The 127,851-nt window shown below is 46.8% G+C and overlaps 5 protein-coding genes across 7 annotated transcripts; 1 reads left to right on the top strand and 4 right to left on the bottom strand.

Annotated features, from left to right (window-relative positions):
- Nucleotides 1-10,991: 10,991 nt before the first annotated feature.
- csnk2a2b (casein kinase 2, alpha prime polypeptide b) lies at nucleotides 10,992-48,259 on the bottom strand. Of its 2 annotated transcripts, none has more exons than XM_039776449.1 (12): nucleotides 47,717-48,259; nucleotides 44,389-44,500; nucleotides 40,721-40,822; nucleotides 39,805-39,855; nucleotides 37,528-37,587; nucleotides 33,841-33,924; nucleotides 30,097-30,207; nucleotides 28,999-29,100; nucleotides 16,295-16,395; nucleotides 12,756-12,904; nucleotides 12,216-12,285; nucleotides 10,992-11,374 (listed from the first exon to the last, which is right to left on the bottom strand). In XM_039776449.1, the coding sequence occupies exons 1-12, from the start codon at nucleotides 47,818-47,820 to the stop codon at nucleotides 11,368-11,370; spliced, it is 1,053 nt and encodes a 350-aa protein (XP_039632383.1). In that variant the 5' UTR covers nucleotides 47,821-48,259; the 3' UTR covers nucleotides 10,992-11,367. The 2 variants fall into 2 exon arrangements, with proteins under 2 accessions (XP_039632383.1, XP_039632384.1); XM_039776450.1 differs by having other exon boundaries at nucleotides 12,204-12,285; nucleotides 47,717-48,256.
- Nucleotides 48,260-49,432: 1,173 nt separating this feature from the next.
- Nucleotides 49,433-59,407, bottom strand: smpd3 (sphingomyelin phosphodiesterase 3). Its single transcript, XM_039776447.1, has 8 exons — nucleotides 59,253-59,407; nucleotides 55,530-56,932; nucleotides 54,975-55,050; nucleotides 52,856-53,014; nucleotides 52,575-52,664; nucleotides 51,123-51,186; nucleotides 50,662-50,824; nucleotides 49,433-50,055 (listed from the first exon to the last, which is right to left on the bottom strand). Exons 2-8 carry the CDS (start codon nucleotides 56,790-56,792, stop codon nucleotides 49,954-49,956), a joined length of 1,917 nt encoding a protein of 638 aa, XP_039632381.1. The 5' UTR covers nucleotides 56,793-56,932; nucleotides 59,253-59,407; the 3' UTR covers nucleotides 49,433-49,953.
- Nucleotides 59,408-61,582: 2,175 nt separating this feature from the next.
- znrf1 (zinc and ring finger 1) lies at nucleotides 61,583-77,732 on the bottom strand. Of its 2 annotated transcripts, XM_039773995.1 has the most exons (5): nucleotides 76,991-77,727; nucleotides 70,398-70,493; nucleotides 65,165-65,270; nucleotides 63,706-63,796; nucleotides 61,583-62,275 (listed from the first exon to the last, which is right to left on the bottom strand). In XM_039773995.1, the coding sequence occupies exons 1-4, from the start codon at nucleotides 77,343-77,345 to the stop codon at nucleotides 63,739-63,741; spliced, it is 615 nt and encodes a 204-aa protein (XP_039629929.1). In that variant the 5' UTR covers nucleotides 77,346-77,727; the 3' UTR covers nucleotides 61,583-62,275; nucleotides 63,706-63,738. The 2 variants fall into 2 exon arrangements, with proteins under 2 accessions (XP_039629929.1, XP_039629928.1); XM_039773994.1 differs by lacking the exons at nucleotides 61,583-62,275; nucleotides 63,706-63,796 and adding an exon at nucleotides 64,149-64,241 and having other exon boundaries at nucleotides 76,991-77,732.
- Nucleotides 77,733-84,540: 6,808 nt separating this feature from the next.
- On the top strand, nucleotides 84,541-98,023 carry gins3 (GINS complex subunit 3). Its single transcript, XM_039775574.1, has 3 exons — nucleotides 84,541-84,982; nucleotides 88,832-89,065; nucleotides 97,497-98,023. The coding sequence occupies exons 1-3, from the start codon at nucleotides 84,812-84,814 to the stop codon at nucleotides 97,725-97,727; spliced, it is 636 nt and encodes a 211-aa protein (XP_039631508.1). The 5' UTR covers nucleotides 84,541-84,811; the 3' UTR covers nucleotides 97,728-98,023.
- A 3,368-nt stretch (nucleotides 98,024-101,391) lies between these two features.
- On the bottom strand, nucleotides 101,392-111,520 carry usb1 (U6 snRNA biogenesis 1). Its single transcript, XM_039774580.1, has 7 exons — nucleotides 111,103-111,520; nucleotides 107,752-107,975; nucleotides 106,006-106,189; nucleotides 104,611-104,664; nucleotides 103,609-103,714; nucleotides 103,009-103,089; nucleotides 101,392-101,760 (listed from the first exon to the last, which is right to left on the bottom strand). The coding sequence occupies exons 1-7, from the start codon at nucleotides 111,219-111,221 to the stop codon at nucleotides 101,656-101,658; spliced, it is 873 nt and encodes a 290-aa protein (XP_039630514.1). The 5' UTR covers nucleotides 111,222-111,520; the 3' UTR covers nucleotides 101,392-101,655.
- Nucleotides 111,521-127,851: the final 16,331 nt, after the last annotated feature.

Consider the following 127,851-nt stretch of genomic DNA (forward strand, 5'->3'; position numbering starts at 1 on the left):
GAGGTCAGATGGCCCACATCATCAGGGTTCAGACTGCTGGATTCCGCGCTGCCAGAGGTGGCGGTGCTGATTTTGAGGGAAGGGTATCTCATGATGATCGTCCCCTTGTAATATCAGTCACTGATGGGGGTCCCAACCCAAAGTATGATTATAAACTGTGACCTAGAGGTTAAATTATCATTATATCTCCAGGCTGGCACCCACGGCAGTATCATTTGGTTAGAAGGCAGTAATCAGCCCTGCCAGTCCATAGCAGGGCATATGCAGGGAAACTATGGCACTGACAGTTCACTTCATATGCACATTTTTGGTACTGTGAGCAGAAAAGCTACACAAGGAGAACATGTAAACTCCACGTGGACAGCAATTGGGCACAGAGCTCAACCCCTGTCCCAGCACTACCCACTGAGCCACCATGCTGCCCTAACTAAATGATTAAAAATATTTACGTGACCGCCGACATTAAAATGTCAAATCAACATTTTAAATTCTAAAATTCCGTCACTAAAATTTGGTTGTAAAAGAAGTTAGTAATCTGTTGATGCCCCCAAGTGACCGGGCTGACCAACACTCTGAGCCTGGCCAGTTCTAAGAAGCTCCAGTAAGTCCAGCAGGTTTTCCTTTTCCACACACATCATGATGTTTGCTCAACTTTTTGCCTAATTTGTTCTCCTCTGTGGTGACTTGACGTCTTCATTTTTGGCATAGCGTGCCCATGGCGCAGTAGCGGGTGGTAGTTACAAGTAATAATAATAATAATAATTCATTACATTTATATAGCGCTTTTCTCAGTACTCAAGGCGCTACCCACACAGGGAGGAACCGGGAAGCGAATCCACAATCTTCCACAGTCTCCTTACTGCAAAGCAGCAGCACTACCACTGCGCCACCTGTGAGTGGCCAGGTCTGGGTGGCATCTTGAGAGCAGCCTTTGCAAGCCATGCAGTGCGAGCAGATGCATCGTCAAGAGGCAGAAGGGGACAGTAAACGGCTTTCCCTGCTGCCTCCCCATGATTGGCTGCTGCAGGTGCCAAAGCAAACTGACGGGTTACGTGTTGCCTATACGTCCCGAACATGTTATCATAGCGAAGTGGCCAGTGGCTAGTCACGTGACGTGTGATGTCATCAAGGTGCGCCTATGAAACATGGCAGTGCTTTGACCTCACATAGCCCACAGAGTTCTAAGTATGAGCCAAGATGGCAGCGTGGGTCTCCTGCTCCTTTTTGTTGTTGGCAGTCTGGCCTTTGTCGACTTTTGTGCCTTGGCCTTGCCGTCTGTCTTGGCTTCTATTTTGCAGGTCCTCCTTACGCAGACCTCCTCATTCCTGAGTCTCCACAGCGCTTTGAATAAAACCACAATGAAGTGGCATCCCGTTGCCTCCTGCCTTGTGCCAGTCCTCGGTCCAGCTTTGGAATATGTGGCTCAGTGACGCCGAGTTCACTTCCTGCCTGCGCTTTATTCCCTGGCTGTGCTAGTTGGCATTTTGGTTTCATTGTTCATGGCCTTTCTTCAAGTGTTTTATTTAAAGTGTGCGTCTCTCCTTAAATTATTCTGGATGGTTTTTTGTTAGAAAACTTTGGGTGTTGTTTTTGGACACATTTTGTTAGACCTTGGATGCCTCATTTTTGTGCAGTTTTGTGGCAGCGGTTGCTATGGCACTGCTGTGAGTGACATCACTTCCTGACTTTACACGCATTGTACGCTGCTCTTGATCGTTTGCTAATATGATGAGCTCAGTCTCATTTGGACCTCAATTAGCTTATTGGTGCATAAAAATGCTAAAGTACCAAATTAAAGTCCAGACAAACGTGCAGGCTAAGGGGCTGGTGCTCCGATTCCCAGTTATGTGACCAATGGCCGCCATATGGTGTGCATATGTGACGTCACAATCCACAGGCTTTTATTACCTGAAAGATATTTTGCAGATAGAGGAGTGCATCTCAAGGGGCCACGTCCTGAAGATGTCTGGAGCCGTCCCAGGTGAGTCATCTGTAAGACCCACTTGTGAGATCCTACCGACTACGCTGGGCTGTGTGTTACAAACGGGCCATTTCAATTTGTGTCTCCCAGGAACACCAGAGAACAGGCGGTAGACGAATCCGATTTTGTGGACTGTGACGAGGTTTGGTTTCTACTTTTCTTTGCTACATTTTACTTCTGTTTAGTCCTGCACCAAGTTTAGAAATGTTTTCAACAAGAAGAAGTGGCAGAGGGTCCAAGAGAGTTGCACGCTTGGCGCATCTCCTTCATTCGAGTTTCTTCAATGTTGAAACCCGGGCTTCTCTCGGAGACCAATTTTTCTTAACATCTGCTCAAGTGCTCTCCTCTGTTTAATCCCAGAATTTCTTCCCAGGTGGACTGAGCCAGGAGACTGTGGCAGTCGGGCAGCCTGATCTGATTGTGTGGCACAACTCATGTCTTGACAGGACCCTGGCCTCTACTTCACGGATACAAAGCAGTTCTTACACATCCTGGCACAACTTGAAGAGGACATTATTTCATTCATACATAACAATCAGGAAGACATGGCTTGGAAGCTGGACATCCTTCAGCTTGGACAAGATGGCCTGTATGTGGTGACTTACTGCACATTGATTGTCAGGATGGAAGCAGAGAGTTTGTCAATGTGTTTGAATGAAGGCCCTCAAATCAATGTCCTCTAAACATGCTGTGTGTTTGATTCCCTTGTCAGGAATCCCGAGATTGATACACTCACATATAACCGGGAGATGCTGAGAGCTGCCATTGCTGCTGAAAGGGACAAAGCTGTGGACCTGGAGATGAAGATGGAGCTTGTATCCAGCGGTGAATTTGACACCGAAGCTCAAGTAATTGTCATGAATCCTGAATCTTGAGGCTTTCTTTCCTCTTTTAAACAAATGAAGGCCACTAGGGCCAGATTCTGTCCCAGAAAGCTCAGGGCAGAAGGCCACTAAAACCAATCCATCGCCATACTGGCTTACCCACACACCCTAAAAACACAACAGAGACATGTTGAAGGAACGCCCTACACACACGGGGGCACAACTGCATCCAGAAAACATTCGAACCACGGAGGCAGCAGTGCTAACCACCGATGATGAAACGGAGCAAGATGAGAATGGTGGACTCAATATGTGGAGACCAAGTAGTGTGGCGACTGTCTCGACGACTCGATGACTTTGGTAGATGGGACTGGCGAGATGGTTGGGCTGAATGGCCCGTTCTCATTCAAATTGTTCTGTAGTGTGGATGTCGGCCGAGAAGCTTTTCTTATGGTCTTTTTTGTTCTTCCCAGGAGCAAATGCTGAATGTCACACATTTAAAAGTAAAGGAAGTGCACCAACTTTGTGTTGGCGGCTTTGAGGCAGACAGCGATACGCAGGAGCTACTGGCCAGTCTGGAGGACAAGCTGCACGAACTTCTGGACCAGATTGAGAAGCTGCCCAGTGACAAAGTCAAGTCTGCTCGAAAAATTCACCGAAAGGAAATCAGTCTTCGGTAAGTAAAAATGGCGGCAAGGCACTTTAGAGGACACCGTGTGGAGGGCTGGGGGGTCTCAATCACTCACCCTTCTCCCATTTTGATCTTCCTAATCCAGGGGTCCGTAAACCTCAGCCGTGCAGACCCCTGGGGCCTCATCTGTTTTGAGCTAACCTGCAGGCACAGTGTATGCCATACGGGAACAATAATTGGTTGGGTTTTTAAGATTGGCATCACTGCCATGATTGTCATTCTGGGTATTTAAAACCTTCCATATTTAATTAAATAATACTTTATTAATACTTTGCTGGGTTTCTGTGTCGTGTACCCCCAGGACATTTTCTCAATTCAGTGGTGTGTCTTAAATTGTATTCTTCAATCCTTTTAAGGCTTCATGAAGACAACATCAGATTAGCAAAAGAAGAACAAGAGAGGCTAAGGATGGAAAAAGCAGCAGTACAAAGCGAGACGAAAATGGTGTGTATGAGGAGGTGCCGACTGTGACAGGCCCGCAGAATTTCTTTTCAATTTCTCACAAGGCAACTTACAACGTTTATGACACATTTGGTTTTCCAATTGGAGCCCAGGCAGGTGAAGCGACTCGCTCGGGGTCACACGCTGGTGGGATTTGAACCCACAGCCTCAAGGTTTGAAGTCCAAAGCCTTAATGACCGCACCACACTGCCTGGCAAGCCTGCCTCTGACTCTTCCTTTTTATTTACCCCTCAGTCCTAAATGCCAAGTAGCTTTAATCTGGAAGACAAAAAGTTTCATTTTTGGTTTGTTTATATATATCTATATTTTTTTTTTTTTGGTGGGCAGGTTCGACGAAAGCTGGTATTCCGATCACAACCACCATCAACTGAAAATAAAGACACACAGAAACAACCAATGAGCAGCAGAGACCATGAAGAATTGTCCTACTACTTGTCTTGAGGTGAATGAGATGCCGGCTAAAAAACGAACCCAAAATGGCACCGCCAAGCTGGCTGGAAAGAAGAAAATGCCACGAGTGCTAAGCAGATCACATCATAATGCCCACGGACTGCCAACATGCTGATCAGCCTCTCGCCAGTCCGAGATGAATGAGACTGCGTAAGATGTCCACTGTACGTAAAGCACAACAAGAAACCTTCAAAGTGAATTCAGGCCTGTGCTTCTCCTTAAAACGCGCAAAACTCCCCCACAAAACATCGACTGTGACGTTAAGATGATTTATTGGGCTGCACATCAAGTGCAGAAAGAAAAGGCCAAAGGCGGAGATGAGGGGGGAATTTAAATAAGAAAAATACAAGCAAAAAAGAGCAAAATATGTCTTCATGCTGCCACTGAGCTGGCCCGCTCAACCTGGTAGTATGGACAGTAGCTGTGATCAAGCACAGAATGAGAGCAGGTTGGACAGAATACTAACTAGGTGGGGGGGCACAAAGTACAAAATCTAAAAAAGAGAAAGACGACCACCCTCTGCCCACCGGACCCGTCTCTCACCACACGCCTCTGGTCGCGCTGCTCTCGCCAGTCCAGCTCTTGATTCCAAACACCAAATTCTGAGCCTATCCTTCTATTGTCCTGCAAACACCTAGCGCCATTCCTCTCAGGGCGGTCCTTCCACACATGCCAGCGCACAGAGTCAACATCGCACTCACTGGCAGCGCCACACAGAACGCTGGGCACACAACTAAGACTGCGGCGCTAACCCTAACCCTGGCAGTCGCCTCACTCCGCGTGCGGCTCTCCGGCTCTCAGCGCCCGTTTCTGTTTACCCTCGTGCGACTCTCATGAACGACCACCTGAAGGCCGCATTGCTTCATTTGCACCCGCTAGTGATGCCATCTGTGTAATAAACCAGGGTGTCAAGTTACTGTGAGACAGAAACCTCTGAAGGAGTAAAGGTTGCATTCCCCCTCATCAAATGTGAGGCTTTTGATTTGAAAAGGATCCACAAACACGGCACTAAAAGCAGGTCCACGGCCATCTTATATAGGTAGGGAGAAGCAGAACACGTCATGTGAGCGACAAAGTGACCATCAACAGGAGAGCCGTGGTCACAAGAAAGCACACACAATGCCAGTGTAAAAAAAGTCAACGTGTACAAAAAAAAAAACAACTTCACATTTGACGATGAAACTGGCTAACCGAACAGGCAGGGTGGCATCTCCTGCTGCAACTGACCTGGTTGGCCAGACGTTCACCAAGTGGACACAGCAGCCCAGACTGTCTCATGGTGTCTTTGGTCCTAAGTTTGCACCTGAAGGCTCATCTTGTGACTGTGTGGATTTGGCCAGTCTGGTGGTCCCTCACACAGCTCGCTACGCACGGTAACTGGGAGATTCTGACACAAACGACGATAACATCCCATCTACAAAGACGTATCCCAGGAACCAAACACCTGAAAATGGACGTCAGGTACGTCAGCCGTGTCTATGGTCGGTCAGACAGTCGCATGACACGGTTGACTAAATGGGGCGCGTGAACTGCAGTCATGTGGCCAAGCCGAGCACAGTGGTCTATGATGGGCACAGAGACACACGAAAAGTACATCAAAGTTTAGACGACCTAAAAAAAAGAAAGAAAAGCTCCCTGAACCAAAGAGTCGATGGACTGGGCATAGGGTCTCCTGTCACTACTCCGCCTCATTGTATGATTGTCATCAAAGAGCTGAAACACCATCTGTGACGGTGGCACGAAATGCCAGCAGTCCCAAGGATTTAGTCTGCAGCAGATTGGTGGGGATTTTGGGCAGCCATTGTCAGCCACAAGCGACTGGCAGATCACTGCAGCTCTTCTACTGGTTTGAGCTTAGCCTGTTCTCTTGGCACGGCACACGCAGGGCATTAGTCTAATTTGAACTGACCACAAGGCTTCCCTTGGCATCGCAGCATTGGCACAGTAAGCAGAGGCGGAGGTGATTTTCATCAGGGCAGTGTCACGTATCATTAAACGTATCGACCAGGCGTTGGGTTTATTGTTGGTGCTTTGCCAGATGAGCCCGTGTTGTCTTAGGATGAACAAAATGCGCTTTTTCTTAAACGTGTGTTTTTCCTTCCTCTCGTGATTCGGTGATGTATGTTCGTTTTGAGATTCAAGGTCACTTCTGACTTCTTTATCATGTTGTTATTCAGTTTTTCTTAGGGTTTATTTAACATCAATGCACTGCAATTTTATTGCAGGATTTTCCAATTCATGTGAGAGTTGCTACCACATGAGTGCTACCACATGACAGACAGCAATTTAAAATGGTGGCATTGCACGTGTGACAGCCAACATCATGGACTTCTTTCAGACTCTCATGTCGCCCACATGTTTTGCTGTCAATTCTTAACAAATCAAATTTTGAACTATTGTCAGGTTTTTCCTCCTGTTTGAAAAAGGGTTTTCTTTGTCTTGCCCTTTGTGAGATCTTCTATTTGCTGGTCCATAACTCTGTCTCTGGGCTGCTAAGCTTACAGGCCTTCCTAAGGCACCACAAACTCCCAAACTCCCTGTCGTGCTGATGTCAAACACTCATGTACCAGCTGTGCCCCTAAGGAGCTTCAGATGTAGTCATCAGTTGTCCTTCAGATGTCACGCAACATTCTGTGGATTTCTCCTAATCCCAATGAAGACAGACTGGGCCAGTGCTGCCTTTGTTGGCTCCATGACTCTCAGAACACTCGAACAGTTATTTTCTTTCACTCTGGTTTTTTCTTTTTCTTAAATTAATGACTTTATTAAAAATGTGCAGCACAGGTTTCTTTCGTTTTGTCAGCCAGAAGCACTTGTAATGCTACCACCTTTGAACACTGAGCTCTACATGGCAGACATTTCATAAACCAAACATTCAAGGAGCTGAAAGAAACAAAAAAGCCAATAGAGAACACCACTGATGGTTTCTTTGTGACAAAAGACCAAAGACACGGAGCGAGCGGCCCAAACTTTGCTGAGCTTGGCGTCAGCCTTCACTTCGAGAGACTCTGGGCTCAGGCCTCATGACCAGTCCTTACACAAAAGTAAAAGTCGAATTTTTCCAACTAGCCCAAGTTATTCAGATGATCCCAAATCCCCCTGATAAGTCAGGCACTTTAAAAGTCCTTGTCCATTAAGGCAAGGAGAAATGGATCAGGGGCCTCATGATATAAACGGTGCGTACGCACAGAAATGTTGTGTCCGCCCGTTTCCACGTTGAAATCGCGATGTATAAAACCTACACTTGGCGTAAAGCCGCACACATTTCCACAGTCCCTCATACCCTGTCGTACGCAAGTCCTCCGCTCGGTTTGGCAGACTGGCGGCACCCAGCGTCAAAGCAGCGCTACTGTTCCTGTGTGATTACCCTTTATAAATACACTGAAACTAACCGCATATTGTTTATTAGTGTAATGCATCTGATTGTAATTAACCAGTAACAATATAACGGTCCAAGGAATAGGCATAGTATTCCAAATACCAGAACTGCTTTAGCGTTGTTACTCTTACTGCACCTTCTTCTTCTTTCAGCTGCTCCCATTAAGGGTTGCCATAGCAGATCCTCTTTTTCCATATTCCTCTCACTGCACCACTCAAAAGTATTTATATAACTGTATCTGAGTGGAGATTCACAGCAGCTGATCGGAAAGAGAATTATCGGGATACAGCATCAAGCGCTGCTGCCTCAGCCATGCACACAGTCTATTTGAACTGCTCCCATGCGGCAAACACTTCAGAGCCTTTCCTGTACGGACCTCGCGGTTCACAAACAGTTTCATCCCAAGAACTCTAAACGCACTGTATGCTGGAAGGATAGATGGAGAGAATAATTCAACATGTACTACAAAGATATTTCAATGTTCTTTTAAAGTTAAGTTTCGAAGAATCGTTGTTGTAAGCTTACAGATGGCTTAACGTCTGTTACAGAGCTGATTGTGTGGTGATTGGGTATTTGGAGAAAGAAAAGTAGGCACAGGAATTGGGGGTTAGTATGTCTGAAAGAGACAGTAGCGCCACCGTGTTCCCATGTTTAATAATGTACTTTAACTCCCATCATCATGAAAATGATATCACGTATACATCTCAGTGTTTGAGTTATTGTAATATCACAAATGTCATGGATTCTGTGTCCTGTCGGAGGAAGAGAAAGCCAGTTTAAGAAGCACGTAGTGATCGACACACAGAGCACAAAGAAGATCAAATACAAAACAAAGCATTTAACGTGTGACTTTAGTTATGATGGGATTTGAGAAAATAGTAAATTCCTCGATTTTAAGATGAAGTTTATGATGTTCTACTTTAATGACAAAATCAACTACGTCATTAAAGTGGAAATGTTGAGATTGAAGTTGACATTTCCTGCTTTTTTCCCTACTGCGTCCCTATTTTTTTTTTTCTCTCTACCGTGTCATGTGACACTCAGACGGTGGGCTACAACTGGCTTTTTCACGGCGACTTTGATATGTGACAACTTATTTTTTATTTCAAGGTACTGTGCGACTTTGTGGACTTGAGCGTTCGAGTTTCTGTCACTCGATCAACTTCCTTTTGTTCTTCATACCACTGTTTAAACCAATAAATAGTACGTTTTTCTTTGCCTCCACTTGGTATTCACTTTTCCCATTGTCTTTTCACAGAACGTTGAGCTTAATGGCTATTTCTATTGATTTGCATATTCAAAGAGGCATAATTCTGGGAGGAGTTGGGGCGGGACAACAGGCGCGTGCACGTGCGTTACTTTTCACGCTGACCAAGATTTTTGTAGCAGAAAAACGCGGAAGTTGGTGAACGCCGAGATTTATGCATCAGGATTTTTCTGTGCGTAAGCACATTTCAGCTTTTATGCTTACGTCATGTTATAGTGCGAATTCTACACACGGCGTTCTGCATGAGGCCCCAGAAGAGGAAAGTAAACCAAAACTAATTGCAAGAGTGAAAACCAGGAAGTCCAAGATCAATGAACAAAACCAAAATGTCAGCCACAGAGTTTAGCAGAAAGTCAGGAAAGCGAGAAAACGTCTTGGTGTGTATCCACAATCTTGAATACAAGGGCTGTCCTCCATGCAAACCTTTACATGGTCATGTATCATCACTTCCATGGTCTTAGCAACAGCTCTACAAAATGGTGGCACCGAATTTACAAAATGTAACAATAAAATTGAACCTCACTCAAACTCAACTACAGCAAAGAACTAATGACAGGCTGTGTGTTTAAAAAACAACCTCTGAAGCAAAGTTATAACTTGAACAGAAAATGATGGAAGCTGCAAAGGTGCAGCGCGGACCCATGGAAGACCAGCAAGGTCCTTATGATTTCCTTCCTGGTGAATCTGATGGTGCATATAATGCCCCCCCACAGCCTCATCCCAGTCCCGCTGCTTACTAAGACATGATTTGGATTTTGTGGCTACGACACTTGGCACCACAATCCCAGCCCCAAACATTTCTTGGTCACTAGAGAACATGGATTCTGCAGATCCCGTTTGTCTTGGTCCACTTCTTACAGTTTGACGTGTGTGATTGAATGTTGTCCAGAGCCCTGGCATGGCCTCGGCACTCGTGCTTAAGGCCCCCCAGTCACACCTAAGTGCAGGTTAACCCCGTTAATGAGATGAAATCCTCACACATTCGGCAGTGCATGAGGCTTGAAGCTCGTCTTTACTCTCACGGTTTTGATCTGCTACAACGTCCATCACAAGAGTACTCCAAACACAGGACAATAAGAGGACCACTCTGTGCTCTCTATCTACAAGAGACACACATCTTAGCTGGCCAGGCTACTGCAAGCGTGCAGGCTTTCAACAAGCGAGTGTTGTTTTTGGCCAGCAAAAGGCCAACTTCCATTTGTGTTTTGTGAACCTGGTACGGTAACTGGCCCGACATATCAAATTCAGTTAAAGAAATCTTGGAACTGCACTGTGTGACCCACAGGCCCATTCAAGCATCAATACCCAAATTCTACACACACACGGCTCCAGGGCAGATCACATTAAGTGTGCCCCACGGTTCACTCACCTACGAGACACCTGCCAGCACATTTGGCCAACCCACAGCGTAGGTGGAAACTTCTATTCAGAAGCAGGCTGGTCTCAGCCATTTACATACCACACTCGTACATGGCTGCATTGATTTGTGATCCCCACCATTTACCTGAAGATGGCACACAAACAACTGGCTGGTATAATGTTAGCATTAAATATTATTCTGTCACTTATCTCACAATTTTAAACAAAAATATATATGAGCAGGAGGAGCGGTGGCCCACTGGACTGTGCCAACCGGCCCCAGTCTAACCCTAACCTTTCGATTTTCATGACAATCCACCCAACCATTTCTAACTTTATTACCCCACTCAGCGTCGCACTGATCCGGCATCTCACCAGGCAGCACAGGATGCAAGTCAGGAACCAGGCCTGCAAAGGGTGCCCCATCCCACATTTCAAATTTCTTTAAAATTTCCATCCCAAAGATGTCCCCTCCACCATATTTCCGTAAGAATACACCATAAACCAGGCATGCAAGAAGCCACATGTGTAACTCTAAATAAAAATTATTTATTATAACATTGTCCTAGAGCAAAAAAAAAAAAAAACAGTCCACCATAGTGCGCCAACAGAGACGCTGAAACGATGTGAAGAGCGTTCGGTGGAACAGCTGAGCAGGACCTGAACAGGACAGGACAGCGGATGGGAGTTGAGGCAGGAGGGGATCTTTGTCAAAAGTCATTTCTTTGCATTTCATTCTCCATGCGATTCTTTCCTTTGCATCAAAAATGAACTCAGAGGGCAGGGGTCGACTTCTGGACCCACAGCAATCAGGCTCAATTGAGGAGGTCCATTGATGCTTCAGTCAGAGCCCATGCTGTGAAATACACAAGTCATCCTTTCTTTTGTCATGTCAATTGGTGCTTTTGTCCGGTTGCATTTCTGCCACAGAAGGGAGGTTGTGAGGTAACAGACTCAAGCCCTGAAACAGCAACGAGAAGCAAGTGAGAGAACGATGCAAATTCAGAAGCAGTGGGTGAGACAAGCAGTTTGACCCTTTAATATGTCAAAGTCGGGGCCATCCTAGTAAGTGGACTGAATGATCCTGCACCTTGGGGTGTGGTGGACAAGCGACTACAATCCACCTGAAGAGCACCAGAAGCTCAATTAAAAAAGGCTGCAGGGCAGCATATATTTCATGCTCCTTAAAAGAGGAGGACACACTCTTTAGCCAAGCCAAAACACTTGGTCGAATAAAGTTGCAAGGACAGAAGCAGACCAAGCTGGCACAGACCTCTTGGGCGCACCAAACCTACCCGTGTTTCACGTCTTCAATTATGCAGACATCGTGCAATCCAAACCTGAACTACCAATCTAGGAGCCTGCCAGCCATAAAGCTCTTGACACACAATGTCCACGGCAGAATTCATCTAACGCCTTCCCTGATTCTGCTCTGAGAGCAATGCTCAGGTTGTAAGACACCATTTTGGCAGTCTGACCAAAGCTCAGAGCAAAGTACATAGCACACAGAATGGCATTAGTGAACGTCAGGGGATGCCAGTCACATATGCCTCAAATGGAACAAGGTGCTCTGTATTTCATAGTGAGGTCAAGGTCACTGCTACCTTCCTGACTTGTCACTCTGAAGGCGATTCTGCACCATTTATGCCATTTTCAATCAAACTGTTTTATTTAAAGCAATATTTGGTATATTCGGCACTAAATCTCCCGGGCCCTCCTGCTGCAGCCTGTACCTTTCAAAGACAACCAACCCAGTCTGTCAACAACTTTGACATAAAATAGCACAGTACCTGCATTCTCACCGGGCAGCTGTGGGTCCGCTGGACACAAGATTGTTATCGACATTGGACTGAGACTCCTTCAATACTGGAACTGAAAAGAAAAAGACACAAAGGGAGGCGATTCTCTGTTATGTTCACACTTGCACTGTTCTTCTGCAGACCCCCCCAAAAGGCAGAGGTGGCACCAGCACACCACCTTTATTTGAATGTTGCCCGAGTCTGTGTTGCACATAGTGTTTCTGTGTTACCCCAGGCAGGGCCCAGCCGGCAGCCTTGGAGTTTAAAGCCTAGTGTGAGCAGACTGCCTTACAACAGCTAGGACTGAGAAGGTGAAACAAACCCCTCTCTGCAACAAACGCCACCTTGAAGTGCTCCAAAAGTGTGCTGTATCAGTTTAATGGTTTACGATTTTTAATAACAATGCTAGAAGGGCAAACGTAAGTTCAGGACAGCACAATCCAGATCTACAGCCATTATACCACACTGTCAACATCAGATGGTTCAATATCAGGTAACCAATACTTCCACTTGTAAACTCTGCTCTCCAAGCCACTGACTTACAGAAGTATGAGTGCTCCATGGCCTCTTTGGCAGTGAGCCTCTGTTGATGGTCATACCGGAGCAGCTTGTCCAGGAGGTCCAGTGCCTCTGGCGTCACCAGGTGCTGGTTCTCTGACTGAATGAACTGTTCCCAGCGCTTCCTTGTTTGCCTGCATGTGGAAAAGACGGTTATTCATTCTGACAGTCTTAATGGTACAAGCACTATCTATACCTTCAAGTGAATGCATTATGTAGTTAGTAATTGGTGAAGTCTGGAATTATACTTAACCTGTGAACTTGATACAGTGCTCTAAGCCAACACTTCGTGAAGGCTGCTACAAAATTAACTTTACTGAATAAACAAAGGTCCTTGTATCTGCTAATGGGCTTTGTGACTTTACAGGTCTCAGGTTATCTTTACCACCAATCCAACTCCTAAAGGATTTTTTTCAAGGATATGGTTAAGGCCCATACTAGGGTCTCTGGACTGTCTTTATCCTGGATATAAAAACTCAGCTCAACCAAGTTTAAAACATGTCAGTGAACACATGGGCTTTGTGAACCTGGGAACACATCATCTAAACAGAAGACAAGCAGAGCCTTGGCATCCCCAGGGATTCGCTTTACATCATTCTCATTTTACCAAAATAAATCCCCAATGGGGTTGAAATAAAAATGCATAGTAATGCAAATTCTAAGCAAACATTTAAATATAGAAAGAGTAACACAATCAAAATAGCTTGTCTTAATGCTAGAAGTATCAAAAATAAGGTGAGTTGGAGTCGTATGTAACAGGGCATAATTATGATATTATAGCAATAAATAACTATGGCTAAATAACAAAGATGGCGATGAGTGTAACATAGAGGGATACACATTATTAGGAAGGAGAGACAGAACAGAAAAGGAGGTGGGGTTGGTGTTTATGCCAAACAGGATTTAAATGTAAGTCATCTTCAGTTGGATGATGAGCCCCATCTTAGTGAGGACGTCTGGCTTATATTAGGGAAAGAGGTCTTATTTTAGGAGTGTGTTACAGACCACCCAATTCAGACAGTAATTTCAACACACATCTTTTTAGTAATATCAAAAAGGCAAGTTTACAGGGGGATATTATAGTCATGGGGGACTTTAATTATCCAAATATTAACTGGGATAACCTTGCAGACGGAGGAGCACAAGAGCAGGAGTTTTTAGAAGTAATCAGCGACTGTTTGTTAACACAACATGTTAAAGAGCCAACACGGGGTGACGCCTGTCTGGATTTAGTATTCTGTAATAATCAGGATAGAATTGAGGGTGTAGAGGTGATTGAACCACTAGGGTCACGTGACCAGAATGTCATACAATTCTCAGTATTTTGTAAGAGTGCAGATGCAAAGACTAAAATTGTTAAGTTGAACTTTGGTAAGCTAATTTTAAAAGATGTGACAAAGTCTAAGTAGGAAAGACTGGGATAAGCTTTTAAGTGTGGAGACAGTCGAGGAACAATGGAACAGGTTTAGAAATGTAATGCAGGACAGATACAGACCTAAATGTGGAATTAATAAGAAAGATTTAAAAAAGAAGTTGCAAAGGAAAAAACTGCTGTATAAGGCATATAAGACTAATGACTGCAAAGTGAATCGTAGAGCGTATGAGAACATGAGGGCAACCATTAAGAAGGATATCAGAGAGGCTAAAAGACAGTTGGAGAGGAATAGAGCAGATAAAGTGAAAGACGACCCTGAGAGATTCTTTAAACAGTAAAAGAACAGTCAAGGAGGAGGTGAAGTTCATAAGGAATAGTAAAGAGAATTAAAAGATACAGACAATGAAATAGCAGATGACCTAAACTTACATTTCTCTGAGGTGTTCACAAGTGAGCCAGTGGATAACCTCAGAGCAGTAACAGGGACTACTAAGGAGGTGCTGAGGGATTTGGAAATTAAAGAGGGAGAAGTGCTGCTCAGATTAAATAAGATGAAATCAAACAAATCACCAGGACCAGAGAATATATTTATCCTCATGTTCTTAAGGAGGGTAGTGAGTACAGATATAAACCCTTGACACATATTTTTAGGAAGTCACTGCATACTGGAGAGATTCTGAAGAACTGGAAAATGGCAAATATCATCCCATTATAAGGGTGACAGGGCAGATCAGAGCAACTACAGGCCAGTAAGCTTAACATGAAAAATCACAGGAAAATTAATGGAAGGAATTATTAAGGATAAGATTGAGCAACACATGGCAAGGACAGGAGTTATTGTGAACAGTCAGCATGGGGTCAGAAGAGGGAGGTCGTGTTTTACTAACATGCTGGAATTCTATGAGGAGGCAACAAAAGGATACGATCAAAGTGGAGCTTATGATATTATTTATCTGGACTTTCAGAAAGCATTTGATAAGGTGCCACATGAGAGGTTGGGCATCAAATTAAAAGGAGTGTGAGTTCAGGGTGATGTTTTTAGATGGGTGCAGAATTGGCTCAGACACAGGAAGCAGAGGGTGATGGTGTGAGGAACCTCATCAGAACTGGCCGATGTTAAGAGTGGTGACCAACAGGGGGCAGTGCTAGGGCCGCTGCTATTTTTAATATCTATAAATGATTTAGATAGGAATATAAGTAACAAGTTGGTTAAGTTTGCAGAGGATACCAAAATAGGCGGATTAGCAGATAATTTGGATATAACAGCGTTATATCATCACAGAAGGATTTGGATAGCAGACAGGCTTGGGCAGATTTGTGGCAGATGAAATTTAATGTCAGGAAATGTAAAGAATTACACATAGCATAGGAAGTAAAAATGTGAGGTATGAATACACAATGGGAGGTCTGAAAATCAAGAGTAAACCTTATGAAGAGGATTTAGGAGTCATAGTGGACTCTAAGCTATCGACTTCCAGACAGTGTTCAGAAGCCATTAAGAAGGCTAACAGACTGTCAGGTTATATAGCGCCTTGATGTGTGGAGTACAAGTCACAGGAGGTTCTGCTTTACAACACACTGGTGAGGCCTAATCTTGAGTACCGTGTTCAGTTTTGGTCTCCAGGAGACAAAAAGGACATAACAGCACTAGAGAAGGTCCAGAGAAGAGCGACTAGGCTGATTCAGGTCTACAGAGGTTGAATTATGAGGAAAGATTAAAAGAGCTGAGCCTTTACAGTTTAAGCAAAACTAATGTTCTAAATCAAAGTCTTAAGTGTCATGGATCTCTGCCTCCATTTCTTTTGCATCAGAAGCAACTCAGGATCATGCAGTCCAAACCAATCAGAAGTGTTCTGTGCTAAAGACATGTCTGCATCACAGCAAGGACCAAACCTTAATAAAATGCATTACATTGTCATCGTCAAAATGATGCTAAATTCTACATTTGCTGAATTTAAAGGGGAGGGGAAAAAACAAAACAGTGAATGTGGAATATTGTGTGCCTGTTATATGGTACGTAGTAACAACCTCATGGTAGGATTCACAGCTTGTAGCCAGTTATGAATCAACCCAGTCATATTTTACAAATCACTCCCCCTATTCTTAGGACTGTCATTCAGTGCTTGCACAACATTACGCAGATACTCACTGCCCCAAGAGGTCTTTGAAGCGAGGGTCTAGTTCTATGTGGTACTTCCTTAAGTATCCAAAAAGCTCATCTGTTCCCAGGACCTTAGCAATTCGGACCAGCTGAAATAGAAAGAGGAACATGGGACATGAAGTCTGGAAAGAGAAGAGCCAAGACAGAAGATATCAGAAACAGTCCTGGCCTTCTTCCAGATCAACCAGTGTCTCTATAAAGAGAAAACCCTTTGAATTTCAAGAAACAGCTGACCAGTGCAGAGCCCCAAGTCAGCTGCTTGGCCACACAATTCTTTCCATCCCAATTTTTGTGGTGTGAAATTTTGTATACAAGTTGATAAATATTTTGTATGTCTTTATTTGTAACTTAGGCAAAGCAATGTAATATTAGTAATTCATTAGTGAGAAGAATTCATGTTTACCCCATAGACCCCCCCAAGACTAAGTCAGGATAGTGAATTTTACGACAGGGTTGGGTGAAGTGCCTCAGACAACTTTGGCAAGTGATTCTCTGTAGGATTCTCTCATTTAACCCCACAGGAAAGCCAGAGTGCCCAGCTGGCAAACTTCACCTTAACAAATGGTTTTAGGGGGTGGCAGTTGTGAAGGTATTCTCTGTCCCACTGGTCAGAAGTATGGTTGTTTGGGATTGGCTTGTATCAGAAGCCTTTAAGTAACCATGACACCCTATTGGCTCTAGGGGTCGTACCGAAAACCTATACATTTGCTTGCTTTACTCCTCTCTCTCTCTCACCAAATGATGAAGGAGCATCTCACCCACCATGAACTGAAAAGGACAACACAATGAAGAGCACAGCTCGGCAGCCATATTGAGACAGGCATGCAGCCTGTTTTGAAGAAAGCAGACCACACAAGACATTTTAAGTAACTAACAAGTGTGCCGCCTGAAACTATGTATCAGCATTAATCAGGTTGTATGGTTGCCAGTATTCACTTGTACTTTGCTTATTGTTATTATTTACGAATATTATCAACTAGCAGAATAACGTAACATGATTGTTAATGTAATTGTTTTGTCATTGATATGAGTGTTGTTCTCATATCTATATATATCTATATATATCTATATATCTATATATATATATATCTCTATATATATATACATACTGTATACACTGCTCACAAAAATTAAAGGAACACTTTAAAGAAACACATTAGATACATCAGATCTCAATATGAAGTTGGATATCTATACAAATAATGTCAGGGCAATCCAACAAAAGGATGCCAAGTCTTTTAATGGAAATAAAAGTTTTCTGCCTACAGGAGAAGGGTCTGGCTGCAGCCTGCAATACCTAGGAATTTAGACACGGAACGCCCTTCATATCACGGAACGCCCCCCAACACTAGTCACGGAACGCCCTCTGATGTCAGTTTCGAGACGTCATCATTGTTTTTGTCGGAGTCCGGAGGAATGGTGGACTTAGAATATATCTTTCTGAAAGATTTTCGAGGAAAGAGTTTGTGTTAGAAATTAAGATGGCAGTGAGTTTGTTGCAAGTTGTACTAGTATTAGGTAATATTATACTTTACTGCTAGGGTACGAATTATACCACAGTGTAATAAAGATGTTGAATCAACTTTCAGGTTCCGTGCAGTACTAAGCGCTCTAAGAAAGTATTAACAGTTAAACAACAAACAGGATGGTTTGTGTAGCTAGTTGTTACAGGGCTAATCGGAATACTCGATTCTGAGTAGTAAATCGACGGATTCAGCAGTCAATAATTTTTTATAACAATTGTTATAATATGCAATTGACCGTTGTTGAGTATAATTAACCATAGCGAAGTGTAATGGACTGTAATCAAATATAAGTGACCGTGATTAAGTATTTATAATTGCCAGAATATCATTCACCATTTGTCCTGTATATCACGTATATGCAAGTTAATCAGAAGCAAAACCAGTAACCTGGTATTTTAGATATCAAAATATATTTCAGAAAGACAATACAGAGAGATTGAGCCATTATAAGGTAATGTTCCACAGAAAGCTTATTGTTTGCATATTTTCTAAGACAAACACAGTTAATAGGGGATATACTGGTTTTTCAATTATAGTAATGTTGGTAGTCTGAAGTTTGAATATACTTAGGTCACTTTAGATGATCTTTTTTCATAGTTCTGTATATATATTTACAGTACATAACTGAACATTTTAATAAGTAGCTACAAACAAAGGGCAAGTGTGAATGCAATATTCAATTTCCTTCTGTTCAAGATAGTTCAAATTAGATTGTAGACAATAATGAGGAAAAGAACAGCCAGGATAGAATCATGTTGTTGTTGTTATTATTATTATTATTATTATTTATTTTATAAAGTTCTTTCAATGATAGTACAGTTTTTTTGAACTCTTAAAACAATATTAAATGTTTCATGCCCACCTCTCCTGCATTCTTCAAAATACTGCTTTTGAAGTTTTTTCAATTGAAATAAAGTGAAGTGATTGTCCTCGTGCATGTTTGTCAGTTTTAAGAACTTTATATCTATTTTATATTCACCAGAGACACATAAGTATATTGAAGACCACAGAGGAACCTCCAGTTGTGTTTGGTGCTCAGGAGTTTGCTTGTCTGTTTTGCTATAAAAGATCAGATCATGTAGGCCTCATCAGCCACTTACAGAGCCACAGCAGGACAGTAGTTGTTCATGGAGGGATGTGAAGTGCTCTAGAAGATATCTTGTAACTTGTAAAATTGGATTAATTGACACTTTTAATACAATTTAATGCAGCTAGATATTCACCTTAACAACATGATTTTATTTGACAAAATAGTATACTGTGTACTTTTTCACCTTTTGAAAAGCTAGCTTTGAATAATTTTAATTAATTCATGACTGTGTATTAACAATTTTCTCTTTTAAAATATTTAGTAGAATATGACAAAGATCATACTACAAATACTTTAATTTTTCAGAATGTAAGTGTGGAATTACATTGCCTACAATTGACAGGCAACATATAGTATATTTTCATACATTTTTAAAAGCATCATTGACAGAATCTTTAATTAGTTTGTTCTGTTTAAAAGAATAATAGGACAGGATTTGCTTGTTTTAACTCTATTAAATTTAAGGATTATCTGAATTTCTTTCGTTAAGTTTTAAATGTTTAGCAAAATAATTCTGAATATTAACCTTTTTTCTTTGTACTGTTTCAGGTTTTAAAATATACAAGTGTTCACTGAACTGCCAGGGATCAGGCCATTACCATTGCTGTTATTGTCAGAAAACAGTAGTTCATAAAGATCAGTTCCTCAGGCACTTGTCAGATTGTGGCAAAGGTCCTAAAGTGCTCCCTCCGCCCTCCATGCCAATGGCATCGGTCACCACCCAGTCTTTGTCCTCTGTGCCCACGGCACCAGTCACCACCCAGTCTCTGTCCTCTGTGCCCACTGCACCAGTCACTGCCCAGCCTCTGCCATCTGAGTTCAAGTTCTTTGTTCTTGATCTTTGTTCAACTGTTCAGTCCCAGCGTTCAAAAGTTGTTCTTTTTTATATCTTTGTTCATATGTTCAGTTCACTCAGTTTGAACCTCAGCCCAAATCTCCCAAAATTAGCATTTTAGCAGGACTGTTCCTTATTTACTCTGTTATTTCTGTTACCTAGAGATGACTGCTGCCCATTTGAACTAATCTTCTTTAAAAAATTTGATCCTAATAGTTTTCACTAGGCGGCACGGTGGCACAGTGGTAGCACTGCCCCTGCGTGGAGTTTGCATGTTCTCCCCGTGTCTGCGTGGGTTTCCTCCCACAGTCCAAAGACATGCAGGTTAGGTGGATTGGCGATTCTAAATTGGCCCTAGTGTGTGCTTGGTGTGTGGGTGTGTGTCCTGTGGTGGGTTGGCACCCTGCCCGGGATTGGTTCCTGCCTTGTGCCCTGTGTTGGCTGGGATTGGCTCCAGCAGACCCCTGTGACCTTGTGTTCGGATTCAGCAGGTTGGAAAATGGATGAATGGATAGTTTTCACGAAGCTATTTTGGAAGAGCTATGCAAATAATTCATAACGGCACAGCGGTAAAACATCCTCAAGGTTCTAAAATATTTGTAATGGTGTGCTGTGGTCTCATGTGTGAAGCCAAAGTCACTCCCTTTATAAATTATTTGTTCATTTAAAAGTTGCTAGAGATTATATGATCTGATGTTCACTATTTCTCTACCTGTTCTATTACTAATAATTCTACTCTTGTAATCTGAAATGAATATCATTGTCATAAAAAGTGATGAAAGGCTCCAGCTACATTTTGGTTAAGTAATTCTTTCTTCTGTGTGATAAAATTATTTAATTGGCACATTTTCAGAATTAAATATTATTAATCCAGTTCTACAATGATATTCCATCTGCAAAGTTCATATCAACTTTGTTTTTAATATATATTAATATAATATAAATCAATTTTGACAAAACAAATTTTATCTGTAGGAAAATTGCCTCTAAAATAATGCCAGGTAGCTGGAAAGAACCACAGAAGAAGGGAATGTGAATATCAATATGTGTTGCTAGTATAAGACAGAAAACACACACAGATATCTCCTTACTACTAATCACCTCTTCATGTGATCGAATCTACACAACAGACTGACAGCCTGGACTGCTCAGGGTAAGTGGAGGACACTGCCAGTAGTAAGATGTAAATGTTGATTTCAAATAATAACTTGCTTTTTATTTAGTATGCTCTCTACATCCACTGGAAGAGCATTTGATTTCAGTCAGGTCAGTGGTTTAAGTGTAATATTTGTTTGAATATTGTGATTTTTTTATTCATAGAATTTATTGTAATTTCCGATTTACATTTTTAGGAAGACATGCCAAAATTAGAAGATGGTGGTGTCTTCTCTTACTTCGCAAAGCCAGCATTAAAGGTGTGTAACTTTTCAAGCTTTTTTTAAGGGAAGAACAGTTATAAGAATTTGTCAGCTTACAGTATTTCTAAATTTGTTTTATCTTCCAGCCAAGACATCGATCTTCACTTTCCACACGAGAAGGAGGACATTCTGTGCCCCACGGGCAGTGCCGTAATTATCAGTTGAAAAGTTTTCTGACACTAATTTTAAATATTAGAACATCACAAAAAGACTTTGACCGACTGGTCACACAGCAGGTCTCCGGTGAGGCTGTCAGTAACTTGTGTCTCTCGTCAGCCCTGTGGTGTGTCAGTGGTGTTATGGGGCAGAGAATGGTGGTCTTAAAATGAGGGTTTCATGTGCTTGTGCTCTAACTGATTTATTAAATGGCAATTATTTCTGCTTCCAGCAATTCCAGACAAGATAGGAAAGAGCAAGGACTTTTCTCCCCCAACCTTCTTTTCCATTACTAAAGAATATGAAAATGTTGACTGAATTATTTATGCCAGTACAATCATATTAAGCATATTTATGGTTACATTTAGTTAGCAAATTGTACCTCACAAAGGCAGCCAGTCCTGTCAGGTATGTAGTGAAATGACTCTTATGGCACAGCCAATGCCTTAAAGGTGATGACTTTCTTTTTCCTTTTCAATATCATTCAGAAATCAACCAGTCTAGAATGGAGTAATTGTTTGCTTCAGGTAAACACTTTCCATTATGTATAACTTTTTAGATGTAGCATTTCTATTGTAATATGTTTGGGTGAATGTTTCAGCAGTTTTAAAGCATGCTTACTAAACTGGGAACAATTAAATTACATATTATTTGAAATGATGATATTTGAAATGATGAATTTGGCCTTCACAAGTGACAATGCTGTGCTAATTGGACTCTTTGTCTTTCAGGGCCTCACTTCAGTACAATTCCAGTAGACGTTCAGATTGGGTCTTACAGCAATGTATTAGTAAATAAAATGAATGCTTTTTTCACTACAGAGCACTTTGTCATTTTGAATTATTTGTGCACTTTCTGAATGGTTTCTAACTGGACATGACATTCCCTTGAAGATGAACTGCTGTGGTTGTACACTGGAGTTTATTTTTTTTTTTTTCACTCCACCTCATGCCTACAGGCAGTAGAGACAAAAAGCAGAGAAATCAATTGAGCTAAGTATTCCTACGACATGCTGTGGTCATATTGGTGTGTTCATTTCATAAGCCAATTTGATTGTTCTTTGAGTAAAAGTGGAGTTAATATATTGATATTCCTAATAAAGTAATTGGCAGTATTTTTTTTCTTTTTCATAAAAAAAGTCTTCATTGATCCAAAACATCCTAAGTGCTTGTGACTGGCTGGATGCCAACAAAGACCAACTTGTTGGGACAGTCCTCCGGCCAAGAATTCTGGAAATGACGAGGATGAAGTTACATACACAATTAAAAATAAGAACAAAGGGGAGACGATGAAGAGACTGAAGAAGTCATGTCCACCTTCTTATTTACTTTTGAATGCCTGAAGGACATGAACTTTTTTCTTGATGAGATACAGGTTAAAAAAAATATTCCCATCAGTTGCTGCTGTTCGACAAATTAGATTTTTGTGTTTTATTTTTTTTCATGTGAAAAAAACCTACCGTGATGTCATTTTGTTCAGTGGACTTGATCAGTGATTCACTGTAAAGAAAAGTGGGGATGGACTGGCTTTTTGATTTTCTTTCAATAGTTCATTGTCTACTGAAATGACCGATGTAATGGATGGAGGACACAGATGGATGTCCCAACTGGGATTGTGTGCTTTATTTCTTTAAAATAAATTCATATTTGAACCTGGATCTTATGTGTGTGTGTGTGTGGTTGTGTGAAGGGTTTGGGTGCTAAAATGCCCCCCACAGGTTACACTCCCCTATGTGGTAATTATAACAGTGTGTTTTGATACATCACTTTAATTTTCAAAACCTAGACTGTTGGCTTGCAAGTTCAAGAAGGAGTCTAATTAAAAGCAAAAATTAGTTGGGGAAAAATGTACAGCCCTGGGACTGAATATGGAACTACTGTATGAAACAATGCCATGTTACAAATCAGGATTATTATATATATATATATATATATATATATATATATATATATATATATATATATAATGATAATGTGTGTGTCCGGACACCACACCAGCTCCATCATTAAAAATGCTGCTGACATCACCATCATAGGCCTGATCACCACCAATGATTAAATGGCTTGCAGACAAGAGGTCTATCTGCTGACTCAGTGGTGCCAGGACAATCACTACCTTTCATGGCCAAAATTTAAGGAGCAGGTCATAGACTTCAGAGAATGGATTAAGCTGTGGTTTGTGTTTGTGGGGTGCTGTGGAAATGGTGAGCTTGTTTAAATTTCGTACAGTAACAATCACTGATGAATTGAGGAGGGAACAGCACGGTTTGCCTATTGCCAAGTTCACCAATGCCTTCCTGAGATGTCTCACATGTGCTGTCTGGAGTCCATCTTCACTGGCGCATCACATCCTGGTAGGGCACACACGCGAGGGTGGTGAATGCCACAAACTATTACTGGCACCCAGCTGCCTTCTGTCCAGGATATCTAGAAGACATTCTGCTAAGATTATTACACACTCGGCCATCCTGCACAAGTGTTTTCTTAATCCTCCCTTCTGGCAAATAGTAAAGAACCAATGGCGCTAAGTATGGCTTGAAAGAAAGTGTTTAGTTAAAGAGTTACTGAACAGCCAATCATAATAAGAAATGTAAGAAAAAGACTAGGTATAAATATTTGTAATATACCTGAATATATATCTCTACTGTAAATTGTATTCTATATATTTATTGTGTTTTATTATATTACTACTGTTCTAGAGAGGCATGTACAGTAAATTACAATATCATTGCACTGTATGCACAAGACAATAAATACTGAATGTTTAATGAGGAGATCACCTCGGGATAATTCCCTGCTGAAAGCACACTGTAACTGATCCACTATTTATTATTAGTAGTAGTTGTAACAGTTTTTGATATTTATAAAAATTTACAAAGACGACGACTCAAAGACAGTTTGAGTTTATGTTGGTATAAGTTGGGTCTTTGCAATCAACTTAAATGTTGCACAAAAAAGGTTTAAGAACAATCACGATTGTCTCAAACTGAAAAGTTAAAAAATGTAAAATTATGTAAAATCTACTGGCTGTCACATGCCTTTCAATTGATATGGACATGACATCCAGTATTTCACACATACAGCTTTTAGTAATGAAAACGTTGATGGATCAAATCAATAAATAAATGACTGTTTCCTAAAATGTTTCCTTGTCAGTTTAAAAACTAATTTTATATGTAGCGCTGTTTTTGAAAACCTTCTAAAAATAATGAAGCTTTATTATTGTTTCACATGTGTATAATTTGCTAGTGGGAATATGAAATACATTTATAGATTGAAAATCTCTAGGTATGAGTTTCATGAGGCACATTCCGTTTGAAACACTGGATAGTAATAAGATTTGTTACTTTTACTATAACGTAACACTTCAGGGGAAAACGTAATGAACAACCATTCAAAATAGTAAAAAAAACAACATAAAACTGTACTTTATATCGGAAGTGTTAGAATCATGAAAGAGCTTAGAATGATTTGATAGCATAAGTATGAAACTGGAAGTCATTTATGTTTGACCAGATAGAAAACTGTTGTAATTTGTACAACTACAGCATCTACAGCATTCTGTACAACGAGCGCGTCAACACTGTCTCGCAGAGGGCGTGATACGAGTGACGTGGGAAAGGGCGTTATGATAAATTGCGTCATTACATGCGTGTGTACTATGGTGTGCGCTGAAGGGCGTTCCGTGACTGAACCTATAGGCATTCCGTGATATGGAGGGCGTTCCGTGAGGTATTGCAGTCTGCAGCGTGACTCTGTTGGCCTACAGAGGGCTCAATTGTGTAGACACCCTAAAATCAGAGTGAAATGAAGATGTGGCAGGCTAGTCCATTTTTTCAAAAACTGCTTTTCCGTATCTTGTGTGGCCCCCACGAGCTTGTATGCATGCTTGACAACGTCGGGGCATGCTCCTAATGAGACGACGGATGGTGTCTTGTGGCATTTCCTGCCAGATCTGTATGAGGGCATCCCTGAGCTGTTGTACAGTCTGAGGAGCAACCTGGCGGCGCCTAATGGACCAAAACATAATGTCCGACAGATGTTCTATTGGGTTTAAGTCAGGGGATCGTGAAGGCCATTCAATTGTTTCAATTCCTTCATCCTCCAGGTACTGCCTGCATACTCTTGCCACATGAGGCCGGGCATTGTCGTGCATTAGGAGGAAACCAGGACCTACTGCACCAGCGTAGGGTCTGACAATGGGTCCAAGGATTTCATCCTGATACCTAATGGCAGTCAAGATGCCGTTGTCTAGCCTGTAGAGGTCTGTGTGACCCTCCATGGATATGCCTCCCCAGACAATCATTAACCCACCACCAAACTGCTCATGCTAAATGATGTTACAGGCAGCATAATGATTTCCATGGCTTCTCCTGACCCTTTCACGTCTTTCACATATACTCAGGGTGAACCTGCTCTCATCTGTGAAAAGCACAGGACGCCAGTGGTGGACCTGCCAATTCTGGTATTCTATGGCAAATGCCAATTGAGCGCCCTGGTGCTGTGCAGTTAGCACAGGGCAGTAGACATTTGGGCCCTCAGGCAACCCTCATGAAGTCTGTTTCTGATTGTTTGGTCAGAGACATTCACACCAGTGGCCTGCTGGAGGTCATTTTGTAGGGCTCTGGCAGTGCTCATCCTGTTCCTCCTTGCCCAAAGGAGCACATACTGGTCCTGCTGATGGGTTATGGACCTTCTATGGCCCTCGCCAGCTCTCCTAGAGTAACTGCTTGTCTCCTAGAATCTCCTCCATGCCCTTGAGACTGTGCAGGGAGACACAGCAAACCTTCTGGCAATGACACGTATTGATGTGCCATCCTGGAGAAGTTGGACTACCTGTGCAACCTCTGTAGGGTCCAGGTATCGCCTCATGCTACCAGTAGTGACACTGACTGTAGCCAAATGCAAATCTAGTGAAGAAACAGTCAGAAAAGATGAGGAGGGAAAAATGTCAGTGGCCTCCACCTGTTAAACCATTCCTGTTTTGGGGGTCATCTCATTGTTGCCCCTCTAGTGCATCTGTTGTTAATTTCATTAACACCACAGCAGCTGAAACTGATTAACAACCCCCTCTGCTACTTAACTGACCAGATTAATATCCCAGAAGTTTCACTGACTTTATGCTATACTCTGATTAAAAAGTGTTCCTGTATTTCTTTTGAGCAGTATATATATATATCTATATATATATAGCAAAATACCTGCGCTTCGCAGCGGAGAAGTAAAAAGAACAGGAAACATTTTAATAATAACGTAACATGATTGACAATGTAATTGTTTTGTCATTGTCATGAGTGTTGCTGGCATATATATATATATATATATATATATATATATATATATACACACACACACACACACACACACACACACACACACACACACAGTGGCTTGCAAAAGTCTTCGGCCCCCCTTGAACTTTTCCACATTTTGTCACATTACAGCCACAAACATGAATCAATTTCATTGGAATTCCACGTGAAAGACCAACACAAGTGGTGTACACGTGAGAAGTGGAATGAAAATCATACACGATTCCAAACATTTTTTACAAATAAATAACTGCAAAGTGGGGTGTGCGTAATTATTCATCCCCCTTTGGTCTGAGTGCAGTCAGTTGCCCGTAGACATTGCCTGATGAGTGCTAATGACTAAACAGAGTGCTCCTGTGTGTCATCTAATGTCAGTACAAATACAGCTGCTCTGTGACGGCCTCAGAGGTTGTCTAAGAGAATATTGGGAGCAACAACACCATGAAGTCCAAAGCAGGCTTAGGCTACAAAAAGATTTCCAAAGCCTTGAACATCCCACGGAGCTGTTCAAGCGATCATTCAGAAATGGAAGGAGTATGGCACAACTGTAAACCTACCAAGACAAGGCCATCCACCTAAACTCACGGGCCGAACAAGGAGAGCGCTGATCACAAATGCAGCCAAGAGGCCCATGGTGACTCTGGATGAGCTGCAGAGATCTACAGCTCAGGTGGGGGAATCTGTCCATAGGACAACTATTAGTCGTGCACTGCACAAAGTTGGCCTTTATGGAAGAGTGGCAAGAAGAAAGCCATTGTTAACAGAAAACCATAAGAAGTCCCGTTTGCAGTTTGCCACAAGCCATGTGGGGGACACAGCAAACATGTGGAAGAAAGTGCTCTGGTCAGATGAGACCAAAATGGAACTTTTTGGCCAAAATGCAAATGCATGTGTGGCGGAAAACTAACACTGCACATCACTCTGAACACACCATCCCCACTGTCAAATATGGTGGTGGCAGCATCATGCTCTGGGGGTGCTTCTCTTCAGCAGGGACAGGGAAGCTGGTCAGAGTTGATGGGAAGATGGATGGAGCCAAATACAGGGCCATCTTGGAAGAAAACCTCTTGGAGTCTGCAAAAGTCAAACTTGTTTCTGAATATATAAAGTCAAAAGTTGAATATATAAAGTCATCGCTGGAATATATAATCTCAAAACCTGAATATATAAAGTCAGCGTCGGAATTTATAAAGTCATGCCTGATTATATAAAGTCAAAGTCAAAATCTATTGATTGAAACGACTCTGAACTGAACAAAAACGTATTCAGAAAAATAAATTAAAAAAACACTGTTCGGTTAATGTTTTGAAAATGATGCATGTGCCCTGCCCAGGATTGCTTCCTGCCTTGCGCCCAGTGTTGGATGGGATTGGCTCCAGCAGACCCCCATGACCCTGTGGTCGGATTCAACGGGTTGGGAAATGGATGGATATTCCAGCTCTGACTTTATATATTTAAGTTTTGACTTTATATATTCCAACGCTGTCTTTATATACTCCGGTTTTGACTTTATATATTTGGGAATGACTTTATATATTCAAGTTTTGACTTTATATATTCCAGCGCTGACTTTATATATTCAAGTTTTGACTTTATTTATTCCGACAGTGACTTTATATAGTCAAATGTAGTCATAATTGCATTACTTTTTCTTTACCATAGAAATTTAAAGACTAAATTCAACTTCCATTCCTACCAAAGATATTTCTGGCAACTAAATAGAACCTACTTATATCCAAATTCGAGCTATTGAGCTGTCACCTGCCTGCCTGAATAAGTCACCCTCAACTTCGCTCTTACTTTTTTACCGTTCATTTAATCATGGCTAGTGATGGAAAAATTATAAAATGGAAGGAGGATTATACTGAGTATGGCTTTACCAAAACAATTATTGATGGCGAAGCGATTATTCATAAAGCTTGAATTGGTGATCTGTTTTTCTGTGTTAACCTCATATTTTTTCATACTTCTTCTCAAACCAAGGGTGTGCGAGGGTAAAATGAATTGGGAAGCGCTGATCAATGTAATCGGTGTACCAGGAAATCATGTATTGAGAGAAGTTCCCCTTTGCTTGGAATGCAAAGTGTGATTAAATGTGTGATTTTTTAACGCGTTATGGAGCACATGCATCGAGGCTTCTCAGCTGTGCTTGTGCTAAGAAAAGGAAACATTTTAAAAAAAATGTAACACGATTGTCAATGTAACCTTTTGTAAGTAGTGCCTGGAGGACTCAGTGTGGAGAAACTGTAGAGACAGCGTGTGTATTAACTTGTGGATTTTTCTGTGAGTATTTGGTGGCAGTGACACAAAGTCGCTTCCGTACACTAGTTGCAAGCCTGCATTAAGTTAGCCTTACTTGGTCGTAATTATCCTGGCCATGAAAAAATGGCTCCTTCTGAAAGATCATGCTAGCCAGCATGCAGCCCAAGCTCCACATATCTAGGCTGTAATCATACATCTGAAAAACAGAGACAGACAGAAAGTAGTGAATTGAAAAAGCATCCTGACCCAAATATGCTTTCACGTTTTGTTGTATCAGATATTGAATGTGAAATTCACAAGGTCAGGATTTACAAGGCTTTTTAGACATCAAATCATATAGTAAACATAATAAAACAAGAATTTAAAGAAAATATATGAAAAGTTAAAGTATTTGCTTAAACAAATGACTCCCTTTTGGAATGGTTAGCCTAAACCTTGCTTGAGTATAATCTACTGCCTCCGCAGCCCCCACTATCTGTTGTTGGACTCAACTTTCAACTTAAAAATTTGTTTTTAATCAAACACGACCCATTTTGCCAGGAATGTCTGACAAACTTTCACAGAACCTCAAAAAAAGGAGAGAATCTTGAAAAGCACAAACCTGGTGAAGCTCAGATATGAAAGTTTTTTAAATGCTCTCAACACCCTCACTCAGCATAGTGTAGTGTAGTGCATTGCACAGGAGTGCAAAAATAAAAAGGCTCAGGTGTCGCACTAGAGATCTCCTTGGGCGTCTAAAACAAAAAAGCTCCTTTTCATAGGCCAGCTACAGGAAAACACAATTAAGGATTGGCACAATTAATTGAAAATCTCTGTGAAATTGCACAAGAAGGACCTTAATGAGCGAATGTCAATGCGAGAGGCAAACAGGATTTAGAAGGAAAAACAAGCCTGCAAAACCTCAACAGAATACTCCATGTGGCACAACACTTGTGCCTGCTGCTGGAAAGCATCCCATCACACTCACTGAATTACAACAGCTACATTCAGACCACAAAAGGCTGACAGAAATATTATATGTATTCTTTACAGAAAAAGTATTGGCACTTCTCCTGCCAGGAAGCTGAAACTGGTTTGTGTAGTAAAGCACAATCAAAAAACACCAATGGCCCCCAACGTGCAAAGAGATCAAACTAGTACGAAGCACACCACTCTGGGGGGAACTCAAGTGAGAAAAATCAAAGAAACTTGCCTGGTAATCAACCAAAAGCTCCGGCCCCTTGAAGTAACGAGATGCCACACGGACATTGTACTCCTGTGCTGGATGGTAGAACTCTGCCAGGCCCCAATCAATAAGTCGCAGCTGGGAAAAAAAAAAAATGCATCACAAGAATGTAGAAGTGTTAAGGGGAAACTGGGTGGAATCTGCAAGAACGTAAGCTGCTTGCCAGCACTGTGCCAGCCTCATCTTTACTTCGGTTGTGCACAATCAAATTCACAGTACTCTGGACCTCATGGATTCTGTGCCTCATCAGGTCTACTCGTCTGAAACACCCAGGACTCAAAAGTCAGAGGATATCCACGGGCAAGTTTAAAACACTGCAGTTACTCAATTTAAAGATGACAGACACAGAAACTTTAGTGAAAAACTAGACTACTGTATTTCCAAATACAATAAACACATATTACAAATTTATATATGCCCTTAGTTATGAAATCTGACACGGCTCTAACCTCTGCCAATATAAACACTACATTTTCAAAAGCACCTGAGCATTCTCGAAAGCACCGACAGTTGCCATTTGATGGCAGCAACAAGTGAAGGGTGCTAGCATGTCTCATCTAACTTCGCACAAAGTCTCACCCTTTCCTGACCTCAGCCGTCAACGTGCAACTTACTGCTATGTTGCCTGCTGTCTCACTTGGGCTAGGAGGTCTTGTAGTTTCTTTCCAAGAGTCTTTGTTTAAGTCAAGTCAAGTCTGTACAGGATGGCTGAGGTCTTTAATTATAATTATACAGAGAATAGTAGCAGTAGGGATGTACATAAATTGTGGCACGGTTTCGAGAGATTTATGGATTACAAACAAAAGCCTAATCCAACTCCATCCATCATTTCTCTACCGGATGAAATGAATGCCTTCTATGCCCACTTTGACAACAACACTGCCACCTCTGGCTTTATGGGTAATGTAAGGAGGCTAATTAAACAAGTCAACATCCATAAGGCATTCAGGATGGATGGGATATCAGGACAAGTTTTGAAAACCTGTAGCGACTGATCAGCTGCCATTTTGACAGAAATAGTAAATAATCAACAGAGGGAATTGGTGGTCCTCAACTGCTTCAAAAAGGCAACAGTTATCCCTGTGCCAAATAAAACCAAAGTGATCGTCCTGAATGACAACAGACCTGTGGTACTCACATTAAAATGATAGTTTGGACTACCTCTATTTTGCGAATCATCACAAACCCATTTACAGATGATGCCATACTTATTGCACTACATAGCACGTTGGCACGCCTTGTAGCATTGCCACATTAGGAGTTTATTGAAATAATGTTTTACCTAGGTGTGTTATATTGTATCTCATCTGTCTTTTGCCACTGCTCAGGGCTTCCACTCAGATTCAGATGGAGACGCCTTTTGCAGTCAAGGACCAGGAATTGCAGTATTGCCATCATGGGTGCAATTTGGAAGGCCCAAGAAAACAAAAAATTTTCCGGTTGACAGCCAATGAAGGGGAATAGTTGCTTTGCGTTAAAAGGGAAATAAGATGGACACTATCAACGCCGAGGAAAAAAGGTAGAAACGTCTCGCCCCAACGCTGGGACAAGCTTAGTGAGGTGGCCACCTACACACCTTTTTTTTTTTTCTTCCTTAAGACTGTCCATATGCTTTGGTTTGCCAATTTCTGAGGGCGAGATCTGCAATCCTTTTTTTACTTTCGGGATAGCGCCGCCATCCATCTTCCCTCAATCTGATTTCCCTCTTCGCATGGTTCCCCTTCCTTCATGGACAATAACCCTTTGGACTGGATTTGTCTGTCTGTCTGTAGTATTTTGGTAATATTTTTGTATACACACACGTACCTCACCTGAAGAGGGGCATCTTTTGTTACTTTCTGTCACATTGAGAGTTTTGTGTCCATTTATGTATGTATATGTGGGGTTCGTTGGTACTGGCCATCCGAACTAAAAGTGGGAATTTGGTGTGTTTTAAGGGAGTGTCTTTATTATGGGATGGGCATTTGCTTGAGAGACAGTTAAAGTGAACTTTATTTTGTTGGTGCTGTTGTAGTAAGTAATTGTTTAGTTAAAATATATTTACATATGTAAATTCTTCTTGTTGTTGTTCCTTAACTGTTTCCTTTTCTTTTCTGTCTTTGCTTGATAATAACCTTTGAGAGGAGAAGTGGCAGAACAGCCAGGTCCAATGTGCTAATAAAAGCTCAATAAGTTTATCATTAGTGTGGCATTGCCCTCTTTGAGCTTAGGGTAATCGCTACAACCTAAATAATAAAAACCGCCATGCCAGTCTTGTTTAAAGAATACAACTCTGTATTAATACAGTTGTCCCACCAGAGCTGATCACCCAACCTCATCCCATTACTCAACTGGACCTTTGACTTCCTAACTTGCAGACCTTAGCAGACGGACACACCACTAGATGAAGAGGCTACTCGGCAGCCAAGTACTCATTCTGATAACCGCTGGCGTGTTTCTTGAATGGGTACTTTATGGTGCTCATATATTCTTGTAGCTTTCAAGTTACACTTTGCTGTACCTCATCTGTGTAAACAACCAGACCAGCAATGATCCTGTACTAGTAACGTGCCTTGAGATGGTATAAAGAGGAACTACATAAAATAAAATATACAGTCTGTTCTTGATGGTTTCATTTTCTATCGCATTCAGTCTCCTAAACACTCTTCGGGAAATGACAGTTTCACCGCCATGGTGCAAGGCATGAAAGAGTTTGTCACCCCCATCTTCACACAAAGATGAACAGGAGGGCTTGGTCACCACAGAAATGTATTTCTCTGCTTTTAATGTTAGCTCTAAGACTTTCCCAAAAACATGGACACCAAAGAGAGGCATCAAGCCTGAGTAAACTCTTGCCAGACAGACATCCCTTCACAACTTCACATTATGAAGGCTTTAAATTTGTTAAACTTGTAAGGTGGAGAAATCAAGTTTTTAGTTTTGTTTACATTTTCATGCTATGTCACAGACAACTTCTGCATTGTTTTGTAGGATAAGCTGAGATTCACCACATCACGAGTGAAGAAGTATTTCACAGCACAGTATCAAGAGCTGAGCTGGGGTTTGCGAACTGAACCCACTATGCAGTCATGAAACAAATTAGGTTGTCATCCATACAGAGACAACCAAAGAGAACATTAGGAGCATTTAGAAGCCACCAGCCAGGTCCTACCGTAACACTGAGCGGACAGCACAGGCACAGCAACTACTTCATCACATTCCATTTTCATATTCTAAGAATGAACAAAATAACAGTGGTAGGTCAAGGTTTTAGCTACAGGGCCCCAAAGCTGTGGACTGATCTGTCTGCTTATCTAAGAAGTGCCCTTTCACTGTCAATTTGAAGTCTCCCTACTTTACTACAGCATACCTAATAGGAGGTCTGTTTGTTAGTCATTTGTGTAAAAATACAAGAAATACAATAATAATAATAACCTCTGTTCTGTTTATCTTCTCAGTGTCATGTTGCTCGACTACTGAAAGACACCACAGATACTGGGAGCCTTGGTATCAAGAAAAGATTCTGTAATCATATGAAGTGGCCAAGCTTCCCGTGTGTTTAAACCAATCTTTGTCTATGTATGTGAACATATAACAGCACTCTCAGCTCGCACTCAGTGCTATCAAAAATAAACTGAACTGAATTCTGCCTTAACATGCAGTCAGCCCCATCCTGCCCCACTGAGTGCTTAGTCTGAGGAGTGTAGCAGCCAATCTCTCATAAAGACGTACCTTCCTCATCTGGTGATCGATCATTACATTGTGAGGTTTGACATCGCGATGCATGATGCCCATACTGTGACAGTAGTCAAGAGCCTGAAAAAGCAATGAAAGGTAAAATAGTCAGTCTTAGCCACACGGCAAAAATATCAAACCACCTAATCAGAAAATGAGCAGCAAATAGCAAATGAACTAAACAAATGTTTGAGCAAGTCTTCACAAAAGATGAAATACATGAACAGTGCCGAAAGATTTTAAAATAGGAAAGCCCAGTGTTCTCTGAGGCCTTGTTTCAGCTTTAAGGACAAACAATGCCCCCTCAAGACTGATGGGATTTTAAGAGTAGTGTTAAGAAGAAATAAATACTTTACTCATAATGCTTTAATAAGTATATTCTGGCAGTGATTTTAGACGGGAGAAATACCTGATAACTGGAAAGTTGTCAGTAAGCAAAAAGGGAGGCAAAATGGAACCTCAGACTTTTCCACCAGTAAATCATATTTATTTTCCGTGTTAAGACTACAGAAAACCATAACCTGAAATACGTTAAATATAATCAGCATGAAAACAATTGCCAGAGTGGATTTTTGAAGGATTAACCAGCCAGACTAATCTATTGATATTTTTTACACATGCAGTTGGAGCTGTTTAAGATTCTGACAAATTTTGCTTCCAAAATGCACTGATATGAGAAATCCTGAAGCTGGAAACAGCAGATTATAGAGGCAAGGAGTTCAGCTATAGTATAAAATTGGCCAGTCAGCAAAACGTAGAAGTCAACAAAAGAAAAAAAATCTAAAAAGCCCTTGTGGAAAACATGCAAAAGAAACATTACATTAAAAACACAAGATTGGTGACACTGAACTATGGGATGCAACTTCCCAAAATGATTTAGGGGTTTGAACATACATTCTTTAGCTAAGCGATAGATAGATAGATAGATAGATAGATAGATAGATAGATAGATAGATAGATAGATAGATAGATAGATAGATAGATAGATAGATAGATAGATAGATAGATAGATAGATAGATAGATAGATAGATAGATAGATAGATAGATAGATAGATAGATAGATAGATAGATAGATAGATAGATAGATAGATAGATAGATAGATCACTGGATCCTACAACAAAGCACTTAATCATGCAACCAAATAGGAAATCTTGACAACCTCTAAAATGATGAGACACTGAGACAACTCAGTTATCAAATGACTTAAAAAAAAAAAGTATGAAAGACAGAAAAGACTATCAGTTTAAAAAACCTCTTATGTGAAACAAAACTCCTGGGGCCTCTTGTATAACGCCGTGCGTAGAATTTGCACCATAATATGACATAAGCACAAAAGCCAAAATGTGCCTACACACAGAAAAATCCTGATGCATAAGTCTGTGTGTTCACCAACTTCCGCTACATAAATCCCAGTCACTGTGAAAAGTAACGCTCGTGCACGCGCCTGCTGTCCCGCCCCAACTCCCCCAGAATTACGCCTCTTTAAATATGGACATCAATATAAATAGACCTTAAGCTCAGCATTTTATGAAAAGACAATGGGAAGCACAGGGGAAAATAGAAGAATTTCAGCGAATACCAAGTGGAGGCAAGGAAAAATGTACTATTTGTGGGTTTAAACAGTGGAATAAACAACAAAAGGAAGTTGATCGAGTGACATAGCGTGTTGGAGAAACTCAAATGCTCAAGTTCACAAAGTCACACAGTGCCTGAAATAAAAAAAGAAGTTGTCAGATATCAAAGTCGCTGTGAAAAGGCGAGTCGTAGCCCATTGTCTGAGTGTTACATGAAAGCTTATTAGGGTGCAGAGAAAAAAAATGCACACAGTGGGGAAAAAAGCACAAAATGTCAACTTCAATCTCGAAATTTCCACTTTAATCACGTAGTTTATTTTGTCATTAAAGCAGAACATCATAAACTTCATCTTAAAATCATTTAATTTACTAGTTTTTCAAATCACATCATAACTAAAGTCGCACGTTAAATGCTTTGTTTTGTATTTGATCTTCTATGTGCTCTGTGTGTGTCAATCACTACGTGCTTCCAGGTTTTCTCTTCCTCCGACTGGACACAGAATTCATTACACTCGTGATATTACAGCTCTCTGAATAATTAAAATACTGAGATGTATACGTGATATTTTCATTATGATGGGAGTTAAAGCACATTATTAAACGTGTGAACATGGTGGGACAGTGATTGTGCGCGACCTTTGATAAAATACTTTATTGCAGCAGTCCTGTCTCTCTCAAACTTACTAACCTTCAATTCCTGTCCTTCCTTTTCTTTCCCCAAATACCCAATTGCCACACAATCAGCTCTGTAATGGACGTTAAGCCATCTGTAAGCTTATACAGTGATCCCTTGCTATATCACGCTTTGACTTTCACAGCTTCACTCCATCGCGGATTTTAAATGTAAGCATATCTAAATATATATCATGGATTTTTCGCTGGTTCTGGAACGCAACCCCCGCGATCGAGGACGGATTACTGGAACGCCGATTCTTCAAAACTTTTAAGGAACATTGAAATATCTTCGTAGTACATGTTTAATTATTCTATCCTTCACGCCAGTCCCAGTGAAGCATACAGTGCGCGGCAGGAACAATCTGTGAACGGAGTGCCAGATCTTTGTTAGCATAGCGACACCGGGTTCTTTAATTATTAACAATATAGATTATTTAAACGAAGTTAAAGTTTTATCTGTATAATATAATAAACATATGTTGCTGCATTTCATCTTCAAAATGATATCGTCATCATATGTAAATACGAGCTTTATAAAGTGGCTCAGGTTGTGTAATATTATAACTGCAGTGCTAGTTCCCAGTGAGGTGATTGTACTTATAAGTACCAGCAGAAACTGTTTGTGAACCGCAAGGTCCATAAAGGAAAGGTTTGAAGCGTTTGCCGTGTGAGCAGCAGTTCAAATAAGAAGCATGGCCGTGTGCTTGATGCTGTATTCCGATAATTCTCTTTCCGATCAGCTGCTCCGAGTGGTGCAGTGAGAGTAATATGGAAAAAGATGCTCCGCTGTGGCAACACCTAACAGAAGCAGCTGAAACAAGAAAAAGAAGGTGCAGTGAGAGTAACAACGCTAAAGCTGCTATGGTATTTGGAATAGTTTGACCATTCCGTGGACCATTATATTGTTACAGGTTAATTACAATCAAGTGCCTTAAACTAATAAACAATATGTGGTTAATTTCAGTGTATTTATAAAGCCACGTCAGGAATGTGGATCTAATAAAGAAACAGTAGCACTGCTTTGACGCTGGATGCCGCCAGTCTGCAAAACCGAGCAGAGAGCTTGCGTACAACAGGGTATGAGGTACCGTGGAAAAGTGCGTGGCTTTACGCCAAGTGTAGGTTTTATACAAAACGATTTGAACGTAGAAACGGGAGGGCACAACATTTCCGTGCGTACGCACCGTTTATATCATGAGGCCCCTGGTGATAACCCTTTTAGTCTTATGGCTAAAATTCTGTAACTTCACAATTTACAACATTAGTAACATTGTTTACATTAAGGATTCATTTCTAAGGCAATTCAACTGCGCCACAACACTAAAGAGGCCCATCACGCGTTAACGTGCTCTCATGTCTCTAATTTGAACTGCTCTCTCAATCCCAGGGTGCATGGACTGATTTCAGATAGTCTGTTGAAAAGCAAATCTTACCTTCAGCAGCTCATACATATAGAAGCGTATATCATAGTCTGTCAACTTCTGGTAGAGCTCCTGAAGGGAAAGAACAGGTTAATAAACAAAGGTTTCTGCAGCCCCAGATGATCTCATGTTTGTCCTTTTCAATCTTACACATTCATTAGCACAAACCAAACTGATGTGAAATGATACTCCCTGCTTTACATGACAGCCTTCAAACTATGAGAAAAATGTATTTTCTTAAGAAGCCGACAAAGCAAATTGTTAACATTAATAACTGACTACATTAGGTCTATTTCTCCTAATGTTGTGAGGGTGGCATGGGCCTGTGTGCCTCTATCAAACATGTCGGGAGACATGTGCCTCTGATCAGGTTTACCCTTGTCACAAACCACTGGCCAGACAATGAACAGTCGATTAATAACCCGTAATATACTTGGAATGCCCCCTTGGATCTCTCAAAGAGGTGCACCAGGCACAACCATCACATGTTGATCTATGAGTATGTGGAAGACCTTCTGGTAGAGAGGCTGGTCAACCCAGCGCAGTTTATCGCTACCACAGACCTCAGTAGGGTACGACAGGCAAAGTGAAAATGAACATTATGATGAGAAACATGGAAACAAGAAAGGCGGTATTAATTCTGTTCACTTTTCCCAAAATTAATTTTGAAGCAACGCGAAAAGAAAACATTGCGGTGTTGTCATTGGGCTAACTTGTCTGAATTTGTAAATGATAGATGCCTCTGTTAAAAGTAAAGTGATGACCAAATGCCAAGATTAGTGGTACAGTGAACACCTAAAAACTTAAATGGTTATCCTTCTAAAACACAAAATGGGGATTGGGGAATTGTTAGGGACAAGAGGGCTGGCACTGGACTCAAGTGGCAAACCAGACAGAAAAGGCAATACAAGATCTCGAAGGTGAACGCATCCGATACATTTCAAGACCTTTGTTTCACTGTTGCCCTGGTGCCCATTTTTATTTAAATTTATAAACAACATTTAACATCACGTTTGAAGGGCAAACACAGGCAGTCCCCAGGTTACGTACGAGATAGGGACTGTAGGTTTGTATTTAAGTTGAATTTGTATGTAAGTCGGAACTGGTCCATTATTTTAATAAGTGCTGTTGTTGACCGACTGTAAGTGCTCTGCCAATGAATGATGGAGTGTCACCTCTCTCCGACCTTTTTATTATTTCTACTTTATTTTCCATGGTGATGTTTTTCTCTTCTTTACTGTATCACCAGCACTTGCATCAGATTTGAGTTTCAGAGACATTCTTGAAGGGTGAAGACAAAAGGTTAAGATGAGCTCTTCTGCACAGCACTGTCCACGCTATCACAGCAGGAAGGCACCCGACGTCGACATGTCTAATGTATAGGGTGGTCCAGATCTAATCATGCAATTTTCATTATGCTATAACTTATTCAGTTTATTACATAGAAAATCACCCAAAAAATCCCGGTCCATTGAGAAGTGTACAAACTGACGACATGAAGAATCGTCTTTGCACCGAACTCTAATCGTCCCCGCATAAATCAAAGCCATCCAGACGATCTGGATCAGCATAATTAGATCTGGGCCATCCTGTACTGACAAGAGACAACTTCCTGCTATGTGCGTAACGGTACAAGCAGGCTATTGAGAATGAAGGGTGGCAGCGAGGGGCGGTTCATCCCCAGCCCACCTCACAGTCACCTCCACTACAGCATGCTGCCTGCAGTGTCTGCCGCACCACCACCCCGATTCAACACGCAGTCATCCGAGGCACACTACAATGCTACCCCCGCCGCCCCGTTCAACCACAACCAGGTCACCGCTTGCAGCCCTACCAGCCGCCCTCCGAGAATGAACGGGCAGCCAGTGAAACCGCTTGCCACCGGGAGCCGCCTGAGGGACGCTACACTTCGCAAGCAGCAAAATCGCCCCCCTCCAGCGCCCCCAGGCTGAAGATGACGGAGCGGCAGTTACTGGGGCACATGCGTCGCAGCTGTAGCCCCGTTCAAATGTCGTAGGTCGGATGTCCGTAACGTGGGGACTACCTGTAACTGTGTGCCACGATTATCAAAAAATAACTGACTTCAAAAATTCAGAGATTTTTTCTTTAAAAAGAAGGAAATCAACTGTCTCGAGCAAGAAGTGGAAATGCTGCAGACGAGGCACATCCACCACGGCATACATACATGCAAGTCAACATGATATGCGATTGGCTGTTCATAGAACACGACTGTGCAGTGATGAGTACCGCAAAGAGCAAAAAGAGACAAAAACACACAGAGATACAAACCTTGAAGTCTGTATTGTTAATGTACTCAAAGACCAGAGCTGGGGTCCTAGACTGGAAAGAAGAGAGACCACGTCAAACAAAAGTGAAGCAAAGGCAAACAAAAGAAAGCTTTCTAGTGAAATCTTCACACCAAAGTCTAAAACTTTCTTCACAATTGTCGGGAGCTGTAAGCAGACAGTTCGGTTTGCTTTCTCCTACCTAAACTAAGATCAGGGTCTAACCAGCACCACTAATAAAACGGGGTTCTGATTCCCCACCAAAAAGGTAAAGCGCACTCTCTGTTGCGAGTCTAAACTATGAGACATCCATGCGTAAAGCCACCCAGTATTTACTGGAGTCTGTCATGTGCTGCTCTATCAGCGCTACGCTGGCAACATGCTATATCTCAGATGGCAGCAGTATAAACCAAACCAGCATGACAATAAAAACAAACACATTGGCTTTGCAATGAAGCAATTACAATCCAGAATGCCAGCTTGCCTTTTCGGGGGCCAACTTTATACTTTCTTCCCTATTGCATAGATTCTAGGAGGAAAGGTATGGCAGACCCTGCTATCCAAGGTGGGTCAGAAATAGTAAGCTTAAGTGAAAAAACGGAATGCCATCCCCATTGGTTACACTTTCCTAGGGATAACAGAACCAAATATAATACCCACTTTCACTCCAAGGTTGCCTAATATGCCAAGTTGTCCCTAAAGCCACCTCAATAAACCCAATGACAATGTAAAGCCAGGTAGTTTCGCAATATAAAACTTCTTATTTTTTCCCCACCAGTCAAAAGTCCCTAAATAATGTTCGACAAAGGTCCTCGGACATGTTCAATGACTGCCCAACAAGAACTAATCTGGAACTGCACTATTCTGAACTCCACACATTAAGCACCCGACCTTCCTGATAAACGGAGAACAGCACTTACCACCGGGTCCTTCACCGTGTCCACCAGCTTTATAATATTAGTGCCTCCTCTTAGATTTTCCAAAATTTTAATCTCTCTCTTTATCTTCTTTTTTTTAACTGGCTAAAAAAGAACACAAAAAGAAAAATATATTAATGCTTGTTTATCTCAACTGACAGCAAATAATCAATATATTTAATGGCTGTATAGTAGTATGTGCCAAAAAAGTGCATGGCACAGCTGCAGCAGGCCATCCTCAAGTAGTCCTGAGGGGCACCAAATAGAAAGCTGTGATGGCAAATCACAACACAGGTAACGGAACAGATAAGCAGAGACTTTCGAGTATTGCAGTCTAGAAATATATGGTGAATAGTCCTGCTGAGAGGGGACAGGAGCGAGGCGTGAAACTTGGCTATCAGGCTGCTGGAGCCAAAAGCGGCTCCACAAACAAAGGGAAGCCGGCAGATTTGTGGCCTGCAAGCCTCCCGCTCCAGTCCGTTGGTCAATTCCCCTGCTCTAGAACTTGCTTCTGTGGCTCTGCCTAACATGACGAGCAACTCCGGTTACTCCACTGCACCGCGCTGTACCCTTGATCTCTCCTGGATTAGTGGCACTTGTTGCATGCAGTCTGTCACATTCAAGGCCTCCTTGGTATCAACTCATGGTTCACTTCTTCAATCTGCTATGCAAGTGTGCAGTTCAATTCTTCTTGTGTTTGTTAGCCTTGCAAGGGCCCTTGTGATGTGTGTATGCAGTTAATGGCATAAAGTAAAAATAAATCAATCAATTGCTTGAGAATTCTACTGAAAGGAGTACACTGGTTCACCAAAGGAGACAGAAATGATCTGAACACAGGAAGCAGACTGGTCAGTTGACAATCTTGGTCTTGCAGATTTCATAAAAATCAATTTTAAGAAATCACCCTAACCATAAACCACAGAGTCGGGAGGCATCTCAGTGTCTGTGTCAGCCCTTCTGAGTACTTAATCAGCCTTTCTCTTGCTTTAAGTGAAGAGTCAGTGGTTCATGCCTGCCTGATGCATCGCTCAGGCTGCTTTTATACTGTTTGAGGGACTGTGCAGCCACGGCACTGCCAATATTTTAAAAGCACCACAGTACTAGAAAGCACACGGAATGCAGCATCAATTAACTGTGAGGCAGATTATATATAATGCCAGCGCTTATAAATATATGAATGGCTTTAATAATATTTTAGAGCAGGAGTTCTTAAACGTTTGATTCTGAGGGTGCATAATGGCACTCAAGAGGAGGATTATGACCGTACAGTAATGACAGCAGAGCCATTCATGGACAAACAACACACAACAGTAAAATGTTTTACTTTCCATATAAGCATACTACTTACATGAATATATGAACGGCTAAAAGAGAGAAAAGTGGAAAGAAAGCATTCCAATAATAAAACAACAATTCTATTCAAAACACGGAACAGATTCCTGAAGTCTAACACTGCCCGAGTAAACTGGCAGATACAAATTCTTCTTGACGACGTGTGCGGCGTAAGGGTAGGATGATTTTTTTCGAAAGCCTAGCAGCTGTTTTAGCAAACACAGAATGTGGCTCGATCCGCTAGTTTCCACATTCTCTTTGTGTGTCTCGCCTTTTCCTGATTGGGGTGTCATGATTTTCTGCTGAGAAAGTTCCATGTTAATTGTGGAAGTGCCTACACAAACTTCAGAACCAAAGGCCTATTTTTGCTCTTGCGTCACGGTCTTCAGCCTCACTTAGGGACTTTACTCACTGCTTCGGAGAGTGACAACGTGCTGTGCTTCTCTCCTCACAGCCACCCGAGTTGTATCAGAGTTATCTTGTCTTAATTAATATATTTTTTAATAACTTTTAAAAATGAGGTCCGCCATTAATAATAAACAAATCGTTCATCGTATCCTGGTTGCCATTTTCTTTGCTGACTTTTGAGTGACCTCAGTAATGTAGCAGAGAAGCCCCCCGATATGTAGAAATACGTACGTACAGAGATGGACACCCCAGTTGGTGGGCTATATGCCAAGTCCTTTTAATGAGACAGACAATCAAACTTACAGCGCAGGGCGATGGCAGCCAATTCTTTTCTGCACACCAACTGGCTACTCAACCCCCACTAGTTGTTCCACCTTCCCTTTTAAATAGTCAATAAAAGTTCATTGATATTGTAGTAGGAATGTCTGCTTGCAATTTATCAACCAGTTTCCATGGCCACTGAAACTGCACTTAGCATTCAGCACTGCCATGGCACTATACACCCGCAGTCATCCCCGACAACAACCCGAGATTCGTCACACCCTTGGACCACACCAGCGGTTTCCATTTTGACACTTCAATTTCGCCTCGCAGTGCCTTCCTCCTCACACAACTGTCTGGGTCATTCCTTCTCTCTCCTCTTTCCTTCTAAGTTTCTTATTTGTCAATCATGCCAGTCTCATTGGGTCACAGCTATCAGAGGGGTGGTGGTGTCATGGGAAATCGCTACACTTTCATACCCTACAAATGAGAGCTCTCGGCCGTGCTGTTTATTGGCTACATCTCACATCTAATACGATCACAACGAACAGCGGGCTAAACAGAGGCTGGAATACCAGAATTCACACTTGGAGTGACTCTGCTAACCTTACTATAAAATCAAGTGACGCCTCATCACACCAATTAGAGTAACCCATCAAAGCCACCTAAGCAGGATGCAGGGGTAGAAGCACACAAAATAAATCATCCATCTGCCTCACCAAAAACACATCAGTAAGCGAGTCCGAGTTCTTCTCCTTTTTTGTAATTCTGTGTGCGTTTGAGGCGGACTGTTGTCACTTTTTGTTTCCTAAGTTTCTGTAAGAAGCTAAATTTCTCCCTAAGACAAACAGAGTATTATTGATCTACCTAAGTACCTACAATGTCCTTTATTAGTAACCCTGGACTTGAAATGAGCAGAGTGGCTTGGCTTTGAGAGTCCTAAGTGGCGTCCAAGGGAATTGCAATGTCTACTTCAGAAATATACCCTCTGAAGAACAGCGAGCCTGCCATCAGGCCGCCACAGGACAATATTATATCATTTAGTAAAATAAAAAGAGGTGAGCCACGGGAGTAGAAGCTTCAAGAGCAAACCACTGTCACTTGTGTCATCAACAGACGTAAGGAGCAGACGCTGGCTGACACCTGGGCCTTCACATATCACTGTGAATGTTCAACAATTTAAAACTTGTCTTTTGCAAACACTCCGATTACATGAATCACACACAGATTCTCACATTTCATGCCGAGATTTTCCTCGCTGAGCATTTTCTGAAATATGCAAAACTATCTGACACTAAATCTCCCTCGAGACAAAGCTTCACACTGGCTGTTCCTGTCTTGGTGCTCTTGCTCTCGGTATCACTTCCTGTCTTGGCGATGATGCAGGCAGGTGGTCGGCCGCTCGCGCTCTGCTCCTGCTGCTGACGAGTGCTTATTGATCTACAACTGCTGCCCTGCAGCAGCGACTACCGCGGCTTACAATGCTTAATAAGCGATTCTTCCATCTTCTCCTCTATATCAATAAAGGAGAGCAGCTGAAGCTCAGTCTTTGCATTGTAGGGGCAATAACTGGAATAATATTAATTTAAGAGCTTTCAATTTAGGGGAGGAGAAGATGCAAACAGAAATCTCCAAAGCATGAGGGTGACAGCAATCATGCAGAAGCTTACCTTGAGGATCTTCACCACCACCTTCTCATTGTTGGTGATATTGATGGACTCAAAGACTTCGCTGTATTTACCTCTGCCCAGCTTCCGTACTAACTGATAGTTATCTTGATTACTAAGGACAAAAGAAAAAGGGGCAATGAAAGCACAGGCCAAAAAGACACAGCATGCATTTCTGTGACATGTCACCTGAAGGCTCAACATTTTGAGTGTTTTCAAATGGCACCCTCACCTTCTCAGAGGAGCTTTTAATTAAAAGAAATCTCTCTAAACAAACTCCTTTTGCACCAAGGTCGGCGGGCACATCTGCATACCTGACAAGTAGCCATACCCGTAGTTCTATGCCAGACCACTGTGCCACCCACCAATTAACCACTAAATAAAAAACACAAAAGGCACATCAAAGGAAATATCTGCAAATAGCACAAGTAGACACACTGAAAAGAAAAGGTGGGAGGCAGCGGCCGGGCCTGGGCCTGCAGTTACCTCTGGGAAAATGGAGACACAGTGGCCAGGCACTACGTTGTCCTTCCTGGTCTCCGGGCCTTCTTTGCTGCCAATGTTTCCAAGATGGATTCTAGTTTTTGGGGTTTACACAGACTCACTGGCATCATCGTCCAAGTCCTCACTTTACCTTCAGCTTCAATTCCCTGCTCCGGCAGCGGTGTCTCACTCCCAACACTTTTGCCCATGTGTCCCATTTTCTTTTTTTGCCGCGTGTCTTTTCTATATTTTGGTTGTCTGCTTCATCATATCTGCCAAAGGCTGGGCCTGAAACGAGGGCACAGTCGTTCAAGTGAGCAGCCTCCGGCCTTTGTCTGATCCAGCTGTTTATAGCACCTGTGGCTCACTCGTGATCCGCTTCTACCTGTGCCGAATGTCAGCTTGGCCAGATCCCGCTAGCCCAGTTGGGCATGCCACATGCAGTAAGCCAGATGAGTGACGAGATCTGCCGCTTCAACCCGAGGTTCAAGCTCTTCATTGAAATCTTCTTAAAGATGTCCCAGCTCTAGCCATGTGTAAACCAAGAGCAAAGTGTGTGTGTGTGAACTTCACTGAGGACGCCGACTGTGCAGCTACCATCATGGATCACTTCACGAGTGAGCCAAAGACAGCAAGGCTGCGCGTGTTATAAAACATCCAGACATCGATGTACATGGCGAGTGCGTGCACGTCCAGGACCGGTAGAGCGCCACACCAGGCTCATCATAAATAAAGGTGGTGTGTGTATACAGGCAATCTGCAGGACAACAATGAAAGGAAATGAAATAGAAAACTCGATCCTCTCAGCCAGTACATTTTCTGAAATACGTATCTAAAACTTTTTACGAAAATGAACTCTTTTTCTTCTCGCAGTAACCAAATGAGAATATAGTACTAGCACACTGTCATTAATATCTCACATTCGAAGATCCGCTTCGTACAACAGTGTGATGGAGCCCTGTTAGTTTTCAGCAATCTAAATTCCTCTAGAAAGCACCTGTGGTCCTCCATTCAGAATACGGAAGAGAATGGAATGGCCTCTCAGCAGAGGAACTCTTAGTTTTCAGGATATCACCTTACATTTAAAACTGTAGCGCAAAGCTTCAAATGCAAGGTTAATAACCAAAAAGACAACATAAATTGACTACAATAAATGTGCCATCCGCCTCTGCATTCCGGTTTAAAAGGCTTCAGAGGGACGTAAAAATGAAGACTGAATGAATACAAACAAAGCAAAGTGGTTTCTTCTGATAAATCAAATGTCATTGCATGCATCCCTGTGGCCCATACAAATGTTAACCGATTCCTACGCTCACAAAGGCAATGCCGGCTTCATCAAAAGCAGACACTGTCAACTCTACAGGAGAGGCACAGCAAGTGAAGGAACCTCCCAGAGAGCACACAGAAAGACAGGGTGCCACAAGGCCGTGTGGTTGTGCGGACGCTTTGCTTCTCTCGCAGTTTCTTCAAAGAGAACAGAGTGGTGAGCTGCTTACGCTTGAAACTTGTGTGGCCTTTAAGAGCAGCCACTCCATGTGCATCACGACCAAGGCAGGCGCATTCTGCCAAGCTGGCGACTGTTTGTGTTCGTAACTAAACAAAGACCAGGAGGTGCGAACACCAAACAACTACTCCTTGTGTGACCAAGTTGGCAGAGTGAGACAGACGGAGAATGAAGGGTCTTCATGATCACAGAGTACTTGAGGGAGCAGTCATATCGCTTCTCGTCTGCCACAAAGCCAAAAGATAAGAGAGAAACAGGGTGGCGATGCACGATGACGATCTCCCCACACTTCTGTACTTTGAGAAAGAAAGAAAACCTTCACTTAAAGATGGCATGTGTATGCCTCAGTCCTGCTGCTCTTGATACTAATGACGATATTAACTCATCAGACATGCAGTAAACAGGCACCATTCTCACTGGGCATGATTGGCACAATAACACACTTGGGTGGTCTTCCACTGGGGAGTAAGCATTTCTCCCCAGGCAGTGAGTGACTAAGCGAGATGTGCTGCTGGACCTTCACCCTACTCGGCCCTTGCAAGAAGTTAAAAATGGTCATCACTGTGCCCTGTTAGCATCCTCCTTTAGCTGTTCCATCTCTCCGGATAAGGGATCCACAGTTGGGGAAGCAGGTCTGGATTTGATTGAGCTTTTTACTTCCAAATGTACAAATCAAGCGGAAAACAAAACGGTAGTCACAAAACAACTCCGCAGATAGCATAATATCCAGGTGGTCAACTTAAGTCCTCGAGGCCAAATGGGAATCTCAGGGCACCGCTTACTCCACCTGCTGCCATCAGTTTCATGCAAACTGAACACCAAAGCCGGCCAGGCTCTCCACTGCGCCGTCTGCTTGGGTCGCTGTGCTCAAAATTCTCATCATTTCACTTTGATCATAACCAGCATACAAACTCTAACTCACCAATTTCAGATCCGTTCCGTTCACTTGTACATAAATCACTTCATCGAGTACTGGCACCAAGTCCTCAAACAGATTTACAAACATAAAATGGCAACCGTCAAGTCAAAAACCTTGCAGACCCCAACTTGGACAACAACGCAGAGGTCAGCGCCCTGGGATAAAAGGAGACCCACTTAACTCAGTAAAAGGAGCAATAAAAAACCTGATTTAAAAAGAAAATACTGCACGAAGGGTAAAGGCGAACAAGAAACTGGACAGAAGTTAAAGGCCAATAAAAAAAAACAAACAGCATTTCTGGGGTCCTCCGGTCCCACCGTTCGGCCTCCACCGAGGTGACGCCCCGTTTCGACGGCCCCTCCCCCGTGAGTCCTCGGCTCGCCCGCCACCGGTACGAAGGCTTCGCGCTTCACGCGTCCTCTTACCTCCAGTTCGGGACGTGCGCCTCGTAGTCCCAGTACTCCCGGCTCTTCAGCGTGTTCACATCGGCGTACACCCGAGCCTTGCTGCCTGGCGCCGGGCCGGGCATCGCGGGCAAGCGGGCGAACTGGCCCCGCGGCGCGGGGTCCCTGGCCACACGGGAAGCCGCAGAGGGAGGCGAGTCGGCGGCCCAAGGCACCAAAGAGAGCGTAGTGCTGCCGGCCGCGGGCACGCCGAGGCGGCTAAGAGAACGGGCGGCGGGGCTCGGCGGCAGAACGTGAAGGCGAGAGCCGAGCTGGAGGAGCCAGTGCGCGGGGTACAGTGCGTTCGCCAGCGTAGTGTGGAGGGGCGGAGTAGGGGGGGTCACTCAGGTCTACCTCTCCGGCATATGGGGGGCACTCTCGGCGCTGACTCGAAAGACCGCAAACAAGTCACTGCGTTAGCCGCGGAGCCCCGAGTGCGAAGCTCCAGAAACCGGATTGCGGCAGAAACCCGGAAACGTGCGCAGGCAGTGCGAGAGCATCCCGGAAACGCGAGGCTGCCTGCGCCACATAGCGGCTGGCGCCCTCTGCTGGTCAGGAGGGACGGCTTCGGCTCGTGCTCCCGTCTGCTTTATCGACTCCCGTGTGAGCTGCAGCCTACTGTCCAGCAGGTGAACCCTGACATTGAACACACACGTGAGGTGCTCCTCAGTGGCTGTGCTCAGGGCTGATGTCAGCTGCCAGAAGGAGACTAGCAGAAAAATGATGGAGGAAGTCGATAGGTCAGCAAGCAGTTTTTACTGCAGAGTGAGCAGCTGCCAACTGGTGGCCGCCCATGTTGTCTTCACCAGTGTACCTTCACCTATACCCTGTCCGAGTCTAATGGGTGACCAAACCATTTATTCTTTCCAAAAGGACACGGACCATGTGACTGAATGGCTGCATGGCGAGACCTGTCTCAGTTGTAGTACTTGGCCTCTCCTGTCCATTCAGGTAGACGACGACTTCACCCTGGGCCCATCCCCTGGGTGAACTGGTGGGGTCCTTTCAGCCAGGCCTGCCAACGCTAAGGTGTGCTGCTCTTTGACCTGACTTAGTCGCTGTATTCTGGGATTTGCCCATCTGAGCACATGGCTGGCTACCCGTCGAGCAGTCCGGTACCCGACTCTGGTGGCCTCTGCCTGTCAGGCCCTGCTACCTGCCATTTAGAGCCTAAGCTGGGCATCTCTCTGAGCACAGGCCTCATGCTGGCCTGCAAGTGAAATTCTTTTCCTATCAGGGCTGTATTGCTGTGATGTCACAAAGCGTGATAGGGGTGTAGAAAGGCGCCATATAAGCATTTGAAGGACATGGAGGGCAGCCACCTTGTGCAAAGAGCTCCCTTGACTCATTCGTCTGTGCCCATGTCAGGGATGACCAAGCTGGTGGGCTCTCATTGGGCTCTATCCTGACCTACTGCTGCCACCTACACCCTTTTGTTTTGAACCCATGCTGCTGAACTGGATATCGCCCACATAACCGACCTCACTGGATTTGCTTGTTCACCAACAGACCTAAAGGCACTATATACAAAATGAACTGAGGCCATTGGTTAGGGTGCCCTCATCTGGTCCCTCTGTGTATTTGAACCTGGGGGCCATCACATGCTCAGATTTTCCCAGAAGCCTTTGACTTTCTGGCCCAGTGCAAACCAGAAATGGCGCTCGGCACTCATCCACATTCACAGGCGTCTGCCTTGTCTTTAATTACACAAGTCGATTATTTGCTTTAATTACTTAAAAAGAAATGACAGCACAGTAGAGTAAGCAGTACTGCAATACAGAAGGACTTTCAGATCAGAACTGGAAAAAGGACGTGAAAATCGGAATAAACAAAGTGGAAAAACATTGGTAATAAATTCTAAAATTCCAAGAGTCTCGTGTCGGATGTCCGCACAGTAGAAGCGCTAGAAATACTGCAAATGTAGAAAATTGGTGCTGTTTCTCTTCTCTTTGGTGCTGCGGCGTATTCTTCCTCCGGATGGCAGCAGGGGGCGCTATTGTGCAGACTCCCACATTGACACTGACTTGAAAGAGAACACGAACGGAGCTACAGAGCAGAGAAAGGAAAATTGTGCTATAGAGAATGGCACGGCGTCTCTCGAAGAGTCCGGGAATATTGCTAAGCGCGCCCCCTCAAGGGTACACAGAGAAGGAACACTTTGGCTTCATCCTCCCCGTCTCTCTCTCTCTCTCTCTTGCTCTCCACCTCCTTGTCCTCCCCTAGGGCTCCTCTTCGCCTGTCGCGACCATCAGGCGTAGCGAGACGGGCAGGTGGTCAGTCAGGCCTGCCAGCTGGGTGATGACGCTGTACTCCTCAACCTCCTGGGAGAGAGAGAAAGAAACAAAAGGTGCCACTTTAGGCTTCTCGCGGGCCAGGTGGGACCCTGGACTCCCCACACACTATGAACGCCCCCTTATGGCGAGTCTTTTGTCACAAAGGAGGCCCTGAGAAAGCAGCGAACAGGTGACTCCCAGGTGCACACCCAACAGGTGTCAGACTGGCACTCGTCACTCATGCCTGGGCCTCGGGTAGCAGCATGTGGCACAAACGAAGCCTGCTGGGCCCTGGGACGTCTCCCCACAGAAAAGACAGGGCAGCACAGACCCCCATTCTCTCTCTTTGGGATCTCGATTATTGATCGCAGTTGTGCAACAGGCCACCTCGCCTGGTCAAGCCCACCATGTCACAGCTAATCGCCCCACTTGGCGGGGCCCAGGTGACAAAAGGAGGACCTGGTACCCCACTGCCTGCCTACTCCTTCCCAGCTGTGCCAGCTCACGTTGTGAGCAGCAGAGGAGGGCGTGTGGCCAGGGCTGAATGTTGTGAGCTACTCAGCCCTGGTTGCCAGCACCTCCATGTGTGCCCGTCTGCCCGCTCTAACTGTCACATTTATGCCCTCTCTCCAAGGGGGCCCCCCTTCTGCTCACCACTTTCCAGTCGGGCTGCAGCCCCACATCCGTGTAGAGGATGTAATCGATCCGCCGGCCATTCCCCTTCAGTGGCACCTTCTGACACTTCTGGCTGGAGCACTGGGTCCTGCTGCTGGGGTAAATCAGGTACTCCTTCCTTCCTTCTTCGTTTTCCATCGTTCTAAAGAAATGGACAGAAACGTGAAAAAAGTCCAAAGTGAGCCCAAGAGTCAGGTGGGGGCCTACCACAGCCTCAGCACTGGCACCGATGGACAAGGCAGCCCACCGCTGTCTTACTAAATGATGTTTGTTGAAGCCGAGTCTGTGGAGCCTTGGCACACTCTCCACTTCAGGCACTGGCAGGACTGGCATGGTAAATAACCAGCAGGGGGCGTTTGCCCTGTCTTTAACATCTGAGGCCTACCGTTTAGGACCACCACACACCCCAAAAGACCACTGGCTTTCAAAAAGCAACTCACTTCTGGAGATTGTCGGGCGAGCTGACTTCCTCGTCGTACAGTCCGGCAGGATCGAGAAGGGTACCTGCAAGGAAAGGCCGGGAGAAGTGAAAGGAGGACTAGGAGGGGCCTGTGGTTGAGAGCGGCACTTGGTGGGCTCGACCCCTCAGTGTGGCGCTCCACACTCATTCACCAACGCCCAGTTCGATGCCATCTCCTGCAGCACACCTGTTGTGCCTGTCGGCCTCGGTTACTCCCCCCATTAGCCATTTTGCTGCCCCCACCAGTCCTAGTGCTTCCCTTCTGCCTTTCTGCTTTGTGTTGGGGCACGTGTGACGACTGCCCAGAAGGTGGCGCTGTGATTTGTGATCGGTGGGTTCTCCACGTGTGAGGACAGGCACGGCAGGGCGGGGATGGTGTAGACAACTGGAACGACTTAGTGGTGAACAGGATGGCAGGCCTGGCAGCTGTGGAGCGGAGCTCGAGGGATGCGACTTCGGTAACTCTGACACGGACGATACTCGTCTACTTAGGCCCACCTTTAATGCGGGTGCAGCTGCTCAAGGACCACCTGTAAAGACTGTTCAGGTGCCCACATTGGGGGTCTCCTCTCTCTTTTTAGGTGTCACCATTGACGTCTCGGCCCAATCTGGCTGCATCCCACAATGTCCTGCTCTGAATCGCATTGGTACAAGAAAAAAGGCTGTCATTTGTCACCTCATGCCACTCAGCATTCTTGGTATCTGCCATGCCACCTGTTTATTTTTGCACAGCCCCAATTCGGTGGACATTCATCGACCTCGGTTGACCTGAAGACCTTGACAAGTCAAGCGGTCATCTAAGAGCTCCACATTACTTCATGGCAGTGTTACTGGGAAGTGACACCAACATCCACCATGGAGCCGAGTGAGCAGAAATAAAACCAGTGGTGGGATTATGTAAGGAGAACGCCCGTTCCTGTCATGTTGGCCTTCAGGGGGCAGCACTGTAGCGCCCGGTACCTGTGAAACAAGCATAATGGAGGCAAAGACACAAGAGCGCACACACCATGAATGACAATGACGAGACGTTCCAGATTGTTCTGGTGTGGTCCGCGTGAGGGGCTTTGACTTCAGTCTTAACACTCAATGTCAGGGCAGATCTTTATGTTTTTATGTGGTTGGCAGAGCCCCGAGTCGTACAGATACAGTAAGCTTCCTCCCTTTGACTTTTTGCTATGCCCACTCACCTACCCGGTGCCCTTACGTCATGTGGTGCTATATTCGTAAATGGCTGCCATCTTGTTGTCACCAGGCATCAGCTGCTTCAGCCCAGCATGCCCTGGATGGCTGCCCCAGAATGCCCTGCCGTTCAGCTTGGGGAATGAGAAGGACGAGGGATGAGATGGCATGACATCAGCTGACCAGCAACACAGAGGGCAGTGAATGTCTATGAGTTCTTCCGAGGTGACATAGAAGACACAGTGCCACTTACCTACAACCCACGGCTTCTCCTCTCCGGGTCCAAGGCGGCAGGGGTCTTTGTAGTGACTGAAGAGAGCATGCTGCTGCTCTTGCTTGTCCTCTGTGAAGAAATGGAGTGGGACATAAGACAAGATGGAAGCACAGGAGGGTCTCACGTGTCAATAATAATGATGCTGCGGAGACAAGCCAGCTTATGACAGTGATAGCTGTGTAAGGCGCTATACAACATGCCGAGAAATAAAACGCATCAAATATGAGACGGAGCGGCTTGAGGCCGGTGCTCCCGCTTACCGGAGGAGCAGTTGTCAAAGTTGAGGTCCCCACAGATGACATCAAATGCCACAAGGTCCTCTGGACTGTTGGCCCCAGAAGGGCAGGAGGTAGATTTGCGAAACTCTGATATCCATTCCAGTACGAGATCAAGCTGTTTGCAGCGAATGGCTGCGTCTCCTGTGAAGAAAAGGAGAAGAGGTGAAGATGGGGAGGAAGATGCAGTCGTTTGCCACCTCATCAGTCTCCTGCCATCAATCATTCTTTTATATTTCACTTTTCATAGCGCTAAATAAAAAACTGAGGGCTAAGTGACTTCCCTGTCAGGTGCCACCTGTGTGCCAGCTTTCCCGAGAATGCAGCGATATGCAGTGCTTTGGCCTATGCAGAAATGACACCAGGGTGGCCTGCCCATTGTCCTGCTCTTCCACAGTCACCCGTGGGCCAAGCCAGAGGAGTGCCAGCCTGGCAGGTGTGTCCACTGCTGTAGCCTCCCACAGTCCGTGTCCAGATCTGCTGGCTGACTAAATGAGGGAGGGGCATCACGGGAGACCCGCTTGTAAAGCGCCGAGTTCGCACAAACCGACACCCGGAGAACAAACCACAGACGTGCAGGACAGTGTGGACCCTCAAGCCTCGATTTGGTGAATAGGACGACCATGCTTGTTGGGCACAATGGCCTGTTCTTGTCACCATTGTCCTAATCACAGCCTAATTAATAAGTGAAGGCAGGGCCAATGGGCGGGGCCAGGGCCAGAAGGCAAATGAAGTGCAGGGCTGAGAGCAGAAAGCAGGTGATGGGCGGGGCCAAAGGTTTAAAATACATGATGGCAGGAGTCATGGACAGGAAGCAAATGATGGGTGGGGCCGACAGCAGGACGCTTGTGATGGGTGGGGCTAAAAACTAAAACATACAAGATGGGTTGAGTCCAGGACAGGAGGCCCTTGATGGTGAAAACATGTAATGGGCAAGGCCAATCACAAAGTGCATGTGGAAGGTGGAGCCAAAACTGAAAACATGCGACTGGTGGAGTCAAGAGCGGAGAACAAATAACGGACAGGGCCAAGAATGGAAAAAGCATGATGGGTGGGGCGGAGTGTAGACTACATGTGATGGGCGGGGCCAACCACAAAATGCCACGTGACGGGAGCAGCCAAGAACTGAAAGCTCCCAATGAGTGGGTCTAGGACCAGTCTGTGCCAACGCCTCAGTGATGCCAAATGAAATGGCTGTTGTCAGCGTCTGCATTTCTCACAATCTCGAGAGGCCACCTTGTTACCAACAGTTGAACAAGACACCTGTGAAATCCTCAAGGCTGGGGAGCTGCTACTTCACGATGGCCCAAACGCCAAACTAGGGGAGCGACAGGAGGTGCCGTCTGCTGTAAAAAGACAGAAATGACCCCAGAAGAGGCTGGCATGGAAGTGAACTAAACAAAAGAGACTAATAATTGAAACAGTGTCCTTCTGGCACCACTGGCACCTCCTCACACCAATGAGCCAATCATGTAGCTACAAAGAGTGACACAAACCTGTCACACACTCCAACCAGCTTAATCCAGTTCAGGGCCACAGGGATACCAGAAGCATCCCGGTCCATCATACAGCCCGCTCACGGGCCTGGGCATACGCCAGAGGTGGCAGCACTGACCAGTGCACCTCCAGGCTGCTCCAATGCACTAACAGGGCATCAAGTAAAAATTGAACCGAGGGGCACGAGGCCAGATGGGACCAACCCACCCGTTCTTGTGGAAAGCCCTCAGAGACCAGGACTACGTCAAGGCAGGAGACGAACCCTGGTGCTGCTTTCAGCACGTTCCTCCACCCCTGGCACAGGAAACAAGGAGAGAGAGAGCCAGAGAGCAGGGCACCGGCGCACATAATGAGATCAAAGCGAATCCTTTGGGCCAGTAGCACATCGCTAATAAGCCATTGCTCAAGCACACCAGGACTCGTATTCAATTAGCCAAAGGCATAATTCTATCAAGACCACGGACGAAATGTTAATGAGAGGAAGTGCCCCAGCGGCCAATTAGCCAAAATGAAGGACGGCTCCTGCCTTCCACCGCTGACAGAGGATCGATCACGCGCCTCACCCCGGCCATCGCTGCTCCTTCCGGCAGGGCACTCATTCACTCACCTTCCAAGGAATGCATGTGCGTGCAGGTAAGGTATCCCACAAGTCTTTGGTCCTGAGGTGTGGATCCCACTTGCACCTAAAAGAAATCAGCAGAGAAGACGACTTAGCGGGTGGGGGACACCGTGATGAGGAGGAGACAAAGATGTGCCAGGCTTTTCCAGACTGATGGCAGGCCGAGAGGCCACAAGCCTGCGGGTGGAGTTCAGAACTCACAGATAGGGGGCGCTACTACTGCTGGGCTTGGGGACTGCGCCACTCTGACTCCACGCCCCACTGCCCTTGCTGGGAGGGACCCCTAACATGACCACCTGCACCTGCGCCAAGTGAAGGTCCACTGGCTTCCTGCACCATTTCCGGATCAACCTTCCTGTGGCCCACGGATGTTCATTTGGACCTGGCAGCGCCCCTTCCTCGATGCGCCAATCACCTCAGCACTCCTTTTTGCTTTCCCGGCATACGATTCACGCCTCAGAGGCAAGAAGGCCATCGTGTGAGCCGCTGAATGCCCATCCAGATGTCGGCAACGCAGTCAAAGACTCAAAACTCTGGGCTTACCTTAACAAGGAGGACCCCTTTGGCTGCCAAGGCATCCTCCCCACGGCCGTTGGGGAAACAGTGATAGGTGGCATCCAGGACTGGGTAGCGACTGGCCAGCAAAAGGCCGCTGTTGAGGAACTTGAAGCGAGTGCAGCCGCGCCAGGCATAGGTGCCTACATCGTAGAGGACGTGCTGAAAGTAGCGGTGAAGCTGCTTCTTTAGCTTCTCGGCCGCCCGCTTGTCAAAGACCTCCTGAAGACACAGGAAGTCCAGGTTGGCCGGAAAGAAAGAGGAAATCTCATGGTCAAAAGAATCGTCCCCCTGCTGCCTCTTCCTGGCCGAGGCCTTCTTCACAACGGAGGTCCGGTACAGAAGTTTGGTGCCCGGGTTGCCATCAGCTACTTGAAACTTGACCAAGGACTCCCTGGAAGCTGTGCGGCTATTCAGGCTCCCCGAATCGGCCTCCTTGGCCTTGGCGTTTGCGGTTTGGCCTTCCACCTCGGCAGGGGCATCTGATGTTCCAGTGTTGGCAGGGGCTGCCGGTGTCCCATCGGGCCTTCCGCCCTCGCCCTCCACGCCCTGGGTGCCCTCTCCAGACTCCTTCTCCGCCTCACCGTTGCTTTCTGTCTTGGAGTCTGCGGCGGCTGCCCGTCTCACCCCGGCTGCGGGCACATTCCTGTTGGGCACTTCTCCTGCAGCCTGAGGCGACCCAAGGCTGCTGAAGCTGGCCGCGCTAATGGAGGTGTTGGTAGGCGAGTCGATGTAGATCTTGATCTGGGGTCGGTTCGCCCCACTGCGGATGCGTTTGCCCACCTCTCTGGCCCGCCCTTGTGTATCCGATAGGTTGTTGAATCGTGCCAGCGAGTCGGGCAGCAAGCACACATTAGCCGAGCAGAAACAAAAGCTTTTCCCTGATGGCTTCCAGCCATTGATGGGTGTGCCCGCAGCACCCTGCTCTACCAAGCTCTTGTCCTGGCGCTGTCTCTGGGAGTAAATGTAAGGCTTTCTGATGGCCTGCAGCGGCGCCCACAGCAGGAAGCCCAGCAGTGCAAACGGGAGAGACGTAACAATCAGTGCCAGGTAGAGGGGTGTGGAGATGAGGATGCAGAGTGCCCGGAAATAACAAGGGTCCTCCGAGTGCAGGCGCTTCTCGTATGTCGTGCTGACAAAAGATGCCAGGAATCGGTCGAGGAACCAATAGCATGGAAAGATGAGGCCCCACGAGAGCGAGTCTAGGACGCCAAGGAAGGCACTGGAAAAGGGGGACGTGTGCAGAACCATGGTGCCCAGTGCTCAAAGCCCGCCAAGGCACTACGACATGCTCCGTCTAGTCGCTGAGGGTGCCGCTACCACCTCACAGATGTGCAGACGCTGCCATCTCCGCAGACTCGTCTCCCATCGACTTGGTAGGTAGCTGAAGTCTGAGAAGAAAACAGAAAGACAGACATGTTGGGAGAAACTCTCTGGACAGCCTGGCCATCACTGGTGCGGTGGGCACTGCACCGATGACCAGGCGACGGCTTCTGCTTCTCGCTCGTTTCGGATGAATGCACACGGGTGCCAATGCAACCAAAAGAGCCTGTGACTGTGGACAAAGCCAGTCGTCAGCGAGAAATGAGAAGCCATGCAAGGAGAGTCCACAGATGGCACCAAGCTAGAAACAGCCCGGGCAGCATCATGGGGGCTGGCAGTGGGCATGGTGCCAGTCCCACACAGGTCACACCCCCTGTCTCGTGGCCAGCAAGGCGCAAACCTTGAACCCAAAAAGGTTTGCGACGTCTGCGGGCACGGGCACTCCTGAATGCAGACTCTGCTCGTCTATGCAATGTGCCAACTTCAGACCTAATCAAGCCATCGGCCAGGCCTTGGCAAACATCAAAAGTGGACTGAAGGAGCTCTTGCTGGCTGACAACTGCTGCCCAGACAGGCTTTGGTAACATCGCCTCTTCATCTTCATATTAATGGAGGCTGTGCCCCCCCTACATGTTCAATGCCATCAAGGACTATCTGCCTACTGGCCACAAATGTCCACTCTCAATCTGAAGCCTTACGAAGCGGTGACGGGCACAGAGCAGAAGCCAAACGGAGCCCACACATACACACCAGACTGCACCTGCAGTCGTCACAGAGGCAGGGATCCCAGCGCTAAGCATTGTGCCACCCTGCCTTCGAGCCAGAAAAACTGGCACCAGCACTGAGCCTGTGGCAGGCCACTTTCTTTGAGATCCCTTGTGCCCCGCCTGTGCAGCTCTGAAGGCTTTGTGACTTTATACGAGGACGATGAGCCGGTTAAAGTCCTGTTGGGAATCCTTTGATGTCGTCATGTGGCATGCGTGTGCCTGCACGTGCCAGGCTCCAGTCTGGTTCCATTCGATCGCTGGACAGTAAGCCGTCATTTCTAACCACAGGTTGCACAAAGCCAGTCAGACACGGCTGCCGGAAGAGTGAGCGCCGGTGGCAGACAGCTGGGCACTGGCCTTTGTGTTAGAGTTCACCCGATTTAAAAACGACGAGCAGTCAGCAGGCAAGAGGAATAAAATGCACTGGCAGCACTGTGGGCACCCTGGCCAACCTTTCCCAAGACATCCTGGAATGAACGGCAGAGCCACATGTGAAGAGACAGACTAGTAAATGATGGCCTTGACTACGGTGATTAGTAGTTCAGCGCTCCACAAGGAACTGGGTGGCCAACTTGCTGTGGCTTTCCCGAGACCACAGATGGTCCGCTCCTGCCACGTATCCCTGTGTGCACTCAGCCCGGCTGCAGCACTGGGATTTGTCGAATTCCCGGCCCATGAACTATTCAGGGTCCCGACAAACACACCGTGAAGCGACCAAGTGGGGCGTCTAATGGCATGTCGTCTGCACTATGAAGATCAAAGCGCCGAGGACCAGCCTGACAGGCAGTAAAATGGCATTTCACAAAAAAACGTGGACATGAAAGGGAGGGAGGGAGGCAGGCAGCTTCACATCACTCAGCCCTGCCGACATAAAGGACTTCATCCATTTTCTGCACAGACACATTCCATTGTGGGCAGGGGCTGCCTTGGCAGGAAGAGACGCGAGGGGAGAGCCAACCTCAAATGGATCACCACAGGATACGCTCGCCCCCCAGGGGGCCAATTTAGATTTGCCAATCAATGGTAACGATATCGCAGGGTCTTGAAGGAGGCCTCAATATGTCGGTCTTGTAACGTTGCCGATGTTCCCTAACAGAAGTGGGCAACAGGCGGCTCTGAAGACAAGGACTTGCACACAGTGAGCAAACCACAGGGCACACAGTGACACCCAAATGAAGGTACGAGATGTCACCTGTGCCCCTCAATGGCCCCAGGTGTCACTTGAAGCACAAGCCAGCCACTGGTGTGAGCGGATGCAGCGAGTCCCTTTGCCTTTCCTGGAGATGCGCCCAAAAAGACGACGTGCAGACCCCTCAGAAAACACAAAGGACCTCCACGTGCCTCTCGTGCCAGCAGCCACCTGGTAGCAACTTTAGGAGGGCACACCTGGCGCGGATGACGTGTCTGCTTTGCTGCTCCCCAACACCGAAAGTCGTCGGCGCTGACGGAGTCGCCCCCCGAAGCCCCGGGCGCTTTCAAGAACTCGCCCCTGAATCCCCAGCTCAATTGTTCGTCGTCTCGCTCCTCAAAGCCATTGCTGTCTCGCACACCACGGCCAGCACGCCAGGGATGTGGCACGCGGCGGAGCTGCCCGAGCACAACGACAGAGCGCCGGCCTTACCTTTCGGTGCCCCGTCGATTCGCTGCTAGTTCTTTGAATTCATCCCGTCGGCAGTGCGGCCGTAGGCCGCCGCAAACAGCGCGTTCGCTCCAATGAATGACGCGCTTCAGCACCAGCGATCTTAAACAGCTCCCGTGACGTCAGCGGCTCGCCACCGCCACAAAACAAAAGAGACGCGGCCAATGGCAGCGGGGCGGGGCGGGGAGGTGGGCGGACCCACCCGCCAGTGCGGCTCGCGCCAATGGCGGGCCAGACGACGCCTCTGCGCCACCCAATCCCGGGGCGCTTTTTAAAAGTGTGGAGCCGAGGGCCTCTGGACCGAGCCAACGCAATCCGGCGTTCTTCGTGTGCGTCGTCCCGCGGAGTCCCGACTGCACAGCGTTTCCGGACCCGGAGCCTTGCATTAGCTCCAAAATGCACGCGATGGAGAGGCGAGAGGTGCCACCATACTGGCCAAGGTGGCATTGATTCACCGGGGATGGCAGGGCAAGCAGTGGGCACAGCATTTTAGCACTGTAGGGCCAGCTGTCAGTAAACAGTGGTGAGAAAACGCCACTGAAGCACACCGTGCTTGAAACCAGCCTAAAATGGGCACCCATTCTGAGCCAGCAGCCAGTGGCGGGCGAGTTGGATGGGCATCTTAAAGGTGATGAGGGATGCAAGGATGGCCACAATTATAAAACGTTAGGGCAGACTGTAAAAACTGTTCAGTAGGTGGCGTTAGTCTGGAGGCCGAGTGCAGGCGAGGTGACCTCCGTGGTTGAGGTTGAGCCAACACTGCCTGGTTATTGGACTTCTCAAAGCAGTAGCTGAGAAGATAATGGAGGTAACTAATGCCCATCTTCAAAGTTCTTGAAGACCGATCTGCCAGAGGAGGCTAAGGGAAGTTGGAGGAAACCCTGGCATCATGTAGATGAGGCAGACGACTGAATGTGCCAGGGTGGGATCATGGTCACCTCAGCCGTTTGCCAAGCACACGGATGCAGTGGTCTGAATGATCGCCTCTTTGTCTTTTAAAGCTTTTGTGTTCACAATTTAACCTCAAAAACCTCACCTTGCAACAATGAAACTGAGGTGGCATGGCCCTTGGCAGGTGGGACAGTCATCTGCTTGGCCCATTGTTGTGGACTAGGACTAGCAAGCAGCTGGTGAGGAGCTCTCTCTCTCTCTCAGTGCCACCAGCCCTATTCATCAGGTGGCGGGGGTGTCACTCATGTCCTCCCAGAACTCCATTTTACACAAACATCGTGGGCACTGGTGCCTCCAGTAAAGGCACCTCTCAGTCATCCCTGTGCCCACACACCCATCTCAAGGACACGGAGGCTCAGTTAATCGGGCAGTGGGCATCCCATGAAGAGAGTTGGCCGTGGGTCTGATGATCTTACCTGTGTTCCTTCAGACTGTGCCAGGAGCAGTGGAGCCCGAGCAGGCTGCACCCTTCACGTGGGTGGCTGGCTGGTCGGCTGGCAGCTCCTTCATGTCTTTTTTTGGATCGAGTCCTCTAATCCTGCGAGGGTGGAGCGGCCTTGTGGTTTGTGGCTTTGTGAAGTCCTCCACCTTCAGTGCCACAGGTTGCTTTTGCCTGTAGCAGTGACACCGCGGGCAGCCAGTCGAGGACGTGAGAGGTGGCCACAGGACTTCAGGCCAGACATTCCCACACCACGGAGAAATGTCGCATGTCCAGCACGGTGGGGGGTCCTCAGCAGGACTGGTCAAGAATGTTAAGGAAATCAGAGAAGCAGAAATCTCCGGCGAGTGCCCAGAGGGAGTCCAGCATGGCCGCCCATGGTTAGGGTGGAGCAGACGGGGTGGGACGAGTGGCCTTATCTGCAGTGTCAGCAGTGCTCCTCCCTCGCTTCCTGCAGCGGGCCGCTCGGGTGGGATTCGAGTAAATTACAAGCTGCACTTGGCGAGCTCTTCATGTGGCCAAGCGCTCGGACTCTGTAATTGCCTGCCGTTTGTCTATTTTGGGATTGGGGCAGGAGAGGGAATTGCTTCCACATGTCGCCAGAGGCACGCCCTGGAGCCGACACGTGCCAGCAGAGAGCCCGATGGCGTCCTCCTTACGCATGCGGGCAAATGCCAGGCGGCTCGGAGCAGAAAGCACCTCGGGCTGTGGCGAGAACGTGGTGAGGGTGCGTCTGCCCCCCACAATGAAAGCAGTGCTGCCCACCTCACCACCCACTAGTTGCAGCCATCTTGTTGCGCCTGTCCGTGTGACGGGATCACCAACGTCACAAATCCACACGCAGACTGGCCTCTGCCAGGGTTCAACTTACCAGAACAGGGACCCAGAAGACGAGTTAATGAAGCAGCACGAAGCAGGCGTCTGCGTTTCATAGACATTTTAATTGAACATCATCTCAATGCAACATAAGAAATCACCGTCACCAAGAAACCGCAACCCTTTAAAAGAATGGAGAGGTTTGTCGATTATCTATTTATATATTTTACAATCTGTCAGCCAATGGGTCAAACATCAAAGTCATTAAACGTCACACCTACGGTCTAAACAGGCAGACTGAAGGACTGTACAGATGGCAGCGTCTCGGCCTTGCGTGTGTCTTCCCCTTCGGCGCCCACTCCTCCCCACTGGCTCCCTCGAGCGTCCTCTTGGCGCCCGCCTGCTTTCGGGAAATCAGAAACATCGACAAAAACGTGAAGACGAGAGCCGCAGCCACACGACACTTGAAGAGACACACCGACAGACAAATGGCGCTTGTCCATCCGCAGCTCTCACAGTCCCACTCGGACCGGCCTCCCGAGCTTACCGCTGTGCCACGGCGCGTGAAAACGAGAAGCAAGTCGCCATCCCGGTGACAAAGCCCTTGCAGCCCGGAGCGGCACACTGGGGCACAGAGACGCTGGCATTCTTCTTCCGCACAACACAGAGGGAGGAGGAGGAGGATGACGCGCGTTGGCAGGAGGGAGCTGCCGAGGTTTGCTTTGCTCGTCTACGCAGTTTTGCTTGTCGTTTCGGTCCTGTCCAGACGTCCAAGATTCTGCCAACACCATAAAGCGCCCTGCACAGGAGACAAGAAGAGATGGCATGAGGCGACGACTGCACTGTGCCACGGAGCTGTCCACTCGCTCTGCCCGTGGCTACTGGTCCTGTGATCACCTGGGACGTGCAGCCTGGCGCCGAGACCCTGAAATCACCCAGACTGGGTGTACCCGATGACCTTGTGCCATTACCACCTGACATCAGAGACCATCTGCATTGGGCGTGGGCAAGTGAAATGGAACACCTGGCCGAAATCAGGAGACGTGGGCTGAACGTTAACAACTGAGGAGGGGGCACAAAATCACAAATACCGGACCAGTGGCAGGTGGGGGAGGGGGGCGGGATTTGGGTATATGGCTTTGGGACAAAAATCACAAAGAAAAGAAAGCCACACCAGGCCCCCCGGAAGAGCAAGCAGCTTTAGTGTCCCAGTGCCAGGCACGACTTGGGTGACGCTCATCCAGCTCACAAAGATAACACGATGAGTGGCGAGGAGCTCAGGACTTCGAGAGAAATTCAGGGCATGGACATTGAGGGTGGAAGAGCTGCACTATTAGGGGCTCCCACCGATGGCAGGCGACCTCGGTGCTCCACGAAGAGGTGGCAGTGCCCGTAGGAGTGTTGTTGGTTTTATTTCTTGAGCTTCCCTTGGGTCAAGTTACTTCGGGTGCCCTTACCATCTACAATGAAGCCCCCCCTTCCTACCTACTCGCCGCGTATCTGAAGAGGGTCCTCTCACGGCCACCTATTCAAAGGTGCTTTCGTGCCTATTATGGGATGCCTTCCCTACCCAGCTATCTAATGCCTTTACACCTCTCGGTTCATATCATGGTGCCGAGTAGTGGCAGCATGTGGCATGTCAGACAGACATACCACCGTAAGAATCCAAGTGCACTCGGGCCTCACCGCCATATCAATACGACTTACACACGGAGAGACAGAACATACTTGCGACATGGCAAGGAGCCACCCCACAGCCAGATGAACTCAACCCCATCCTTCAATGCCACCATTGCCCAGCACACCTTTGACTCATCGCCAGTGAAACAAACTGCCATGGCAGCTCCCAGCAGTGATGCAACTCTGAAGAGAACCACAAGAGGGCGATCTGAAGGATCGGCAAATGACACAGCAAAGATGGCTAGAACTCCCATGGACCTTCTTCTTGTTTAAGACGTGCCAGGCCCACCTCCCGCTCTGCCAATGAGACCCCTGCCCTCAGTCTTTCCTTGCCAATCTCCCCTCTGCACTCCTCACTCACATCCCCTTATGGACTTGGCTCTGTCACCTGCTTTGTCTTTCCCTGTCACTTCCTCTCTCAGGAACCCAGCAGTCAAACTAATCAGAGGTGCCCATCAGCACCAAAAGTTGCCTCTGCTGCCAGCTGGCTGTGGCAAATGTCTCCCTTTTTACAAGCTCAAGGGCAGCAGGGGCTGATGAAGGGCTCACCTGCAGTCCACGTGATGGCATTCCACCCCGGCTTCAGTCCGACGGATGCTCCGGACACGATCTGTTAATTTCAAACCAGGAGTCTATACAGCTGAGAGGAGGGAGAAACAAACACAAACGCCAGTTAGGATGGCCGCCACAGGAGGCGTCCTACTTACAACAGAAAGCTGAAATGAAAGAGCGGAAAACACGCAGCAAGTGGCAATGTTAAAAAGATGGGGGCATCATGCCAGGGCTGCTTCTCGAGAATGGAGCTGGAAAAGAAAGGAGGAAAGAAAGGGCTGTTAGTGAGACGAACGACTGGAGGGCGACCAGAAGGCGGCCGTAGGCAAAAACAGCGAGACAGGCCCAGGAGACAGAAGAAGATGAATGTGGCTGGCAAGCGACACCTGCATCCCACAAGGAGGGCTCCCGGACAAAGGGCCCACAACGCCAGTCCATCCTCTCGTCTTCTGTCCTGCTGCTGAATTTCTCAGTCAGTGCCGGTCAGTGCCCAGGTTTGAACCACTGCTTGGCAGCGCTGGGAAGCAATGGCTCTGAAAAAGAAGGACCGAGATGAGCATCAGATGGGACATTGGCACCTCCCTGGGCAACCACCCTCCTTCCATATTAGCCTGCCAGCTGATGGCACACTTTTTTGGTCTATAGAGAGGGGAGTACTTTTTAATAGCCTGCCACGTGTCCTGAATTTGACTGGCACGAGGGCACACATCATCCAACAGAACTGGTGCGGAACTATTGCCCTCTGTCCAGCCCCAATAGGGCCAGGGCACTTGGAAATAGCCACACCCAAAAACCTGCCATGAGGGCATTCCAGGCCCCGATGGCCGAGACCCCTGGCAAAGCTGGAGATTTCATTCAAGATTTGAACCCATTTTTGTCACACGTTCCTTGTCTTCCACTGTTATAAATCAGGCCAAAAGTGAAATTCTAAACATCAAGGCCGCCTCCCAAAAACAAATGAAAGTCCGCACCACTTAACTGAGGTGGCACAAGACAGACGCCATGTCCAAACCTTGGCCCAGGCCCAGGCCGGGTGACCCGAGTATGATCTCCCCATGTTCCACTTCTTGTCCAGGTATTCTGGCAGTGGTGGGCATATTAGTCTGACTGCAATTCTGGACTGGCCTGGTGGTGAGTGGGTTGGCACCTCGTCAGAGGATGGCTCTGGAATTCTTAACCCTGTAGCTGAATAAGAACACGGGCAGGTGGGTGGGTGGAGGATAACTTGTTTCAATGTAATGAAGCTGGAAGAGGGCATCAGATTTTAGATTAAAGACCAAGTAACCATCTGTCAGGCCACAAAGCTGAAATGGACTGTGAAACTAAATAAGACTGGCACTTCCTGGCTGGGCAGCCCTCCTACAGTACCTCGTCAGAGCAGCGTCAGCCCACTTTCTTTGAACGACTCAAAGGGCTAGAAAGGAACGGACGCGCGGGCACTAGCCAGAGACGTTACCTTTTATGGTAAATGCAGAGGCAGGGCAGCCTGGCTATTGTGTCCCCTTGCTGCAGGTCCTCCAGGCAGATGACACACTCGCCCGTGTCCTTGCTCAGGACGTCATCTAGGAAAGAAAGGCAGGCATGTCAATGTGTTACTGGCAGTTGAGAGCCTACACAGCAAGTCTTTGCAAAATGTAACCAAAGTCCAGGAGAACAGTGCAGTGCCCCCAAGACACCATGTGTCACCATATGTCACATGACCAGGCACAGCTCCACACTGGCCACCACTCCAAGGCCATGAACGGCAGACCAAATGAGGGTAATCCTGTGGGTACTGGGTGTGGTTACTCCTGTGCCTCCATCCTCAGCATGTGCCAGTCCTTTTAACTGAATGGAGTCCCCTTCCAGTGGTGCCAGCTAGCGCTTTCCTACCCTACAGGACAGCAGGCTATTGTGCCAACTGGTGGCCTCTACAATCAATTACAGAAGAGTGGCATGGACGCTGGGGCACTGGACCCTTTCTATTGCAACTGGTCTAAATCAGGCTGAAGAGAGACAGCGAGCCCACCTTGTAGGTGCCAGAGGTCCATGAGCTCAGTTAAGCTCCCTTTACCTTAACAGGATAAGCTGCTGCCCTCCGACACAGAGGCCCAGAGTTTGTGACAAGCCCTTCTGTGTGAGGACATCAAATGACAGGGGCACTCTGACTGGTGACACCGGTTTTTAAGTACCTTGTGAGCGACAGCCATGAAGCCCTCAGCACAGGCCTCGATGTGCTCTGGTGAGAGCCGGTCCGTTACCCAGGACACCCTGCCCACCTCATGTCACCATGTCTGGTTGATCCACCCACCTGACACTCTGTTAATCCATGATGGCAGGGTGTGCCAGGCTGTGCCAGGGGCTCGGAGCTGAACGTGCAGCCTTACTGGACGCAGAACGTTTGACTGAAGACCCGGCCCAAACAGACTCTCTTATTCTGTGTGCCACGGCCAACAGACTGACTTTCACTGCCAATGTGATGGCATTCTGAGCACAGGCGCTGACCGCCACAACTCAGCTACAAATATGAGCAGTCAACTTCGCGAGATATCGACGTTGAAACGGCTAGGGGGAATAAAGGGGGCAGCACACACTGAAGTGGTCCGAGCGTGTGACACTATACAAATGTATTACAGACGAAACAGAAATGTGGGTAAGACGCTTACACGGACGGGTCACACCACCACCGGTCAAACCTTTTACAACACCTCAGCTCCTCCAGTCTCTGTTCAGATGTAATCAGTGGAAATGAAAAGAATGATCCAAAATGGTGAAAAGGGAAGCCGTGAACTGCCAGAGGTTTGCATGTTAGGTTAGCAAAAACAATCAAAAATAAAAGGAAATTCACAATATTACAAAAGGGCCTTCTTCAGGGAGCAGCTCAGACGCTACAACCTTCAGATGTTCTGCAGCAATTAAAGCAAGCAATTTGCACAGGTGTCCCGGCTTCTGAGGATTACTGGTTGGAGCGCACGGCGTTACTACTGGAGCGCACGATATTCCTGGGCATAAAACGGACGATGCGGATCAGTGCCCACAGCGTGAGGAAGGCTCTTGTTAGTAGAGCTGCAGATTAATGCCAGGGATTAATGCGGTAAAAGAGTCTGCAATTAAATGTAAGGCGATCCCTAAGTGTGATAACTTGAGCGCATTTCACACGTTATTATTGAAGCAGCACCAAAAGAAGCCAAATCTACGAAGAGTAGTCGCAGGTCAGCAGCGCGGGATGATTTCCTGTGTTGCTTCTCGAGGACGATCTTCATCCGTTCACACACCGCTAGTGTGGTCACTCGTCCCTTATAATACGGGATCATCCGTCGTGGACCATAAAATGCTGCACTCCGAATTGAATCGGTAAGGGGCGCGACTCGTCCTGTATCACCTTAACGTACAGAGAATCCCACGAGGATCCATCTTAAATCAAATCAGTTATGCGAGTGGAGAGAAGGAGTTTCATTTCCGTGTCTTGCTAACGTTGCCAGAGAACAAACACTGCGCACAGATGTGAGGTTGCACGTCGGCGTCATCCTTGCCATTACGCCGAATTCACACAAAGAGGCTCTGGATGGGCAGGTCCGAGTGGGAGGTGAAGGTCAGCCCCGTCCTTGCTGTCGAGCTTCTTCAGAGGGATTCCAGACCTGAAACAGCACGGTGCTGCCCATGTCCGAGCAGATGACAGAGGATGGAATCGCTCCATTCCTTAGGGCTCGCTTATACTTCAAGCTCAGAACATCGTGGCTGCCACGCGTGCCCAGCGTTCCTTTGACGCGTCCTCAGACATTAATACGATGCGTGTGCGAGTTGCAGTCCAGCAAAAAGTCGGGGGGCGCAGTGTGCTAGAAGTCAGAATGTGACGTCAGAGTCTCTGCTTACTATCGGCACGTGACAGAAAGCCGCTTTGAGGATCCTATGAGCTCGACGTGTGCGCTTCGATGTTTGCCATTCGCTCGATGTGGTGAAGCAAAACGCCGACATACAAACTCATTCGCGGTGCTTTGATATTCAGGTGTCGCATATTCCCGATTGTAATGACACGATCCGTTTCAAAAGTCTCACATACCGTCTTCTGTGCCGTCTTTTTTTTTTTTTTTCGGGGGCTTCCTCCTGACCCGACAGCAGTGGCAGGCAGCGACCGCCACACAGAACACAGGACACGTCTGACACCCCAACTCTCTGCACATTCAGAATCCTGAGATTTATACTTGATATCACTTTCATGATGAAATGCACTAAGGTATGCATTTTACAGATAAATTGTTCATTTCGTTTAAATAATGAACACTGCTAATAATTGCACACATGGGGTGACACGGTGGCAGAGCGGTAGCACTGCTGGTATTCCCTGCCTGGATTGGTTTCCTTCCAAAGATATGGAGATTTGGTGACACTAAAGTGATGCCAGCATGTGCGTGTCTGCTTGTACTCACCTTGCGATGAGCTGATGCCCCGTCCAGGGATTGTTTCTGCGTCATGCCCAATGCCAGCTGGACTGGGCACATTGATGGATGTAACATCCTTTTCAGAGATATTCCGGTGAGGTGTCCTCAGAATTCAATGGCTGTTTCAGACAATTCACAACACAGCGAAGCTGAACCTGTTCTCCCCGTGATGCCACCTGCTGGATTCCTCCAGATTTACGTCAAGCACACACGCAGTATGAACAGTACACCGCTTGTGTAGCTGGCATCGCGTCCCGGCCTTAGCCACACCACGCAATACTACGCCAAAACAGACGTGCTTATGCTGCTGTTGTTTAATTAACGGAGTGTTAGGGTAACCTACCGCGTAACACCAACTAATACAACGGGTACCCTCTATGACAATCACCGAAATAACTAAGTACACGTCCGTCCAATGCCATCGAAAAGCCGGAGCGCTACGCGCGTTCAGCCCGATCACCGACTCTTCTGCAGAGCCGACTGGCGGGCCTCGCGCAGTTGTGAGCCGCACTGACGGGCACAGAAGCGTAATCTTGTATTCTTTGTAGAAATGGTCGGTGCTTTTGTTATTTGATCTTGACACACAGCAGTCCAGAGCAGACATCTTGGGTTTCCCAAATCATTTTAGCAACCCCCCTGGGAGTTTGGCGGTCGTTGGGCATTTGTTTGTTTGTTTGTTTGTTTTTTATAAACAGTTTTGTGTTAAGAACTAACTGGAATAATAAATAATAATGACAATAATAATTGTAATTATATTTTACAAGAATGAAATATCAATCAGTACACGCATTGCTGTGCTTGAAAGACACCCAGTATTTGTGTTCACTGTCCGTCACACTCATGGGGTGCCCGTGTCTCCAGCCCTGCCACGTCCCACAAGGTGTGGGCACCAGCTGACCGGACCACTTCATAAACCTCAACCTGCCTCTCGGCCTTCACTCCACGGTTACTCTGCTCTCCTGTACGCCATCACCACACCAAACCGATGTATTAAAGAACACGGTCAAGCGCAAGAGAGAAGGAACAAATCGAGTGGCGGTGCTCCTAACGTCACCCACCATCATTATGGGCACCATTGGCCGGCCAGAAGAATGACAATCATCCACTCACTCAGTGAGCGGCGAATGACAGTGCCCGAATTGGACAGCAGGTCAAAGGTGAAGACGCAGGACTTGCACCTCCAGCTCAAGCCACCCCATCTCTCACACTATGGATGTTCACCCTCGTGTTTTTGAAGCTGAAGTATGAAGGCAACGAGGGCCAAGTGTCTGAGGGTGATGCCCAGCTGGAGGCTCCTCGTTTCTACACAAGCATTGGGAAGTCGTGAAGCTGTGGGTTTGAAGCCCTCACCAGGTCACTGTCTGTGTCAGATCTGAATGTTCTACACGTGTCTCTAAAGAACCCAGATGGCTACTTATGACTGAGCCTTGCGATGGTCTGCAGCCTTGAACTTCATTACGCTGTAGGCCTGAACATCCATGTCCTGGAGCATCTGGCCTGGGTCCGACGTCACAAAGGGTGGCCTTCACTGGAGGGATCACTGTCCTGACTGACATCACCACTCTGTGGTGTGCCTGCACCCCGGGTGGGACTGGAAGGTCATCTGGGTGGACCTCAAGATTTCCAAATAAAAGCCATACAAGACACGCTGCTTTTCACAGGACTTGAAGCGACTCGGCAGTGCACTGGGGCCTCAGAGCCCACACGACGCGCGCGGTCTGAAGTGCTCGGTCTCCCCGCTTGTGCTCGGCTTTGAGGGGTTTCTGTTGGGTACTCTGCCACCCCGTAAATGGGACTGCTTCGAGGTATCACCACCCTGCATCTCCAGCTACTTAAGGCTGACATTTATTAAATCAGTTACTGCGAGAGCAAACGTGAACACGAACTCCAAGGAACGACCACCACGTCATATCAGTGCCGCTAGCCTGACAAGTGGGCAACATGCCAGTGCGTGCGAGGTGGCAGACCCCCAGCCAAGAGGCACTGTCAATAAAAAAGTTGGCAAGCAAAGCAAACCAACGGTGGCCAAGGACCGAGGACAAGCCATCCAAGACAATGACTATGTGAGCAAATGATGGACTGTGTCTGGCAGTGGAGGCCTTCAAGAGGAAGGCTGGCATTGTGTGGTCACAATACAAAGGAGTGGCACAGCACAGTGTGAACTCACCTGCCCAAGCGAGGATGCAGTGACCAAAATGGAGACCCAAGGAAGGAGGATGCAAAGAGCAATTCAAGTCAAAGAAAAAACTGTGGGAAACGAGCAATTCTCACCATTGTACGAAAGACGAGGTTTACTCAGACACATCAGGAAGTGGACTTCCATCTCATTTGATGCCACCGACTTGGAGCAGATGGGACACTTGAATCCTGTGGAACCAAAAAGAAGGGAAATCAAAGCCATCAAATGCCACATAGACATGAAGTAATGTCACGCCACTTGCATCCTGGTCTCTCCTTCTCAGCGGCTTCTGCTTTTCTCAATTCACCGACCACCCAATGACACCCTGAGTGGGAATCCAGGAAAAGGCATCACCTGGGGGGGCCTAGAAAGGCATAACGGGGGCATGAAGGCATGAGCCAGTCATTCACCACCCAAGCCAAGGTCCTTCCTAGCACTGCGGACCCTTGACAAATTTGAAATAAACCCCAAAAAGGTTTAAGGAGGCGTCATACACGCCTTTAGACATGGCAGACTGAAATAAAACTACAGTGGCATTCAGGAACAACCCGCTCCACCAGCGCCAGCCCCCATACCACCCCTGTCCTAAACAAATATCGGCGCAGACGTGGCGGCGGCGGCACGGTGGCGCAGTGGTAGCGCTGCTGCCTCGCAGTTAGGAGACCCGGGTTCGCTTCCCGGGTCCTCCCTGCGTGGAGTTTGCATGTTCTCCCGTGTCTGCGTGGGTTTCCTCCCACAATCCAAAGACATGCAGGTTAGGTGGATTGGCCCGTGTGTGTGTGCTTGTTGTGTGGGTGTGTTTGTGTGGGTTGGCACCCTGCCCAGGATTGGTTCCTGCCTTGTGCCCTGTGTTGGCTGGGATTGGCTCCAGCAGACCCCCGTGACCCTGTATTCGGATTCAGCGGGTTAGAAAATGGATGGATGGATGGACGTGGCGGCCCGCAACCAGCCAATCAGAATCAAAGGCTCTGCAGAAGGTCACACCCTGTGGGTCTTATTTGAAACACACGATGAGGTGGTCAGTCACCTTAAACTCTTTTAATGTCACGTCACTCGCCTACAGAAAACAGATCCCCTGTCATAACCCATCATGGCGATTAGCAAGAGCTTTAAATTCATCAAATATTTCGACATTTTAAGGACCCCGGATACCGAAGATGACGGGAGTGTTTCTGTCTGTCTGTCTGTGTGTGTGTTTGTCACAGTGTCTTGAACTTAAACAGCTGGCTGGATGGAGAAAGATCAAACTGAAAACTTAAACCTGTTATGAGAGGACGATGTGCCAATTAATTGTAATTAACAATTACACTCAAGAGGAGCCCTCCTCGTTTATGATCAGAAACAATTACTGAAATGTTACACAATAGTTCGGGTAACGCGGTTCTTGGGGCACAGAGCCTGCTGCCACTCACATCCACATTGTTACGAGGATTCAGCAAACACAGCCGCCTAGAAATAACAAATAAGAGGCTACAAGTCTTAAACAGCGCGTCCCCGACGTGAAAGGCGAGGCCAATGTGGCAGCAGTGAACAACAAGCTGTGCCAAAGCCTCGGGGGTGCACACTGTTACGCCAGCGAAGGGCCCCGACAGGCCACACTGAGCAGTGCAGCTCACTGTGCCAGGTCACTGTATGTGTGGCACATGGACGTGTCGTCGGTTTGTAATAAGACATACGAACACCACAGAGCGACGGAAGAGGCGTTACAAGCTGCCAAGGTTACCGTGGGCACTCGCACATCTCGTGCCTCTTTATTTGTTAACAGGGCACACTAGTAAGGCCTGCACCTCCCCGAAACACCTCGACTGTAACGAAGGGTACAAACTGGTACCCGATGAAATGGACTTTCACAGCTTTGCGAAGCCGGACGATTCGTGTTTTAGCGAGAACGGCTTGCCTGCACGCCACCAACTGAGCATGCTCCGATTGATCTGTCAAAAAAATAAATAGCACCGAAGGAGGTACCCGTCACCAAGGCGAGACGCTTACCAGCCTGGCCTACAGGGTCCACTGGCTTTTGTCTTTCATTCAGCCTGCCCATCACACATCCCAAACCGGTGCCCAATGGTACCCGTGTGTAAAAACTCATCATCCTGGGCAAGTCTCCTCCTCCTCCTCCTTTCCACGGACCCTTGGCAAGTTCTAGTGCCCAGTCTCTCTATTCCACTTGTGCCATCTGGTCCTTCTCCCGATACCAGCATATGCCATAATTGTACCCCATACATCGGATGGAGCCTCCCTTGACTGGTACTCCAACACCAGGGGCGCCATATGACCCAACATCCATCTCAGTTGCTTGGGGATGCTATTGAGGCCCTGGGCTCCCAAACTCCATTGCACATTCTCGATGTGGACCCCCCGCCGTGTAAGTGACATTGCACATTGGACAGTGTGAACCAGTGGTGCTCCAGTGTCTGTCTGGTGCAGCTCCTCTCAATCAACAGCCCCACCATTGGAACACAAACCGGCAGAATGAAGACAACAGCAAAAATGACCAAAATACTTAAGAGATCAGCAGAATTTGACAACAAGGAAATCCTCACCATGTGAAGCCAGCTACTGCTCCCTTTGTCACTGTGGAGAACGTCAATGTCACCTACGCACACGTCCCCTCACTTTACATCTTCACGTTTGAGAGCTGACCCTCATCATAAACTGCAAAATGGCAGCCCAGGCTGTGATGAACTCAAAGTCGGCAAGGTGAACCTGCGAATGAAGCGAGACGCCTCAAGGCGGACCACCCGGCACCTCCGTCCATACTCAAACGGAGTAAAAAGACAAAGCTTAAGGAAGTTGGGAAGGCTAGTGAAAAGGGCCCAAAGAAATAAGTGCGAAGGTCCTGTGGGTCACAAGGGTCCAAGCAGGGTACGGCCACCAAGGACACGCGGCAGATGGGTACAAGAGGAGCCCCCCAAACCACACTACAATAACAAAATGCACAAGTCCTACAGAGTCTGGGCGAACCCATTTCAATCCTAAAAACATTAAGGACCCATGAAGTGACGGGCACAAGCCTCCCGAAGGTTTCGTTTCATCTTCGAATGCCAGCAGCCATTGGGGGCGAGGCGAGGGGCTGGCATCCATGTAATTGAGCCCACATTTGTGCCGTGACATCCTTCAGTTGGCTGTGTGTTCAGCACCCGCCACAGTCACCATGACTACAGCTTAGTTGACAACATGACAGACCAATCACAAAGTGTGGATGTGTACTTAAGTCACCCATGTCGGTGTGGCTGCAGCCTCAGTCACTTTAACGGGCACCGAGAGTGCCAGCTGGCCACAACTGCTAAATAAATTAACATGTCCATCAACTTTCAGACCCAGCTGATGGGCAACACCATAAACTGAATACAAAAATCAGAGGCACGGACTAACAGATCATGCCAACCATAAATGTGCTAACACAGTGCCAGCTTTGCGGTCTGCCATCTTTATACACTTGTAAACTGGCAATGTGGAGCAGTCTGGGCCACCAGTTGGGATTTTTTTCCTAAGATGTCATTAAATTTAACCTTGCAGCCTGGTAACTCACAGTGGGCACACTTGAGGTGGTCTTCGTGCCCTACTTTGGTGTTCTCCATTTGCAATGCGCCACATCAATCAGTAGCTGTGGCGTTCATCTCCTAGCACCCCGATGTGGGACCGTCTCCAAGTCACATTGCCCACCAGCTTGGCTCCACATTCTCCGCACAATTGCCTTGTTCTTGAAGACTCGGACCCCTCAATTGTTTCTCTTTCCTTAATTTGCACTCAAACAATACGAGATGTAAAATGAGCCAAACAACATGAGCAGCAAACTGTGACCATCACACAATATGTGAAAAGAAAGAAAGAAAGAGAGAGGAGGGTCTCGGGAATGCACAAAACATTTTGGCAGAGCTCTCAGAAAAGAGAACATCAATCACTTTGGAAATGTCTGCCATGGACCAAGCCATTGGAAGTAAAGAACGAGTTTAACTAACGACACGAGTCGGCGCCTCATTAAGCAGCTGGTTGGGGTGAAACCGAGTTTGTTGGTCTTCTGTGACGAGCATCAGGAACAGCAAAGGGGCGCAACAACACACAACAAGCGAACTCCAACAAATCAGCAGATCCACGTCACACTTCTCACCGACGGTTGAAGGACGTTGGCGAGCACAGACTGAAACCCCGGCACACCTAAAGACTGGAGGAGAGCAAATGATCTCCTATTGTGTAAAAGGAGGATGGGGCGGAGCCAAGGAACTAGAAGCCAATAAGCTTAGCGTGCACCACAGACACATGAAGGAGAATGCGGAGCCACAGGCCAGTTAGCCATCATGGGGTCAGACGAGGAAGGCCGCGTTTCACTCGTGTGCTGCGATTCCACAAGGAAGCAACAACAGATGTGTGGATGATATTGGGTATCTGGATCTTCAGAAGGCTTTTGATGAGGACCACATGAAAGGCTGGAGATCAAACTAAAACAAGTGGAACTGGCGGACATGCGGGGTGATGATGAGGGGCAAACTTCATCAGCATTAGGCGATGTTACAAGTGGAGTCCAGCAGGGCTCAGGCGCTTTTAAAAATGACCCGCTAAGAATATGAAGCGCAAACTGGAGACGTCGGACGAGGCTGCCAAACGAAGCGAAAGGGCAGATAAAGCAGAAGCAGCTCAAGTGCTCCAGAGGCGCCTGGGAAGCAGACTGGGTCAGATGAGATTTAATGCAAATAAAAAATGTACTACATGCAGGGAGTGCCAATGTGAGATTTGAATACACAACGGGACGTCCGAAACTTGAAAGTGCACCTCATGAGATGGAGCTCGGATCACGACGTACATCAGGCTAGAAGGCCAATGGGATGTTTGGTCATATGGCGCCCTCATGTGTGCAGAACACGTCAAAGGAGGCCATCATGCTTAAATTAGAGAACTTGCTATTTAACTCACCTGGCGGGCATTCATGCAGTTTTGGTCACCAAAAAAGACAAAGTCTAGAGAGGAGCAACTGGGCCGCCTGGAGGTCCCTTCTCAGGTAGGACTGAACCCTTTCGCTTTAAGCAAACCGAGATTAAGGGCTCACCTGATCAAAGGGTTTAATATTATGGCATGAACTACTTCAGGGGATCCCAGCTGTTACTTTTTTTTGTTCTTTATTTCTCATTTTAGGAATCTTGGGGTCGGAGCGCAGGGTCAGCCATTGTACAGCGCAGGGCCCCTGGAGCCATTGCAGGTTAAGGGTCTCGCTCAAGGGCCCAGCAGAGTAGGATCTCTTTTGGCAGTGACGGGGATTCGAACCGGCAACCCTCTGGATACCAGCGCAGACCCTGAACCTCAAACTTTAGAACGAATTCATCAAAAGCACAGGCACGCTGGAACCAAATTCTGCACAAAACGTTGGGAGGTTTTTGTTCACACAAGTAGAGACGTAGAAAGCAGGACTTCGGGGGCCCTCAGATCTCCACTTGAGGTCATTTTGAAGACTCTTGGTGAACAGGATTGTCCAGCTTGTTGGGAGGAATGGCCCGTACAGTCGTAATGTTCGGAGACAGCTGGCCACTGGACTTGGTGGCAAGCTGAACGCCAGTTCTGATGTCTGTGCCAAGGGTAATATCGCCAGGGTCCATGCACACTTGATTACGGTCACTCTCACCAAACCGGCCTTCCTTGACTACGGACCAAGAGGACCAACGCCAGGCCGTGCTCGCTGTCTCAAGGTTTCAGGTTTGTCTTGAACTTGTCTAGACTGTCAGACTTTATCAATGGTGACATTAGAACGGAGGCTGACTGTCCCCCTAATGTCAACAGTTCCTCGTCGTCAAGAACACATTCTTCTCACCTCGTTTGCTTTCAGCTTCTCCTCGCCAGTGTCAAAGTAGTAAAAACAAACAACAAAAATGGTCGGAGCAGACCTTCTAAGGGCCCACCACGTGCACGACCTCCTCGCTGGACTCCGGGACCCGTCCCACAAATGCCTCAAACTCCAGGGCCACCTTTGCCAGTTCTTGATGTGCACGTTGCTTAGCAAACACGACAACAGGGACCCTGGAGCCGTAGATCGGGCTTCTCACAGGCGCCCCCTACTGTCTTCATTTAGTTTCACTGGACTCTTTTCCATTCTTAGGCAGTGCCAATCTGCTGCCCACTTGCCTTGTGAGGTGCACACCATTGCCGACTTAGGGCTGGGATCGTTCATGACTCCACATCTGTGCTTTAACTAAGTGTATCCATCACTCCTATTTGTGTTCCTGCACTAACTTACAATGCGGTTTAAATGAAAGCACCTTCTAAATAAACATTTCAGGTAACCCCACGTGCCACAACCGATGCCAAACTGCCCTCCGGTCACCTGCCCAGCGGCCCTCTGCTGTTGTCCCTGCCCTGTAATGCGCTGCAAGCGGCTCTCCTTCTCCCGCTCCACACTCGGTTACCCACAGCAAGGTGACCAGCATGTGCCCACTAAACAGACCAACAGAAAATCCCAGCATGCCTACCCTATCATTGCCACTAACATGACGGCCTAATGACCCCCTTTCGGACTCCAAGGTCTGCTCAAACTAGCGCACTGTCTCATAATGACCCAAACTTGCACAATCATTAGGCACCATGTTGGGCACGGCCTGTGACACCTCCCGCCAGCCATGCCCGTTTCACCTGGGCACGGTCTTCGGTAACACTCTCTCCCCCCTCCCTTACCCTCCATCCGCGCTGGGGCGACACTCACCGCTCGGCGCCCTGAACCAGCGCGGTCCGATGTGCAGAGGCAAAGTGTCCGTGCCGAGAAACAGCATGCCGTCTCCGCGCGGCTCGACCTCGGTTCCCGCCGCCGACTCCGAGGCTCCCCCGGCTCTTTCCGGATCACTGCTGGCACGGCTGGCGTAGAAGCCGAAAGGCACGCCGCCGGAGGACTCCATCCCCATGGCCGCCACGGAGCTGACAGAGCGGCTGCGGATCCCCATCGCGCCGCCTGCCCGGAAGTGGCCGAAGTGGGCCGCGGATGGCACAGCGCTGTCGTCCGTGGAGACGCCGCCCGGGAAGGCTGCACGGGAGCGGCCCGCTGAGCTCTGCTTGCCACCCATGGCAGGTGAGCCTTCGCTCCGGAAACTGAAGGACTGGCGGGCCCCCGGAGCCCCCAGCAGCGTCGCAGGCGGCAGAAGACAAAGCGAGCGACTCAAACGCGGCCGTCGCGCATCATAATGCGGGCAGCTAGGCGGGCGGGGGCCGCGAGCATCAGAAGCAGAAGACGCGATGCCAACCGAGACTCAGAGCCCGAGCCGAGCCACCCACCCCGCGCGCAAAACAGCAAGCCTGCCAGCCGACCGGCCACACCTCCAAATTGGGGTCAACGTCACGTGCGATGCGCAGCGCAGCCCCACACAAGATCGCACCGCGCCCCGCCGCAGTGAACGACGAAGGCGCAGATAAACGCGACAGAAAGGAGGAACGGATGCGGGGGTTGAGGGTTTGTTGTTGGACGGGGTAGTCGAGGTACACCGCTTTATGGGGGGGGGGATGTGGGGGCACAGTGTGTCCGTTAGGAGAGGGGGCGGAACCTGAAGAACGCTCGGTAACAACAAAAGGAGGGTGGGCTGGGTGGGGGGGGTTTTTGGTGTCGTGGGTGTGTGCGCGCGCTGTGATTGGTGATTATGCCAGGTGTGCAAGGGTGGGAGTAATGGACCTGTCAGTTATATCAAAGGGGCGTGGCTAACACACAAGCTAATTATAAAGAGGAGGGTTGTGATTGGTGATGATGCCAGTCTTGTCATGGTGGGACTAGAGGGCCTGTCAATATAAAAGGAGAACAGACTATGGTGGATGAAAGTGTCACATGTAATACAAGGGTGGAGTAAATGAATCAATAAGCATACACATAGACAAGTTAATAAGAACACAAGAGTAGTAAAAATGCCAAGCATGTGAGGGTGACAATAGTGGAGCTGCCAATAAAAAATAGCAATGGGATGTGGCTGATTAAAGCCACAGTTACAAAGGGAAACTGGACTAACAGGCTCACCAGTAATGAGAAAGCGGGCTGCAACTGGTGAAAATGGCAGATCAGTCAATGTGAAGGTAGAGTGGGTGCAATGCTGGGTGAAGGTGGGACTCAGAGACTTGTCAGTAATAAGAAAGTCAGGGGCTGTGGTTGGTGAAAGTGGCAGGTGTGTGTGAAGCAGGAACCGGAGGACCTGTCCTCATTATGTTGGAAGGGGGCTATGGCTGGGAAGCAGGCTAAGATTTGTGGTGGTGTCCCCTCTATGTGGCACAAAGAGAATGGGTGGGCTGGGACTTGTGAGCCAATGATAAAGTGGCAAGGACTTATGAGGGAGGGGGACTGGGGTGCCACGGGGCTCAGTTGCCCATCTTGTAACTATCTGTGTACAGTCTGAAGATGTTGCTGTCGTCTCCTTCTGGTTCTTCAGGTCACTTTTAAGTTGCGGGGAACTGTACAGGAATATTTAAGACAGAACAAATAAAAGTGTGATAATAATAAAAAAAATAAAATGTGAGTATAAATAATTAAATGTGCTACAAAAGATAGTTTTTTTTTGCTTATTTCTTTAAGTACTTACATAAAATGAATTAACTTTCACTTGTCAAAGTAAAGAGGGTGGGCCCTAGCAAGTCCTGTTTTGGGGCTGGCATGTCGAAATGTGCAAATGAACCTTCCATGCAAATATCAGGATTTATAAAAGAAAACCCAAAGGCGGATGTGCGTAAATTTACAGCAACTCTGAGCCAGCCATGCGTATGCAACATTTCAGAGAAAGCGAGAAATGACAACAACCCCAATCAAGCAGCTAAATGACGACTCACACAAACTGTAGAATAAGGCACTTCACTGAGCTGCCACCAGAATGTGCGTTGACGTGGCAGACATATTAGACCTCAGAAGTGATGAATATGACGTACAGTCCGTCGTTTAGATCAGGCACCAATGCTGCATATCTGCACTGGAGGACTTTTTATTTTTTTCGTCACTTTATGTCGGCTGCCTGCTGTCACTTCTCTGGGAATTGGCCAACAGATCCGGAATATCTCAGTAAAACTTCACTCCATCGTGCCTGTTGTGCCGAAAGCCGCTACCCCACAGGTGAGGTGATACGTTCAGGTTTCATATTGTGTGCACATACATTAACCCTAAGCTTTTTTGCCAACGTAAAAAGGCAATTTGCAGCCATGTTCCTGTCCTCCTGACATAATCGGAGCAACTGATGGCACCCATGTTGTAATAAGGGTACCTAGTGAGACTGAAGCTGCTTTCGTTAGCCTTAAGCAGTAACAGTCCATTAACACACAAGCCATCCAAGATGAGACTGACAGTCAGTGGCCTGGCCGACCTGCGATTCATTTATTTTGAGGCAGAGCAGCTTTGGCAGACGTGATGGTGTCGTTTGTGCTGTCTGGCTTGTTAGTAAGGTGACTGGCTGAACCCACGCTATTCATTGTAACAGCAATGGCCTCATTTTGTGTGCCATGTAATAGCGGCTACCTGCTCAGTTGATGGGGCCTTACGCTTTTTCCGGACCCCCCGAGTGCTGAGGAAAGGCACTAGTGTACCAGGCACGAGCTTGCGCTTTCGGTTGTGGGGTACGGCCAGGTTTTAGAAATCTTTTTGGTGTACGTATTTTCTTGTTTTTTAGTGTGTGCAGATTTTTAGGCTCAAATCCAAGCAGATTTTTCTAATTGAGGCCCACAGCCAGTCAATCATTAGGTGACATATTGAGCTGCCTAGGGCGCTGTCATCATTTATGAAAGTTAAGGGGTGCGCATTCCATAGATGATCCTCTGCACATCCGCAAAAGGGCACCATTTGCATTTCTAAAGGCACGGACCCCCCATCCCATGTGGTCATCCAGCTATAATGATACTGAGTAGGTGCCATCACCCGCTCACTATGGACAATGAAACCCTGCCTAGTGGGTTTCAACTGGCACTGATGAGGCCTCAGGTGGGCTTGCTTCATCTGAGGCCTGAATGACAGCATCACAGAATAGTGGGGTCCGTTGGGTCAGAAGTGCCTCTTTCACCCAGTAGCAGCATTTTTTAAGCCAACAATGTAATGAAGTACAGTGATCCCTCGCTATATCGCGCTTCGACTTTCGCGGCTTCACTCCATCGCGGATTTTAAATGTAAGCATATCTAAATATATATCAGGGATTTTTCACTGGTTTGCGGATTTCAGCGGACAATAGGTCTTTTAATTTATGGTACATGCTTCCTCAGTTTATTTGCCCAGTTGATTTCATACAAGGGACGCTATTGGCGGATGGCTGAGAAGCTACCCAATCAGAGCACGTATTACGTATTAAATAAAACTCCTCAATGATATACGATATGCTTCCCACGCGCTGCTCCGCACACTTCAAAGCTCTAACAACTCCTATTGATTTTTGATTGTTTGCTTTTCTCTGTCTCTCTCTGACATTCTCTGCTCCTGACGGAGGGGGTGTGAGCAGAGGGGCTGTTTGCTTAGAAGATACTGACGCCCCAAAAATGCTGAAAGACTACCTTCATATCGCTCCCTTCACTGCGGCCGCTTTATCGCAGTGCTTCTCATACTTAAAAGCCCAACAGCTCGTAATGAGTTTTGGTTGTTTGCTTTTCTCTCCCTCTCTCTCTGACATTCTCTGCTCCTGACGCAGGCACTCCTTTGAAGAGAAGACATGTTTGCATTCTTTTAATTGTGAGAAAGAACTGCCATCTCTGTCTTGTCATGGAGCACAGTTTCAACTTTTGACTAAAGGGTGTTCTTTCATGTCTAGAGGGCTCTAATAATGTTAAAAACTGATTTAGAAGGTCGTAAACAGGCTTTCAATGCTCTAACTGCGAAAATATTAGATTTATAAATAAAGAATCCTACTTTGTGGAAATTCATTCATCTGTCTGGAGCGGATTAACCGCGATAAACGAGGGTTTACTGTATAACTGTGCGGAGAATATTTATAAAGAGTGTGGGAGAGTTTCTAAGGGCTTAAAATATATAAAAATAACCAGACAAACATATGGCTTCTACTTCGCGGATTTTCACCTATCGAGGGGGGTTCTGGAACGCAACCCCCGCGATCGAGGAGGGATTACTGTATTCATCCGCATCTTCAGATCGCACACACACTGCAGAGTGGCGTATGCATGTTGATTTAAAAAGACGAAACGGCAAAACATTTTTGACAGACGTCAACGTGATTTTCTAATTAGGCAGGCGGTGCGCTTCACCTCGCTGCTCATCTTCCTGTCCGCCCCAAGGCTGTGGGCTCCTCCAGCATACGTTATATCAGCTGCGGCAGGCCTGATCTTTGTGAAATAACGTGATACGCTTTTGTCACATGGGACCCCGGTACCATTCATCTCCATTTAAAGGTGCAAAAGCAGGATTAGGTACTTTTAAAAATGAAAAAAAAAAAAGCCTCCACTTTAGAACAGAATTTCAGGTGGCAAACTAACGTACAAGTGAAATGAGGAAATAACTGATGTGAAAAAGACCCCTTTAATAAGAGAAGCACGGAGAGTTCACTGAATATGCGCCTCAGAATTGTCATGGACAGATTTGAAATTTTGGATATTGAGATATTGTGTGGCACTACAAGATGCCATGTCAAGTGGCAGCCATTGTCTGAACTTTGTTTGTCAATGGAAAGATCTTTAGCAGGACAATGTAGCTTGTTTGGCAACAAGTGAAAAATGGCAAAAACAAAAGTGTTTTACAGAAAGATCAGAAAAAATGGGATGACCTTTGTCTGAGAAAGGCCCACTACACCAAAATGCCAAAGCTCAATCTAAAACTCAGAAATGACAAACACACTTAAAGTCCAAACTCATTAAAAGTCTTTTTGAAGTGTTAAACAAACTCTGATGACCACATGCAGGCGACACTTGACATGTCACATGAGCGGCCCTGCAACAGCACAGACAATGGCAGCACCTATAATGAAAAAAGATTCAACCGAAGTATCATCTTCTTCTTCTTCTTTTTCTTTTGGCTGCTCCTGTTAGGGTTCGCCATAGTGGATCATCTTCTTTCATCTCTTCCTGTCCTCGTCATCTTATTCTGTCACCCCGTCACCTGCATGTCCTCTCTCACCACATCCATAAACCTTCTCTTAGGCCTTCCTCTTCTCCTCTTCCCTGGCAGCTCTACCCTTAGCACCCTTCTCTCTCCTCTGCATGTGTCCAAACCAATGCCATCTCGCCTCTCTGACTTTGTTTCCCACCTGATCCACCTGAGCTGACCCTCTAATGCCCTCATTTCTAATCCTGCTCATCTTTGTCACACCCAATGCAAATCTTCACATCTTTAACTCTGCCACCTCCAGCTCTGTCTCCTGTGTCACCATCTCCAGTCCGTATAACACAGCTGGTCTCACTACCTTCCTGCAGACCTTCCCTGTCACTCTTGCTGATACCCGTCTGTCACCAATCACTCCCGACACTCTTCTCCACCCACTCCACCCTGCCTGCACTCTCTTCTTCATTCCCCATTACTCTGTATTGTTGATCCCAAGTATTTAAACTCCTCCACCTTCACCAACTCTACCCCCTCATCCTCACCACTCCACTGACCTCCCTCTCATTCACACTCATGTATTCTGTCTTGGTGGTCCTACTGACCTTCATTCCTCTCCTCTCATATCTCCATCTCTCCAGGGTCTCCTCAACCTGCTCCCTACTCTCACTACAGATCACATTGTCATCAGCAAACATCACAGTCTACGAGGACTCCTGTCTAATCTCGTCTGTCAGCCTGTCCATCACCATTACAAATAACAAAGGGCTCAGAGCCGATCCCCGATGTAATCCCAGCTCCGTCACTCCTACCGCAGACCTCACCACGGTCACACTCCCCTCGTTCATATCCTGTGCCACTCTTACTTACTTCTCTGCTACTCCTGATTTCCTCATCCAATACCACAGCTCCTCTCAGTCACCCTGTCATTTGCTTTCTGCAGGTCCACAAAGACACAATGCAACTCCTTCTGTTCTTCTCTCTACTTCTCCATCAACATCCTCAGAGCAGACATCTCATCTGTTGTTCTCTTTCTTGGCATGAAACCATCCTGCTGCTCACGAATCCTCACCTCACCTGCACTACTCTTTCCCATAACTTCATGCTGTGGCTCATCAGTTTTGTCCTCCTGTAGTTATTACAGTCCTGCACCCCCTTATTCTTAAATATTGGCCCACCAGTACACTTCTTCTCCACTCTGCATCATCCTCTCACTTTCCAAAATTCCATTAAATAATCTGGTTAAAAACTCTACTGCCATCTCTCCTAAACACCTCCATGCTTCCACAGGTATGTCCTCTGGACCAACGGCTTTTCCATTCTTCATCCTCTTCCTCGCTGTCCTTACTTCCTCCTTGCTAATCCGTTGCACTTCCTGATTCACTATCTCCACATCATCCAACCTCTTCTCTCTCTCGTTCTCTTCATTCATCAGCCCCTCAAAGTACTCTTTCCATCTTTTCAACACACCCTCGTTGCTTGTGAGTAAGTTTCTATCTTTATCCTTTATCACCTTAACCTGCTGCTCTTCTTTCCCAAGAATTCTTAGAAACACACATTCAGAAAGTGAAGTCAGAGCATAAAGATCCAAAAATGCAATAATTCCAGAAAATCACAGAAATACTCAATGAGACCAACTCACCAGCTGCTGCGCATTCAAAGACCCACCGGAGAGTGCGTGTTTTCTCAGCTTTTCTAGGGTTGAGGGAGGTCCCTTGACTGAGATGGATAGGTGGCTTGACCTCTTAGAGAACCACTCATGAAGAACATGGAACATAACAGAGCCAGCAGAGAGGCACGGAAATTAAAGAAATAAATAAATACCAAAAGTAACTACAACTCCAGAAAAATGCAACGTTATTAAAATCAGTTTATAGAGCAATCGTGTAAATGGAGACAAACCCCGTGCTTCATTACTGGGTTCACATAAGAGAACTTAAGACCCTACTCAGGAGAACAGAACATTGTGCTCATGGTGGGAGTCTGCCAGGATCTCTTATCAGAAAAGAAAGCTTCTGGGAGAAGCAGTGTCCCGGGTTCAAATCCTGTTCTGGGGCCTGTCCGTGGAGCTTGCACATTCTCCTTCTTAGGGCCGCTGCCATTGGGCTCCCAGGACTCGAACTCATGCACAAGTGAAATAATAATAATCTTTATAAAATAAACGTTCCTACTCCGTTAGAACCCAACCAGAGTGGCAAAGCGCATGTGTGATGACGTCGGCCGTTTCCGTTTAGAGTAGTGTTTCTTAAACATGTCTGTGATCGGTTAGGGCTAACCAAACCTCGGATGGTTTCTCACAACTCTGAAGTGATAAGCAGTTCGGAAAATCCACTGGCGTTTTGACATGCAGAAGTTTATTCCGCGTCAATCGTGTGGCTGCGCCGCTCGACGACTCGGTACTTGATTAGCGGCGTCTTCAGTGACGTAATGCTCGATCGCTGGGCGCTCGACTGAAAGGCAATTCAAACTCCCGGGCGCGCTGCACTACTGGGTTTCCTCTGCGCGGGCCGCCTTCTCAAACGCGGCGCTACCCTTGGCCCTTTATGGCTTCTCAGGAGTACTCGCCTGTGGCGGCGGCAGTTGGTATGGATGAGAACTTCTTGTCGCTGGATGACATCCTGATGTCACAGGAAAAGCTGACGAGTCGAGTCGAGACGGTTTTTCCTCGTCTGGGATTTTTGGAAAAAAATTCGGAAGAGACCGACATCTCCGTGGTGAGCAGGCCCGCCGCTTTACTTCGTGTCGCTTGACGGCTCGGTTGTCCAGTCCGGAGTTGTTTGCTTCACACACATTTTGCCGTCTGCTTGCTGGCTTTGTATTTGCCTGTTAATCGCCTTTTTAAAATGTTTCTCTTCAAGGACCTTTTATATTTACTGTTCATTTTTATGTAATGTGTTAAGTGATTAAAAGGTATTTTAGCAACTGCCTTTGTTGTAATTTTGGGAGTTCTAAATTAACGTTGTTCGAATGTTTGTGTTATGGGTTATTTAAAGACGAGTCGAGGTTTTAGGGGAAGCTTTACGTGGGGATGCCGAGTGTGTCCTCACGGTGCTGTAATCTAATAATTAAAGAAGTGGTGGATTGTTTCACTGTCAGAACTTGCAGTGTTTTTAAATAACAATGCGCCGGTTCAGGTAGCCGTTTAACTGTATTGAGCATGGAAACTAAATATTTTAATTTACTAAAGTCTTCTGTTTTGAACGTGCACGATACAACACTCGGACTCTGAATGTCGTCTGTTTATATGCTATTACAATATCTACGCGTTACAGATCAATGAGAAGTTCGTTGAATTGGGTACTCCGGTGTCCTCCCACAGTCCAAAGACATGCAGGTTAGGTGCACTGGCAATTCGAAATTGTCCCTTTTTGTGTGTGTGTGTGTGCGCCCTGCGGTGGGCTGGCACCCTGCCCGGGGTTTGTTTCCTGCCTTGCTCCCTGTGTTGGCTCCAGCAGACCCCCGTGACCCTGTGTTAGGATATAGCGGGATGGATCATGTGAATTGTTTTAAAATGGCAGCTCTTGTTTTGGCTGCTTTTTTTTTCAGTCGCAGACCATAAGTGACAATGTGGATGAGGATGATGATTCGGGATGTTTCCCTGCACATTTACCTTCTACTTTCCTACCACTTTGTATTGCATGGTCTGCTACACTGAGCAGCTGCCCAAACTCATGACTGGTCTTTCTTGCCCCCGCACCCAAGACCCCCGAGCTCCTTGAGCTTGTTCACCCGGGACGGCTGCCTCCCTAAATAGCCAGAAGCCAGTTGATGTGGCCTGGGGGTCAAGGAAGTGTCGCTCGGTGGCCTGAGTCTGATCCATCAAGAAAGGGAGAGCATGACATTTGCTGACTTTCCAGGAAAATGTTGTTGGAGTTAGGAAAGTCGCGTCTTTAAATGAGTTGTTCTGAGAGGCGTCTTGTAAACAACACTGGTAGCTTATTTCTTTTTTATATTAACACCAAGAATGTATTGAGTAATGTTCCCTGTTGAATATGTAGAGTCTATGGTATTGGTTGTTTGGGTGAATCCACAATGAAGGTCAGGCAGAACAGAAAACAGACATTGCACTGGGAGAATCAAATGTGTGAGGCCTGAAACTTGCCTTGCCAGCAGCACTTGAAGGGCATTTTTCCTCTAGTAATAAATGAAGTTTAAACTCTCACTTCACCATTACTAACTTTGATTGGATTAGTGGTCCTGCCACGCAGTCCTTGTACAGATTACTTCATGTGCCAGTCCTCTTGCACTGAAGTGGAGTCGGGAGTGTTTGAGCACACAGAAGAGTGGAGCCGCACTTGTAGTGCCTTACATTATATAGTCCATGTGATAAAGTATCGCGTTACAATTAGAAATCCTCAAAGAAATGAATGCCCTACAGCAGCAGACTTTAAAAATCAAGGGAGTGACGGAGCCCCTCTTGTCCAGGTGGCCCCTAAATAAGCGGCACAGAATAAAATTGGCCTGCAGGTCAAACTAATTGAGGACCCTGTCTTGTGGCATCAAACGTTCTTCTAGCTGCAAAAAATGTTTTAACCTGTACAAAAAAAAAAAACCTAGCGTCACATCCCCACTTCAAACCCAATAGTTGACAGGTGCGTAATACTTATTAATGTTTGTGTAATGTACAAACTGGGCACCTCTCAAAATGGTTCTTATTAAATCGCTTGTAAATCTTGCAGAAAGGCTCGCATGTATCTCTCCATTTTCAGACGCCACTCCAGCAGCCCTCTTTGTCAGCTACGTGTGCTGGTGAAGGCCAACTTGTTAACATCTGTGAGTGGACTGGAATGGCGCTGCCACTCAAGTCATGGTCAACTGGAAGTGCATTCATCATGTAGGCTTGTGGTGTTATGGGTCCACAGCTCGTGGAGAAAAGGCCATTGATTTTTAAATAAATAATCAATGTGCTCGCGGCTTAGCGAGGGGACGTTGGGCCATAGTGGGCCGTGGGACGATCCGTAGGGTGTGGGCGTTTCTCACCTAGTGCACAGGTGAGGAACTGCCCACATTCATGATTGTCCCGCGGCTAATGCTGCAGCTGCTGTGGCCCTCGTCATTTTAAAAAGAAGCGCGAGTCGGTTTTAGGGGAGAAAGGAGAAAGAAACGTTCGGGTGGAAGAAAAAAGAAACGTTCGGGAAGAGAAAGAAACGATCGGAGAGAGAAAGGAAAGGAGAGGACGGAGGTTACCGGGAGCAGGAGAGGAAGCAGGTCGGTGAGAGGGAGAGAGCCGCGAAGAGCGAGCGGACGTGCGAGCGAATGAGCGCTCGTGGACAGCTGCATGGAAGCTGGGTGTTAGGCCGACACCCACGTGTTTGTGTTGATGTCGCTCCCGCTGAGCGAGCAGGTAGCGGGAGTGACCAAGGTGAAAGCGACGAGCCGCAGAAGGCCGCGGAAAGGCAGCGGAAGTCGGGAGGCTTGGAGTGGCAGTCCTTGGTGTGAGCGTCCTGGAGACCAAGGAGTCCAAGTCTCGAGGCTGGGATGAGAGCCAAACCGAAGCCAGGGATCGGGAGGTCTCCAGTCTTGCGTGTGTTTGAGGAGGGCAGCTGTAGAGAGCGTCTTGCCTGCTGCTTGGCCCATACGGGATAAGCAGGTGAGACGCTAACAGAAGAGCACCGGATTTGTTTTTTTGTTTTAAAGACAGCTTCCTAAAAAGATTTTAACCTCTCGTTTTTAAGGATTGTTTTTCTATTTATTGGTTTTACTCCACGTTCTTTTTATGGATTATTTATTTAATGAATATGAAGACCTGCACTATTTATGAACACTGTTTTTGTTGACTGTTTTAAATAAAAGCACTTTTGCACTTTCTACCTTCCCCTTGCTCAGTAATTTGCCTCCATTGACTAGCTCATTCGGCAACATTATCGACGGTGTTGGGTTCAAGGGTTCCCAAACAGCCATGGGAGCGTGGAGCCAGAACCCACATCGTCACAAGGCTGTAGAATGAATACCATGAAAAGTGAGCATTGAAGTAGTTATAAAATGTTAAAACTGGTACTTTTGACAAGACTTTCTCCGAGACCATGAACAAGTGGTAACTGCAGAAGTCCGGAGAACAAGGAATGTCGGGCTGTGTGCCACAGGCTCCCCTCAAGTGCTGCATGGGATCACCACGTCCTATGGACACTTGAGATCTGCCTACTTTGTACCATCTGGGGTGAGGACACCTAATATGGGAGCTCCAGATGAGGGTGCCCACTCCCAGCATGAGAGTTCTATTGGTTGGCGTGAGCGATGCCAACATTCAGTTCTGATGGCTTGGGTGTCTTCACGTTGGTCAAATCATTTTAGTATGAAGCATTAGATGTGCTGTTTGAGGGAGCTGATAGAAAGGGATTTGAATTTGCCAAAATAACGTTTATTTAACACATTTTCATTCAAAATATGTACTTTAAAGTGCTTTACAAAAAGTAAAAAAAAATAAATTACAAAGAACAATAAATAAAATGAAATACAAAGCTAATAATTGCAGACCTGCACTGTACAGATAAAGAAGTAGGCCATAAAGGCACATACTCTGGGTATACAATACATCTAGATAACCACTGTTTCTTCTTCTCCAGGGTACGAAGATGGAAATACCTCTCTGGCTGGTGAAGGGTCTTCATGATGGCAAGCGAAGAATTGTGTCTGTGGAGCTGCCAAAGATTTACAGAGAAGGCTGGCGCACCGTCTTTAGTGCTGATCCCAACGTGGTGGATCTCCAAAAGCTGGGGCCTTATTATTACAGTTTGGGTTTGCAGATGCTACACTTTGACAGCCCAGAGAACCTAGAGATTGCACAGACCCTCTTGCAGGTAGGTAATGGTATGGTTCAGAGTGTCTAGCACTTATTTAGTGGTCTTTAACTAGTTCATGAAGCAGCCATGCTAATGTGCAGCAGTGAACTTTCCCAGGAGTGGCAGCTCTGCACAAATGACTCTAACGGTGTTTCTTAAAGTCCTTCAGATCCTTCAGAAAGTCACAAAGGACCCTAAAAAAATCTAAGGAACTGCTGTCTTCTGCTGCCTCACTAAGGCACTAAACAGTGTTTATGACTGCTGCCTGGTGGCTTTCTGGTGGTGAAGCGAGTTTCATTAGACAGGAACAAGGGGTAAACTGTTGCTAACTAACAGCCCGAATGCCTCTAATTTGCCTGGAAGCACCAGGATCATCCTCATGCCTTCTGGGAAAATGTTCTATGGACAGATGAGTCCAAAGTGTGACTTTCTGAAAAGAATGACCCCATTATGTAGAAGAACCACTGCTGTCCACAGGACATTATCTCGGCATCAAGCAATGTGGTGGGATTATGAGGGAGTGTGGAAGCTTGGCTTGCTCAGGATAATTGAAGGAGCCATGAATTCTGCTTTGTGCCTGAAATTTCGTAATGATAAACTTTGGTATCTATCGATGAGCTAAAGTGCAGCAAGACAGTGGCCCAAAGCACAGATCCGTCAAAATGGCTGAGAAGAAGTTTGTTTTGCCTTTAATTGACCTGAAGCATCTACCAGAGGGGAGTTTTGGAAACGAGTGATAAGCTGGGTGGGATGAGTCTGTGGTGATCCTTTTGACACGGTTAGCGACACGAGATGTATACAGGTCTGCAACAGATGGGAGAGCACATACCTAACACACTGTAATTTATTTTTGGAGTGAACTGCTGCTGAACCAAACTAGACATCCATGGAGAATGTGATTACACTTTCAAATATGACTTTGGACAATTGCAATAGGATTGGCTGGAAAATATTTAATTTCTTCAGTTGATATAAAAAGTACAGTGGAACCTCGGTTAACAAACTTAATCTGTTCTGCGACTCTGTTTGCTAACCAAAGCAATTTTTCCCATTGAAATTAATGTAAATACAATTAATCTGTTCCAGCCTCATAAATTTTGTAATTTTATTTTTAAGGGTTTCTCTGTGATGAAAAATATAGAAAAAATGTATATATCATTAGTACAAACAAATAAGCTAAATTACATAAAACAGCCCATATTTACCTTGTTTGTTGTAGTTGGTGGCATAGGTGGATGGTGGAGGAAGAGGAGAAGAAGGAAGCTACTGTTTTGAAGGCAATCCCCCTCCATAAAAACATCATCGGGTAACACTGATTTGGGGTTTTTTCACGTCGAGATTCCTTTTCTTTGAGCACAAGAAAGCGATCTAATAAGATTTGTCTTTTTCTTTGCTCCCGAATTTTTCTACAATCAATCAACATTTATTTATATAGCACATATTCATACAAAAAATGTAGCTCAAAGTGCTTTACAAAATGAATAGAAAAATAGAAGACACAATAAAAAACATAAGTCAACATTAATTAACATAGGATAAGAGTAAGGTCCGATGGCCAGGGTGGACAGAAAAAACAAAAAAAAACTCCAAATGCTGGAGAAAAAAAATAAAATCTGTAGGGATTCCAGACCAAGAGACCACCTGACCAGTCCCCTCTGGGCAATCTACCTAACATAAGTCAAACAGTCCTCTTTGTGTTTGGGTTTTCATGGAAGGACTCGATGATGATGGTCACATAGACTTCTGGCTTTCAGTCCATCAATGTTGGAGCATCAGGATGCTTTGAGTAGGTGGTGGTGGCGCAGACCACCACAAAGAAACCGGAAAAAGAAACAGAAGAGAGAGTAGGGGTCAGTACGGATTTTAGAGCCACTGTGAAATAGTTATGATGAATTGAACATACAGAGTATCGGGATTAGATGACAGTGAAGTTATGAGAAGGCCATGTTACAGTCATGTGTTCTCAGCCGTGTGCTCTACTGTATCAGCCTGGTGAATTCCTACTGGCAGGCTATTTCAGATTTGAGGTTCATAGCAGCAGAAGGCTGCCTGCCCGCCTCACCACTTCTTGTAAGCTTTGTTCTTGGAATTCTAAGGAGACACTCATTTGAGGATCTGAGGTTACGATTTGGAATATAAGATGTCAGACATTCCGATTATATAAGATGGAGCAGATTATTTAAGGCTTTATAAACCATAAGCAGAATTTTAAAGTCAATCCTGAATGACACCGGCAACCAGTGTAGTGACAAATGCGATATTGCATTGTCATTCATTATGTTAATTGCCCTAATAGCCACAACTTTGTTAGGATGGTGCTTCTCAATAAATTCCTGCACATCATTCCACTTATTGCAGATTTCCTCTATCTGAGCCTGGTGATTTCCTCCCTAACCACCTCTTCCTCTGATGAATGTTCTTCCTGCAAGGCAACCAGCTCTTCTGTGGTTGGTTCATCTCGATGGTCCTTCATCAACTCCTCCCGTCAGCATCACTGACCTCTAATCCCATACAATTTCATTCACTACTTCGACAGCGCTCTCTGCTTCAAATCCCTCAAAGTCTCGGACACAACTTGGCAAAAGTTTCCTCCAGGCAGATTGCAGTGTACGGGAAGAGACCTCACTCCAGGCTTTGTCAATGAGGTTGATGCAGTGGACAATGTTCAAGTGGTCCTTCCAAAAAACTCAAAGGGTCAAATCAGTGTCATTAGTGACCTGGAAACCCCTGGGAAACGGTGCCTTGGTGTATAGCTTCTTGAAATTGGAAATGACCTGCTGATCCATTGGTTGCAGTAATGGAGTAGTATTGGGTGGAAGATAGTTGACGTTGATGAAGTCATACTCGATATCCAGGTCTTCCTCCAAACCTGGTGGATGCGCAGGAGCATTATCCATTAAGAGAAGACATCTAATAGGAAGATCCTTTTTCTGAAGATAATTTTTGACAGTTGGTTACCCGTGCTTTGCTATTTGCCCTCCATTGTACAGGCACTTTAGACTTTATCACATTATTGTGCTTAAAGACGCAGGGATTTTCAGCGTGGTAGACTAAAAGTGGCTTGACCTTAAAGTCACCACTTGCATTAGTGCAAAATAAAAATGCAAGCCTGTCTTTCATAGGCTTGTGTCCGGGTAGTGCCTTCTCCTCTTGGGTGATGTGGGTTCTTCTGGGCATTTTTTTTCCAGAATAACCCTGTCTTGTCGCAATTAAACACTTGATGCGAGACGTAGCCTTCACTTTCAACAAAGTCTTCGAATTCATCCACAAATGCTTTTGCTGCTGTTTCATTTGATCTTGCAGCCTCCCTGTGCCTTAACACTATGAATTCCACTTCGCCGGCAAAAATTATCAATCCGTCCTCTACTCGCTTTGAAGTCTCGCTCGTCGGCACTTGCACTGGGTGTTTTGGTCAATAAATCACGGTGTCACTGCTTAGCCTTTTCACACATGATTGCTTCGCTAACACTTTCTCCAGCCAGCTGCTTTTCTTTTATCCAAATTAATGGCAGTTTTCCCCCTTCTTCTAGCACTTTAGACCTTTGTTTCGTTAACACAGTCACTCCTTTAGCCACTTCAGCTGCCTTGCATGCCTCTTTGTTCTTTAGAATTGTACAGACAGTCGATTTCGGCATATTGTATTCCTTTGCGATGTCAGAAACACGAGTGCCATTCTTGTGTTTTGCTATAATTTCTTTTTTTATTGCTACACTAACACGTTTCTCTTTCGTAGGTGCTATAATGAGTAAATATGTAAATAAAAAATGACAAAAAAGTAACGTTAGTGAACACAACACTCAGAAAAGTAATGTTTACAGCAAGCGCGTCAAAGCACAAATGAGCACGAAACCGGTCTGTGCTTGCGTTTGTTATCCAAATTTCGGTCGTTAACCAAGACAAAAATTGTTCAAAATAAAAGTGTAACCAGTTTGTTTGTTAAGTAGTGCGTTCTTTAACCAAGGTTCCACTGTACAACCGCTGCAGGGCCTTCTTAGTAACAGAAGTGGTCCCACTTGAGTGTTAGTGAAGGAGTCCATCATCCTGACTGCACAGTCATTCCTTTCTAGTGGGAGCAGTTGTAGCTGCTGTTTGAAACGTGGGTGATCATGTCAACCCTCTTGGTGAAGACCATCTCATTGGCAACACACCAAGACACAAGCCGAGTCGCCTCCTTTCTCCGTTTTAGTAATTAGTCCAATAATGGTGGTGTAAGGGAGAAGTACAGAGCCTTGAGGGGCACCTGTGCTGATATGGAGACAGTCCACGAGCTGGGAGCCCTCATGAACGTTTGTCAGAAAACTATAAATCTGTTTACAGATGGAAGGTCTACCACAGTTCAGGGACAGTGGTGTTAGCAGCTGACCTGAAGTCAACAAACAGTACCCTGGCCCAAGTACCTTTACAGTCCAGATGCTTGAGCATAAAGTGAAGGCCCGTCTTGATGGCATCGTCCACAGATCTCTTTGCTAGATATGCAAACCGAAGAGGGTCGAGATCAGTAGCAGTGACAGACTTCAGATGGGTTCAAACAAGCTCTTCAAATATTTTCATTAGAACTGAGCAATAGCCCAGTAATCATGGATCACCTTTGGGAACAGGAACGATAACAGAAGATTTAAAGCAATCGGGCACAGCACACCGAGCAAGAGACAAGTTAACGAGTCTTTAAAGAGAGGAGTGAACGGCCTGGCACAGAGTGAGACCGGGTCAGGGCTGGTTGACGTTTTGCAGTTCTGTGTTGCTTGCGGCTTCCAGACGTTGTATTCCTTGGTAGGAGCTTCTGTGAGGAAGTGGCTGGTGTCCAAACCACTTTAGAATTGAATGGCGCAGAGGGATTGTTGAAGTTCAAACCTGTGGTTCAGGGAGGGATGTATCGGAGTAGGCACTGGGCGATGTCTGAAGACTGAAGACTTTGGTTGGAGTGCTTGAAGCTAAAGGGGGTGCAGCCAGCCCTTATATGTAAGGGGACAGTTACTTAATAGCAGAGTAAAGGGTGGTGTTGAATAACTTTGTTCATCCAGCAGATGATGATGATGATGATGAACATTTTTGTTCACACAGGCACTCGTATCCGATATTAGATTTAGGCCGAAGACTTGAAAGAAATCCGTTTCTCTGATGTTAAGGTTTGTGTGGCTCTGTGAGTGCAGCCATTGAATGCTGGAAGTTTATTGGTTTGCTTCTAATGCTGCAAGTCCAAGATGAAGTTCTGATTGGCCTGCTTTTATTTTGGGAGATTAAGTGTTAATGCTTGTTCTGTCAGCAGCAGATGAAATATCAGTTTTAACTGTAGTGCAGCCATGGAAAATGTACAACACACCAGAATTGTGGGCACAGCGGGCTGTAGCCGGTCACTGTCGTCGTAGTTGTGGAGATACCAAGTGTACCATCTCACTGACTGCGATGGCTGTCTAATGCGGTTCATTTCATTTGGAAAGAAGAGCTCTTGACAGTCAGCCTGTTGAGTGCTTCCTTGCTCGTTCTGTTTGTACAGTTTGTGACATCCTTACTGCGTCAGCGGTGTGTTACGCCAATCTTTTCATTCTTGATGCACACAGAATGTCTCAGTTTTTCTCTTCGTTTGACTTGCTGGTTAATTTCGTTAAAGCCCCTTCCATGTCTGATGTGTCACTGGTAATAGAAGCACCTGGTTGTGAGTTTGGATCTGGAGTTGTTCTGCTCTATGCTTTTATTTCTAATCACCCCTGAGAAGCAGTTTGTCTTCTGTGGCCAGTAGAAGTGAGAATGGAGAGCTTTAGATGAAAGTGGAGTTCCCATTTCACAGCATTGATTGTCACTGCTGATGCAATTTGTATTTGTTGTCTCATTTAGCTAAGAAGTCGCTCGCTCATAAAGGCGCTTCTGGATTACACTTCACTCCAAAGTCGGAGAAGATAATTGCAGTCTGTGTCGGTGGGTGGCTGAACACAGACAAGCACGTCATGTCAGAATGAGCACTCTGTTTGGGTTTATAACAAGCACTTTATAGCTCCTTTCACAGTAAATGTCCTCTCCAAGGCACAAATCTAAGGGGTTTCCAGACGAAGAAGAGCATATACAGTCAGACATGGCAGCTCACCAGACACTATAAAAGACTCGGGTGTAGGAATGGTGAATTAACAATACTATGGTGCTAAAGGGCAAGGGGCAAAGGTAGGCCACTCTTACCTATGGGGTCTCCCAAGGCACAGAGCTTTGCAGAAGGGCTGTAGGACTCCGTGATTAGGCTGGCACCCTGAGGTCTTCTATCCCGCAAGTTGGCAGGAAATGAGCAGCAGTTGCAGGAATGCCAAGCATTGATATTCAGATGTTTAACCTGGCAGCAATAGCGCTATATGGTGCGGGGCTTCGGGGGCAGAATTAAAGTTGCTTCTGAAAACTGCCTGGCTTAGTCGTTGAATGGTGAGGCTAGGGGTTCGGTTGCTGACGCTGAATGGATATCTAAAGTCGCTGTTTGGTTGATTTGTAGTAAAATATTTCTGTAAAGAATTGTACACCAGCTCAGATCATTTCTTTACCTGGCTTTATGGTAAATTGCAGGGAGTCTGTCTTCTTTATCGCAGATTTAGCAAAGCCTCTTTAAATGAAGTCTGCACATTGGGCCTCCGCGTCCTTCTTACTTACAGCTTGAGCCACACAAGCCTCAAAGTTCAGATCCACGTTTCCCAGCTTTCAGCTTACTGGCCCAGATAATGGAGTGTCGCTTAGCCTGAAACACACGGAGTGTCATAAGGACTACAGCAGTTCACTTCATTGGATACCCACACATGAGCCCTCGACACCATCAAGCTAGATCTGCCAACCGGGTTCTTCCTAAGCTTCTCTTTAATTTCAGAACATCCCAATACACATCAATCAATCATTTTTAACAAAGAAGATTGAACAATAACCTCAATTGTTTGGAGCTCAAAACATCCACGTATCCAAAGAGCGGCCCCACAAAGACCAAAGGCAGAAGGTGGCACAGCTCTACCCGACGTTCAGTTTTATAACTGGGCAGCGAACATACAAGCGATAAAAACCTGAACAGCAGTAGATGGACACACACAGGCCTGGTCAGCAGTAGAAGTGAAGTCCTGCAGGACGTCTTTATATTCCCTGCTTTGTGCCCCAATAAATACGACGTCTCGCCGATGTGCTGATAACCCAACTGCGCTTCACTCACTCAGGACATGCGCCAATGTAGAAAGACGCAGTGAAGCTTCGATCTGTGGCACCTCTGCAAGAGAACCACCTCTCTGAACCTTCACGAACATACACAGTGTTTAATATCGGGGGAAAAAATGTGGGCTTAAATCACTCGGAGATCTTTATTGAGACGACGCATCCTATGAACGACTGCAATCCAAACGTAACGTCCCAGCTCCACATTTCTTTCACGGTCTTCAAATCAGGAACTTTGTTAAACAGAACCTGCCCGACTTTCCTCACCTTGCACCCTCGTCCAAATATGAATAAGTCTCACGGACTCAGACCCCATCTCTGGTATAGAATATCAAATATCAAATTATTTTACAGTCCCTCCCTTTCAAAGATCCCAGAGGACACCGAGATAAAGATCTCTTAATCAATAAATCAGAAATGGAGTGCAAGGTAGCACTGCAGAGACGTCCCTCGAGCTCCACATGCACAAAGCGTTCAATCATCCAACTCCAGATGATCTCGTCTCAAACTCTCCACAATGTTTCCAGGGCGAGAGCCAACCTGCCAACTCTGCAATCGAGTGCCAGCCTCACTGGGTCACATGTTCTGGGCCGCGGCCACCAAATGAACGTCATTCTGGACTAAAATCTTTTAAGTGCCAGCCTGGGTGTCCCAATCCCTCCTAACCCACTAACAGCTGTGTCTGGTGGGCTCACAGAGGGGCTTGCAGTGGAGAAGGACAAACAGACTGTGATGGCCTTCACCACACTGTTGGCACGCAGACTTATTTTGCTGAACTAGAAGAATCTGAACTCTCCTTTTTTAAGTCAGTGGGTCACTGATGTTTTATAATATTTGAAATTTAAAAATCAAATTCTCACTCGGAGTATCCGTGCAGAACTTCTTCAAAACCCGGCAGGATCTCATCAGTAATATTTTAATATTCAGTAATATTTTAGAATAAGTTCTTAAAGCACCGAGGAAGCAATTCTCTCTGCATTTCTGTTTCTTCACCATTCGTCTCTATTGGCTTATCAAACTCCTCAATTTAGGTTTGTTTACCAGCCTTAAGTTTTACCCCGTTGGCATTGCGCTCGCTCTCTCTCTCAGGGTTGAGGGTCGACTTGTTCTCAGTCCTACTTTTTGTGAAATGATTACAATAAAATTAATTAAAAAAAAAAGAAGAAATGCCAACCGGGCAGAAAGTAAGAGGAGTAGAGCAGCAGGGATTGAACCGTCTGCCGCCGTTTGTGTGACTTGCCATTTGAATTTTCTTTCTTTCTTTCTTTTTTTTTGGTCACCTCAGACTTATGTTGGCCGCTTCCGGCGGATCATGGACTCTTCCCAGAATGCTTACAATGAGGATGTGTCTGCACTTGTGGAAAAGCTGGATGTGCTGGAGAGGAGCCTCTTTGGTGCTGGCCAGGCTGGTCTCAATGGCTTCCAGTGCTGGGAAAAAGGACACGCCTCACGGATCACAGCATCCAGCCTGGTGAAGAACTACAGGAAGAGAAAGTTTGCAGATTTGGAAGTCTGAGAAAATGATTCTGCCCACAACGACCTTTTTGATATATTTAGCCTGTTTTGGTTGTGTGGCAGCTCAGTTTAAGATGTCGGCCGCCACAGTCCACAGTGCGACTCCAGTACAGCCGAGCCCTTTGAACCCAGGACACATTTCAGCCTTTTAACTCTTAATATTTATTCTTTGTATTTTTAAAATCTGTTTATTACAGTTTACTACTCTTTTGCAGGATTGTGTGAATGTGTGTGGAGTCCAGCTTGTTGGCTAATTGTTTGCACTTTCAGTAAATTTGGTATTCAGATTTGAGAATTTTCATTGATTTCTAAGTAACTTTAATGTACGTTAAACAAACCGCTCGCTCGGTGGAGCAATTTGAACACACAGCATTCTGGGAGAAACCGGAACAAGATTGTGAACAGTCCGTCGCAGGGTCCCGATAGGATTTCTACTCCATAATAAGTACTTCTCCAAGAGCAGGCCTCCTCGTACCACTACAGGATTTCAATTTGGTGCACGTGTATAATCAACACATGAGGTACGGGAGGCTGGCACGTGCCGCTTCAGTACAGCAGAGGCCTTGGCTGCCAGCCAGCCAGCCAGCCAGTGTGATGTCCCCTCTTGAGTGGGCTTCTGCCAGTGCCCTCCTTGACATTCTACTTTTTGTCTGTGGCTGCTCTCGTCTTCCCAAGTTCTATGTCAGAGCATGCGAGTTTTATTGTCGTTGATTCTCGGTTCCTGCACATTTTCTTTTCTTTCATTTCATCCATTCCACATTTTGGGATGCACAAGAAATATAAACCAACCCCACTGCTCTTGTGTGGCATTTCAGTCCACTTTAATTTTAGAAAGCTACATTTTAAACCGCAGCATCTTCAAGAGTTGAACTTGTCTGTCTACGTCCTGCACACCTCCATGTTCTACCAAGCGGCTTCTCCTCCTGTTGGTGTTCTCGGCTGATCGTTCCTGGCATCTCTGTTCTTCGTCGAGGTTCCCGGTTACTTCGATTTGGGTATTTCAGATCACCCATTACCAAGATTCCTTGTATCGTTTCTTGAAACTTTCTTTATAAAGTTGAGGGCCCACAGCACAACTCGTCTTCTCCCATTCACACATCCTGCTGCCCCCGGGCCTTTCTCAACAGTGGGCACCCGTCTCCACAGATCCTATCATTTATTAGTGACATCAGTCAACCCTAACATTTTATATCCCCTAACCCATCAGTTCACAGAGAAGTCTTCAGAGAGCCAGTTGGCATTTAGACTGAATTGTACAGCACAGGAAACGCTTGCAGAGCACATAAAGCCATCTTGATTCATGAAGTTTTACAGTTCTTCTCACAAACAGTGCCCCCTTTCACACCAGTTTCCCAGCATCTACTGCCCAGGGTTTCTCATGATGATGATGATGACGATGACTTTGCTCAGCACCCTTTCCTGGTCTTGCAGACCACCTCATGACAATACCCTAACCCTGTGCACGTCTTCTCATAACATCCACTTTGGCTCGATGGCCGTCTTTGTCCCCTGGAGGTGAACATCACCTGATGAGCCCGCCCTTTGTTCTCACCTCCTAACCCAGAGCTGCTAAAGACTGATGGCCTTTTGGTTAATCACGTCTCACAGTTAAGTTGAAATCACGAGGACCCACAAGAGAACTGGCCTGCTGAATTCATAATTCAATTCGTGCTTCATTGTTGCACTTGCATCCCTTATGGCTGGAATAACAGACAGCTGAGCCACAGATGAGGGCCACGCCATGGGCAGCCTTGACGTGGAAGAAGACAAGCCTTCAGCAATTGCTAACTAATGTGTTCTGCTGCAACTTTATTTATTGCCATTAGGATATACAAAGACGCATATAAAATGAAACGCGCCTCTCGAAAGCAAAGCCTGTGAACGCAGACAGCGGCTCTGTTAAGTCTCACCACGCCACGCCACTCACTCCACGGACATCTGTGTGCAGGACATCTGTGTGCAGGCAGAGACCCCTGACCTTCAGTAATCAGACTCTCTACTGCCCAGAGTACTGCTGAGCCCTAATCGATATTTCACGCTGGATACGAGAGCCTGCCCAGGACTCGCACAGGTGAAGGTCTTCTGGCGGTGAGAAGCTCGGCCAACTCACAATCTGCCTGCTGGCTTAGCGACCAAAACTCAGACGTTCAACGCGAGTGAAGGTGAAACGGAGACCCTCTGCTAAAATAACTGGTGTCCTTTTCAAGCGGCCTCAGGCCCAATAGCACCACCATTGATCCTTCTTTGAAATTCTCAGCCCTGCCCAGGTAGGCCACACGGGTCCCATAAACTTGTGCTCCTCTCTACTCTGCTAAGATATGAAGCACACGTTCGGACCACCTGGTGGACGGGCAGGTCTGACAAAGTGGTCTTTTGGGGAGATTCCCAGCAGCACTGGCAGTCTCTCCTTGCTGACGAGGACAGGCCATTCAGCCCCACAAAGCTCGCCAGTCCTCTCCACTTGTTTCCTCCAAGAAAACATCAAGTCGAGTTCTGAAAGTCCCTAACGTCTTACTGTCCACCACACTACTTGGTCGCTTATTCCAAGTGTCTGTCGTTCTTTGTGTTAAGAAAAACTTCCTGATGTTTTTGTGAAATTTCCGCTTCACAAGTTTCCAGCTGTGTCCCCGTGTTCTTGATGAACTCATTTTAAAGTCACCGTCTCGTCATCGTTTTGCACACTTCAGTCAGGTCTCCTCTTAATCTTCTTTTCTTTAAACTGTGAAGGCTCAGCTCTTTGAATCTTTCCTCAGAACTCATCCCCTGCAGCCCCCCTATAATCGGCTGAGTCGCTCTTCTCTGGACCTTCTCTTGTGCTGCTGTGTCTTTATGGAGACACAAACTGCACCCAGTACTCCAGATGAGGCCTCACCAGTGAGTTATAAAGCTTGAGTGTCACCTCCTGTGACTTGTACTCCACACGTCAAGGCGCTATATAACCTGACATTCTGTTAGCCTTCTTAATGGCTCCTCAACACCGTCAGGAAGTCGATAGCTCAAAGTCCACTGCGATTTGGTGCTGAGAAAAACAAACGACTGAAGTGACAAAAAGCTACAAGACTCTTACTGAGCACCTGAAACAGCAGCAGTGATGGCCTCCTCCCCAGGAGACGCTGGCAGTCCAAAGGCACGTAGAGGGTGACGACTGATGTCCCCAGGTCAGTGGGGGATACGCTTAACGCTGCCAGGTGTCTTCTGAATTTGACACATAGTGGGGTCACCCAAACCCCCTCATTAGACGAGTCCGTCCTAGGAGTCGAGCAGCAGCCGCTCCAGTGTCGTCACCCTTGAAGGCTGGCTGCACCCTCCATGTAACATCACTATTGTCACCAGTGAGGTCTACGCACTTTGTTTTTTTTTTTATTTCTATAAAGATCCTCACCCCTAACCCCCATGCCCAGGCTCGACTCACTTTCACTTCATTTTTGAGGTGGCAAAGGGAGGCCTTTCAAGCGATGCCAGTTTTCCGTCACGTTACCACAGGGAACTCCTGTCTTGAGGCGCATCTGCTTGGGACTCCGGTGCTCAACCCACAGCCCAAGGACGTCATTGGCAGATCCCCTGCTCACTGTAAGCATACCATTCTGCAAGATTCAGGTGGCGGTTGGTGCCAGGGAAGTCATTAAGACAACCTGACCATCCCAGGAACGAGACGACTGCTTTTGTTAGTAAGCCACAATAATCTTTTATTACTTAAAAAGCACAAGCACTCCATCAAGAGGCCTAAATGTATAAAATTCAGGAACATTCATAGATTGCGAGTGCCACCTCCTCCTCTTCCTCCTACCAGCTCACACGCATGGTGCGTCTTAGTGCCACATAAAGTAAGAATTTTGTCTCGTGGCTCCTAAATCCACACGCACAGCCGGTCAGAAGAAACAGGAGACCCCGACGATGGCCAAGTCGGCACAGACGCGGGCACGCTGGTCTCAGTGAAGCTGGAAGGAGAAGACTTTGTTCCCAGATTTGCAGCGGATGTCCTCTGCCCACAATCTTGTCAGCTCGCCACCGTCTTCTGAATCATGAACGATGCCCTGCGGAGAAGAGAACGACTAGAGATGGTAGTGATACAAGATGTTTACTGGCACCAGGCCTTGCGTTCTGACACAGGCACCTGTGCCATGGCTGAGGGCACAGCTGGCAGCCCTTGGTCAGTCATACAGCTCAAACACTAACTTCTGACTCTTCGGGGGTCACTACTTTGTGTTAAAAGGTCACCAAAGCTCAACGGTCACAGAAGGCACAGTCCCAAGGCACAGCTGGAGCAAGAGTTGAACCCTGGTCCTTGGCACTGCCAGGGGGAGCCTGACCTGGCTTGATTCACACACACATGTATGCATGCTTTTATGTACTAATGGGCATGGACCTGCCTGTCACTTGGTGTCATCTCTGTCACCTCAGTGAGACATGTTGTGCCATTTCTGTTCCGCTCTTTCAGTTTTGGTCTCAAGATGCCACTCCAGCATGCAGTTGTGCCATGACGCAACTCTAAGACACGCCTGGCACAGATGTTAACTCGCCATTGCTGGTTTATGAAAGCCCCCTGCCTCAAGAGCAGGACTTGGCCCAGAGCCCTGGTCTTCACCGACGGCACCGGACTTCACTTTACTAAGGCGCAGCCCTATGCTCAGCCTGATCAGGTGCTTTAAGTTCTGTATGAGGATATGTGGCACGTCACTCCTCCGTGGTGGCCTGAAAGGGGGCTACAGGACTGCCATGTCCAAGTTGGCCGCTGGACACTTTAAAGGCCGTCTATAAATGTCGTTTGCTGCTGCCCCTCGTGCATATGCAGAGCGGGTGAAGTTCTACCAGGGGAAGTGGGATGGCAGCAACGGCCTGCGTTTGTAGTCAAGTACGGCTGTGGTGACAGACGTCACGGCAAGTTCTGGTGAGGCCGTTCACTCTCTCATTTTCAGGCGGGTCACTCTGCCGGCATCGCCACCATGTTAGAAGTCACGTCAGCCACTGTCCCATCACAAGCTGAACGGGGGTGTGTGTGCATCTTTTGTGGGGTTCAGGGAAAGAAATGCTTGACAGACGAACAGTGAGCCACCGCTAGGAACGCGTCGGTCATTCTTCATGTAAACGGAAACCCTTTTCTTCTTTCTCACCAATTACTTCCTTAGCCAATTGAACTCCATCTCACTTAGTGACGCAGCGCGGGTTGTCAGCCTCTGGCCACTCCTGCCATTGTGCCACCTGTATGGCCACCCAAAGCTATTCACGTTAGGTGACACAAAGACTCATCACAGACACTTCAGCCACCGCCATGTGACACCTACCTGCAGCTGAGCGCACAGGCCTTCAAGCCTCTCTTTGTAATCCCCGACACACCAGGCGAGACTAACGTGGAATGAGGGGTCCTAGGGAGACAAAAACAACCAAAAGTCAAGAAGGGGGGTGTGGCAGAGGAGAGGAGGGGACGGGACGGCCACAGGAAGATGCCACATGGTGCCCAAGAGACCAAGCAAGCCAAGGACAGGAGCGTCAAAAGAGAATGAGGCCTGCCAAACTCAACACAGACCTAAGGCCAGAGGGAGAGGGCAGCTGCCAAACCCCTGGCCCACAAACCTTCAACTTAGAAACTTAAAAAAAGAATACAAAAGTCCAAAATGCAGACTTTAATGTGCGAGGCAAAACAAATTAGGGTTCAAAAGCAGGAAATTCAAATTGTTAATCAAAAGGAAGGAGTCAACGCTTTGCCTACAAATGGACGCACATCACGGCTGGCCGAGACCACAGAGACAGAAACCGGGGGTGCGGAGGTTGGTGGCACCACTGCAGCCAGCAGGGGGCGACCCACCGGGCAATGTCTTCCTGCTACTGGCTGGAGCCGCCCGCAGCCCGAGTGGGCATCACGATGTGAGGACTGGCAGACTCACCTGATAGAAGGTGGCCAGCCTGAAGGCCTCCAGGGTTTTGTCAACGGCTCCAACCAAATGCACGAGCTCGTCCTGCCCGAGTGTGACCTCCAGTCCAAGGAACGTCCTAGCAGAGAGCAGAAGAAAATCAGGAGAAAGTGGAAAGATCCCGGAGAGCAGAGCCGACGCCATTAGGAAGGGTCGGAGGGCCAAAAGGCAAACCGAGAAGGCAGCCTGAGAAAGACAGAAGTGCTAAGCAAAGCCAAATGGGTTTCGTTCAAAACGGACGACCGATGAACGCGGAGAGGGCCGCTCAGACCCAGAAATGCCATCGGGAAGCTGTTGTCACTCGCACTTTCGTCAGCTGCTTCTCTGTGACGAGCCCAACAAGTCCGATTTCCTCCATTTGCATTCTCGCGTTAGGTGGCGCGCCGAGCCCACACTTTCTGTTGAAGCTGCTCATGGCGTTGAATGGCCGCGGCACCTGCTCACTACCACCCCCTACTGACCATAAAGGCCAGCTGCCTGGCGTCGACACACATGTCCCTCACCTGGTGGGCCAACCCGGACCTGTCCCAGGACCGCACAAAGACCCCACAAATCTCCACGACCCCGTTGCCTGTTTCTGTGCGAAGAAGTTCAGTCTTAAACGCTCTTCCCCTTAATGTCCACAAGGTGTCCTCAGCACTCAGCTTGTTTGACACCCCGAGCCAGTCAGAGCAGGCCACGCCTTCAGTCCCACAATGCACTTGTCGTCGTGTGGCCACCAGAACTGCACACAGTAACCTGGATGTAGTCTCATGAGCGCTAGATGGCATCAACATCTTGCCAGTGTAGGTAGGACCCCTAAACTCTGTGCTCCCTGCGTGTACCACCTTGGCGTTTTTCACCTGCTTCTGGCACCTTTCTCTATTAAGTGTTGGCCCACTTTGGACGACTGGCAGGTTCTTCTGAATCGTTATTGCTGCCTCCTCACTATCAGCTGGCCCCCCGTGCGTGAGGGTTGCCACCGTCCCAGCTCACCTCGTCTTTTCCTGGTTGGCGTACACGTTTAGCCTGTCAGCAACACAAAGGAACCTGGAAGACAAAAAGCATCAGAAGGTCAGCAAATGCAGGCCAGGGGGCTCATTCACAGCTCTGCTGACCCCTCACCAGCTCAGTGGGTACAAGCTGGCTGGCAGAGAGAGCACTTCAGACGGCGGACAGCAAACAGCTGGCACTTTGGGGGGCTTTACTGACTCACAGTCGCTGTAATTTCTAGTTTACCTGGCGACCTTTCAACTCTGATTGCCACTTTGGTGTTTTTGGTTTCTGCTGCACTCGACAAACCCGTGGCCTTCATTACCTCTGAGCTAAGACAGTGCCCATCCACCTATCCGTCCAGGGCAGGGTCTCCCAGTGATCATCGGGCACCAGTCCATCACAGGGTACACACCAGGGGCCAGCTGAGTGTCGCCAGCTCACCTAACCTGCATGTCTTTGGACCACCACCCAGGATACGGGCCCTGGCCTCATTGTTGTGAGGAAGCAGCACTGCCACCGTGCCACCCACGTTAAGATACAAGACACCACGTCTGAGAGAGAGAAAAAAAAAACGAGAAACTGATGAGCAACGAGGAAAAATGCAAAGTCCCAAGATGCAATGGGAAGGGCTGTAAGCCCCCCTGCCCCACGAACACATCCAGAAGAAAAAGGGTCAGCTCTTTACTGGTGGTCATGGAGCCAGTGGTCCAAAGTGCTTCTGGCAGCTGCCTCTTTATATGGCGAGCACCCTGGACCTGTGGTACGAGGACCCTCCAGCCACTGGTCTGTGCGGACCCCCAGTTAAATATATGGTGGCAGCGCCCTAATGCAACGAGGCCACTTGCTGCCTGTGGTCCTGGAGACCCTGAACATATCAAGGATGTCGGGAAATCCAAAGATATGCTACCCAATGTCAGAACACGAACATCAGGGGTCTGTCGGGCAGGACAAGGACCCAAAGCACATATCGAAAAATACCAGAAATTAAACGGGGCGTCCAGCAAGAGTCCTGATCCTAATCCAGATGACACCTTAGGAAAGATCAGAAAACAAGTGGCCATCATCATCGTCGTCATGGCGGACCAAGTACAAGGAAGAGGGGCCGTTCATCCTGGCCGGGTCAGCGTTTCATTGTCTATGTGCCGCCACTTTGGCCATCCTACTCAGACATTCTGAGGATTCTCAAGATGACCCACCAAAAAGCCAAGGAGGGCAGTAATGCTGACCACAAGTCCACCTGCACTTGGGGGGTCCCTCCAGCCAGACCGTCTCCGCGCCGCTCACTCCCTACGCCTTCTGCTCCACTTGGACTCCCACCGGGTCCCACTCACACGGCCCTGTCCTCTCGGTTCGGGTGGGCCGCCTGCAGCAAACACTGGACTTTCCAATATGTACCTGCTGAACGGTGCCAGGGCCTCCTTCAGGGAGAGGACAAAGGGCTCAATCCAGTGATGGCGCAGAACCACCGTCTGAGAGAGGCTGATGTGAAAGTCCGCCATTCTGGTAAGAGAAATCCCATGAGCCCCGGCCGCCGAGATCAGTCGGTCCGCTAGCTCTTCAAAGTCACTCTCAGCCAAGTCTGTGGAGAGCAAGAGGAGGGAGCCATCAGGAGAAGTAACCCAATGAGCGCGTCACAACGGTGGGCGGCTCTGCTCTACGTCTTTGTCGACTTTTACGGCCTGCTGCGGCCTCGAGCGGTAAGCGTCACCTAAATGACAGGAACTGCAGTCCTCGGTCCCCACGACGTCACCACGATCGTTCTCAACACACTCACTCCAAGGTATCTGCTGGGGCACTAATGAAATACACTGCACTTTCTGTTCCAACAGGAGGCGCCTACAATTGAATATGGAGATAATGGGAGTGCAGCCCACTATTACAGGGGTCTCAGACTCGGCCTTCAGGTCCGCTCGCTTATAACAAACAAAGCACCCATCGTGATGGCCATGTGTGTTATCGAGGTTGGTCTACTCTCGCACCCGCACAGCTGCTCACTCTCCGAGCTCACAGCCGGTCACTCCATGCAGGGACCGCGGCTGACAAACGTCCCCAAGACCCACACGTGGTCACTTGCCAATCAGTGGGGTCTGATGAGCAAATGGCAACGTCCTCCGCACTCCCTTCGATCGCTCGAGATACGAGAAAGCTGACAAGTGTAATAGCAGAGTGGAGTTTATTAAAGAAGAAAAGCTGACAGCAAAGTCTGGAGACGCATTTAAAAGAGAAGGTTCAGTGAAATTCGGCAGCGTCAGGGTGGCGTTCTGTTTCTGTGAAAGTCGCTCGCTTTCACTCTCGCGTCAAAGGACTTGGAATCTTGGGAGTATGAAACCCACTGAGGCCTCAGAAGTGCAGATTTAACTGACGCATGACATGGTGTGACGCTACGAGTGACGCTACGTGTGACGCTACGAGTGGCGCTACGAGTGACGCTACGAGTGACGCTTTTCTAACGTATATCCTAAACTCACTCACTTCTAGCCAAGGAGTCTCGCCAGCGGTCCTCATGTCTGTGACTCACCACGTGCTGGAAGGAAACTCACAATGCATTTTACTACTGCATGCATTACCAAACACATTCCAGCAGGTGGCACACCGCAAACAATGCAGCCAACAGAGAAACCAGCTGGCATGTGGAGACGGTGCCACCAGAACCCACACTTTAGAAAGGCCTCTCCAAATCCTCCACGCGAGTAATGAGTGCGCTGGCGAGGGCTTCGTCAATAACGGACTGGCGCTCTAAACTGGCACCCCCTGCCCTATTCATTTCACTTCTCTGCCGTTCCTCGGCTCTCGTGATCCTGAATGCTTCTCTGCGGTGAAACTGCATGTGGCAATCACCTCAGCCAGTGTGGATAGGGCATGACTTGTAAGTGACATGGCGCCTCGGAGTCAAGACTTGGACATAAAGACAGCGGGGAAGGCTGCCATTAGAAAGAAGCACACGACTCATGATGTGTTAGCACGGACACACAAGGCCAGCGCTGCAAACCTCATCAGCAAGCGCAAGTGTCGTTCAAATACGACGAGACTGCAGTCAGGCCATCACCTTACCGTGTCTGTCCCACCAAAGTCACTTACGGACATTCACCTCCCTCTTGGGATTCGGCTCCGCTGACAGGTTTTTGAGTCCCAGCAACTTACACGGCAAGTAGACGTACGTCGCCCAGTTTCCTCGCTCGTGTCGGAAAGAACGGATGCGTCCACCGTGCCTGGAACTGTGACTATACGCCTGCTCCACGCTGTCCTCCTGAAACATCTCCAGTATGCTGGTGGGCACTGGCAGGATGTGAGGCGAGCCTTGACAAGTGGTCCCACTTTCATTTGTTCTGCTCGGCTGCTTCTTCAAGTCACCAGTTTGGTCATTTCTGAAATAAGCAGAGAGAAGCCTTGTTGGGTGTCAGATGGTAAGACAACTAAAACATCAAAAGCTGCAGATACGGCACAAAGAACGAAAACAGGGATGGGCACGCGCAGGGCATCAGTGTTGAGCTCTGGCCTGGCGTGCAGCTGCCCTTACAGCCACTGTCCCCAAACAGGACACACGGGGAGCCTAAGCCAGCAGCAGTGGCTGCCAAGCCCTTGGAGTATCAGAAGGTGGTCTCTTGCTCTCCCGAGGGCTGCTTGAGCCGTGCCATGTTCAGTTCGAATACTTGGGGCAAAGGGGGCCGAGCATCAGCACTTGTTCTGCTTCTCGGCACGTGACGGACCACCTTATAAAGCGCCTTTTGTTCATGCAGTCGCCACCGGAGGCTGACTAAGATTTAATGAACCCCATGAAGACCAGCAGCCCCAGCCCACCATCTCCAACTTTTACATTTTTCACTGATGTGTGGACTTGATGGCACCGAGCTTGCAGTGGAAGTTCAGGCCACCGTGACACTCTTCACACTTCCCCATCTGCAGCATGGCACTCCTGGCACAGAAGGCACAGCTACAACTTGACATATTTGAGCTCCATTAGCTGCTCATATTTCAGGACAAACAATCCGAGATGTGAAAATGTAAAAACTGAGAAGTGAACGGGAAACAACGTGCAGCAGATGCCGAGTGACACATCGTGGGCGGTCATTTCTGCAGCTGCTCCTCCTTTATCATCAATGAGGGTCTTCTGGAGGTCCGAAAGGAGCACAAGCCAGCGGAGGCAACGTTGAATCCCGAGACCAATTCAGATTTTATACGGTCAATCAACTAAAAAACAATAAAACGAGCCGTTTCAGTCCCAAAGAAAACAAGAAGCCTTTGTGCTCAAAGTAGAAGCCGCTGAAAGTGAAACGTATTTGACTTCATTAAGATTTAAATCAGCGTCATTAGATGGCCCTGTGTGCCATGGAAGAAAAGGGCACTACGGCCGCAGCCCTCATGCCGTGGCCTGCAGCTGCCCAGGACGCTGAACCACTGCAGATGAATGAACGGCACCCCTCAAATCTGACCAGCCGTCCAAACCCCACCTGACCAGCAAACCGCAGGCCACACTGCCACAGCCACCACCCCCATGCTGCATCACACTGCCTAATTTGCATGTGTGGGCGGGGCTATGCGCTTACACTTCCAGAGTCAAGTCCCCACAAGGCCGAGCTCCGCCAAACGCACGCATAACTTACAGAGCGAAGCCCCTCAATGGATTTCTTTAAATGAATATGTTGAGCGGTAGAAAGAACATTCTGACGAGACCCCACTTGGCTGTTTGCTGAAGTGAAGCTCACACACGACACTCCACGTCAGTCTTTGAAGGATTTAAGGGCGAAGTGGAGCCCAGCGTGAGACGGTCTACTGTCTGCTTCTTGTTGGCAAAAGTTTCCCGACTGAAAACACCAACTGATGCCCCCCACGACCCTTCCCAACATCCAGTCACTGAACAGAGTAGGAGCAGAACACACCACTGACAGACCCCCGAGTCAACTGGGAAAACCACAGAGGGTCTGCCTCCACAATACCAGTGTACAGGCCGGCCACGATATCCAGCAACTCTGAGGGGATTCCGCAAGGTCTCAGGGTGTCCCACAGGGCGGCTCGATCAGCGAGTCAAACACTCTACGAAAATCAACAAAGGCTGCAAAGAAACTCTGTCAATATTCAAGTTTTCACTCCATGAGAACCCTTATTGCCGGGGTGCGGTCGATGGCAGACTTCTTAGGCGTAAAACCAGACGGCTCCGATTGACGATGACCTTACCGGGCGCCGAGAGCAGCATTATCCCCCTATAGTTGCCACAATCCAGGCGACCACCTTTCCCTTTCCAGATCGGGATGTCAGTTGGGGTGATGCCAGTCTCCCAAATGGAAGTAATGATTGCTTGCAGTGCCAGGAGGGCAGCCTTACCACCAGCCTTGAGAAGCTCACCCCGGACACCACACTTGGATGAATAAGAAGGAACCTACAACAATGGGAGTATGGGGGACTTCCCAGCACCAAAGAAACCCAAAGTCCAAGACAGCACCAGAGAGTTGCAGAACTCAGTCATGAGAAGGTGCGAAGGAACTTCAGCTTCTTGATGACACGCCTGCTCACACTGCATGGCTTGCAAAGGCTGCTCTCAAAATGCCACCCAGACCAGGCTCCTCGGGATGACCTCCTGCTACTGAGCTGTGGGCACGCTGTGCCAATAATGAAGACGTCAAATCAGTACAGAGGTGCGGCTGCACAAGTGAGACAAGGAGCTCAGTGAGCGTCACAAGTGTGGAAAAGGCAAACCTGCTGGGCTTACGAGGGCTTCTTTGAACTGGCCAGGCTTGGACGCTTGAGTCGGCCCTCGTAATACCAGAGAGATCTGCAAAGTAGAAACGTTTGACTAATACCAGTCCCGCTTTTCGCTTTTGTACTTTTTAAGTGATTTATAGAATGCAAGTAAAACGGGAATTGTATTTTTGAAATCTCTAAAACATGGACCACTTTTGGACTGTTTAGTCTGTAAATTCAGTTATTAGCCACTGCATTATTTAAACAACAATATGTTCTTTCAAGTAAAACCTTTCCATTATAGCTGACGATCAAGAATCTCGGAGTATTGGACTCTAAACTCTGAAATGTTCGCTTGTGTGCTGCTCGCAGGGCCTCTGATGTGCCCCATAAATAAGAAACCAATCAGCATGCGGACAGCAGGTCTTTAAAGTTAGAAATGGCAAACGGAGCAAACCCAATTCACACATCCCACAATGTGACGCTTGCCTTATTAAAGGTACACTGTGGACCAGAACTGGCGGATCTCCTCGGCATTTTATTTACTAGATTTGTGAATCGAAACAACAGTAAGATGTGTGCATCAGGTACGTGGAAGTTCCGTATTTATCCGTTTTTAATTATCAGTATTTTAACTTGTACGACCACAAGTACTTTCTGACAAAATGGACAAAACGTTGAAAAGAACGAAATGGGTCGCTGCGGCGTCACACAAACAAACTTGACAGACCGACAGCCCCTCCTGCCCGCCCCGGTGCGGCCCCGCAGCGTCCCTTGCTGTTATTCAGCATTGCTTCTCCTTCTCGGCACACGCACCTCGTCCCAGGTTTACCGCGCTTACTGCACGCAGCCTCCTCCGCCTCGTCTCCGCTCCGTCTCCGCTTCCTGCCACCATCGCTTTCCTCGTCCTCAGAGCTGCTGTAGTTGACGAGCATCGCCAAAAGCCGGGAGCGCTCGGACCAGCCGTACGTGTGCACCACCACCTGCGCTCCGGCCGGACCAGGGCATGCAGATTGGCAGTTCCGCCTCGGTTTCTAACATTAGGCAGACGGTAGTGAAATGTCACAGCTCGGTGCATTAGTGTCATCAGACTGCTCTGGGGTTTGTTTAGCCCACAATGGACAGAAGGAAGTCCAGTCCATTACTGTCGTACATCAAAGGCAGAAAGGACAATTCGCACTTTTCTTTCGCGTTCCTGAATCCGCTCGCTTAACGACGAGTGCACATGCGCTGCGGGCGAAACCACGACAAACAGAGATGCGCTTGCGCATGCGCGTGTTAGGAGCGGCTGGGTCCCGAAGTCTCTTGAGTTCTGTATTATTTTCCTTGAAAGAGACAACAAAGATGCTCAAATGGCGTATAAACAAAAAGTAGGACTCATGTTGTTGGCCAGCCTAAATTTGAACAATTAATGAATGAATCAGTTCACATGGAACAATGTGAATTTAGTTTCAGTTCCTGTTTTACTAGAGATTAAGGTTAAAAATTAGTGGTGAATTAATGGGCAGGCCAGATCTCGGGGCATCTTCCTCAATTCTCCAGGGAGCCCGATGGCACACCGGTGCACCTCCTCGTTCGAGTCTAAAATGGACTGAAAGTTAAACTCGTGCTCACCGCCCACTGGTGAGCTTTAGGCAGTCAGATGACTTTAAAAATGATAAAGAAAAAAAAAAAAACGTCGCTGCCCTTTCCTTTTTATGATGGTGTATGGCCCAACTTACAAGACAGAACCCTCTGGCAGATGTCCTTCATCAGGAGTCTCGATGTCTTCTTTACTTTAAACTTTGGCCAACCAGAAGCAGACAGTAGACCATCTCACGCTGAGCTCCACTTCACCCTTAAATCCTTCAAAGACTGATGTGGAGTGTCCATACAGCACACTTTAGGAAATCACTCAACGCAATACGATGAAGAGAGAGGCACCTCACCTGACCTGCTGACATGACAGACTGAGTGACTTGGGCACAAACTGGAGTGACAGATCGTGATCTAAGAGGTTCCTATCCAGCTTTGCACAAAAGCAAATGGTGGAAGTGAGAGCTTTAGGGGGTCCTTGAAGGCACATGAACCCCTTTAATAGAATGCTGGTGAAGAGCGTGTGGCAGTAATGACCAGAAGACATTGCGAAGGTTTGGGGCAGCCAGCCCTGCTAAACTGATTCAGAATCATATCCATGTTCACACGACTCAGTCCAAAACAGAACTGTCTTAGTATTAACAAGATGGCGGCTTTAAAGGCCATTAGAGGAAGTGATGTCATCAGGACCGGGACCGGGCCGCCCCAGAATGGTGTGCAAGAGATTGAGAGAGAGAATTAGTGCACTTCGCCACCCCCTGGTCCGGCGTGGAATTACATGCACTCAAGCCCTTTAGGTGCCTCCTAAACACGCGTGTGTGACAAACGTTACATCAGAGCAATGAAATGAGCCCAGCCGAGGTGAGCCATGGGAGGACAGTGAGTCGGCAATAAAACAACAACGTGTGCCCCGCCGCGGTCAGATAATCCAGCAGGAGACGCGTCATAAGAAATTCATCAGAATCCCAGCCTGACCTGAAATGAAGGATCACAGGCCCCCTGCAGAAGTTCATTGGAGCAAAGGTCTGCGCCAAAGAGGCTGCCTGCCTGATGAAGTTCGCCATAAGCCTGGCACCTGTCTGATTTGTGTCCGATGGCAGATGTCACAGTACTGAGGTGGCTTTGATGCCCAATGCCTTCCTTCTTGCACAGCGGGTGTGATGGCTAATCCTTCACCGTTGCAGATGTTGACCTTGTGGGCAGTGGGCAAGAGCGTGGACGCCATTCGCTCGTATTGAGCCGACACCAATGCCCAAAGCGTCTGCTTCTAATTCACATTGCAAAGTGACACCTGGGTCCTTCAAAACTGGTGACATGAAGGCATTTTTTTCATTGTCATTCCTCAGACGCCCTGCATGTGCCAGCAGGAATTAAGGCAACTGTGGTCCTGAAGGTCTTAATAGTCGGCCAATTCATTAAGACGCTGAGGACCTCAACTGTCCTCTGCCGTGATATCCGATACCCTAAAACTAAAGTGAAGGTTTGTGACTTGACACTTCTCAGGCTTCACAAAGAGCCAGCATTCCCAAAACTCTCTGACGTGATTCACGAGTGTTGAAATCCCAGGAAGAGATCAGGACGTCCTCATAACTATCTATCTGTCTAAAGCCTTTAAATAGGTTGAGAAATGTTAAAGTCTTTTTGTCTTTGGCGCCAGCGTCTTTGACATCTGCATTTAGTATTCAGTCTTGGCTCCTCCAGTCTGTGCAGGCCTCAAAGCCTGCTTCTTGAGTTTGGGGCCAGGCTGATTTTGTGTCGTTGAAGCTTTGAGTTTCGTCAGTCGAGCCGATCGTAAGAGCCGGACAGGTTCAGGCTAAACAAATGATGTCTTCGACGTTGCCACCTAAGTTGTGAGCAGCCATTTCATCCTCACTAACCTGCCATGATGGGCGTTTATTCCAGCTTTCTGTTTCCTGCCCGAGTCTACGGAGAGACGTCTGAGTGTTATGAAGTCCTCAGTAACATAAAGTGACCCCCAGCCTGAACTTTATTATCTTACTGGCTCTTCTACGTGGCTTCACCCGTCTCATGAACTCATTTCAAGTTCATTTGACATTTTGTTCTGAAGGAAATCAATTTTTCCTTCACTAAAGAAAGCTTCTCTGTTTTATTTATTTGTTTCTTTAATGTGGAGGATCTTTTGATGTGAGGAAAGTTTATGTAGGTAGCCTTTTTTTTAAAGATTCTAATTAATAACGTCACTACTTTTAAGGGGCGGCACGGTGGCACAGTGGGTAGCGCTGCTGCCTCGCAGTGAGGCGACCCGTCTGGGTTCACTTCCCGGGTCCTCCCTGCGTGGAGTTTGCATGTTCTTCCCGTGTTTCCTCCCACAGTCCAAAGACATGCCGGTGAGGTGTACTGGCGATCCAGAATTGTCCCTGGTGTGTGCCTGGGATTTGTTACTGCCTTGCGCCCTATGTTGGTTGGGATCGGCTCCAGCAGACCCCCGTGACCCTGTGTTTGGATATAGCGGGTTGGAGATGACTGACTGACTGAGTACTCTTAAGAGCACCACAACGCCATGTTGTTCACGGATTATCTGAGGGTCCAGCAGTGGACCTCTGAAGTCGTGGCTTGTGTTGTCATCAACAGTCACAATACCAGAACTGCCATTCTGGTGGCACCCTAAAGATTTTAATTTCTCAACTGAAAGTCTCCACCTGCATCCTTGACTCAATACCAACAAGTCTTGTCAAAGAAGTATCAGGCGTGCTCATTGATAATATTCTGGACATTGTAAATTCGTCACTAGATACGGGGGTCTTCCCAGACTGTCTAAAGACGGCTGTAGTTAAACCGCTAATCTCGACCCCTCGGCTCTTGAATATTTTAGCCCCGTTTCTAACCTGCCCTTCTTAAGTAAACTTCTGGAGAAGGCCGCCATTATGCAGTTAAATGACCACCTCAATAAACCTGCTGTTCTTGATAAGTTTCAGAACAAATCACAGCACAGAAACTGAACTCGTTAAAGTCGTCAATGACTTGCAGGTCAACGCAGACAGAGGCCATTTATCTGTTCTCATCCTCTTAGATCTGAGTGCTGCATTTGACACCATTGATCACAACATTCTTAGAAATCGCCTGAGTCAATGGGTGGGCCTCTCTGGCAGGGTCTTAAATTGGTTTGAATCCTACCTGGCAGGTAGAAAATTCTTTGTGAGTTGTGGTAATCAAATCTCAAAGTCACATGATATCCGATATGGTGGTCCACAAGGCTCTATCAGGGTCCGCTGCTCTTCTCAATCTACATGCCTCTGTTAGGTCAGATTATCTCAGGGCACAACGTGAGCTACCACAGTTATGCTGATGACACACAGCTGTACTTATCAAGAGCACCTGATGACCCCGATTCTATTGATTCACTAACACAATGTCTGACTTGTATTTCTGAATGGATGAATAGTAACTTTCTCAAGTTAAATAAAGAGAAAACTGAAATCTTAGTGATCAGCAATAATGGATACAATGAGGTTATTAGAAATAAACTGGATACATTAGGATTAAAAGTCAAGACGGAGGTAAAAAGCTTAGGGGTGATTGTTGACTGTAATCTGAATTTTAAATCCCATATTCATCAGACCACTAGGACAGCATTTTAAGAAACATAACAGAAGTTAGACGTCTTATATCACTGAAAGATGAGCTGAGAAATGAGTTCACGTGTTTGTGTTCAGTCGACTAGATTACTGTGACGCACTCCTCTCAGGACCACCCAAAAAAGACATCAATCAGTGACAACGAGTGCAGAATGGAGCTGCTAGAATCCTAACTGGGAAAAGAAAATCTGAGCACATCACACCAGTCTGAGTGTCACTACACTGGTCACCTGCTTTTAGCTCTACTTGACTTCATTCACCTTCTCTCAGCTTACCTCTCTGTCAAGATGCTCATGTCACCTGTGTGTGTGTGTGTGTGTGTGCGAGTGTGTGTGTGTGTGTGCGAGTGTGTGTGTGTGTGTGCGAGTCCATCAATTCTGGTGTCTGTTAGGCTTTGTTTCTCTGTCTTAATTTACTGTCTTAATCTTCTTTACTTATTTATTTGGTTTGTACAGCGCTATACGCTGGATACCCTGCCGTTCTTTCTTATATTCTGTAAGTGCCTTGAGCACGGGGAAGGCGCTATATAATTAAAATGTATTATTATTATTATTATTACTATTACCTGTGTCATTCAGGACTGACTTTAAATTTCTGCTGATGGTTTATAAAGCCTTAAATAATCTGCTCCATCTTATATATCAGAATGTCTGACACCTTATATTCCAAATCGTAACCTCAGATCTTCAAATGAGTGTCTGTTTAGAACTCCAAGAGCTAAACTTAAAAGAAGTGGTGAGGCGGGCGGGCGGGTGGTCTTCTGCTGTTATGAACCTCAAATCTGGAATACGAGCCAATAGGAAGTCAGCAGGCTGATACGGTGGAGCACACGGCTGAGAACACGTTACTGTAACATGGCCTTCTCAGAACTTCACTTTAATGTAATCCTGATGCTCTGCATATTCAATTCATTATCATTACTAGTCCTGGTGGCTCCACACTCCCTACTCACTCCTACTCTCTGCTGTTCTTTGTCCAGTTTTCTATGATCTGCGCCCCCACCACCTGATCAAAGCACTGTGATGTCCCTCCATTGATAGTTAAAGACCAGAAGTCCACGTCACCGTCATCATCAAGTCCTTCCATGTGAACCCTGAGTACCCCGAGGACTAATTGAGGTCATTGATGTCGGGTAGAATGCCCAGAGGGGGCTGGTCAGGTGGTCTCGTGGCCTCAGACCCCCTGCAGATTTTATTTTTTCTCTCTGGAGTTTTTTTTTGTCTTTTCTGTCCTCCCTGGCCATCAGACCACCTTACTCTTAATTTATGTTAATTAGTGTTCTTTTATTTTAATTCTTATTTACTTTGTCTTTTATTTCTCTTTTCTTCATCATGTAAAGCACTTTGAGCTCATTGTTTGTATGAAAATGTGCGACAGAAATCCATGTTGTTGTTTTGGCTTCCCCTCCGCTTTGCTCTCTGACTTTTGTCACTGCTTTCCTCTTTTAGTTTGTTCTGCTAGAAATCCTTTCAGGTAAGAGTTTCTCTTCTTGGTCCTCATAAGATCTCTGCATGTCCCCACAGTGCCAAGACAGCCCAAAAGAGAACTAGAAATGTTCTTTACACGCGTAGGATAAATAAAAGGCAGAGCTGACACGTCGTATGAGGTCCTCATTGAGCATCGGGTACTTCGGAGCTGATAAGATGAAGTGCAAGCTCTAAAGAAATGTCCAGCAAAGAACAATTTGTGGTTCAATGATGCCACTGAAATGCTGCACAGCGGGTGGAAAGCAGCGGGCACTTCACAGAATTCAGCCCAGCACTGGTTAGTCCACATCTTTGACCGACGCGCCTCTGACTGGTGATTGGCACTTCATTGGCATGAGTGGCTGGGAGTAACTCTGTGAAATGGCTCAGGTCTGCCAGAGGGCCTTTAAATGGATTTCATGAAATGAATACGATGAACGGTAAAATAAATCATAATGAGAGCCCGGGAGGAACGACATAACACAAAGTTCTAGAATTTGAGATTTTCCATATAACTTGATAAATGTTTTGTATGTCTTTATTTGTAATCTAGGCGAGGCGATGTCATTTAGTGTTACTTTGGTGAGAGGCATTCTTGTTGATCCCCCCATGTTTTACGACTTTTCTTTGTAATTTTATGACAGTTTGGCGAGTGTTTCTCTGCTGAAGTCTTTCTCTCATCCCCCACACAAAGCCAGGTTAGCTTAACATACGGTCTTGGGGGGTTGAGGTGTTAAGATGTTCTGTTCCCCCATTGGTCTGAGGTATGGCTGTTTGGAATTAACTTGTCTCAGAGGCCTGTAAGTACCATGATGTCCTATTGGTTCTAGGAATTGGAGAGAATCTATAAATTTGCTTACTCAACCACATTCTCTCTCTCTGACCAACATATGATGATAGAAGCATCTCTCTTGCTAACCTGTGATGATGAAGACAACACAATGAAGAGCACAGCTCAGCAGCCATATTGAACAGACATGTGGCTGAAAGCTGAGCACCAATGATGCCTTAACTTGAGACATTAAGTAACTGCAAGTCTGTGTGCCACCTGAGCTACACGTCACCATTTATCAGGTTGTATGGCTGCCAATATTCAAATGTACTTTGCATTTTGTGATTATTTATGAATATTATCAGTAATACATTATTTTATGTGTAACTTAACTCCTGCTTGTCTTTTACTACATCTAATGGCCTGAGGTTATAGATATAGAAGGGAAGGTGGGGAGAAGTTACAGTATATAAAATAATACGTTATAAACAGTGGTGAGTCTGTGAGATTAGGCATTCAAAGGCTACATATTAATAATACAATAGGGGAAAGTAGAGCAATATATATAAATTACTCTACCGAGATAAAAACAGTTTTATTACCTTCCAATACATTCTTTGCTCCATTTTTAAAATATTTTCCCCACATATTTTCAGAACAAGCTCTGAGAGTAACAGAAATCAGCTGCACTCCTGTTTTCTTTTTCAGACGGACTGCTTGATCTGGAATTGATTGGCACTGCCCAGCTTTATCAATAACTGGGTAGACGTGGCTGTGAGTGCCTGAAACCAACAGTATAAACATTGACGTGTGCCATTTTACTGTCACGTGTTGGAAAGAAAGGTGGCTGCTGTCATACGCTAAAGTGGGGGGATTCAAATCCATATTTTCTCTTTATAAAACTGCACCCATTTCTAAGCCCATATGCCAAGTCAGATCAAACCGGATAGAACTTTGGAGCATTTGGGGCGGTGGCTTTCATGTGCCACTCGAACAAACAAACGAATGACGAGACAGAACTTCAGTTTCTGGGCGAGTGCAATGAGACACACTGAAATGTAGTGCTAATAATTTAGTACTTCATTTAGCATCATAAATTTTGTGAGCTTGGGTGCGTTTTATTTCTTTGTAATGTGCAACACGACTTGGACACTGATGGTTGAACACCCAACACACGTTCATTCATTATTTCACAGTGAAAACACAGCACACGACCCACTTTTACCTCCAAAGTCCAGGCCTTTCTCTGTGCAGGTCTGCCACCTCTCCACTCCTGTCCTCTCCTCTCCTCTCCACTCCTCTCTTTTCCTCTCCTCTCCTCTCCTCTCCACTCCACTCCCGACTCCAGCCCCCGAATGGAGGGCGGCGGCCCCTTTTAAGCTCACCCGGATGAGCTCCAGGTGCCTCCCGATTAGCTTCCGCCGGCCCTTCCTGGTGTCCCTGGTCTTCTTCCCCCCAGCTTTTCCGCCACGCCACTGGCATTGGGGCGCCCCCTGGCGGTGACCACGGGCCCCAATAGGGTTGAGCTTCCAAGCTCTGTTCCCGTGGTTCCCAAAGCCACCAGGGCGGTCGCCCCCTCATGGTCCTCCTGGACGCCCCGGCTGGGTACCACAGTAGATATTAAACCTGTAGACAATTTCAAATTCTATTAGCCTGTACCCGAAGTTAGACTACAGTGTATCAGAAATAACGTGATGCACTAGCTGACAGGAATTCAATTTAAATTACAGACTTACGACTACAATCCCTGCCCTCTGGCATATCATAAGCAACACGGAATTCTGTAATAAACTCCTGTGGGCTGGAGCAGCACGGCTGATTTGTCCCGTGAAAGGCAGAGGCCAGAAGGACAGCTAACACCACCATCTTGGCCTCCTGCTCAAACATTAATTGGGATTGAGCCACTTTGGAAGGCAAAACGAAGGCATTGTGGGTAAGGAATCGGCGGGTCTCAAACTGCGGCCTCCACTCACATTGTCTCACTTGTGGTAAGATGCCCCGCGGCTTTTCACCTTGGCATCGCTCATCTTTGTCATCCAAGCCTGTTGATGGAAAACGATGGTGCCTGTGAACTTCAGAATGGCTGTCTCCCAACATCACAACAGACACCCAGACTAACGTGACAGCCGCCATGTTTGTGACCGTCGCTTTGCTGTTATTCAGGTGATTTTGGAACTGCCGTTGACTGGCCACAGCTGTTGCAGGTTGCAGTGCTCCATCGGTAGAAGATGGAGGTGCACAGCCACTTTTTATCTGAACATCTTTGAGAAAACAGAATTCAAAACAAAACACCTGAATAGGGTCAAAAAATAAAATGATTTTGTCCTCTTAGCACTTGGCCAAGGACGGTCCCAAGCCCGGCTGCAAAAGGGGGACGGTGGTCATTCTGCGGAAATGTCCAGAGCCAGGAAGCTGGAGAAACCGAATGTAAATTAAAATGAGATCAAATTCAGGCTCTCATTCTACCGTATCTGGGGCAGCCAATGAGCCGGCACTGCAGACCCAGGGCAAGAAATTCATTAACCCGAAAATGAAGACTCGAGTAGCCACATGGAGTGAACAAACTGGACATCACAAAAGTGGAAATCATCACACAAGGACTACCGGAATGCAAAATATCAATTGCAGCATTATCCAAAATGAGACTCTGGGAGATCTGGGATAACGATCTCCAACGACCAACTCCTGACAAAACGATGACCCTCTTCTGTTCTGGGGGTGAGAAATGAGAAGCAGGAGTAGGATTGAGGGTGGATCCATCATCTAGCTGGCTGGCAGCACTCACGGTCGAGGGTACCATCAAGACCCACATTCTCTCAATTTCCACACCAACTGAGGCCAACGCTGGCCCAGACAAGGATGGATTCTACACAATGTGCTGAACTTGATTCCTACAACCAAGATGACCATCCTGGCTGGCGATTTCAAGAACTCCAGAACCACAACCCGCCACTGGGACCACCAGCAATTAATCCACCTGAGACTCCGTTCAGTACCATGGACCAGGAATCGAACAAGGGAAAGAAGTCATAAAATGGTGGCAAGGCACTTGGAGTGGACCAGATCACCACAGAGACAATTCAAGCTGAAGGAGACATTTTATCTACTGCAGCGACTCCATGCCATCTGCATGGTAGAATCAATCCACAAAAAAGGAGACAACCGCGAGTGCAAGAACTATGGTGGAATCAGCCTCCCCTTTATTATCGGCAAGGTGTTCAGGAAGGTCATCCAAATGAGACCACAGAAATATCGGGAACAAAACAGACAGGAAGAGCAAGTAGGGTTTTCAACCACACAAGGGCTGACCCTTCGTCAACTGATGGAAGAGACAATGAGATGTGAGAAACGGACTGACATTGTCTTCATCGACTTGACTGTATCCACTGGTCCACACTATGGAAGACACTGGAGGCAGAACTCGTGCCGTCTAAAGTCATCAGGATCCTCCAGGCATCAATCAACGGCTTGACCAGCCATGTACAGATCCGTAACAAACTATCTGAAAAGTTTTCCATGCATACTGGAGTTCGCCAGGGAGACAACCTAGTGGTTGATGCACTGATGAGGAAGGCGTGGGGTGCAGTATGATGAGGATTACTTTCTGACAGATCTGATGTTCACGGACATTCCGAGGCCGTATTTGCAGATGAGGAAGCCGAGGAGACTGACATTCTCTACATTATCGTCAACACAGCCCGGTCATAGGGCCTAAAGATCAACGCTGGCAAGACCAAGGTCCTAGTGACGGATGGGTGGCAGTCCACTGACCACCCTGAGGGACTACATTTTGAACAAGTCCAGGAATTCAAGTACCTGGGGTCACTGGTCCAAGAGAAGAAAGTATCCTTAGCCACGGAGATCCGCATTCGGACTGGACAGGCCACAGCAGCGTTTGCCTCACCCAAGTGGTGCTTTTGGAAGAAGACCAACATCACCCTAAACACCAGAATTCATGACTTCCGCATGCTCATCCTACCGATTCTGCTCTATGGGTCAGAAACGTGGACACTACCTCAATCGGAGCTGAGCCAACTGGGCAATGCCAGTGACAGATTCTCCACAACTCATCCGGACAACACGTCCGCAACAACAGAGTGTGGATGAGCAAATCCAGCAGCGGCAGCTTAGATGGGATGGCCATGTCTGCCAATTGGGCTGGGACTGCAAACCACATCGACTCCTACAACAAACTGCACCCAAGAACACTTGGATCAAGCATGCAGAGACAGCGCCTTGACCTCAATCAGGCAAGGACAGTTGCCATGGACCATAAAGCATGGAAAGGCATCTTGAGCAACATCCGAAAACCTGCGGCACCTACAGCAGCATCACTTCCAGTTGCCAGCTAAAGATCGCAGACGTGCCTCCGTCCTCACTGGACTTCTGCCTGCGTCCTCTGACCTGACTCTGGGCACCAGCCTGCCTGAGGCATTCACTGCACCAAATAATAGAAATGTCACAGGTGGATCCCCAGCAGACATTGGTGTTACGAGATTCCCCATCTCATAATGTGTTGTATTTCACAGATCACACATGGTGCAGGCCCGCCAGCAGAGGGGGACAAACGGGACTCTGGTCCGGGGCCCTAATGGCAGGGGGCCTGTTGTATCTCAGTAGAGTCATTAATATTTATTGCTCTACTGTCCCCTATTGTATTATTAATATGTAGCCTTAGAATACCTAATCTCACAGACTCACCACTGTTTATAACGTATTATTTTATATACTGTAACTTCTCCCCACCTTCCCTTCTATATCTATAACCTCAGGCAATTAGATGTAGTAAAAAGACAAGCAGGAGTTAAGTCACACATAAAATAATGTATTAGTGATAATATTCATAAATAATCACACAATGCAAAGTACATTTGAATATTGGCAGCCATACAACCTGATAAATGGTGACGTGTAGCTCAGGTGGCACACAGACTTGCAGTTACTTAATGTCTCGAGTTAAGGCATCACTGGTGCTCAGCTTTCAGCCACACGTCTGTTCAAAATGGCTGACGCTGTGCTCTTCATTGTGTTGTCTTCAGTTCACGGTGTGATGGTCTTCATCAGTTGTTAGCAAGAGAAAGATATTTCTTCATCATCACAGGTTAGCAAGAGAGATGCTTCTTCATCATTGGTTAGTGAGAGAGAATGGGAGGTTAAGCACGTACATTTATAGATGTTCTCTCCAATTCCTAGAACCAATAGGACATCATGGTACTTAGAGGCCTCGGAGACAAGCCAATTCCAAACAGCCATACCTCAAACCAATGGGGGAACAGAAAATCTTAACACCTGCCCCCCCAAACCATATGTTAAACATCCTGGCTTCCTTGCTGGGGGGTTGAAAGACTTTAGCAAAGAAACACTCGCCAAACTGGTTTAAGACACATCCCCCCAAATCCTGTCATAAAATTACAAAGAAAAGTCGTAAACGGGGGGGGCAAACACGACTACCTCTCACCAAAGTAACACTAAATGACATCGCCTCGCCAAAATTACAAATAAAGACATACAAAACATTTATCAAGTTATATGCAAAATCTCACATCACAACAGGGCCCCTTCACGCTTGATTTTTATTTGTAGACGTATTTGAAGGTTTTGGCATGTGGGGACCCGGGGGAAGGCAGAGGGGTCTGGGGCCCAAATATTTCTGCCAGCGGGCCTGGATGGTGGCTCTCGGGATAACGACCTGGGGCCTCACGTATAACGGTGTGCGTAGAACTCAAACTATGACGTGACGGGAGTACAAAAGCCGAAATGTGTTTACGCACAGAAAACTCCAGATGCAAGAATCTGTGCGAACTCCAACTTCCACGTTCATCCACTACATAAATCCCAGTCAGCGTGAAAACTAACGCTCGTGCACGCGCTTTATGTCCCGCCCCAACTCCTCCCAGAATTACGCCTATTTGAATATGCAAATCAATATAAATCGCCCTTAAACTCAGCCTTCTGTGAAAAGACAATGGGAAAAGCACGGGGGAAAATATAAGAATTTCAGCGAATACCAAGTGGAGGCAAAAGAAAAACATACAATTTGTTCAAATAAACTGTGGAATAAACAACAAAAGGAAGTTGATCGAGTGACATAGCGTGTTGGAGAAACTTGAAAGCTCACATTCACAAAATCGCACAGTGCTGGAAATAAAAAAGAAGTCACATATCAAAGTCGCCGTGAAAAGGGAGTCGTAGCCCACCGTCTGAGTGTCACATGACAGCTTATTAGGGTACAGAGAAAAAAAAATAGGGACACAGTGAGGAAAAAGCGCGAAATGTCAACTTCAATCTCGATATTTCCACTTTAATCACGTAGTTTATTTTGTCATTAAAGTAGAACATCATAAACTTCATCTTAAAATCGTTTAATTAACCAGTTTCTCAAATCACATCGTAATTAAAGTCGCACGTTAAATGCATTGTTTTGTATTTGATCTTCTACTCGTATGTGCTCTGTGTGTGTGAATCACTACTTGCTTCTTAAACCGGCTCTCTTCCTCCAACTGGTCACAGAGTCCATGACATTCATGATATTCCAGCTCTCTGAATAACTCAAATACTGAGATCCATCCATCCATCCATCCATTGTCTAACCCGCTGAATCCGAATACAGGGTCACGGGGGTCTGCTGGAGCCAATCCCAGTCAACACAGGGCACAAGGCAGGAACCAATCCTGGGCAGGGTGCCATCCCACCGCAGGACACGTGATGTCATTTTCATGATGATAGGAGTTAAAGCACGTTATTAAACATGAGTTTCACTTCGATGAAATAATTTATTGCAGCAGTACTCAGGGGCGGCTCTAGGCTTGTGGTGGCACTGGGCAGAGGAAGAATCGGTGGCTCCTTCGCCCGCCCGTCAGTAAGGTAGCTTATCACGGTGGATGGCCACGTCCGGTGCAGACACTGCATAGCCGCCTCGTGCTCATGACACAAGCATTTATCTTTTGTTGAAATTTGTCGCTGTGTTTTTAGCTGTGTTGTTATTTTCTCTTTCTGTTTTATATTCAATATATGTTGGCGTAGCCGTCACTGCAGTCCTTGCTTTTCTTTCCCCAAGTAACCGATCGCCACACAATCAGCTCTGTAATAGACGTTAAGCCATCTGTAAGCTTAGCGCCGATTCTTCAAAACGTTTAAGGAACATTGAAATATCTTCGTAGTACATGTTTAATTATTCTATCCTTCACGACACTCCCAGTGAAGAATATAGATTATTTAAATGAAGTTCAAGTTTTATGTGTATAATTTAATAAACATATTTTGCTGCATTTCACCTTAAAAATGATCTCGTCATCATCTGTAAACGCGCTTTATAAAGTGGCTCAGGTTGTGAGATATTATAACTGTAGTGCAAGTTTACAGTGAGGTGATTGTACTGATAAGTATTAACAGTTCTACAAGGAGCATTGATTGAGTGCATTTAAAGTTCTTGGCATGAAACTGTTTGTGAACCGCGAGGTCCGTACAGGAAAGACTTTAAAACGTTTTGCGGTGGCTGAGACAGCGTGTGCCTGAAGCTGTATACCGATAATTCTCTTTGTGATCAGCTGCTGCTGTGATTCACACTCAGATACAGTGATATAAATACTCTGAGTGGTGCAGTGAGAGTAATATGGAAAAAGATGATCCGCTGTGGCAACTCCTAACGGGAGGAGCTGAAAGAAGAAGAAGAAGAAGAAGTGAGAGTAACAACGCTAAAGCAGTTCTGGTATTTGAATACTATGGCTGTTCCCTGGCCCATTATATTGTTACAAGTTCATTACAATCAGATGCGTTACACTAATAAACAATATGTGGTTAGTTTCTGTGTATTTATAAAATAAAGAGTAACCACACAGGAACAGTCGCAGTGCTTTGACGCTGGGTGCCGCCAGTCTGCCAAACCGAGCGGAGAACTTGGGTACGACAAGGCATGAGGTACCGTGGAAAAGTGCGCGGCTTTACGCCAAGTGTAGGTTTTATACATCGTGATGTGAACGTGGAAACGTTCTTACACAACATGTCTGTGCGTACGCACCGTTCATACGTGAGGCCCCTGGGCTGGTAACTCGAAGGTTCAGATCCCGGCAGTGACAGAAGGAATGCTGGAGCAAGGCCCTTATGACACAAATAGCTGACCCTGACCCCAGAAACTCCCTGGAGAGAAGGTGCAGGTATGCAAGAAATGACAAATTCCTAATACAAGACATTGTGTATGGCGAACAAAGGATTCAAATTCGAAGGTCGATGTACGTCTCCAAATCTGCATCCATGCTTGCATAGGAGATTCATGACAATGCACAAACTTTGTGAGGACTTCAGGAGGGGGCCCACAGGGGGCTCTCGATGCCATGTGTTTGCCAGGGAGGAGGACTTAAGGGTGCCATCTCTGATCTCAGCCTTCTTAATGCAGAGGAGTAGCTTCAGTGACAGACTTTTGTCACCGTCCTGCTCCACTGACAGACTCCTCCCCCACACTATGCGACTCTTCAATTCCACCCGGGGGAGTAAATGCTAACATTACTCAAAGTTATAGTATGCTGCTGCTGGATTATGTGAATCTCCCTTGGGATTAATAAAGTATCTATCTATCTATTGGTTGCCATCGTATGTGTGGACCTCTTCCAGACACTCAGCCAGCACCACGTCCTTTATATATTCTGCTGTTGTGCTACGAACGTCTCTCAGATTTGGTAACCCCCCTGTGCCTGATGCTGTACTGTTTGGACCCTCCAGCGTTCTTCCTGACACTCCTATTATGGACTACAGCAGTGGGCCTTAAACTTTATTTTCTCTTGACCCAATTTTGCCTTTTTCCATCTTTGCAACCCACAATCATCCAGGGAATCCATCATCCTTGCAGAATCCCTGTCCCCGGTCACCCATGGGGAAACGCCACCGATTTCCATCAGAAGCCACTATGCAAAGCGTTCACAGCCCCTTCGCCATTCAGTGCTGCTGTGATGCACAACTCAAGGTCAGACATCACACAAGAAACACTGGGTGAGAGAATTCCTCAACATTTCAGTCCCAAAATTCTCACAATGCCCACTTGAGGGGGAAATACAATCAAACCCTGGCCAGTACAAAGCAGGGCAATGGAGAATCTTTATAAATAAAAAGACTCATTTGAACAAAAGCTCTGTTAAACAATAAGAATAAGAATAAGAATAATGTTGCATTTATAGAGCGCCTAAGGTCACTTTGCATACAGTGGGGGGAAAATAAAAAAAAAAAAAAAAATCATACAGAAGACAAAAGTTCATCGAAGAGCAAAGTTTTGAGTTGAGATTTAAAGAGAAGCAAAGCCAGAGAGACTGAGGAAGAGGAGCAAGAACACTGAAGGAGCTGCCTGACCGTCCGCTGTGTGTGAGGACCTGCGAGAGCGACGAGGAGTGTAAGGAGCTGAGTGAGGTAGAGGAGGGTCAAGGTTATGGAGGGCTTTGAAGGTGAGAAGCAGAATCTTGAATGTAGTCTTTGATGGAAACAGTGAAGTTGGGAGAGAAGAGGAAGACGTGAGCAGAACGCTTTGTGTGGCTGCCGAGTTCTGAATGCACTGGAGCTTCCATGTAGATTTTGGAAGGAGGCCAATGAAGAGGGAATTACAGGGATCAATACGAGACGTTCTGAGACACCGAACCAGACTGTGAGCTTCATTAAAAGGACAGAAATGGACGGGGCGGGCAACGTGATGGAGATGATAGAATGAAATGTCAGAAAGAAACCAAATGTGGAGCTCAAAGTGAAGAGACACCAAGATTTCTGACAACAGGAGCAGGTGTGACGAGTGGGCCATCAACAGCAACAGAGAAGTTGGATGCCTTAGAAAGTGGGGAGTTTGAGCTTCCCAGTAACACTTTGGTTTTATTGGCGTTAAGTTTGAGAACGTGATTTTTCCATCCATAGCTTAAGATCAGTGCGTGTACTGGGAGGCGAGTCTGTCCTGTCTGTCGTCTGCATAGCAGTGGAAGTTAAGGCCAGTAATCTGAGCCAAAGGAAGGATATACAATAGAAAGTGTAACGGACTGGGCTCTGAGGGACACCACGTGACACCGGTGACATGAAGGATTTCTATCGGCCGAGTGTGACAAACTGTTGCCTATTGAAGAGATCTGGATGAAGGGCTGAGCCAGAGAGACGTAACAGGAGGATTTCATGATTAAAAATGTCAGGAAGA

The sequence above is a fragment of the Polypterus senegalus genome, chromosome 13 (genome assembly GCF_016835505.1).
Source record: "Polypterus senegalus isolate Bchr_013 chromosome 13, ASM1683550v1, whole genome shotgun sequence".
Lineage (NCBI taxonomy): Eukaryota > Metazoa > Chordata > Cladistia > Polypteriformes > Polypteridae > Polypterus > Polypterus senegalus.

Coding starts and splice junctions, on each gene's coding strand:
- usb1 (XM_039774580.1), bottom strand. CDS start 111,221: ATGCTCGTCAACTACAGCAGCTCTGAGGACGAGGAAAGCGATGGTGGC. Junction 104,665..106,005: donor GCCCTGGCACCGTTCAGCAG/GTACATATTGGA, acceptor TTTGTCTTCCAG/GTTCCTTTGTGTTGCTGACA. Junction 103,715..104,610: donor GCCAACCAGGAAAAGACGAG/GTGAGCTGGGAC, acceptor GCTCTCTGCTAG/GACGTTCCTTGGACTGGAGG.
- znrf1 (XM_039773994.1), bottom strand. CDS start 77,345: ATGGGTGGCAAGCAGAGCTCAGCGGGCCGCTCCCGTGCAGCCTTCCCG. Junction 70,494..76,990: donor CTGGTTCAGGGCGCCGAGCG/GTGAGTGTCGCC, acceptor TTGGTTCCACAG/GATTCAAGTGTCCCATCTGC. Junction 65,271..70,397: donor ACCTCGTCTTTCGTACAATG/GTGAGAATTGCT, acceptor TTTCTTTCCTAG/ATGACGTCCTGAGCAAGGAC.
- smpd3 (XM_039776447.1), bottom strand. CDS start 56,792: ATGGTTCTGCACACGTCCCCCTTTTCCAGTGCCTTCCTTGGCGTCCTA. Junction 52,665..52,855: donor CTTTGACAACTGCTCCTCCG/GTAAGCGGGAGC, acceptor ATTTCTTCACAG/AGGACAAGCAAGAGCAGCAG. Junction 51,187..52,574: donor GGAGAAGCCGTGGGTTGTAG/GTAAGTGGCACT, acceptor CTTTCCTTGCAG/GTACCCTTCTCGATCCTGCC.
- gins3 (XM_039775574.1), top strand. CDS start 84,812: ATGGCTTCTCAGGAGTACTCGCCTGTGGCGGCGGCAGTTGGTATGGAT. Junction 84,983..88,831: donor AAGAGACCGACATCTCCGTG/GTGAGCAGGCCC, acceptor CTTCTTCTCCAG/GGTACGAAGATGGAAATACC. Junction 89,066..97,496: donor TTGCACAGACCCTCTTGCAG/GTAGGTAATGGT, acceptor TGGTCACCTCAG/ACTTATGTTGGCCGCTTCCG.
- csnk2a2b (XM_039776449.1), bottom strand. CDS start 47,820: ATGCCCGGCCCGGCGCCAGGCAGCAAGGCTCGGGTGTACGCCGATGTG. Junction 39,856..40,720: donor ACACGGTGAAGGACCCGGTG/GTAAGTGCTGTT, acceptor TCTTCTTTCCAG/TCTAGGACCCCAGCTCTGGT. Junction 12,286..12,755: donor CATGGAGCACTCATACTTCT/GTAAGTCAGTGG, acceptor TTTTCTTTTCAG/TTCCAGTATTGAAGGAGTCT.